The sequence below is a fragment of the Mustelus asterias genome, chromosome 28 (genome assembly GCF_964213995.1).
Source record: "Mustelus asterias chromosome 28, sMusAst1.hap1.1, whole genome shotgun sequence".
Lineage (NCBI taxonomy): Eukaryota > Metazoa > Chordata > Chondrichthyes > Carcharhiniformes > Triakidae > Mustelus > Mustelus asterias.
In genome coordinates, this window is record NC_135828.1 from 5,598,633 (window position 1) to 5,742,811 (window position 144,179).

General features: G+C 46.4%; 1 protein-coding gene and 1 non-coding gene across 3 annotated transcripts; both read left to right on the top strand.

The window, feature by feature from the left end:
* Positions 1 to 38,733: 38,733 nt before the first annotated feature.
* slc29a3 (solute carrier family 29 member 3) lies at positions 38,734 to 81,538 on the top strand. Of its 2 annotated transcripts, none has more exons than XM_078199374.1 (6): positions 38,734 to 39,277; positions 64,654 to 64,974; positions 68,744 to 68,826; positions 70,778 to 71,004; positions 71,874 to 72,036; positions 77,229 to 81,532. In XM_078199374.1, exons 2-6 carry the CDS (start codon positions 64,720 to 64,722, stop codon positions 77,887 to 77,889), a joined length of 1,389 nt encoding a protein of 462 aa, XP_078055500.1. In that variant the 5' UTR covers positions 38,734 to 39,277; positions 64,654 to 64,719; the 3' UTR covers positions 77,890 to 81,532. The 2 variants fall into 2 exon arrangements, with proteins under 2 accessions (XP_078055500.1, XP_078055499.1); XM_078199373.1 differs by lacking the exon at positions 38,734 to 39,277 and adding an exon at positions 56,961 to 57,125 and having other exon boundaries at positions 77,229 to 81,538.
* A 56,745-nt stretch (positions 81,539 to 138,283) lies between these two features.
* Positions 138,284 to 138,390, top strand: LOC144480378 (U6 spliceosomal RNA). The gene has a single exon (XR_013495659.1). It is a non-coding gene; the product is annotated as a U6 spliceosomal RNA (small nuclear RNA).
* The last annotated feature ends 5,789 nt before the right edge of the window (positions 138,391 to 144,179 follow it).

Here is a 144,179-nt window from a genome sequence, read left to right on the forward strand (position 1 = left end):
CCAAAGATGTGCGGGTTAGGGGGATTAGCCATGCTAAATTGTCCCTTGGTGTCCAAAGATATGCAGGTTAGGTGGATTGGCCATGCTAAATTGTCCCTTAGTGCCTAAGGTTGTGCAGGTTAGGTGGAATGGCCATGCTAAATTGCCTCTTAGTGCCCAAAGATGTGTAGGTTATGGGGATTAATGGGGTTATGGGAATAGGGCCTGGGCAAGATGCTTCGTCGGAGAATTGGTGCAGACTCGATGGGCTGAATGGCCTCCCCCTGCACTGTAGGGATTCTATAATCACCTCCAATCAGGAGAAGAATACAAGCGCACCGGGTAGAACTGAGATGGATATAATTAAGCTTATTTTGGGGATACAAAGCTATGGTTTGGAGCTCAGATATAGAACGTCCTTGATCTGATAGAGTGATGGAGCAGGCTCGGGGAGCTGAATGGCCTCCTCCTGTTGCTGGCGAAGGCATTACAGGTGACTTAATTTTCCCAAAAATGCACACCTTCATGTTACTTCTGATATAAAATCCTATTGCGTACGGCGTGAATGATCAATTGAATTGACTTAAGATCTGGTCTCCCATTGCCCTGACCTTGAATGACTTCCTGTTTTATTGAAGATATTCAACCTCAATCAAAAATCGTCCATTGAACCCTGACCAGTCTTCTCACTCTGACCTCTTGTTCATCACTCATCCTCTGCCGTTGCCCCCCCCAAACCCTTATACCATTTGTCCTTTATACCAAGTTTGGAGTCACCTCTCCTCACACTTCCTCTGTCAGCTGGCATCAGTTTTCTCCCACTTTACATAATATTACCTAGTATGTCACAGCATTTACAGCACAGAAACAGGCCATTCAGCCCAACAGGTCCCAGCCAGTGTTTATGCTTCACCCAGGCCTCCTCCAATCTCATCTCACCCTCTTCCATATCCTCCTGTTTCTTGCTCCCTCATGTGTTAATGCAGCTTTCGCTGAGAGTCCTCCATTCTATTCACCTCAATCACTTGATGGCGCAGCAAGTTTCACATCCCATCCACGCTCTGCAAACCTTGAAATGCTTACTTGCCCCAAAGTTAACAATTCGACATAAATACATGTTGCTACAATTACCATGAATAGATTGAGGCATGAAAGGTGGCTTAGCCTGTGTAAATTTAAATCCTCACAACTTTCAAAATGCTTTGGAATGCCATTTTATATAATTAGAGGGAATGGAAAATAATTTGATTTGATTTATTATTGTCACATGTATTAACATACAGTGAAAAGTATTGTTTCTTGCGCGCTATACAGACAAAGCATACCGTTCATAGAGAAGGAAACGAGAGAGTGCAGAATGTAGTGTTACAGTCATAGCTAGGGTGTAGAGAAAGATCAACTTAATGCAAGGTAAGTTCATTCAAAAGTCCGATGGCAGCAGGGAAGAAGCTGTTCTTGAGTCTGTTGGTACGTGACCTCAGACTTTTGTATCTTTTTACCGACAGAAGAAGGTGGAAGAGAGAATGTCCGGGGTGTGTTGGGGTCCTTAATTATGCTGGCTGCTTTGCCGAGGCAGCGGGAAGTGTAGACAGAGTCAATGGATGGGAGGCTGGTTTGTGTGATGGATTGGGCTACATTCACGACCTTTTGTAGTTCCTTGCGGCCTTGGGCAGAGCAGGAGCCATCCCAAGCTGTGATACAACCAGAAAAAATGCTTTCTATGGTGCATCTGTAAAAGTTGGTGAGCATAATAGCTGACATGCCAAATTTCCTTAGTCTTCTGAGAAAGTAGAGGCGTTGGTGGGGCTTTCTTAACTATAGTGTCGGCATGGGGGGACCAGGACAGGTTGTTGGTGATCTGGACACCTAAAAACTTGAAGCTCTTGACCATTTCTACTTCGTCCCTGTTGATGGAGACAAGGGCATGTTCTCCTTTACGCTTCCTGAAGTCGATGACAATGTCCTTTGTTTTGTGGCCATTGAGGGAGAGATTATTGTCATTGCACCAGTTCACCGGATTCTCTATCTCATTCCTGTACTCTGTCTCGTCGTTGTTTGAGATCTGACCCACTACAATGGTGTCGTCAGCAAACTTGAAAAATGCATTGGAGGGGAATTTGGCCACACAGTCACAGGTGTATAAGGAGTATAGTAGGGGGCTGAGAACACAGCCTTGTGGGGCACCGGTGTTGAGGATGATTGTGGAGGAGGTGTTGTTGCCTATTCTTACTGTTTGTGGTCTGTGAGTTAGGAAGTTCAGGATCCAGTCACAGAGGGAGGTGCCGAGGCTCAGGCCATGGAGTTTGGAGATGAGTTTCATGGGAATAATGGTGATGAAGGCTGAGCTGTAGTCAATAAATAGGAGTCTGACATAAGTGTCTTTGTTATCTCGGTGTTTGGAATAATGTGCTGGAGAATAAGGGTGGCGTAGTGGTTAGCACTGCTGTCTCACATCGCCAGGGACCCGGGTTCGATTCCCAGCTTGGGTCACTGTCTGTGCGGAGTTTGCACATTCTCCCCGTGTCTGTGTGGGTTTCCTCCGGGTGCTCCGATTTCCTCCCACACTCCAAAGATAGGTGGATTAGTCATGCGAACTACATGGGGTTACAGGGAGAGGGTGGTGGGGAGGGCCTGGGTGGGTGCCATGCTCTTTCCGAGAGTCGGGTGCAAACTCAACGGGCCGAATAGCCTCTTCTGAATAGCCTCTTTCTCCACTGGAGGGAATCTATGGTTCTCTGGGATTCTCCCCCCATACTTGCCACTTTCCTACATCTTCACTCCCCTCCAAAAGTCTTCACAAAATTCAGTCTCTCTGATCACAGAATTACAGAACTGTTATGGTGCTGAAGGAGGCCATTCGGCCCATCGTTTCTGTGTCGCCTCCCCCAACGAGTATGATGACATAGTGCCATTCCGCTGCCTTTTTCCTGCCCCCCGCTGCACATTGTTTCTTTTCAAATAATCATCTAATGTCCTCTTTAAAACAAGGGTCCCAAACTTTACAGAATGTATCCAATTTAGCTCGAAGTAAGCAAGTCAAAAATTTCCATTGGTATACATTCCAGAATGATTTATGCCAATTCCAAACTGAAGGAGGCTCATCATTAATTCATGACCAAAGGATGTTCTTCCGTGTTACAAATGTTAGGATGTCGTACAGCCTTTTCCCAGTCACATTACTGATCTTTCCTGTCTGGGAGACCCAGATGTAAGGGGTCAAACTCTAGGACTGTAACAAAGATCCTCTCAAGCCCCTTAAAAACATTCGCCGGAAATCTACCAGTTCACCCATCCCGGAATCGAACCGGGCGAGGGTAGAACAACAGAAATCTCCACTGATCTCAGGCGGGAATTTCCAGTCCCACCCAAGCAAGGCTGTAAAATGCCGCCCATTAAAGCAGTTGACTTTAATCCTGACACAAGACCAAGAACAATGCAGGGAACCGCACCCCCTCCCCCCGCGTCCACCTTGCACTTTTGACACAACGAGGATATGGTGGGGTCAAACTGTGCCACAAGCTTGGAGTAATATCCAGACAGTGTAATGTCTTAGGTTGGGTTTCTTTTGTTCTGTTAAAAACTGAAATTTTATGAGCATATTTCCAAAATATCTCCCCATGTCAACTCAATACTTGCTGTGAGGTCTCTGAAGACCGCAATGTGTCCATTGTATTATCACCAAATTTGAGCATAAAATGTTATAAAATTTACTAACTAGATGTCTGGGCTCCACAAACAGCAGGATTTTTTTCCACTGGGGAAATCTTAGCATCAAAAAGAAGAGTTGTCTTAAGGATAAAGTCCTTAAGTTGCCAATATCTAAAAAAGGGCGGCACGGTGGCACAGTGGTTAGCACTGCTGCCTCGCAGCACCAGGGACCCGGGTTCGATTCCCGGCTTGGGTCACTGTCTGTGTGGAGTTTGCACATTCTCTCCGTGTCTACGTGGGTTTCCTCCGGGTGCACCGGTTTCCTCCCACAGTCTGAAAGACGTGCTGGTTAGGTGCATAGGCCATGTTAAATTCTCCCTCAGTGTACCCGAACAGGCGTCGGAGTATGGCGACTAGGGGATTTTCATAGTAACTTCATTGCAGTGTTAATGTAAGCCTACTTGTGACGAATAAATAAACTTTAGAATATCAAACTATTGATACGGCTGCTCAGAAGATAGCAGAGTAGCGCCTACAGAGACCTCTGTACCCCCAAAGATTGAAACCAGGGTCCACCAGACCTGGCAGGAAATCTGGATCACCCTGAATTGGAAAAAGAGCACAAGTTTGACAAAGTCCCTCATGGTAGGCTGGTGAAAAAGGTTGGATCTCATGGGATAAAGGGGGAGGTGGCTAGATGGGTGGAGAACTGGCTTGGTCACAGAAGACAGAGGGTGGTAGTGGAAGGGTCTTTTTCCGGCTGGAGGCCTGTGACTAGTGGTGTTCCGCAGGGCACTGTATTGAGACCTCTGCTGTTTGTGATTTATATAAACGATCTGGAAGAAGGTGTAACTGGGGTGATCAGTAAGTTTGCGGACGACACAAAATTGGCAGGACTTGCAGATAGTGAGGAGCATTGTCAGAGGCTACAGAAGGATATAGATAGGCTGGAAATTTGGGCAACGAAATGGCAGATGGAGTTCAATCCTGATAAATGTGAAGTGATGCATTTTGGTAGAAATAATGTAGGGAGGAGCTATACGATAAATGACAGAACCATAAAGGGTGTAGATACACAGAGGGACCTGGGGGTGCAAGTCCACAGATCCTTGAAGGTGACGTCACAGGTGGAGAAGGTGGTGAAGAAGGCATATGGCATGCTTGCCTTTATAGGACAGGGAATAGAGTATAAAAGTTGGGGTCTGATGTTGCAGATGGATAGAACGTTGGTTCGGCCGCATTTGGAATACTGCGTCCAGTTCTGGTCACCACACTACCAGAAAGACGTGGAGGCTTTGGAGAGAGTACAGAGAAGGTTTACCAGGATGTTGCCTGGTATGGAGGGGCTTAGATATGAGGAGAGATTGGGTAAACTGGGGTTGTTCTCACTGGAAAGACGGAGGATGAGGGGAGACTTAATAGAGGTGTATAAAATTATGAAAGGCATAGATAGGGTGAACGGTGGAAAGCTTTTCCCCAGGTCGGTGATGACGTTCACGAGGGGTCATAGGTTCAAGGTGAAGGGGGGGAGGTTTAACACAGATATCAGAAGGACATATTTTACACAGAGGGTGGTGGGGGCCTGGAATGCGCTGCCAGGCAAGGTGGTGGAGGCGGACACACTGGGAACATTTAAGACTTATCTAGATAGCCACATGAACGGAGTGGGAATGGAGGGATACAAAAGAATGGTCTAGTTTGGACCAGGGAGTGGCACGGGCTTGGAGGGCCGAAGGGCCTGTTCCTGTGCTGTATTGTTCTTTGTTCTTACGTTAAATTAGATCCCCTCTAAGTCTTGGACCATCCTCCAAGCCTTTAGTATGTTAATAACAATAGGATTATCACAACTAACTAACACCACCTTAGGATCCTAAGACTTCCCTAAGGAACAAAAGTGACTGCGAAGTGTGCATGGACTGATCACCTTCAGCATAAAGCCATGTGAAGGAAGGGTCTCCGCTAACCCATTCACAGATAAATCTAAGATGGGAAGCTAACTGGTACAAGTTAGTATCTGGCATCCGTAGCCCTCCTTTAGAACCAGGCAACTGCAGCTTAGCCAACTTTAAACAAAGCTTCTTCTTATTCCAAACAAAAGAACTCAACGACCCATAAATTTCTTTTAATGACCTTAGCAGACAGCAAGATAGGTAGCATTTTCACAGGATAAATTAACCAAGGCAACACATTCATCTTAATCAAAGCAACTCTACTCAACCAGGATATCGGTAAAGATGTCCAACACTGTAAGTCCCACTATACGGATGCCAATTCTGGAGCAGAGTTAGCTTTATCTAGCTGCCGAAAACCAGGGGTAATCCAAATGCCCAGATAAGTAAACCCCAACGGAGACCATCTAAAGGGAAAGTGATAAGGAGAGGGGGTCTACCCCTTAACCTGCCCAGGGCATAGCCTCCGATTTCACAAAGTTAATCTTATAACCCGAAACAAGACCATATCTAGCCAACACATCAATAATAGCAGGGACAGAGACACCCAGCTCAGAAACAAACAGCAACACATCACCCATATCAAGCGAAATTCTGTGCTGCCAATAACCCACTGGACAACCCATAAACCTGAGGGTCACATCTAATAGAATCATACTTTTACACCACTGAAAGCATTCTTTCTGGTTGTAACACAGCTTGGTATGGCTCCTGCTCTGCCCAAGACCGCAAGGAACTACAAAAGATCATGAGTGTAGCCCAATCCATCACGCAAACCAGCCAGCCAACCATTGACTCTGTCTACACTTCCCGCTGCCTTGGCAAAGCAGCCAGCAATATTAAGGACCCCACGCACCCCGGACATTCTCTCTTCCACCTTCTTCCGAGGGGAAAAAGATACAAAAGTCTGGGGTCACGTACCATCCACTTAAGAACATCTTCTTCTCTGCTGCTGATAGACTTTTGAACGGACTTACCTTGCATTAAGTTGATTTTTCTCCACACCCAGCTATGACTGTAACACTACATTCTGCACTCTCTCGTTTCCTTCTCTCTGAACGGTATGCTTTGTCTGTATAGCATGCAAGAAACAATACTTTTCACTGTATGTTAATACATGTGACAATAATAAATCAAATCAAATCATAGAATACCTACAGTGCAGAAGGAGCCCATTGAGTCTGCACCGACTACAATCCCACCCCAGGCCCTATTCCCATAACCCCATGTAATGCTTCAGCCAAAGGTTCAATAGCTAAAGCAAACAAAAGGGTAGGCAGGGGACATCCCTGCCTAGACTAGACCCTCTCTGAAGGCCAGAATTGTTCTGACCTATAACCATTTGTAAGGACCGCCAACAATCAGAGGCCAGTTCAGCAAAGTCCATAAAGACCTTAGTGACAAAGTCCGGGAAATAATTAGGGGGACCATAAACATTCATGATCGACACATTCTCCCCATACACCAGGCCCTTGACAACCACATACCCAACCCTCTTGCCTTTCACACAGCTTTCCAAACTAAAAGGCAGATTCTTATCAACCAACTCTGCTGCCCCTCAATCGCTGGTCGAGAATGAAGCAAAAAAACACCTGCCCAACACTATCACTCTTGGGTTTGAGATGTTCCCTTTCATTCTTGCAGCAGAAGAGCGAGACTTTCACCCTGTCATAGAGCCAAGTCCCACCACGCCCGGCAACCTCCAAAACTGTCCAGTACTCCCTGAAGCTATGGAAATGTATGATAATAGGCTGGATTGGTTGTCTCTGGGCCCTGGGCCTCGCTAGGACGTGATCGTAGAAGTCCTCCAGCCCAGAAGGAGGCCATTCGGCCCATCGAGTCTACATCAACCACAATCCCACCCAAGCCCTATTCCTGAAACCCCACACATTTATCCTGCTAATACCCCTGACACTAGGGTCAATTTAGCATGGCCGATCCACCTAACCTGCACAGCTTTTGGAGTGTGGGAGGAAATTGGAGCATCCGGAGGAAACCCACGCAGACATGGGGAGAACGTACACACTCCACACAGATAGTGACCCGAGGCCGGGATTGAACCTGGGTCCCTGGCACTGTGAGCCGCTAACCACTGTGCCGCCCTAATGATGCGCCCCTTCAAGCTTGATCCGTCCTGTGGCAGGCAACTTTCAAAACAATTTACTGGGAGCCTGCCCAAGCTCCCTCTGGAAAACCGATCACAGGGATATTCTTCCTCTGGCTCCGGTTTTCCAAATCCCTCAGGATATCTGACATTCCGTGGAGCTGATTCACTAAGGATTACAGCTGAGCCTCAACTGAAGGAGTGGAATATTCAACATTAAGGATTCTAACTTCCGCCTCACTGAGCCTCTTGTCGGTACTCTGCAGTTCACTCGAGTGAGGATCAATGGTCTGTGTCAAAATACCCAGTTTGTTGTCTATAACTTTGGTAATGTTTGCAGTCATCTCCTGCAACGCCTTTGAGAGCACTGGGTCCAGTGCCTATTCTTCAACCAGGCCTCCATGTTGAGGGCCCAGCACCACCCCGGGTCCCTTTTCTTTTGTAATGGAGGATTTTCCTGACAGGCCTCAGCATTCCATCATCAATATCCTTCCCCCAATACTCGGGGAGCGGTATTATCACTCGACTATTAATCCATAAGGCCATAAGACATAAGAGCAGAATTAGGCCACTTGGCCCATCGAGTCTGCTCTGCCATTCAATCATGGCTGATATTTTTCTCATCTCCATTCTCCTGCCTTTTCCCCATAACCCACAACCCCCTTATTAATCAAGAACCTATCTATCTCTGTCTTAAAGACACTCAATGACCTGGCCTCCACAGCCTTCTGCGGCAAAATGTTCCACAGATTCACCACTCTCTGGCTGAAGAAATTCCTCCTCATCTCTGTTTTAAAGGATTGTCCCTTTAGCCTGAGGTTGTGCCCTCTAGTTCTAGTTTTTCCTACTAGTGGAAACATCCTCTCCACGTCCACTCTATCCAGGCCTCGCAGTATCCTGTAAGTTTCAATAAGATCCCCCCTCATCCTTCTAAACTCCAACGAGTACAGACCAAGAGTCCTCAACCGTTCCTCTTACGACAAGCACTTCATTCCAGGGATCATTCTTGTGAACCTCCCTGGATCCTTTCCAAGGCAAGCACATCCTTCCTTAGATATAGGGCCCAAAACTGCTCACAATACTCCAAATGGGGTCTGACCAGAGCCTTATACAGCCTCAGAAGTACATCCCTGCTCTTGTATTCTAGCCCTCTCGACAGACTCAAGTAATGATCTTGGGACTCGGGTACGAATCCCACCATGGCAGCTGGTGTAATTTGAATTCAATAAAACATATCTGGAATTAAGAATCTACTAATGACCATGAAACCATTGTCGATTGTTTGAAAAACCCATCTGATTCACTAATGTCCTTTACAAAAGGAAATCTGCTGTCCTTACCCGGTCTGGCCTACATGTGACTCCAGAGCCACAGCAATGTGGTTGACTCTCAACTGCCCTCAGGCAACTAGGGATGGGCAATAAATGCTGGCCAGCCAGCGACGCCCATGTCCCACGAATGAATTTTTTAAAAATGGAAAGGGCAAAAGGGCAAAGGGGATGGGGATGGTTTCAATGCTGAAAGGGATGATGGCGCAGGACAAGATTGAGTGACAATGGGATAAGTGAAAAAATAAGAAAGACAGGTCTGGAGGAGGTGTAAATGGCAACAACAGAATCATTACCAGAAACTGCTGTCTGAAAAATAGGGGGGGGGGGCAGAGATTGTAATCTGAAATTATTGAATTCATTGTTGAGATTTGAAAGATGAGGTGCCGTTCCTTCAGCTTCTGTTGAGTTTGATTGTCATGATGTGGAGATGCTGGCGTTAGACTGGGGTGAACATAGTAAGAGTTTTAACAACACCAGGTTAAAGTCCAACAGGTTTATTTGGTAGCAAATGCTATCAATTTATTTGCTACCAAATAAACCTGTTGGACTTTAACCTGGTGTTGTTAAAACTCTTACTGAGTTTGATTGTACCAGTGGAGGAACACATACGTGATTTCCTCACAAACCTCTGAACTCTGATCTTGTGAACTACTGAGAGAGCAAACAGCAAACACCTCTGAATATTCTCATACATTTCCAGGCCTGGATACCTCCAAAATGAAGAGCAGAAGAGTGCTGAGGCAGACACCTGAATTGGCTCCCAGTTTTTTAAATAACCTTCAAGGTTAAAAGGGAAAGAACTCACAGGCCGATTGGGCACCCAAGGAAGCGGTATCCAACAACACAAGGCACAGAGCTCAATCAGAGCTATTGGGGATTAGCAGAAGATGGACCATGGGACTTCTCTATCTCTTCACCACGGAATCCCCATCTGTAGCAGATGGCAATATTAAAGTGTTAAGGCAACTCGCATCTGTTTTGACAGAACTTTAATCTGGTGTTTATGTGTTTATGTATCATAAATCATATATGACGCAAGCATCTTACTGCCGGGACAGAGGGTGTATACCTGACAGTAGCAACTACACTTCAAAAGCAGTTCATGAGGGGGTCACGTGATGTGAAAATAGTTGTGTTTCCAACATCAAGCTCTGCTGCTGCTCATTATTTAATCCTGTTTTTAAAATCCTGATGCAAGGATCCTTATCCCGGAGTCTATACTCCATGCTATGTCCTTGCAACATTTTTTTAAAATTCATTCGTGGGACATGAGTGTCACTGGCCAGCATTTATTGTCCATCCCTAGTTGCCCTTGGAGGGCAGTTAAGATTCAGCCACATTGCTGTGGCTCTGGAGTCGCATGTAGGCCAGACTAGGTAAGGATGGCAGATTTCCTTCCCTAAAGGGACATTGGCGAACCACTGGATAAAAGCAAATTACTGCGGATGCTGGAATCTGAAACCAAATGAGAAAATGCTGGAAAATCTCAGCAGGTCTGGCAGCATCTGTAAGGAGAGAAAAGAGCTGACGTTTTGAGTCCAGATGACCCTTTGTCAAAGTGAACCAGTTGAGTTTATCCAACAATCGACAATGGTTTCATGGTCATCCGTAGACTACTAATTCCAGATATTTTTTATTGAATTCAAATTCCACCATTTGCCAGTGTCCCCAGAACATTAGCTGAGTTTCTCGATTAATAGTCTTGCAATAATATCACTGGGCCATCACCTCCTTCTGATTTTATTTCAGACTTCCAGCATCTGTAAGAAATTTGCCTCTTTTTATATACGGGGAAGGCCCTTCTGCCCATCTTAGCTCATCTATCAGGCAAGAGAAGTAGACAGTTCAAAGCGTTTGTTGGATCTTGTGTGACTCCCACTCCACTGAAAAGTTTATTCTAAGTATTGATCACACTTGGGATGAAGAAATCGCTCCTGATGTCCAAAGAAAATGTATTTATATATCTCAAACTTTGCACACGTTGTCTCACATTTTATATTTTTATCTTTTTATTCCACACAAGTTTGGGATTGTTGCAGTGACTCCATTTCAAAGGAACGTCATTTGAGTAAAGTACTCTGGGACATGTAGGGTTAATACAAGTCATTTTTTATATTAAGAACATAAGACCATAAGATATAGAAATAGAATTAGGCCACTCGGCCCATCGAGTCTGCTCCGCCATTCAATCATGGCTGATATTTTTCTCATCCCCATTCTCCTGCCTTTTCCTCATAACCCCTGATCCCCTTATTAATCAAGAACCTATCTATCTCTGCCTTAAAGACACTCAATGACCTGGCCTCCACAACCATCTGAGGCAAAGGTTCCACAGATTCACCACTCTCTGGCTGAAGAAATTCCTCCTCATCTCTGTTTTAAAGGATCGTCTCTTTAGCCTGAGGTTGTGCCCTCTGGTTCTAGTTTTTCCTACCGGTGGAAACATCCTCTCCGCGTCCACTCTATCCAGGCCTTTATTAAATGATTGTGACTCCCATCTCCAGATAATTGCATGGAAAAATGAGTTGAGTTTACTAAGGAAATAGAAAACTAAAAAAGCTGGAAAAAATCAAAATGTGGGCTGTGGGGAAAGAACATGGGGGATTGGCACCAATTGGCCATTTCTTTCAAAAGAGCTAGCACAGGTCCGAGGGGCTAAAGGGCCTTCTTCTGCACTGTAATATTGTGGGAGCTGAATTTCTAATCCTGATCATGGTCCAGTGTGTAAATGTACATCAACGCTAGTGAGCCCAGGAAGCAGGGGAAAACCCAATTTCATCACCATTCTCTGCTGAGTTAAGCAATTTCAAATGACAAGTTGCATTGTAAGTTGACCTTGAGTGGAGCCTGGCTTGGAAGGATCAAAAACTAGCTCGTGTTCCTCAATCTGAACTTGCAAAATCCAACAGAAAGAATGAGAGTGGGAAAGGGTCTGGGGAAACGATTGGTTAGATTTTAAATTGGATATTCGTGGAAATAAAAACTCATTTCTGAAGAAGGGTCGTATTCAACTCAAAACATTAACTCTACTGACATTAACTCGGGCAGCATGGTGGCGCAGTGGTTAGCACTGCTGCCCCACAGTGCCAAGGCTCCAGGTTCAATTCCAGCCTCGGGTGACTGCATGGAGTTTGCACGTTCTCACCGTGTCTGCAAGGGTTTCCTCCATGTAGAATCACTACAGTACAGAAGGAGGCCATTCAGCCCATCAAGCCTGCACTGACAACAATCCCACCTAGGCCCTATCCCTGTAACCCCACATATTTACCCTGCTAGTCCCCCCGAAACTAGGGTCAATTTAGCATGGCCAATTCACCTAACCTGCACATCTTTGGAGTGTGGGAAGAAACTGGAACACTCAGAGGAAACCCACGCAGAAACGGGGAGAATATGCAACCTCCACACTGACAGTGACCCAAGCCGGGAATCGAACCCAGGTCCCTGGCGTTGTGAGGCAGCAACGCTAACCACTGGGTCCTCCGGTTTCTTCTTGGCCTTGGTAATTGCCCCTTAGTGTCCCAATATGTGTAAACTAGGCAGATTAGACATGGTAAATTGCCCTTTAGTGTCCAAAGACGTGTAGGTTACATATATTGGCCATGCTAAATTTCCCCTTAGTTTTCAAAGATGTGTGGGTTAGGTGGATAGACCATGCTAAATTGCCCCTTCGTGTTCAAAGGTGTCTAGGTGAGGTGGATTGGCCATGCTATATTGCCCCTTTGTGTCTAAAGATGTCTAGGTTATGTAGATTGCCATGCTAAATTGCCCCTGCGTGATCATTGATGTGTAGGTTATGTGGATTGGCCATACTAAATGCACTGGGTTGCAGGTATAGGGCAGAGGGGAGGGCCTGTGTGAGATGTTCTTTCGGAGAGTCAGTGCTGACTCAATGGGCCGAATGGCCTCCTTCTGCACTGTAGGGATTCTGCGGTTCTGTGTTGCTCTCACTTCACAGATGCTGCCAGATCTGTTGAGTGTTTCCAGCACTTTCTCTTTTCATCCTACTGTCAACTAACTAGTCTTACCCGCTTAATGACTCTGTAAATGAAAAGTTGCGGAGGGAGGGTTTGTTTCGAAATGACACGTTAAGTACAAGTTTTCAGAAAAGCAACAATGACAACCTTGTCAAAATACAGACAAAGTGGAGGCTGTTTGCAGGAAAATACTGTTTTTCTTTACACCAATCGACAACACTTAAAACCTTTGCGACTAAGTTAATCCAGTTATCAGACTGCACATTAGACAGTAGCTAGACAGCGCTGGCTTTCAGCTGTCAACGCAACTGAGATCTCCTTTCAGGAGCAGAGCTTGCTATGTTACAATATCTTTGTGCGAGCAACTAATGTTCCAGCTCTTCCCACTGTCATTAACAGGCAAGGAGGCTCCAAGCAATTATTGGACAGGTGACAGCTCAGCATCGTAATGTGAACAGAGACTTGCAAAGAAAGCCTTTTGAAATGAGATGCTTGCCGTTTGTGTTTCTATTCTCTCTTCCACCTTCTTCCAACGGGAAAACAATACAAGAATCTGAGGTTACCGTACCAACCGACTCAAGAACAGCTTCTTCCCTGCTGCTCTCAGACTTTTGAATGGACCTACCTCGCACTAAGTTGATCTTTCTCCACACCCTATCTATGACTGCAACGCTACACTGGAAAGTGTCCAGAGGAGGTTCACAAGAATGATCCCTGGAATGAAGAGCTTGCTGTGTGAGGAACGGTTGAGGACTCTGGGTCTGTACTCGTTCGAGTTTAGAAGGATGAGGGGGGATCTTATTGAAACTTACAGGATACTGCGAGGCCTGGATAGAATGGACGTGGAGAGGGTATTTCCACGAGTAGGAAAAACTAGAACCAGAGGGCACAACCTCAGGCTGAAGGGACAATCCGTTGAAACAGAGATGAGGAGGAATTTCTTCAGCCAGAGAGTGGTGAATCTGTGGAACTCTTTGCCGCAGAAGGCTGTGGAGGCCGGGTCATTGGGTGTCTTTAAGACAGAGATAGTCCCTTCAGCCTGAGCTTGTGCCCTCTGGTTCTAGTTTTTCCTACTAGTGGAAACACCCTCTCCACGTCCACTCTATCCAGGCCTCGCAGCATCCTGTAAGTTTCAATAAGCTCCCCCCTCATTCTTCTAAACTCGAACGAGTACAGACCCAGAGTCCTCAACCGTTCCTCACACAGCAAGCTCTTCATTCCAGGGACCATTCTTGATTAATAAGGGGGTCAGGGGAAAAGGCAGGAGAATGGGGATGAGAAAAATATCAGCCATGATTGAATGGCGGAGCAGACTCGATGGGCCGAGTGGCCTAATTCTGCTCCTATGTCTTATGGGTCTTATGGTTTTATTCTGCACTCTCTCATTTCCTTCTCTGTGAGCGGTATAGCGTGCTAGAAACAATACTTTTCACTGTATACCAATACATGTGACAAGAATAAATCAAATCAAAGCAAATTCCCCCCGCATTGCACAAGAGGTTGATTCATGTGAGCAGGATTTAAACTGCTGTGCAATGATCACGGCTGAATCATGGCCTTCCCTTCAACAACTCAAATATTCATCCCGAAGCCACAATATTTCTCCAGTGTGTCAAGGCAATTGGGCTTTTCAATCCTTCACTGTGACTGCGGCTAATTCCTGGCCATACTCCGCACTGCAATTCCGTCTCCCCTAAAACTTTCTCCTCGGGGCACGGGTGACATTCGCATGCCTGGTTTCTGTGACCTCTGACCCTTGGTACTGAATCATTCCTAATTTATACTGGGAGGTGAGGTCCACAGAATAACATGGGCAACGACACTTAGCACCATTATTCACCCAGCAGCAGCCCAGACACAAAGCCCCTTGGCAAGAACAGTTCAAATTACTTTGCTGAGGAACTATTTACCAGCGGCACGGTTTCGACTGACCAGCCCCCACACCTTTTCCACCTTCCTGGTCTCTTAATTTAAACTTTATCTATCTCTAACGCATCCCTGGCGTCCTTGCTCAGACGCTACTGCCAGGTTCAAAACATGGGCTGAACCCAGACCTACAACCCAAAAGCAAAACATGGGGGCGTGGAACCTTACAGCATGGAAGAAGGAGGCCACTCGGTCTGTCCCGCCTGCGCTGGCCAAATTAGCCCCCCTCCCCTCCCCCACTATTTCCAGGATAACCCTGCAAATTAGGCCCCTTCCTGTCCATGGCCAATTTGAAAGATCCTATGAAATGTGATTCCACCGCCCTTTCAGATTTCAGATCACAATTCTCTTGTGTGAAATAATTTCACCTCATTTCTCAACTCATTCTTTCGACAATTATTTTAAATCTATAACCCCTGGTTACCCACTCACATGGAACCAAAGAATCCCGGCAGTGCAGAAGGAGGTCATTCGGCCCATCGAATCTGCACCGGCTCTCTGACAGAGCATCTTATGGAGGCCCTTTCCCCCACCCTATCCCCGTAACCCTGCACATTTGTCATGGCCATAATCTATCTAACCTACACATCTTTGGACTCTGGGAGGTATAATAAGTCTTTGGAGGCAGAAGTCCCTTCACCAGAATCCCTTTATTTACAAACTCTAACAGGAGTACACAGAGTGCTCGCAGTCAACAGTCTATCTCCACAGGTGTCAGAGGAACTGGGAGTTAATACTTCAATAAGCCAACTTCAAAGGCTTGACTGAAGTCATTACAGGAGGAAACACTCGCAGACACGGGGAGAACATGCACGCTTTGCACAGACGGTCACCCAAGACTGGAATTGAACCCGGGTCCCTGGCACTGTGAGGCAGCAGTTCTAACCACTGCGCCACCCTTGCCATAGGTAACCTCTCTCATAATTTGGAACACCTCTTTACTCTCTCTACTCTCATGAGAACCAACCCCACATCTCACCTCTGATATCAGCTTGGTAAACCTCCTCTGCACCCTCTCCAAGGCCTTTGACATCTTTCCCAGAGTATCTAATGGCTCAGTGAATGACAACACATCAGATTAAGGAGTCTAACAACACCAGGTTAAAGTCCAACAGGTTTATTTGGTAGCAAACGCCACTAGCTTTCGGAGCGCTGCTCCTTCGTCAGGTGAGTGTGAGTTCTGTTCACAAACAGGGCAGATATAAACAGGGAAGTGGGCAGAAGGACTGCCTCCCCACAAGCAGCAGATAACCAATTGAGATGAGATTAAGGTCAACTGTCAGAAGCTTTCGGGAGCCTGATGGGCTCCCTGTGACAGACTGAGGAGATCACCGCTCCAGGGTGCTTTTGGGAGCCTCCCCATACCACCCCCCTCCACCCCCTCCTCCCACAACGCGTGTCCTGGCAGCTGTGGCCATATTTTCAATCTCAAAAAGATTCAAAAGTGCAGAAAGGGTGAATCCCTCCCCCTTCCCCATTCCCCCCTCCACACTCCCCACTCCCCTTCTCTGGCTTCCCCATTCCCCCTTCCCCACTCCCGCTTCCCCACTCCCATTTCCCCACTCCCGTTTCCCCACTCCCGCTTCCGCACTCCCGCTTCCCCACTCCCGCTTCCCCACTCCCGCTTCCCCACTCCCGTTTCCCCACTCCCGTTTCCCCACTCCCACCTCCCCACTCCCACCTCCCCACTCCCACTTCCCCACTCCCGCTTCCCCATTCCCGCTCTCCCGCTTCCCCACTCCCGCTTCCCCACTCCCGTTTCCCCACTCCCACTTCCCCACTCCCACTTCCCCACTCCCACTTCCCCACTCCCACTTCCCCACTCCCATTTTCCCACTCCCGTTTCCCCACTCCCATTTTCCCACTACCTCCTCCCACTCCTCCCATCACAACTCCCCCCGCCCTCCTCCTCCCCCCTTCCCATTCCCTCCTCCCACTCTCCCCTCCCCCCCACCTGGGGAGGATTCCATTGGCCCTCCAGTTTTAAGAACAAAGAAGAACAAAGCAAAGTACACCCCAGGGACAGGCCCTTCGGCCCGTCAAGCCCGTGCCGATCATGATGCCCCAACTAAACTACAAAAAGTACCTCCTGTCCTTACTCGGTCCGTATCCCTCTATTCCCTCCCTATAGTGGTACCCATCCAATGTTGCTAATGTGCCTGCTTCCACCACCTCCTCTGGCAGCGCGTTCCAGGCACCCACCACTCCTTTAAACATTCCCCCTCTCACCTTGAACCTGTGCCCCCTTGAAATTGACACTTCCCACCTTGGGAAAAAGCCTCTGACTATCCACCCTGTCTATGCCTCTCATAACTTTGTAGACCTCTATCAGGTCTCCCCTCAGTCTCCGTCTTTCCAGTGATGAAAGCTGACTCCTCCCGCCCCGATCTGGCCGGATAGATGTTGGGTGACTGATCCCGAGTCAGTGCCAGGTCGCCACCCCCACCTCACCCTGCGTCGGAATCCCGACCCTAAATTGCCAAGCTTTAGCCCCGGGGTCTGTGCTGCATTTGCTAATCTCAGGTCAAGCTCAGTGGAGGCAAAAGTTTCAGTCTCTGTTTCCGGGGAGGAGGGTGGGGGGGAGTGGAATCTTTCTAAAGAAACTCATCTCTGGTGCAAAAATGAATCGAAGTGCTGCATTCGACACAAAATAATTTAAGCAACGGTTGAAAAAGTTCAACGTCGAAAGTCGAAGTAAAAATCTCAATTGTCACGGTGACGTGGCTGCGAAGGTGGCGGGAATGAAGTGTAACGTTTCTTTATTTGTCCAAATGGAATAAATAAAAGGAGGTGTTCTTTACTAATACCTGCTGTTCCTCAACAGAAAGTTGAACAGAAGCAGCCAAAGGCGAGGCTTTACTCTGGTAAATAGCAACTGGTTTTGCCTTTTGTTACTGTGTGAAGTTAACACAAAAGGAATTCAGCTGTCATGAGGGAGTAGGCCTTTCATGTTCTGAAGCTTAAGTGGTCCTTTTTCCTCCCTCTCCCAAGCGCAATCATCTGCAGGCCTTGCTGTAATTGAAGGATGGCAATTTATCTTCACTGCGGCTGGCAGTTCCAGAAGCTTCTTTCAGTCTCACTTTGCACCACTAAAAGGCTCTACTCCAGAACTGAGAGCGAGAGACCTGCAGGATGTTAAGTACGTTCTCTTTAGAACAGGCCACACACACTCTCTCTCTCTCCTCTCCGCAATAAAGCCATTTGCGATCAAAAAGGAGAAATAATTTCAGTAATTATTAATACTGCCAGTGGCACAGAGGGCCAATCAGTCTGCTCAGTCTAAGCTCCATGGCCATTTTCTAATGATGGAAGTATTGTTGTATGAAGACATGAAGGACGGTCGGGTGACATTTAATCCATTTCATTCACTGGAGAACGGAAAAAAATGGTCCGAAATGTCAATGGGGGAGGGGACAAAAAAACTCCGAGACACAAAATATTATCTTCCAGCATTCTAAAATATCACCACTTGTGAAAAGGTTGCAGTCTGCAGTTTCTAATTCGATCCATTCTTTGATCCTTTGTAGTCATGTTTTAAAGTTTAGTTTGTTTATTTATTAGTGTCACAGGTAAGGCTTACATTAACACTGCAATGAAGTTACTGTGAAATTCCCCTGGTCGCCACACTCCGGCGCCTGTTCGGGTCAATGCACGTGATCCGCGATTAAATCACTCGGGAGGCTCAGATCGTACCCGGGAAATAAAGGCTTTTATTAGTAACAAGAATGGAGCATACTATATAACAATACAATCCCAGACTAAAGGGTCACCAGGCAGTGCAGTGACCTTTATACTCCTACAGGTAGGCGGAGCCAACCGGAGTGTACCACAGAACAATACCAACAGGTAGAACAGCCCAACCCTAACCCCAACAGTGACAACAGTAACATATGTACAAGTACCCATAGTGCTGACCATCTATGGTTCAGTACCCATAGTGGTAACCATCTGTGGTTCACCACAGCACGTCTTTCAGAATGTGGGAGGAAACCGGAGCACCTGGAGGAAACCCACGCAGACACGGGGAGAATGTGCAAACTCCACACCGACCCAAGCCGGGAATCGAACCCAGCTCCCTAACGCTGTGAAGCAACAGTGCTAACCACTGTGCCGCCCATGTATTGAAGGGGATGTGACTATATTAAAAGGTGTGGTCACCTGCCCACAGAAAGGTAGTCAGATACATTGTGATGTTCAATATTTACTTATAAAAATATCGAATTACAGTACAGCATTGACTCCAAAGTGGAGGCAGCGAGTTACACAGGTCCCTCGTGGTAAGACTAGGCCCACGAAAGCCCACAGACGTCACTCGCGCATGCTCATACCTGACAATGACATCATTCAAAGAGGAAGATGCTTCCAATAACACTCCATAACACTGCTCCCCCCCCTTAATTTCGATCCCCCCCATTAAGGAAAGAAACATAATGAAACTCATGCCCTAACCATACACCAGTCTTTCAGCAGCTTTGTGACTACACAGTGCAGTGATTCCGTAGACACTGGCCAGGCTTGTTTCAGTGGAGCTGGACTTGTGGGCACAGGAGTAGGCTCAGTATCTGTGCGTGAGAGACCCTCTCCAGTAGTGGAGTCGACTGGATGTCCCTGTGCATCAGGAACCATGTCCTGCCGAATGCCCCCAGCAGCATCCCCTCCTGCCCCGTGTGTTTGAGAACTTTTGTCGTCTCCAAGTCATGGCGTAGACGACATGATCACGGTGCCTGTGAATGACCTCTTCCAGTGGTCAGTTTCACTGCCAAAGATACAGGACCGCTTCGGTGGAGAATAACTCCAGGCAGCCATCGTGGGTTACTGCCAAAATTCCTTACATAGACACAATCATTGGGGTTGAAGTGTCTCTTCTTAGGATGGTAGTCATGTCTCTCCTTCTGCTTTTCCTGTCTCCTTCCAATATAGGGGAATTTCACAGTAACTTCATTGCAGTGTTAATGTAAGCCTTACTTGTGACACTATTAAATAAACTTTATCTTTTAACTTTATTCTCGCTTTGACAGCTGGATTTGGCAAATCCAGGTGAGACTTTGGCTTCTTACCTATCAGTAATTCAGCTGCTAAGAGTCTTGTTGTTTGCGGTATGATACGATACTGGAACAAGAACCATGAGAGTTTGGTTCCCAAAGTATCATCTGCCATTCTCCTCAATGCTTCTTCCCTGCTGCTGTCAGACTTTTGAATGGACCTACCTCGCATTAAGTTGATCTTTCTCTACACCCTAGCTATGACTGTAACACTACATTCTGCACTCTCTCCTTTCCTTCTCTATGAACGGTATGCTTTGTCTGTATAGCGTGCAAGAAACGATACTTTTCACTGTGTGTTAATACATGTGACAATAATAAATCAAATCAAAATCCAGTGTTGGAACAGCTCGCTCTGCTAAGCTATTAGAAGCTGTCTGGAAAGGCACAGTACGCACATGACGTATTCCATTCCTTTACGTAAACTCTGGAACAAATCACTCAGAAACGCTGTACCATCATCAGAAACAAGAGAATTCAGTAAACCATCGGTTGCAAAAACTTGGCATAGTTTCTCTATCGTAATGGGAGCTGCGATGTTGTTCGTGATGCGAACTTCTAACCACTTGGAATGCGCGATGACAAGGAACATATGATCCATAAAAGGCTCTGCAAATACACATGACCCCTAGAACACGGAGAATCAGGCTACTCACACGGATGTAGTGGCACTGCTGGCACAATCTTCTGGTTGATCTGACATGCATTGAAACATTAAACATAGAAGATAGGAGCAGGAGGAGGCCATTCGGCCCTTCGAGCCTGCTCCCCCATTCATCACGATCATGGCTGATCGTCCAACTCAATAGCCTAATCCTGCTTTCTGCCCATAACCTTTGATCCCATTCACCCCAAGTGCTATATCCAGCCGCTTCTTGAATACTAATTGCAGAACTGGATCTCACCTTGTTCTCCAAGTCCTGATCCATTTCAGGCCAAACGTACGACCTGGCTAAACTTTTCATTCAGCAGGCACCCAGGTGAGACTCTTGAATTTCATCCAAAACTTGTGAATGACCAAGGGGTTGGGACGACCACTCTGAACCCCCAAAAGATACAACCACCTTAGCACATCATTCCGTTTTGCATATGGTCTCAATTCATCATCCCCTATAACTGTAGGCCGGCCCTGCATAAGGAATCTCTTCCCCTGGGATAGAACAGGGTCCCCTTCCGACCACTGCCTTAATCTGTTTACCATTCACTGGAGAATGTGAACGCCTCTCAAGCAAGAAAATTGTCTCTTGAGGAAATAATGCTTTGGTGGCCATGTCTGCTAAAGGGGGGACAACTCAACGCATCTGAGTTTGCTTTGTCCTTCCCTGCCCTGTACACAGTGTTATCTTAGAATCCCTATGGTGCAGAAGAAGGCCATTCAGCCCATCAAGTCTGCACCAACCACAGTCCTAACCAGGCCCTATTCCCGTAACCCTTTATAGTTACCCTGCTAATCCCCTTGACACTAAGGGTTAATTTAGCATGGCCAATCAACCTAACCCGCACATCTTTGGACTGTGGGAGGAAACTGGAGCACCCAGAGGAAACCCACGCAGACACGGGGAGAATGTGCAAACTCCACATAGACAGTGACCCAAACCGGGAATCGAACTCGGGTCCCTGGCGCAGCAGTGCTAACCACTGTGCCACTGGTGACAATGATGACAATGTGAGAGCCCAACACTGTATTCTCGCAAGGCTATGGGAGGAATGTACTGGGATTCACTGAAAGACTCATCAATGGCTTGGTACATATAGCGAATGAATGACCATAGAGGTACTGATGGAACCATTTCACAGCAAAGGCAATGGGTAGACTTTCCTTGTCTAACTCTGAATATCCCTTCTCAGCTGTGGTCAGTGTGTGTGATGCAAAAACCCAATGAGAGAGTATTGCCCCAACACCGTAGGGAGAGACATGACTGACAGAATGAGTTCTCTGTTTGGATCAAAATGAATCAGCAGATTAGCTGAATATATCCGTGTTTTCACATCCTTGAAAGCTTTCTTTTGTGCTGGCTCCCACTTCCAGTCTGTTCCTCTCTGTGTATCTGCTGATTGTCTGGAGACAATACACATCTTTTTAGCCTGTCTTGATGCTCTCTCCACTCCCATTGTTTTGTTTCTTAAAGACTGGATTAGTTGTAAGTATTCGCATTCCAACCATTATTCATGTAAATTGAGTCTGTGTCTTATAAGTTCTGTTTGTGAACAGAATTCCCACTCACCTGAAGAAGGGGCTCAGAGCCTCGAAAGCTTGTGTGGCTTTTGCTACCAAATAAACCTGTTGGACTTTAACCTGGTGTTGTTAAACTTCTTACTGTGTTTACCCCAGTCCAACGCCGGCATCTCCACATCATATCTGCTGATATACATCTCTTTAACCTGTGCTTAATGCTCCCTCCGTTCACATTGTCTGTATCTTTAAGACCTGGTTGGCTGTAGAGATTCGCATTCTAATCAGTATTCTGTAACTTGATTTTGTGTCTCTGTGCCCTGTTTGAGAGCAGATTTCCACTCCATCTGACGAAGGAGTCGCGCTCCGAAAGCTAATGGCATCTGCTACCAAATAAACCTGTGGGACTTTAAACTGGTGTTGTTAAAACTCTTAGTGTTTACCCCAGTCCAACGCCGGCATCTCCACATCATGGCCTCTCTGGAGTAGCAGGTACAGTGGCACCAACACTGTTGAGAGGTCTGGCAGAAACGTCCCATAGTAATTTACCATGCCCGGAAATGGCCTGAGCTCGGTCACCCTTCTGGGGTTTGAAGCTTCCTCGGTAGCTCGGGCTTTGTCTTCCATCGGGGATAGACCCTGCACCGTGATTCTGTGACCCAAATATTCCACACATTGTGCCGGGAAGATCCACTTCCGGCACAGCCCTGTCTCTGAGAATCTTTTCAACACTTGATCCAGATTGCTGAGATGTTTCTCCTCAGTTTTCCCTGTGATCAGAATGTTGTTCAAGTAAACTGATGAGGCATCCCCGGCAACAAACTCTGAAAAGTCACCGGCATGGAGGACACCCCGAAAATCAGGCACTTGTATTTGGACAAACCCTTGTGAGTGTTGATTGTGACGTGCTGTTTTGAGTCTTCCCCCAACAAAAGCTGCTGGTAGACTTGGCTCATGTCAAGTTTTGAGAGCATCTTGCCCCCTGCAAGCATTGAAAACAGATCTTTCACCCACGGCAATGGGTGAGCACCCAGATTGGAGGCCTGATTAACAGTAGGATTGTAATCCCCGCATATGCGTCATACCACTTTTACAGGAACAATTTTACTGTTTGCTCCTCATTGCCAAAAGGATGGGGTAACTTGGCCCAAAAAGGTAATCAAACACATTGTGAAATTCAATCTGCTTCATTTATAAAAATATCGAATTACAGTACAGCATGGACTCAGAATGGAGACGGCTAGTGTGGGAGAGGAGAACTGAGCTCTGCAGGGAGTTGGCCAGGGCCCCAGGGAAAATTAGCAGCGCCCTCACTGTAAACTGGCTGTCTCTGCATATACATGAAATAGTCAGCGCAGACAAAGGGGATGTTTCACTATATCTATTCACAGGACACAGCTGAATGTCCTTGTTAGCAGCACCAAAACTGTAATGATGACATGATTAAGTGACCATTGTCTGAACGGACATTCCATCTGTCTACCACTAAAGATTATGACATCATTGATGGGATCCGATTAAACAGCTATTGTCTCGGGCCTACCTCTTTGTATCATATGTAAATAACTTACTGGTGTGCATGACTAGCAACAATTATCTTTACTAGACGTTGTGCCCTATTAAAAAGCTGACTGTATACTATAACTGAAGAAGCGTTAGGAGTTCTTCAGTTCTCCTCTCCTTATCAATAAGAAGGCAATAAAGGATCAATCACTCACAAATGCTGTGTCCAAATATCTTTTTAGCTCCGACTCTAGTTACACAGTTCCCTCATGGTAAGACCAGGCCTGTGAAAGCCCTCCCTACCAATGACGTCACTCACACATGCTCAAATCCGCTAACAACATCAGTATATACATTCAACTTGGGCGGCACGGTGGCACAGTGGGTTAGCACTGCTGCCTCACAGGGACCCGGGTTCGATTCCCGGCTTGAGTCACTGTCTGTGCAGAGTTTGCACGTTCTCCCCGTGTCTGCATGGGTTTCCTCTGGGTGCTCCGGTTTCCTCCCACAGTCCGAAAGCTGTGCTGGTTAGGTGGATTGGCCGTGCTAAATTCTCCCTCAGTGTACCCAAACAGGCGTCAGCGTGTGGCGACTAGGGGATTTTCACAGTAACTTCACTGCAGTGTTAATGTAAGCCGACTTGTGACTAATAAATAAACTTAAAACTTAAACAAATAGGAAGATGCTCACTATAACACTCTGCAACAAAAGGGAAGTTACATTCCACCAATGCTGCCTACAGAAATACCTCACAGTAGTTTTATGATTTCTTCCTCAATTTTTATCTGTTCTCCCTCCACCTACCTATCCTCCCCGTGTCTGCGTGGGTTTCCTCCGGGTGCTCCGGTTTCCTCCCACAGTCCGAAAGCTGTGCGGGTTAAGTGGATTGGCCGTGCTAAATTGCCCCTTAGTGTCAGGGGGGCGAGTTAGGGTAAATGCATGGGGTTATGAAGATAGGACCTGGCTGGGATTGTGGTCGGTGCAGACTCGATGGGCCGAATTGCCTCCTTCTGCACTGTGGGATTCTATGATTCTAGCCGGAGTGGCAGCTTCTTGCTGTGACTCCATTTTCTGGAAACTGAACATTCTTCCTTGCTTTACCCATTCCGTCCAGGTCTGCTGATGAACCATGCCCGGAGTATTGGGTCCGCCACAGTGGAGCCCATTTCTATCCCTACCCGGGACCCACGCTGCCAGCAGACGGGGCTGGATCAGGATCAGGATCAGGAACAGGATCAGGGACAGGAAACTTGGTCTTCACAATCTCCTGGCCAGCCTCCATCCCAAATCCCAAACTCATCCAAAGCTCTGCTTCCCAATGTTATCAATCGCTTAGGATTATATTGATTGGAGTTTAGAAGAGTGAGAGGGGATCTCATAGAAACTTATAAAATTCTAACAGGGTTAGAAAGGGTAGATTCAGAAAGAATGTTCCCGATGGTGTGGGTGTCCAGAACTAGGGGTCACAGTTTGAGGATAAGGGGTAACCCTTTTAGAACTGAGGTGAGGAGAAATTTCTTCACCCAGAGGGTGGTGAATGTGTGGTATTCACTCCCACAGAATGTAATTGAGGCCAAAACGTTGTGTGATTTCAAGAAGAAATTAGATATAGCTCTTGGGGCTAAAGGGATCCAGGGATATCGGGGGGGAGGGGGGGGGCGGGGGAAGGGGGGGATCAGGATATTGAATTCGATGATCAGCCATGATCAAAGTGAATGGTGCAGCAGGCTCGAAGGGCCGAATGGCCTACTCCTGCTTCTAGTTTCTATGTTTCCCAAACCCTGACTGGCTCCAAGTCACATTCACCATTCCGCCGCCCCCTGTCTAGCCAATACCTCCAGATGAATATTCTCATTCTTGTTTGCAAACCCTCCCCCATCTCTACAATCGTCTCCAACCCCCAAAATCTAAGGAATTTTCACACTAACTTCACTGCAGTGTTAATGTAAGCCAACTTGTGACATACATTCGTAAATGAATGAATGATCTCCAAGAACTCTCTATTCCTTCAATTCTGGACTCTCACAACACAAGGAATAGGAGCAGGAGAAGGCCGTCAGGCCCTTCAAGCCTGCCCTGCCATCGTTAAGCCATCAGGCATCCCATAATTCCCTATTCCCACCCAGTGCTAAGTTATGTCGTCAGTTGTCCAGCTCTGAAATTCTGGAATTCCATCTCTAAACCTCTCCACCTGGTCATCATTGAAAGGTCCTCAAAACCAACCTAGGTTTGAGTCACCTGTCCTAATACCGCCTCGGGAATAGGGTGGAGCCTCGTCTACAAATGCTTGACGCAGCCAAACAGTCACTGGCAGCTGCCATGTGAGACATAACACTTCCAATGAATGAAGTTTACCATCTAGCCAAAGCAAGGAGAGGAGTGTGCTTGATGGATTCTGTCTGGATTAATGCTGCTGATCATGGATCAGATGTTGAGGGTGGCACGGTGGCACAGTGGTTAGCACTGCTGCCTTTCAGCGCCAGGGACCCGGGTTCAATTTCATCCTCGGGTCACTGTCTGTGTGGAGTTTGCACGTTCTCCCCGTGTCTGCGTGGGTTTTCCTCCGGATGCTCTGGTTTCCACCCACACTCCAAAGGATGTGCAGGTTAGGTGGATTGGTCATGCTAAATTCCCCCTTAGTGCCCAAAGATGTGCGGATTAGGTGGATTGGCCATGCTAAATTGCCCCTTAGTGCCCAAAGATGTGCGGATTAGGTGGATTGGCCATGCTAAATTGCCCCTTAGTATCCTAAGATGTGCAGGTTAGATGGATTGGCCATGGTAAGTTGCCCCTTAGTATCCTAAGATGTGCGGGTTAGGTGGATTGGCCATGCTAAATTGCCCCTTAGTGTCCAAAGATGTGCGGATTAGGTGGATTGGCCATGCTAAATTGCCCCTTAGTATCCTAAAATGTGCAGGTTAGGTGGATTGGCCATGGTAAGTTGCCCCTTAGTATCCTAAGATGTGCGGGTTAGGTGGATTGGCCATGCTAAATTGCCCCTTAGTATCCTAAGATGTGCAGGTTAGGTGGATTGGCCATGCTGAATTGCCCCTTAGTGACCAAGGATATGTAGGTTAGGTGGATTAGCCATGGGAAATGAGTGGGGTTACAGAATGGGGAGAGAGGACCTGGGTAAGATACTCTGTCAGAGAATCGGTGCGAGTTCGATGGGTTGAATGGCCTCCTCTGCACGGTAGGGATTCTCTGGCTACATTCCTATTTTGTCACATTATTGAAGGTGCTGAGTCCAAATTATTGGAAGGTGGGGAATAAAGGGGCAGAATAAAGGTGAAAAGTACATTTAAGCAGTTTGCAATGTACAATGTCGAAAGGTTAGACGTACATCCAGATCTGCATAATACACAAGCTTAAAAATAAATGGAAATATTGTTAGATTTGGTGGTTCTCAGAATAATTCATCGCCCACTTCTCAAATGTGACAGTGGTCCATGATGGTTCAGTGAAAGACAGCAGCTGTCCATAAAATTCTCACGTGTGGTAAAAACTCGTGACGATTTTTTGATGTAAAACTTTGGACTGGAAGATTTCAGAGGCTCACGGGGGCAACGTTGGAAGTCTGCAACTATCTCAGTAATGAGGGGAGTCAATGGGCGGGATTTTCCGGCCGTGGTCACTCCAAAATCGGAAAACCCACCCAAGGTCAACAGACCTTTGCGTAATCTGTGTCCTGCCGGCTACCATTCCCGCGGCAGGCAGGATGGGAAAACTTCCCCCTCGTGTGTGTTTTCCTTTGCTGAAGGTGTAAATCGCAGGGAACAGCTGCTGTTCGGCAGACTGGAGCCAAACTTGTACGGCCTGCCAAAACAGGCTTGGTGGCAGCAGGCCCGAGCTACAAGGTGCAGCTTTTAAATTCACTCGTTATCTGAGTTTCTTTGATGGGAAATTATTCCATGATGGGACAAATTACAGGCTGAATAATCAACATCACACAGACAGATTATCTCCTCATTAGCGCATCACTGATTGTGGGAGCTTGCTTTGCACACATTGGCCGCTGTGTTTCCGATGTTATAACAGCAATTCACACTTCCAAAATGTGTTACTTTTCTCTAAAATGCTTTGAGAAACCCCCAGTGAAAGGTGCTTTATAAATGAAAGTCATAGAAATCATAGAAACCCTACAATGCAGAAAGAGGCCATTCGGCCCATCGAGTCTGCACCAACCACAATCCCACCCAGGCCCTACTCCCATATCCCTTTACATTTACCCGCTAATCCCTCTAACCAACACATCTCAGGACACTAAGGGGCAATTTTAGCATGGCCAATCAACCTAACCCACACATCTTTGGACTGTGAGAGGAAACCGGAGCACCCGGAGGAAACCCACGCAGACCCGAGGAGAATGTGCAAACTCCACACAGACAGTGACCCAAGCCGGGAATCGAACCCAGGTCCCTGGAGCTGTGAAGCAGCAGCGCTAACCCACTGTGCTACCGTGCCACCCAAGTCCTTGCTTTCTTCTGTACCTCAGCATGGGTTTTTGATTTGATTAATTATTGTTACATGTATTAGTATACAATATAAAAGTATTGTTTCTTCATAGAATCAAAGAATCCCTACAGTGCATTCTTTCTGGTTTTATCACAGCTTGGTGTGGCTCCTGCTCTGCTCAAGACCGCACGAAACCAACGACACCTACATATCCCACAAACTAATGAAAAAAAAAAGATCTTTCACACTAAATCTTTTTAAAAATACACCAGAAACCAACAGGGCCACAAAGCTGATCACAGATTGAGTTTCTACTAATTGTGTCCAATTGTGGGTTTCTGAAGGACACTTTTGATGTTAAGCCAACAGAAAGGTATTAATATTTATTTTTAAAATTACTAATAAGTTACCCATTGGATATGCTTGTTGATTTTATATATTATTTTCAAATGTATTGCGATACAAGGAAAAGTATTGTTTCTTGCGCGCTATGCAGACAAAGCATACCGTACATAGAGTACATAGGGGAGAAGGAAAGGAGAGGGTGCAGAATGTAGTGTTACAGTCATAGCTAGGGTGTAGAGAAAGATCAACTTAATACGAGGTCGGTCCATTCAAAAGTCTGACGGCAGCAGGGAAGAAGCTGTTCTTGAGTCGGTTGGTACGTGACCTCAGACTTTTGTATCTTTTTCCCAACAGAAGAAGGTGGAAGAGAGAATGTCCGGGGTGCGTGGGGTCCTTAATTATGCTGGCTGCTTTTCCCGAGGCAGCGGGAAGTGTAGACAGAGTCAATGGATGGGAGGCTGGTTTGAGTGATGGACTGGGCTTCGTCCACAACCCTTTTTAGTTGCCCGTAACTGGTTGTGTGCAGTTTTTAATTCATTTTCAGTTATTTTAAAATCAGGAGGACCGTGGTGGATAAGGCTGCATCTGTCAAACCGCTCCAAGCCACCTCTCTCACATACATCAGGGAGAATCTCTCAATGCTAAGAAGTTTTTTTTTGAAAAGACTGCACTCTGAAACGTTGACCGATTGTGTTGGTTATTTGAAGATCTCATGTTCAATCTGACAACACGGGTTTGACAGGAAACCCGTGGAAAACATTGAACAAATGTCGTTTTGCACACGGATTCCAGACAGGGAGCCGGCTGAACCCAAAGCAGAAACACTCGCCACTTTCTGGAGATGATTCTGACTGCACCAAAATCCGTACACGGGTCAAAGTCCCACCAAGGTGGAAAATCCGTTTCACTCAAATGTGTTCACCCCACATTCCGTCCTTTAAACTGCTTCTGTCCGTGGCCATCGTTCAATATTAATCACGGGCAGGGAAAGCTCTTAAAGGATTAGCAATAATCCACATCTTCCATCATACTGACACAATGATGAAGCTGCCTTCAGAATGGATATTGTGTAGCACACATGGTATTGTATTCTGGGAGGAACTGGAGTAAAACCTCCACTTCCACGTTGCTTTCCCTCGTGGAGAGTGCATGGGGATGTCAGAGGACAGAATCAGGTTTATCTGACCTGGTGGCACGGGGGCACAGTGGTTAGCACTGCTGCCTCACAGCGCCAGGGTCCCGGGTTCAATTCCGGCCTCGGGTGACAGTCTGTGTGGAGTCTGCACATTCTCCCCGTGTCTGTGTGGGTTTCCTTCGGGTGCTCTGGTTTCCTCCCACACAGTAAGAAGTTTAACAACACCAGGTTCAAGTCCAACAGGTTTATTTGGTAGCAAAAGCCACACAAGCTTTCGGAGCGTAAGTATTTGCATTCCAACCATTATTCATGTAAATTGAGTCTGTGTCTTTATATGCCCTGTTTGTGAACAGAATTCCCACTCACCTGAAGAAGGGGCTTGAAGCTCCGAAAGCTTGTGTGGCTTTTGCTACCAAATAAACCTGTTGGACTTTAACCTGGTGTTGTTAAACTTCTTACTGTGTTTACCCCTGTCCAACGCCGGCATCTCCACATCATTCCTCCCACACTCCAAAGATGTGTGGGTTAGGTGCATTGGCCGTGCTAAATTGACCCTAGTGTCAGGGGGACTAGCTAGGGTAATTGTGTGGGGTTATGGGAATAGGGCCTGGGTGGGATTGTGGTCGGTACCGACTCGATGGGATGAATGGCCTCCTTCTGCACTGTAGGGATTCTATGATTCAGGCGAGAGTGATATAGAATCGTAGAATGGTTGGGATGTTTTCGAGAACCATTACAGCAAGCCCCTGATTAAGGTTGACACAATCAACGTTGCTTTGTTCTAGTGCAGTTTTCAATTTGGGAGTATGTATCTGTCCAATAATTTTCCCATAATCTCACTTGTTTGATTTTAATGTGATTTATTATTGTCACATGTATTAATATACAGTGAAAAGTATTGTTTCTTGCACGCTTTCTTTTACGCAGAGGGTGGTCTGGAATTCACTGCTCAAGTTGGTGGTGGAGACAGAGACTCTAAACTAATTTTTAAAAAGTACCTGGATCTGCATCTTAATTTGATTTGATTTGATTTATTATTGTCACGTGTATTAGCATACAGTGAAAAGTATTGTTTCTTGCGCGCTATACAGACAAAGCATACCGTTCATAGAGAAGGAAAGGAGAGAGTGCAGAATGTAGTGTTCCAGTGACATCTAGGGTGTAGAGAAAGATCAACTTAATGCGAGGTAGGTCCATTCAAAAGTCTGATGGCAGCAGGGAAGAAGCTTTTCTTGAGTCGGTTGGTACGTGACCTCAGACTTTTGCATCTTTTTCCCGATGGAAGAGGTGGGAGAGAGAATGTCCGGGGTGCGTGGGGTCCTTGATTATGCTGGCTGCTTTGCCGAGGCAGCGGGAAGTGTAGACAGAGTCAATGGATGGGAGGCTGGAGGTCACAGATTTCCAATGGCCTTGAAATCCCGCATTTTTCTCGATCTATCCCCTCCAATGCCTTTGGGGTCAATGTTCCATCGCTGGGGATCTATTCAGCCTCGTCGCTCCCCCACTTCCTAACCTCTCCCCACCTCCTTATCTCCTTATCTCCTGTTCTTACCTTTAAAGTAACTGGTGTCCACTGTTATCCCCCACGACCACCCCCCCTCCACCCCCGCCCCACCCCCCCCAACCCCCCCCACACACACCAGAGGCTGCCTCTTGCCTCTTCCTGTCGCCCAAGGGAACTGGGAAACCTGCAGGCTACACATCCCAGCCCAAGCGACACCAGAATTTAATGATGTTGGATTCTCCTGTCTCTTGGCAGGTGAGTGTTGAGTGAGGAGACCCATTGTTCGCTGCGTAGGTTTCTCAGCTTCTCATAGCTGATGTGAAGTGAACTCCTGATTTGCCAATCCAATAGCAGATACTACTCGTGAACTCACTGTGGGAGTTGGAAGGGTGGCTGGCAGGGGAAGCCTTTACTTGTCCTGACAACAGGAATCTGTTCCCCTCAAGTGTTGAGATTTCTTGATGACAGGGGTGTGGGGAAGATGTTTCCATTAGTCAGAGAGACTCGGATCCGAGGGCACAGCCTCAGAGTAAAGGGCCGACCCTTTAGAACCGAGATGAGGAGGAATTTCTTCAGCCAGAGGGCGGTGAATCTGTGGAATTCATTGCTACAGAGGAGGCCGGGTCATTGAGAGTATTTAAGACAGAGATAGATAGGTTCTTGATTGCTGAGGGGATCAAAGGTTACAGGGAAAAGGTGGGAGAATGGGATTGAGAAGTTATAGAGTCGTAGAGGTTCACAGCATGGAAACAGGCCCTTCAGCCCAACTTGTCCATGCCTTCCCTTTTTTATAACCACTGAGCTAATCCCAATTGCCTGCATTTGGCCCATATCCCTCTATACCCATCTTACCCATGTAATTGTCTAAACGCTTTTTAAAAGACAAAATTGTACCCGCGTCTACTACTACCTCTGGCAGCTCGTTCCAGACACTCACCACCCTGTGTGTGAAAAAATTGCCCCTCTGGACCCATTTGTATCTCTCCCCTCTCATCTTAAAAATATGTCCTTTAGTTTTAGTCTCCCCTACCTTTGAGAAAAGATATTGACTATCTGGCTGATCTGTGCCCCTCATTATCTTATAGACCTCTATAAGATCCACCCCACAGCCTCCTACGTTCCAGAGAAAAATGTCCCAGTCGATCCAGCCTCTCCTCATAACTTATCAGCCATGGTTGAATGGCGGAGCAGACTTGATGGGCCAAATGGTCTAATTCTGCTCCTTATATCATATGGTCTTACCTCCACTCGGATCTGTCCGTGGTCAGTCTTCCCCCCCCCCCGCCCCCCAACTTATAAACTTTGAGACATGTATCTGAGGTTGGGAGCTTCCTTTACAAGCCCATATTGTGTTTAATGGCACTAAAGAAATAACATTAGGGTAAAACAGTTGAAGTACGGTGCAGTTTCAAAGGCTTGCCAAATGGAATAGCACCTCCAATCAAATCCCAGGCTGCCAGTGCAGGAAGACAGTACTGTGTGGACAGTTACTGTGTTCACCCCAGTCCAACGCCGGCATCTCCACATCAGTGCAGGAAGAGGGCACATTTGTGTTCACAAAATGGGAAGGAGGTGAAATAATATGGAGCAATACTGCCCTCTGCGGGCGATAGAGAAAATTACACAGCTCAGAGCATGATTGAAAAATTTTGGGGATTCAAATGACATTTAAGTCTTAATTTTTCCTTCCGTTGTTCAGCCCTACCCATCCATGTGCTATAACCTTGTACAGGATACGTTTCTGTCATGGTAACACTACTGGACTCGTGATCTCAAAACCAGGACGAATAGTCAGGAGTTTAAAATCCCACCATCACAGTTCAAGAAATTGAATTTCGTTTTTAAAAAATCCAGAATTTTTAAAAAAAGTTATCAGTTTATTTGTTTTTAGATTAATCTTTTTTTAAATTCATTTGTGGGACATGGGCGTCGCTGGCTGGCCGGCCAGCATTTATTTCTCCTTATATCCTTATCCACATACTGCCTCACTGCTGCCACATTATATCTACACACTGGACGGCATCTCCACACCATGACTACCATCGACACCGCAAACTGCCGGCTCCAAGTGGAGAGGATCTCCAAGAAGATCGCGCATATCGACACAGACATCAAGTTTCTACAGCCGGCATCTCCACATCAGCATTTATTGCCCATCCCCAGTTGCCCCTTGAGAAGGTGGTGGTGAGCTGCCTTCTTGAGTCGCTGCAGTCCATGTTCTGTGGGTTGATCCACAATGCCGTTAGGGAGGGAATTCCAGGATTTTGACCCAGCGACTGCGAAGGAACGGCCGATATATTTCCAAGCCAGGATGGTGAGTGATTTGGAGGGGAACTTGGTGTTGTTCACATGTATCTGCTGCCCTTGTCCTTCTAGATGGAAGTGGTCATGGGTTTGGAAGGTGCTGCCTAAGGATCTTTGGTGAATTGCCGCGGTGCATCTTATAGATAGTACACACTGCTGCTACTGAGCGTTGGTGGTGGAGGGATTGAATGTTTATGGATGTGGTGCCAATCAAGCGGGGCTGCTTTGTTCTGGTTGGTGTCGAGTTTCTTGTCTGTTGTTGGAGCTGCACCCATCCAGACAAGTGAATCTGTCAGATCACTGTAAAAATCCAACCAGGTCATTCCACTTTAAAAGTATTTAATTGGCTGTAAAACACTTTGGTATATCATGAGGATGTAGAAGGTGCTAGATCAATGCAAATCTTTTTAATTTCATTGAATCCCTACAGTGCGGAAGGAAGCCATTCGGCCCATTAAGCCTGCACCGATAACAATCCCACCCAGGCCCTATTCCCATAACAACATTTATTTACCCTGTTAATCTCCCTGACACTAAGGGGTAATTTATCATGGCCAATCCACCTAACCCGCACATCTTTGGACTGTGGGAGGAAACCTACGCAGACACGGGGAGAACGTGCAAACTCCACACAGACAGGCACCCTAGGCTGGAAGTGAACCCGGGTCCCTGGCGCTGTGAGGCAGCAGTGCTAACCCACTGTGGCACCGATATACGTGGTCGGGTCATTTAGGACTGAGATGAGGAGAAATTTCTTTTCACAGAGGGTTGTGAATCTTTGGAATTCTCTACCTCAGGGAGCTGTGGATGTTCAAGTCTGAGATTGGTGGATTTTTTGCATTAAGAAATGGGATGTGGGGAGGGAGTGAGCAAGTGGATGAAGGAAGATCAGTCATGATCTTAATGAATGGCGGAGGCGGGCTCGAGGGGCCATACAGCCTTCCCTTGCTCTTATTTCCTGTGTCACTTCTAATGGGGTCCGGGTCCATAGGACTCTTAAATCGGCCTCGCAGGTGGAGGATGCGGTCAAGAAGGCGTACGGCGTACTGGCCTTCATTAATCGAGGGATTGAGTTTAGGAGTCGGGAGATAATGCTGCAGCTTTATAGGACCCTGGTTAGACCCCACTTGGAGTACTGCGCGCAGTTCTGGTCACCTCATTACAGGAAAGATGTTGAAGCCATTGAAAGGGTGCAGAGGAGATTTACAAGGATGTTGCCTGGATTGGGGGGCATGCCTTATGAGGATAGGTTGAGGGAGCTTGGTCTCTTCTCCCTGGAGAGACGAAGGATGAGAGGTCACCTGATAGAGGTTTACAAGATGTTGAGAGGTCTGGATAGGGTAGACTCTCAGAGGCTATTTCCAAGGGCTGAAATGGTTGCTACGAGAGGACACAGGTTTAAGGTGCTGGGGGGTAGGTACAGAGGAGATGTCAGGGGTAAGTTTTTCACTCAGAGGGTGGTGGGTGAGTGGAATCGGCTGACGTCGGTGGTGGTGGAGGCAAACTCGTTGGGGTCTTTTAAGAGACTTCTGGATGAGTACATGGGATTTAATGGGATTGAGGGCTATAGATAGGCCTAGAGGTGGGGATGTGATCGGCGCAACTTGTGGGCCGAAGGGCCTGTTTGTGCTGTGGCTTTCTATGTTCTATGTTCTATAATCCTCTGCCCTTACCTGCCGTGCTGGCCAGTGTGTTTCTGAGTGGGTATTCAGCTGTGTCACGACAAAAAGCGACAAGGTGCCCATGGTACTGTGGCGTCTCCAGGAGATGGCAGCCCAGCCACATCACCATCATGCCAACTATGCCAGCGGCTCCAGTTAGTTTACTGTCACTGATCTCGTGGTCTTTTATTAATAACACCCAGACCCTAAGGCAAACTTGGGGTAAGACCTCAGGATACAATCTAACCCTGCATGCCATCCATGTAAAAACAAACAGGGAGGTGTGTCTGTGTGTGTGAGTGTGCGTGTGTCCGTGAGTGTGTGCATGTGTGTGTCTGTGCGTGTGTCCATGAGTGTGTGCATGTGTGTGTGTGTGAGAGTGTGTGCACGCACGCCTGTGGGTGTGCATGTGTGTGAGCGTGCGTGTGTGAGCGTGCGCATGTGTGTGCGTGTGTTGCACGCACGTGTGTGTGTATGTGTGCGCACGACTGTGAGTGTGCGCGTGTGTGAGTGTGCATGTGTGTGTGCGTACGCATGTGTGAGTGTGCACGTGTGTGAGTGTGCCTGTGTGTGTGCATGCGTGTGTGCACGTGTGTGTGCATGCGCGCGTCCGTGAGTGTGCACGCGCGTGTGTGTGTGCATGTGTGTGTGTGCGCGTGTCTGTGAGTGTGCACGTGTGTGTGTGTGTGAGTGTGTGTGTGCGTGTGTGTGCGTGTGGTGACCTTTTACATCTGTGTGATATATTTTCTGATCACTCCTAGCGTGTTGCCAGCAGTTTGCGGTGAGCTCTCACCAGCCTCCAGCCTCAGGAAGCTCCTGCGAGCTGCGCTGATGAACAGAATTGGATCCATAATTACCGATTTCTCGCTCTAGCCGAGACTGACACATGTTTGGCTTTTTAAAACGTCTTGTTGACAGTCGACAAACGCGGCACTATTAACTGGTACACGCAATGTCAATTAAACTCACTCTGCTCTCTCCTGGTCAAATAGAAACATTGATAAATAATTACCATGTCTCACCCAGACAGGCACTGGCTCTTGTCAGCTTTTGTTTAAGCATGGGGAAAATTTTATTACTTAATTGAATCAGGGAGCAGTCTGTTCGATGGAGAGCTCCCAGTTGCTGAGAAGCCGCTGCTTTCTTTTTTCGTGTGATTTACTAATGGACCTAATTTATGTCAATCTGATATCAGGCCCATCCTCCTGCTACGGCAACTGGAAACTTCAAGAGCCATCAGCTTCATCAGAGTCAACCTTGTTTGTTTTATCTTTCACCCTCCCTCTGTACAGGAGGCAAACACTCCAGCGGTTAAAGGGATAGCAAATGATCACCTGGCAGATGGCAATCAAGGCTGCAAAAGGGCTTTAAATCTGGTTAGGCCGGAGACACCTGGCTATTTAATAACCGGGGACTGGTGGGGGCAGCTGCGAGGTATCGGAAGCTCGTTCCAAATTGGATTCCCGAATGGAATTCTCCTCCTCAAACCGGTGCGAGCTGCGGAAACCAAACCATTTTTTTTTTGTGTCAGCCTCGATCTGCTCCGACAGGGCCGAAATAAAGCTTCGATCAAAGCAAATTACTGTGGATGCTGGAATCTGAAACCAAACGCTGGAAAATCTCAGCAGGTCTGGGGAGCATCTGTAAGGAGAGAAAAGAGCTGACGTTTCGAGTCCAGATGACCCTTTGTCAAAGCTAAAAGGCAGAGAAAGTGGGAGATATTTATACTAAATGTAGACTATGTTTATACTAAGTAATACTAGTGTAAAGATTTCCCACTTTCTATGCCTTTTAGCTTCGACAAAGGGTCATCTGGACTCGAAACGTCAGCTCTTTTCTCTCCTTACAGATGCTGCCAGACCCGCTGAGATTTTCCAGCATTTTCTCTTTTGGTTTTAAAGCTTCAATAAATTGGCCTTAAATAAAGAAAAATGACCCGAGACAGGGTGGCCCCTGTGCCATTTGAACCCAGAGGCTCATTACATAACATTCCTCATTGATAAATGGATTGTTTTAGTGTTCGAGACAAAGGAGTGATGTCCATCAGCGCTTACAGTTTAACATCTGCACAAGTTGTAAGTGCAGAGCTGGTTAAAAGTCTGGGCCTGTCGCCAATAAGTCATTTTTTTTTGCAAAAAATAAACAGGGGCCCACCAAACGGGGACACTTCTGTCAAAGAAAATGAAAATTATTTTTCTAAAGTCCACTGAATACAGACCCCTTGCTCATGCAGTGTAATTTTTTGTTCCATTTGAAATTTGGCACAGTGTGTGTCCTGTTGAATACAAGACAAAAAGGTTTGACAATATGTCTCTATTTCTCAGCAATACCCAGGTACTGCACTGCCAAACCATTTCTTGCTCCTTCTCTGATCACAAGGATCACGTCCAACTGAAGAAAGATAATGAGGATGAGCTTCAAGAAACATTCACATCTGTTGGTGACCACTTCCCCCTTTCGTTTTGACTACAGAGATGCCATGACCAGTGGCTTATGAAGGGTGACATTACAAAAGTTTCCTCCTTCACTGTCAATAGTGGGTGTGACAAATGGTTTCTAAAGGGTTTCTAAAGGGCAAAACTGAATCCTGTTTCTCAAATGAAGACAGAATATTTCAGTCAAGGTTCTACTGACAGTGACTTAAAGTAATGTTGTAGGGATTCTATGATTCTATCAGACCCTCTGAGGAGAACAACACCAGCTTCTCCCATCTACCCACATAACAGAAGTGTCTCATCTCTGAAACAAACTTTCTGCACCCTCTCAAACACCTTCATATCCCCCTCACAATGTGGTGCTCCCGGTTCGACAGAACAGTTCGCTGAAGGCAGAGTCACGCCTTAGTAAAAATTCACCGCAACTTCCTCAATTTCCTATTCACCATGTCTCGATGTATAAAGCCCAACATCCCTTATGTCTTATTAATCACTTCCTTCAATGATTTGTGCCGATATACTCCTAGCCCACCTACCCCCCCCCACCCCCCCACCCCCCCACCTACCCCCCCACCCACGCCCCCACCTACCCCCCCACCCCCCCACCTACCCCCCCACCCACCCCCCACCTACCCCCCCACCCCCCCACCTACCCCCCCACCCCCCCACCCCTCACCTATCCCCCCACCCCCCCACCCACCCCACCCACTCCCCCACCCACCCCCCCCCCACCCCCCCACCCCCCCACCTACCCCCCCACCCCCCCACCCCCCCACCCCCCCACCACTCCCGCTCCCATACCCGCTACAGAATTGTACTGCTTATTTCGTATCGCCCCACAGGACGGACAATTAATTATCTTTGGAAAGCAGCTGAAAAGGGAAATTGATAAAATGAGGGAATGGAGTAAAAAAATCCCAGCTGGAATTTGGTATCAGTAAGCCCGAGATAATGCCACACAAAACAACAGTAATTAAACTCTGAATAGGCCGAGTATTGTGGAAGGAATGCGAGGCGAACAAGATGACAGGAAATTAAATGCAGTGTTAATACAGCTGCTAAAATGTGGAATTTTGTTCGCTTTGTTTCGAATCACAGGAGATGTGCAATCTTAAAACCAACAGGTCACAGTGATTGGATAAACCTTTGTGTTATTTTCTCCAGCGAGGATGTCAGTAACTGGAGGTCACCGATACAAAATAATTGGCAAAATTACAAATGAGGAAATGAGAATTGTTTTCTACTTGTTCTGAAAGTCTCAAACTGACCTGAATGTTGAGAGCAGAGATCAGGAACTCCCAGCTGTCTTCAGAGGGCTTTGTGCATGCGTAGACTGGGATCCGGCTGCGCTTGCACAGTTCAGCATTTTTACAGCGCCCTGGGTGACCCAGAGTGGACACCTTTGAGAACCAGGCAGGGTACAGGGAGAAATCCCACAGGGAGAGTCCCAGATGGAGTATAAGGACAGGAAGAGCTCCCGTTTCAGTTAAAAAGAGAGGAGCAGAGAAAAAGGAGATAGGAAAAGAACCGCAGGTCCAGAGTGAAGAGAGCTGAAGAAAATCAAACAGAGGAAGCGCTGAGGATCTGAGACGGCAGTAGAGGGTTGGTGGCTCGTTGCTGAGGCCTGTCCGGGAGCATTGGAACCCCTGTGGAGCAGTACTCTCCTGCTCGGTGTAACCTGCGATCTGAAATTGTGCTTTGTGAGTCGGTGCTCGAGTGTGCACACGGAAACGGAATCGCTGGAGAGGGGTTGAAAGCCGACGAGGTGGGCCATCGTTGATGCCACCAAAATTTGGAGAGAATTACAAGGTGAGATTGGAATCCCTCATGAGAGGGAGACAGAGTTACGAAGAGTTTGGGAGTGTTGCAGTCCAAAGATGTGTGGGTTGGGTTGATTGGCCATGCTAAATTGTCCATTAGTGTCAGGGGGATTAGCAGGGTAAATATGTGGGGTTACGGTAATAGGGCCTGGATGGGATTGTGGTCGGTGCAGACTCGATGGGCCAAATGGCCTCCTTCTGTACTGTAGGGATTATATGATTTGAGGGAGTGTTCCTGATGCCTGGGTAGGTTAATTAAGAAATCCACGGATTCCGTCTTGGTCACATCTGCTATTTAGTATGCAGTGTGGTGTGTTTGACCATAGTTGGCTTGTTAATTCCCCTGTGCCTTATCCTTACCCTGAATATTCGAATATAAGATATAAATTGTAAATTATTTGATCTTTCTGACCGTTTAAAACCTGTAGAATCTTGTGTCTTTATTCACTAAGCATGTGTCTTGAATCATACAATCCCTACAGTGCAGAAGGAGGCCATTCGGCCCATTGAGCCTGCACTGACCACAATCCCACCGAGGCCCTATTCTTGTAACCCCACATATTTACCGGGCTAATCCCAATGACACTAGGGTCAATTGAGCATGGCCAATCAACCTAACCCGCACACCTTTGGACAGTGGGAGGAAACTGGAGCACCCGGAGGAAACCCACGCAGACATGGGGAGAATGTGCAAACTTCCACACAGACAGTGACCCGAGGCCAGAATTGAACCTGGGCCCCTGGCGCTGTGAGGCAGCAGTGCGAACCCACTGTGCCACCGTCCTACCCCTAATCTCAGACATTGTCAACTTTTAGCGTTATTGGTTCCCTAACCTGATCTTACCAACAACCCTGGGGATCTGGCCTAGGATCATAAGATCTGCAACACAGCCTCTGAAAGGATAAAGGAATCAGCTCCCACAAGAACCTTCAAAAGGCAATTGGACATGTTCTCCAAGAGCACGGATTTGCAGGGTTATGGAGCAAAGGCTGGCATTGGGAATGAATTGGGCTCTTAAATCCATCTGGTAATTTTTTCACATCATGACCTTAAGCATGGGATTCTCACCCAGCTACAATCGCCATCTTTTTCCATCATTACATCACATTGTCAAATGGAGGTTGAGGGGAGACCTGATAGAAGTCTACAAGATCATGAGAGGCATGGGCAGAGTGGATAGTCCGAAGCTTTTTCCCAGGGTGAAAGAGTCAATTACTTGGGGGCACAGTTTTAAGGTGCGAGGGGCAAGGTTTAAAGGAGATGTACGAGGCAGATTTTTTACAGAGGGTGGTGGATGCCTGGAACTCGTTGCCGGGGGAGGTAGTGGAAGCGGATACGATAGTGACTTTTAAGGGGCGTCTTGACAAATACATGAATAGGATGGGAATAGAGGGATATGGTCCCCAGAAGGGTAGGAGGTTTTAGTTAAGTCAGGTAGCATGGTCGATGCAGGTTTGGAGGGCCGAAGGGCCTGTTCCTGTGCTGTAATTTTCTTTGTTCTTTGTTCTCTGAAACTCGACAGATGGTTGAGGTAGTGGTGGGGGAGCATTTTAGTGATAGCGATCACAAAACGGTACAATTTAAGCTTGTTATGGACAAAGAAATAGACAAGTTGCAAATAAAAAAAGGTTTTGGATTGGGGGAGAATGGACTTTAGTAAAATAAGGCAGAATCTGGCCAAGGTAGACTGGAAACAGCTACTATTGTGGAAATCTACAGAAGGCGGAGTAGGCGGCCTTGAAAAGGAAAATGAGGAGGGTACAGGCCTGACATGTTTTATCTAAGGTGGCAGGAAGGGGTAACAAGCCCATGGAGCCATGGATGACCAGAGATATTCAGGATACAATGAGAAGGAAATGAGTGGCTTTTGGCAGGTACAAGCGGAGACATTAGTGGAGTACAGAAAGTACAAGGGTGGAGCTTAGGAAAGCAATTAGGAAAGCAAAGAGGGGATATGAGAAAGCTCTGGCTGGTAAAAGTAGGGAAAATCCCAAATATTCTATAAGTTTATCAATGGGAAGAGGATAACCAGGGAAAGAGTAGGGCCCATTAGGGGCCAAGGGGGCAATCTATGGATGGAACCAGAGGACATCCGTAGGGGTTGAACATCCGCCTTCACCCAAGAGAATGAGGATGAAGGTATGAAATTCAGGGAGAGAGACTGTGAGGTTCTTGAGGAAATTGGCATCGGGAAGGACAATGTATTGAGGGTGCTGGCAGCCTTAAAAGTGGAAAAACTTCCAGGTCTGGATGAATTGTGTCTCAGGGTGCTGTGGGAGGCTATGAAGGAGTTTTCAGGGATTATGACCAAAATTTTTAATTCCTCTCTGGCCATGGGGAGGTGCCAGAGGACTGGAGAACAACTAACATGGTTCCACTATTTAAGAAGGGGTGTAGAGATAGGCTAGGGAACTACAGACCAGTGAGTCTCATGTCAGTGGTGGGGAAATTATTTTTGAGCCATATATTATTAAAGCAGGGAAGTCATGTTGGAGTTGTGTAGAACTTTGGTGAGGCCACAGCTGGAGCACTGTGTGCAGTTCTGGTCGCCACAATATAGGAAGATGTGATTACACTGGAGGGGTTGCAGAGGAGATTCACCAGGATGCTGCCTGGGATGGAACATTTAAGTTGTGAAGAGAAGTTGAATAGACTTGGGTTGTTTTCATTGGAGCAGAGAAGGCTGAGGGGCGACCTGATTGAGATGTTCAAGATTATGAGAGACATGGACAGAGTGGATAAGGAACAGGTGTTCCCCTTAGTTGAAGGGTCAGTCATGAGGGGGCATAGGTTCAAGGTGAGGGGCAAGAGGTTTAGGGGGGATGTGAGGAAAACCTTTTTTACCCAGAGGGTGGTGAGGGTCTGGAGTGGGCTGCCTGGGAGGGTGGTGGAGGCGGGATGCCTCACATCCTTTAATAAGTACCTGGATGAGCACTTGGCACGTCATAACATTCAGGGCCATGGGCCAAGTGCTGGTAAATGGGATTAGGTGGGAGTTCAGGAGTTTCTCACATGTCGGGCAGACTTGATGGGCCAAAGAACCTTTTCAGCGCTGTGTGATTCTATGATTAACACTCCTGGGATGGAGGGGGACATGGTCAGATACGGATTAGCTGGTGAGCTGGGTGCTGTGGCTAAGTTCCTGAGGTGAAATTGGATCCAGAGATTTTCAGCAACCTGTATACCCTGACAACGGAAAACCGCTATGGAAAATTCTGTGCGTGCATTCTGTCTTGTCACCAATTTTTGTTGTGTTATTCAGTTGCCAGTGTTCCAATGCACCAATTGTGCAAGACCTTGGTGAACGTCTGTGCTCATAGCTCTCACGTGCTGGGGTCTAGTGAAATGTGAGAGATAGGCAGAGAGGGAAGAAAGATTAATCAATTCATCTCAGGTCATTTGATCTGTGGCTGAGTTACACTGAGGCTTCAGTTAGTACAGAAGCAGCCCCTTGTGTTGGCTACAAGGCGTTGTGAGCAGATGTTGACATTAACATTCAATAAATTGTGAATGTAGCCCAATCCATCACACAAGCCAGCCTCCCATCCATTGAGTCTGTCTACACTTCCCGCAGCCAGCATAATTAAGGACCCCACCCACCCCGGACATTCTCTCTTCCACTTTCTTTCGTCGGGAAAAAGATACAAAAGTCTGAGGTCACGTACCAACCGACTCAAGAACAGCTGCTTCCCTGCTGCCGTCAGACTTTTGAATGGACCTACCTCGCACTAAGTTGATCTTTCTCTACACCCTAGCTATGACTGTAACACTACATTCTGCACTCTCTCCTTTCCTTCTCTATGAACGGTATGCTTTGTCTGTATAGTGCACAAGAAACAATACTTTTCACTGTATACTCATACATGTGACAATAATAAATCAAATCAAAATCAAATAAATTCTCACTGTAGCCTCACCGGTAGTTCTAACTGAAATGTCTGCTTAAATAAACACACAATCTTTTCCATTTCCAATGATTTCCAGTCCTCTGTTTTAAGGCTTTGGATGCCTATCAATGTAAATGAGGTGTGTGTATCTTATTCCCAAGGAACAACAATGTTCATTCACCACCCACAACCCGATTAGAAAAATGTACAAACGTCATTTAAAATGACCAGTGTCGCACAGTCGGAGTCCAGGTAGTCTCCCAGACACCTCCAGGCTCTCCTGCGGATGAGGTGGATGCAGTCAGTGGTCGGCCAGTTCTGTAAGCAGTGCCAATTCAGTGAAGCCTCCATTTTGGCACCTCTTTCAGGTGGCAAGTGGGCAAGCACGGTGGCACAGTGGTTAGCACTGCTGCCTCACAGTGCCAAGGACCCGGGTTCGATTCTGGCCTCGGGTGACTGTCTGTGCGGAGTCTGCAAGTTCTCCCCATGTCTGCGTGGGTTTCCTCCGGGTGCTCCGGTTTCCTCCCACACTCCAAAAGATGTGCTGGTTAGGGTGCATTGGCCGTGTTAAATTCTCCCTCAGTGTACCCGAACAGGCGCCGGAGTGTGGCGACTAGGAGATTTTCACAGTAACTTCATTGCAGTGTTAATGCAAGCCGAACTGTGACAATAATAAATAAACTTGAACCTTAAATAAACTTAACTCATAGAATAGAATCCCTACACTGCAGAAAGAGGCCATTCGGCCCATCAAGCCTGCACCCACCCAGGCCCGCTCCCTGTAACCCCACACGTATTTCAGGGTATTATCCCCCCCCGTTCAGCAATAAAAGAAATTGCATGCCTGCTTCTCTCACTTTGCTTTCACTCGAACCTGCTACTTTCACAAGGTTTCCTCCGGGTGAGTTATGGTGCCCACTGAGTTATATTCCTAACTCAGACTCTCCCTTTCGGGGGCGGGGGCAATTTTTTAAATTCATTGGTGGGGCACCGCACATCGCCGGCTGGACCAGCATTTACTGCCCATCCCTAATTGCTCTTGAATCGAGTGGTCGGCCAGTTCAGAGGGCAGTTGAGAATCAACCACATTGCTGTGGCTCTGGAGTCGCATGATGGCCAGACCGGGTAAGGACGGCAGATTTCCTTCCCTGAAGGACATTCGTGAACCAGATGGGTTTTTCCAACAATGGTTTCATGGTCATCAGTGGATTCTTAATTCCAGATTTTTAAAATTTGAATTCAAATTCCACCATCTGCCGTGGCGGGATTTGAACCCAGGGTCCCCAGAACACTGGCTGAGTTTCTGGATTAATAGTCTAGCGATAAAACCACTAGGCCATCGCCTCCCTTAGGATTGGGCAACAAAGGCTATCCTTGCCAGCGACACCCACATCCTGTGAAAGAATATGTGAGGGTTGCTTTTCAAGGCCTCTTGTGATTTAGTTAATTGACTCAAGCTGGTCTCCTGGATTCAAGCACATTCTGGTTGGTTGGCGAGCGGGGAAGTGTTTTGCGATACTTCTGACAGATGCAATGCCGTTCTTTCCAAGTACAAATGTTAACAGAAAGGTTGTCATTTAAATAACGCCTTTTACATCCTCAGGATATCCCAAATGCTTTACAGCCAATTAGGAAATTCTTAAGTGTCATCACTCAACATTCAATCACCGCATACTCCAACAAATACAAGGTGTTAATGGCTAGATAATCTGATTTGTAATGTTCCCTGAGCAATAAATTTGTCCAGGACACGGGAAATACCTCCCTTAGTCTTCTTTCAAATATGAGTTGGAATGGGGTAGGCACAGTAAGAAGTCTCACAACACCAGGTTAAAATCCAACAGGTTTACTTGGAATCAGAAGCTTTCGGAGCGCCTCTCCTTCATCAGGACTCACTCGCCTGATGAAGGAGCAGCGCTCCGAAAGTACGTGATTCCATATAAACCTGTTAGATTTTAACCTGGTGTTGTGAGACTTCTTTCTTTGAAATAATGAAACGGAATCTTTTACCCTTTGCTTCAGGGAACAGATCAAGCCCCAATTAATATCCAAAAAGTAACACCTCCAACAGTGCAGCACTCCCCCAGTACCGCACTGGCAGTGTCAGTCTGGATCATGCTTTCAAGTATCTAGAGTGGGCTTTGATTTGATTTGAATTGATTTATTATTGACACATGTATTAACATACAGTGAAAAGTATTGTTTCTTGCACGCTATACAGGCAAAACATACCATTCATAGCGAAGGAAACGAGAGGGTGCAGAATGTCGTGTTACAGTCATAGCTAGGGTGTAGAGAAAGATCAACTTAATGCAAGGCAAGCCCATTCAAAAGTCTGACAGCAGCAGGGAAAAAGCTGTTCTTGAGTTGGTTGGTATGTGACCTCAGACTTCTGTATATTTTTCCCAATGGAAGAAGGTGGAAGAGAGAATGTCCGGGGTGCGTGGGGTCCTTAATTATGCTGGCTGCTTTGCTGAGGCAGTGGGAAGTGTAGACAGAGTCAATGGATGGGAGGCTGGTTTGCGCGATGGATTGGGCTACATTCACAGCCTTTTGTAGTTCCTTGCGGTCTTGGGCAGAGCAGGAGCCATACCAAGCTGTGATACAACCAGAAAGAATGCTTTCTATGGTGAATCTGTGAAAGTTGGTGAGATTCGTAGCTGACATGCCAAATTTCCTTAGTCTCCTGAGAAAGTAGAGGCGTTGGTGGGTTTTATTAACTATAGTGTCGGCATGGGGGGACCAGGACAGGTTGTTGAACCCACGTTCCTCAGGTGGTCAATGTGCTGCCCATATGTCATGGGTGACAGCGCTGTCTTATCTTAGTGGGAAGTTTAACAACACCAGGTTAAAGTCCAACAGGTTTATTTGGTAGCAAAAGCCACACAAGCTTTCGAAGCTCTAAGCCCCTTCTTCAGGTGAGTGGGAATTCTGTTCACAAACAGAGCTTATAAAGACACAGACTCAATTTACATGAATAATGGTTGGAATGCGAATACTTACAACTAATCAAGTCTTTAAGAAACAAAACAATGGGAGTGGAGAGAGCATCAAGACAGGCTAAAAAGATGTGTATTGTCTCCAGACAAGACAGCCAGTGAAACTCTGCAGGTCCACGCAACTGTGGGAGTTACAAATAGTGTGACATGAACCCCATATCCCGGTTGAGGCCGTCCGCGTGTGTGCAGAACTTGGCTATCAGTTTCTGCTCAGCGGCTCTGCGCTGTCGTGTGTCGCGCAGAGCCGCTGAGCAGAAACTGATAGCCAAGTTCCGCACACACGCGGACGGCCTCAACCGGGATATGGGGTTCATGTCACACTATTTGTAACTCCCACAGTTGCGTGGACCTGCAGAGTTTCACTGGCTGTCTTGTCTGGAGACAATACACATCTTTTTAGCCTGTCTTGATGCTCTCTCCACTCCCATTGTTTTGTTTCTTAAAGACTTGATTAGTTGTAAGTATTCGCATTCCAACCATTATTCATGTAAATTGAGTCTGTGTCTTTATAAGCTCTGTTTGTGAACAGAATTCCCACTCACCTGAAGAAGGGGCTTAGAGCTTCGAAAGCTTGTGTGGCTTTTGCTACCAAATAAACCTGTTGGACTTTAACCTGGTGTTGTTAAACGTCTTACTGTGTTTACCCCAGTCCAACGCCGGCATCTCCACATTATCTTAGTGGGCCAAGGATATCATCTAAAACAAAGATTGTAAGAGAAAGGTACGAGTGAAATTCGGGCTGATATCTGCTGGTTAAGAACTTCTAGTGTTTGTACATGGAAGTGTTGGGGGGGTGAGTAGATTTTGAGTTTCTGTCAGGGTTTGAGTTTCTGCCTGCGGTGAAATTTCTGTCTTCGTCATTTCCTGTGGTTTTTTTTTGTTGCATGTGTTGTCTCAGTATTTGTCATGAGGAATTGTTCTGGATTTTCTGTTTTGCTGTCGAAATCTTTTTACCAATATCATCGATATTAAGCATCAGGTGAAGGGTCGAAACCTTTGGTCCACATCACAAGTGGGCTGGGAGTTTCTGACGTCTTGCATTGGTTTGGTTTACCGCAAGGCTGCTATTTGCAATTTAATTGAGTGCTTTGCATTTCTATCGCGAGGAGGAAGAGAGAGTTTGCTGAGTTTCACAAACCTGCTCAAGGACACGGGCGATGGCTACTTGTGACACAGGGCTCCTGACTGGTCAGCATTTACAATCACTGGCCAAGAACAGATTTGTTTCTTCTCCAGCATCTTTCACAATCTCAGCACCTCCGGAGGTACTTTGCAGACAATGAAATACTTTTGAAGGCCAGTTTGTTTTGATTTGATTTGATTTATTATTGTCACATGTATTAGGATACAGTGAAAAGTATTGTTTCTTGCGCGCTATATAGACAAAGCATACCGTTCATAGAGAAGGAAAGGAGAGAGTGCAGAATGTAGTGTTACAGTCACAGCTAGGATAGTGAATCTGTGGAATTCTTTACCACAGAGAGCTATAGAGGCTGGGTTGTTCAGTCTGTTCAATGTTGAGACATTTGCTACCAAATAAATCTGTTGGACTTTAACCTGGTGTTGTTAAAACTCTTACTGTGTTTACCCCAGTCCAATGCCTGCATCTCCACATCATAATGTTGACACAGACAGATCTTTTAAAAAAAATATTTTGAAGATTTTTCCCCATTTTGTAAGTGACAGAACAAATCCTCAAGATTGGTACGGTACAGCACAGCACGGCACAATCATTTTACCTGATCTGATTTGATTTATTATTGTCACATGTATTAACATACAATGAAAAGTATTGTTTCTTGCATGTTATGCAGCCAAAGCACACCGTTCATAGAGAAGGAAAGGAGAGAGTGCAGAATGTAGTGTTACAGTCATAGCTAGGGTGTAGAGAAAGATCAACTTAACGCGAGGTAGGTCCATTCAAAAGTCCGATGGCAGCAGGGAAGAAGCTGTTCTTGAGTCGGTTGATACGTGACCTCAGACTTCTGTATCCTTTTCCTGACAGAAGAAGGGGGAAGAGAGAATGTCCGGGGTGCGCGAGGTCCGTGATTATGCTGGCTGCTTTCCAGATACAGAGAGAAGTGTCTCAGTTGCACTGTAGGAAAGACAGCAGCCAATTTGTGCACAGCAAGCTCCCACAGAGTACAATGTGATTAAATGACCAGATAATCTGTTTCTGTATGAAGCTGGTCGAGGGATGATGATCCACTCAAGGGAACAGATGTTGCCTGGGTTTGTCATCCCACCTAAAAGACGGCACTACTGACAGTGCCGCACTCCCCCAGCGTTGCACTGATGGGGGTATCAGTTGGGGAAATGTGATCAGGTATCTGGATTGGGGACACAATCGCCCCCCCCCCCCTCCTCACCCCAGAGATAAGAATGGCGGCGGCACACGACCCATGGATTGACTTGCCAGATTATTGAGATCCGACCATGCGATGTGTGGTTGGTGTCACGTATTGGCCAGATTAGAAAGGATTGGTGGAATCCCTTTCCTGAGGCACATTAAGAAACCAGTTAGAAATCATGGAAACCCTACAGTGCCGAAGGAGGCCATTCGGCCCGTCGAGTCTGCACCAACAACAATCCCACCCAGGCCCTATCCCTGTAACCTCACATATTTACCCTGCTAATCCCTCGAACCTACATATCCCGGGACACCAAGTGGCAATTTAGCATGGCCAATGCACCTAACCCGCACATGTGGGAGGAAACCGGAGCACCTGGAGAAAGCCCATGCAGACACGGGGAGTGCATGCAAATGCCACACGGACAGTGACCTGAGCCGGGAATCGAACCCAGGTCCCTGGAGCCGTGAGGCAGTAGTACTAACCACTGTGCCACCGTGGCATCCATTTGGAGTTTTAGGATGTCGTACATAACAATGAGAGCAATTCCCGGGAAAGTGTCCTCATGTGTGTTTGTGACATTGTAAATATGATGAAACGATTTTTGCTGTTGACTATTTGCAATGATAATTTCAATCTAAAGATTTACAGGGATCACTCCCTCCCCTTCCCCTTTGCCTCGATTGAATTCTATTGACTTTGTGTCGGCCACAACAGCTTTATCAAAAAGGTTACATTGCTTTAAAGTTAAAAGTGTTGAGAATGTAGACTCAATCTGCTGTGACAGTATTCTGCTTGATGCCTGAATATTGCTGATATTGGTTTATTGACCTACACACTGGCAAGTACACATTCATGTACAACCTCAATTTTAGAGTGAAAGAACCAAGGATAGTCTTGTCTTTGCTTGTTCCTTCATGTATTATTGAAGATGTATTGAATGTTGTTGTGTTATAGAAGTCCTGGCAGATTTGTTGACTGGAAGGCAATGCTTCCAGCTGAATAATAGTCTGCCCTTAACAACAATAGTCGTTAAATGTATAAGCATGAAGACTTGCCTAACAGTTCAATATTGAGAAAGACCTCAATGTTATTAAGTTATGGGTGGAAGATTTGTTGAGGGCCTTGAACTCCTCAATAATGCACGTACTCACATAAAAGGTGACCTCTATTTACCCCTGTTAGGGAAATGTCTTTATTAAAGTTAAAATTTATTTATTAGTCACAAGTAGGCTTACATTAACACCGCAATGAAGTTACCGTGAAAATCCCCTAGTCACCACACTCCGGCACCTGTTCAGGTACACCGAGGGAGAATTTAGCATGGCCAATTCACCTAACCAGCACGTCTTTCGGACTATGGGAGGAAACCGGAGCACCCGGAGGAAACCCACGCAGACACGGAGAGAACGTGCAGACCCCGCACCGATGGTGACCCAAGCTGGGAATCGAACCCAGGTCCCTGGCACTGTGAGGCAGCAGTGCTAACCAGTGTGCCACCCTAAGGTGCGCCATAGGAATGCTAATCAAAGTGAGCCAGATAAAGTAGGACAGACGATCCAAACATTTGGTTAAATTAGGAGGGTTTTAAGGGTTGCCTGAAAGGAGGGAAGCGGGACCGAGTGCTTTAGGCAAGCGGTTCAAGAAGTTAAGGCCCAGGCAGCTGAAGGCACAGTTGCCAAACGGTGGGGCAAAGAAAACAGTGAAGGCAGAGAGCTTGGGGTGGATCAAAAGACAAAAGTGGTTCCAGAGGAGGTGTAAAGGTGACAGCAGAATAGCAGAGGCGATGCATGAAGCATGGAGAACCTGCTATCGTGGAGAATGCTCAAACATCCACGTTGTATTTTATCAATGAACAGTGAGGGTATACCACCTCCCACCTGCACCAGTAATTTGCTAAGTCAATCCATCAAATAAATTATCTAATTATCTTCCTGCAGCTGCCAAGTGGTAACAGGCATGTTTGTTTATCGTGGGAACATGCAAATTGCGCTGTGCGATGCAAAGCAGAACAAATGTTAATTAATCGTTCTGTCAGAGCTCCCTATCCCCATGAGCTTGCCGACTGTGGCTTGTGCTTTATATTTGGACTGTACCTTTCTGAATTAATGGTCTGGAGTTTGTACAGTGTGGGGAAATAAATGTGATAGCGCCCACACAGAGCACTTTAAGTGCAGTAAACCAACTCAAGGCACTTCCCACAAACCTAATGGACAATAATTAGCACCAATCTCTATGAGGGTATTAGAAATTTGTGACCCAATTTCACTGCTGAATGTGGACTATTCGATTCTATCCAAGGCCATCGCCAAGCGGGACAGGTCTGCTCTGGAGTTGCTGATCCATCCTGACCATTCTGCTCTGTACCCGGCAGGAAGGTCCCTGACAACCTCGCGCTACTCAGGGATACGGTCACCTCGGTGCAGGACAGGGGTGCGGACACCTGCCTCACCAATCTGAACCAGGAGAAGGCCTTTGACAGAATATCGCACACCTACATAGTGGATCTCCAAAATGGAACTGGGGAGGGAATCTGCAATTGGATCCAACTGCTCTGCACAGACATCAGTAGTGGGCGGCACGGTGGCACAGTGGTTAGCACTGCTGCCTCACAGCGCCAGAGGCCTGGGATCGATTCCCAGCTTGGGTCACTGTCTGTGCAGAGTCTGCACGTTCTCCCCGTGTCTGCGTGGGTTTCCTCCGGGTGCTCCAGTTTCCTCCCACAGTCCAAAGGTGTGCGGGTCAGGTGGATTGGCCGTGCTAAATTGACCCTAGTGTCAGGGGGTTTAGCAGGGTAAATATGTGGGGTTACGGGGATAGGGCCTGGGTGGGATTGTTGTCGGTGCAGGTTCAATGGGCCGAATGGCCTCCTTCTGCATTGTACGGATTCTATGATTCTATAATTCTAGTGCGGTTACAATCAAAGGGTGGGAATCAGAAAGCTTTTCAATGAAATCTGGAGTGAGATAGGGCTGCCCTCTCTCCCCCATCCTGCTTGTGTATTCACAGAATCATAGAATCCCTGCAGTACAGAAAGAGGCCATTCGGCCCATTGAGGTTGCACCGACTCTCCGGAAGAGCACCCACCCACCTATCCCCTATCCCGTAACGTCATGCATTTACCATGGTTAATCCACCTAACCTCCATATTTTTGGGCACCAAGGGCCAATTTATCGTGGCCAATTCCACCTAACCTGCACATCTTTGGACTGTGGGAGGAAACCGGAGCACCCGAAGGAAACCCACGCAGACACGAGGAGAATGTGCAGACTCCACACAGACAGTCACCCAAGGCCGGAATTGAACCCAGGCCCCTGGCGCTGTGAGGCAGCAGTGCCAACCACTGTGCCATGTGTTGTATCAAACCCTTTACTGTTTCCATCAAGAAGGATTCTGGCATAAGAGGAGTGACAATCCCAGGCAGTGGAGGCACTCAGGTCAAAGCCTCCCTGTATATGGACCATGTCACCATCTCCTGCTCGGATCCAGTGTCAGTGCATAGACTGATCAACATCTGTGAACAGTCTGAACTGGCTTCGGGTGCCAAGGTAAATCGTGGCAAGAGCGGGGCCATGTTCTTTGGGAACTGGGCTGACCAATCCCTTGTCCCTTTCACCGTCAGGCCAGTCAGCCTGATAATGCTGGGAATGTGGTCCTGAGGGACCAGGGCGCGTATTAGAAACTGATAGTGGCAAATAGGTATAATGAACCAAAAATGCTCCCTCTCCACCACGGGTAGGAATCTGGTCATTGGGTGTAAGGCATTCTCAGGCGTTACTGTACATGGCGCACGTCTGACCCATTCCCTACTCCTGCGCTGTGACAATCACCGGAGACACTTCCCACTTCATCTGGAGGTTGAAAATGGACAGTGTTCAAAGGGACATGAGGTACAAACCACTCAATAAGGGGGAAAAAAACGTACCCAACATCGCACTCATCCTGACGGCCCCTCTTAGTGTGCGGCTGCATCAAGCTGTGGATAGATCCTTGTTATGCAAACACCAAGTGTCTCTACATACTGAGATTCCCGGTGTTGGGAAGGATGGGTCTGGCCACATTGTCACGAAACACTCTAAGTAGGTGGACCATGCCGTACCACCTGTCCCTCATTGAAAAATGCATGCAGAAAACAAACCTTTGACCACGGGTCCATCAAGCACGTAATATCCTCAAGATCCTGAGGGAAAAGGAGATGTTGGATCTTGTCGGATGGATCCCTGAGCAGATTGTCAGAGTCATCTGGCAGAATGCCTCATCACCAGAACTTTCAAACAAGCACCGAGACCTGGCTTGGCTGGTGGTGAGAAGGCCTCTCCCCATCAGATCCTTTATACACTGCACGCTGCTCTCAAATTTCCTTGTGGAATGTGCGTTTGCAAAGAAGGTCTGGAGAGAGATGCAGTGGCATTTGTCAAAGTTTATTCCGACCTGTGACACAGGACTCTATGCTCTACGGGCTGTTCCCAGGAACGATCTTCCAGTGAAAAGAATTGTCCTCGACCGTGTGTGATAGACTGGCACATTCCTACGTCCAGGACAATGTGCTGAAGGGCGCTCTCAAACTTGGTGCAGCCATAATCAAATGTGTAAGGCCTTTCGGCCGCAGTGAAGTGAGGGGAGAGGAATTGTGTAGAACCCCCCCTCTCCCCCCACCCCACCCTCCCCCCACCTGCCTGTAGGACTCACATCGAAGGTACACAGTGAATATTACACATCACAATTGTATTGACACATCTCAGAATGCAACTTGATCGATGTCAACAACTTAAATACCTTTGCACCATCTGAACTGACCGTTTTGAGATGCCTGTCATGTTTCTTTGATTGTACTGAACCACCTCACAGTGCAACATGATGTACGTAGAGAACCAGAATGTTGTTGCACTGTGTGTGATGGCCATTTTGAACTCTTCGTAATGTTCTTTCAGCTAGTTTACAAATAAAGTACACTTTTGCGAAAGGAAATACCAATCTCTTCTTAGCCTTTTGGCTACGATCAAGCGTGAGGTTTGTTTCAGATTCCAGCGTCTGCAGTATTTTGCCTTTGTTATGAGAGATCAAGTTGCTCTGATCAGCTCAGATCATGTATGTCCCTTTCGCGAGGAACATAAACTGAATTAGAAACATAGAAACATAGAAAAACTACAGCACAAACAGGCCCTCCGGCCCACAAGTTGTGCCGAACACATCCCTACCTTCTAGGCCTACCTATAACCCTCCATCCTATTAAGCTCCATGTACTCATCCAGGAGTCTCTTAAAAGGTCCTATTGAGTTCGCCTCCACCACCACTGACGGCAGCCGATTCCACTCGCCCACCACCCTCTGTGTGAAAAACTTACCCCTAGCATCTCCCCTGTACCTACCCCCCAGCACCCTAAACCTGTGTCCTCTCGTAGCAGACATTTCCACCCTGGGAAAAAGCCTCTGAGAGTCCACCCGATCTATGCCTCTCAACATCTTATACACCTCTATTAGGTCTCCTCTCATCCTTCGTCTCTCCAAGGAGAAAAGACCGAGCTCCCTCAGCCTATCCTCATAAGGCATGCCACTCAATCCAGGCAACAGCCTTGTAAATCTCCTCTGCACCCTTTCAATCTTTTCCACATCCTTCCAATAGTGAGGCGACCAGAACTGAGCACAAGTGGGGTCTGACGAACTTGGAGTACTGGGAGTACTTGGAGTACTACTTGAATTTGAGTTGGTTTTCGGAGCAAGCAAGAAGATGGGTTAAGGGTTTGCTCCGTCCACTCTGCACATTGGCTCAGTAACTTTGAGAAAGGAATAACGTTCTTGTTAAAACACCAATCCACAGTAGGATACCAAACTCTTGGTCAGAGAGATGGATTTAAAGGAATGACTTAAAGAAGGAGACAGTGGTAGAGGGGCGAGAACAATTGAGGGAGGACGAAGGTGGGCTACCAAGGGAAGAGAGGTTAAAATAGAGAATGTGTCTGCAAGAGGGCAGAATTCAAAGAGGGCAGAGATGTCAAGGAGCTGTGGGGCTGGGGCCACGGAAGGGTTTGCACATGATTCCAAAGGTGAGGCACCGTCAAGTTAGGAGTTAATCCTGAGCGGCACGGTAGCACAGTGGTTAGCACTGCTGCTTCACAGCTCCAGGTGTCCCGGGTTCGATTCCCGGCTCGGGTTACTGTCTGTGTGGAGTTTGCACATTCTCCTCGTGTCTGCGTGGGTTTCCTCCGGGTGCTCCGGTTTCCTCCCACAGTCCAAAGATGTGTGGGTTAGGTTGATTGGCCAGGTTAAAAAAAAAATTGCCCCTTAGAGTCCTGAGATGCGTAGGTTAGCGGGATTAGCGGGTAAATATGTGGGGGTAGGGCCTGGGTGGGATTGTGGTCGGTGCAGACTCGATGGGCCGAATGGCCTCCTTCTGCGCTGTAGGGTTTCTATGATTCTATGATGCAGAGTCTGCACGTTCTCCCCATGTCTGCGTGGGTTTCCTCCGGGTGCTCCGGTTTCCTCCCACAGTCCGAAAGACGTGCTGGTTAGGGTGCATTGGCCGTGCTAAATTCTCCCTCAGTGTACCCGAACAGGCGCCGGAGTGTGGCGACTAGGAGATTTTCACAGTAACTTCATTGCGGTGTTAATGTAAGCCTACTTGTGACACTAATAAATAAACTTTAAACCTGGAAGAGAACACCAGTGAGATCCGGCATATTGTCAGTCAAGTGTCCAGAGTCCCACCATGCCAACATGTCACTGAAAATCAAAGTGAAGAAGGACTCACAACCGGCAGAATAACCAGAATTATACTTGGGCTGTGAATAATCCACACTGCAGCTGCCTTTGGAAATCCATCGGTCTAGTAGGGTCATAATTGCAGGAGTTGTGCCGCTGCCCCAACATTGTTAAAACGGGACCTCAGACAGCACTGGAATGATCTTAAATCTGTGCAAGGGAAATGTTAAATAACAGAGGGTGAGGGTTTGGAGACCTTTCATGCTGGTTTCTGGAGTATTTGTGGCATATTTGGTTGGGGTTTGGCAGACAGACAGACAGCAGGGCAATGCCGGGAGAATGAGAGTGATCCAGTCAATGCTGGGAGAGTGATCCAATCAATGTGGGGAGTGTGATCCAGTCAATGTGGGGAAGGTGATCCAGTCAATGCTGGGTGAGTGACCCAGTCAATGCTGGGAGAATGAGAGTGATCTAGTCAATACTGGTACAGTGATCCAGTCAGTGCTGGGTGAATAATCCAGTCAGTGCAAGGAGGGTGATCCAGTCAGTGCCAGGAGAGTGACCCAATCAGTGCAGGGAGGGTGATCCGGTCAGTGCTGGGTGAGTGATCCAGTCAGTGCTGGGTGAATGATCCAGTCAGTGCTGGGTGAGTGATCCAATCAGTGCCAGGAGAGTGATCCAATCAGTGCAGGGAGGGTGATCTGGTCAGTGCTGGGTGAGTGATCCAATCAGTGCTGGGTGAATAATCCAGTCAGTGCCAGGAGAGTGATCCAATCAGTGCAGGGAGGGTGATCCGGTCAGTGCTGGGTGAGTGATCCAGTCAGTGCTGGGTGAGTGATCCAATCAGTGCCAGGAGAGTGATCCAATCAGTGCAGGGAGGGTGATCCGCTCAGTGCTGGGTGAGTGATCCAGTCAGTGCTGGGTGAGTGGTCCAATCAGTGCCAGGATAGTGATCCAATCAGTGCAGGGAGGGTGATCCAGTCAGTGCTGGGTGAGTGATCCAGTCAGTGCTGGGTGAGTGATCCAATCAGTGCTGGGTGAGTGATCCAATCAGTGCAGGGAGGGTGATCCGGTCAGTGCTGGGTGAGTGATCCAGTCAGTGCTGGGTGAGTGATCCAATCAGTGCTGGGTGAGTGGTCCAATCAGTGCCAGGATAGTGATCCAATCAGTGCAGGGAGGGTGATCCAGTCAGTGCTGGGTGAGTGATCCAGTCAGTGCTGGGTGAGTGATCCAATCAGTGCTGGGTGAGTGATCCAATCAGTGCAGGGAGGGTGATCCGGTCAGTGCTGGGTGAGTGATCCAGTCAGTGCTGGGTGAGTGATCCAGTCTGTTCAGGGAGAGTGATCCAGTCAATCCTGGATGAGTGATCCAGTCAGTGCAGGGAGAGTGATCCAATCAGTGCTGGGTGAGTGATCCAGTCAGTGCTGGGTGAGTGATCCAATCAGTGCTGGGTGAGTGATCCAATCAGTGCAGGGAGGGTGATCCGGTCAGTGCTGGGTGAGTGATCCAGTCAGTGCTGGGTGAGTGATCCAGTCTGTTCAGGGAGAGTGATCCAGTCAGTTCTGGGTGAGTGATCCAGTCAATCCTGGATGAGTGATCCAGTCAGTGCAGGGAGAGTGATCCAATCAGTGCTGGGTGAGTGATCCAGTCAGTGCAGGGGGAGTGATCCAATCAGTGCAGGGTGAGTGATCCTGGGGGATCTCCATCCGGCCTGATTGGAGCTGGGGGCCCGCCCACATCCGGAGTGCAGCGCGCTGATTGGCCGCAGGGAGGTGGCGAGCAGGGTGTGGACGGGCCGAGCGGCGGAGCGGCTCCCGGTTCCCCTCCCGGTCCCGGTCTCTGTCCCGGAGGCGGCGATGGACCAGGAGCCCCAGGGCGGAGCTCCGCCACAGCGACACGGGTGAGTGGCGGAGCTCCGGCCCCGGAACCTCTTCCAGCTCCTGTTCCGGGCCAGCTCCATGTCTGTGTGTCTGTGAACACAGCAAGAGTTTAACAACACCAGGTTAAAGTCCAACAGGTTTATTTGGTAGCAAATGGCACTAGCTACCAAATAAACCTGTTGGACTTTAACCTGGTGTTTTTAAACTCTTACTGTGTTTACCCCAGTCCAACGCCGGCATCTCCACATCATGTCTGTGAACATACATGTGTGTGCCTGAACATGTGTCTGCCTGTGAACAGACATGTGTGTGTGAACATACATGTGTCTGAACACACATGCGCACGTCTGCGAACACACATGCACGTGTCTGCGAACATACATGCGCACGTCTGCGAACATACATGCGCACGTCTGCGAACATACATGCGCGCGTCTGCGAACATACATGTGTGCGTCTGCGAACATACATGCGCACGTCTGCCTACGAACATACATGCGCGCGTCTGCGAACATACATGCGCGCGTCTGCCTACGAACATACATGCGCGTGTCTGCCTACGAACATACATGCGCGTGTCTGCCTACGAACATACATGCGCACGTCTGCGAACACACATGCACGCGTCTGCGAACATACATGCGCACGTCTGCGAACATACATGCGCACGTCTGCGAACATACATGCGCGCGTCTGCGAACATACATGTGTGCGTCTGCGAACATACATGCGCGCGTCTGCCTACGAACATACATGCGCGCGTCTGCGAACATACATGCGCGCGTCTGCCTACGAACATACATGCGCGTGTCTGCCTACGAACATACATGCGCGTGTCTGCCTACGAACATACATGCGCGCGTCTGCCTACGAACATACATGCGCGCGTCTGCCTACGAACATACATGGGTCTGTGTGTCTGACTGTAAACCTTCAAGAGGGTAACCAAGTACAAAGAGGGTATCTGGGGGGTATGGGGGATGTATCTGGGGGATATCTGTGTCTCACTTGGGTTTTTAAAAGACAAAATTGTACCCGCCTCTACTACTGCCTCTGGCAGCTCGTTCCAGACACTCACCACCCTCTGTATGAAGAAATTGCCCCTTTGGACCCTTTTGTATCTCTCCCCTCTCACCTTAAACCTGTGCCCTCTAGTTTTAGACTCCCCTACCTTTGGGAAAAGATGTTGACTATCTAACTGATCTGTGCCCTTCATTATTTTATAGATCTCTATAAGATCACCCCTCAGCCCCCTACGCTCCAGAGAAAAAAGTCCCAGTCTATCCAGCCTCTCCTTATAACTCAAACCACAGGGTAGGGGAGTCCAAAACTAGAGGGCATAGGTTTAAGGTGAGAGGGGGAAGGTTTAAAAGGGACGTGAGGGGCAACTTCTTCACGCAGAATGAGGAGGTGGTAGAGGCGGGTACAATTACAACATTTACAAGATATTTGGACAAATACAGGGATGGGAAAGGATTAGAGGGATATGGGCCAAACGCAGGCAAATGGGACTAGTTCAGTTCAGGAAACCTGGTCGGCACGGACAAGTTGGGCCGAAGGGCCTGTTTCTGTGCTGTATACCTCTATGACTCTTAAGTCCCAGTAGGGGCAGAGGGCGGGAGGCTTCTGTATGTCACTGGGATATGGATGGATATTACTACATTACATGAATTATATAACTGGATACATAGACTTGTTACTGTAATACTGGCACTGGTTCTGAATGAGTTTGGGTGTGTGGCATTGACTGCATCCACACTCAAATCTGCAACGTTGTGTCTGTCCTCTGAGGTCGTGGTTACACATTTTTCTCCACCTTGTTCCTCTCCACATTCTAACCACACTTCATTTTCTAATGAACGCCAGTGTGAAGTGCAGTTTGTCCAGCCTGACTACAGCTTTTGTTGATGGCATTAAACTAGAATATGAGTTTTGTTTTAATCAAAATGCAACCTTAACAGATATTTGTACATTTTTAATTTGCATTTGTTATGCTTTTGTCAAAAAAAAAGAAGGTAAATGTGCAGGACGGCACGGTGGCACAGCGGTTAGCGCTGCTACCTCACAGCGCCAGGGACCCGGGTTCGATTCTGGCCTTGGGTCACTGTCTGTGTGGAGTTTGCACGTTCTTCCCGTGTCTGCGTGGGTTTCCTCCGGGTGCTCCGGTTTCCTCCAACACTCCAAAGATGTGCGGGTTAGGTGGATTGGCCGTGCTAAATTGCCCCTTAGTGTCAGGGAGACAAGCTAGGGTAAATGCATGAGGTTATGAGGATAGGGCCTGGGTGGGATTCTGGTCGGTGCAGACTCGATGGGCCGAATGGCCTCCTTCTGCACTGTAGGATTCTGTGATTCTATAAATGCGCAGGTTAGGTGGATTGGCCACAGTAATTTAGTGTCCTACGATGTGTAGGTTAGAGGAATTACCAGGTAAATCCATGGGGTTACAGGGAGAGGGCTTGGATAAGCAGCTCTGTTGATGAGTCGGTGCAGGCTCGATGGGCCACATGGCCTCCTTCTGCACTGTAGGGATTCTATAGTAAAAAGAAAAGGACTTGATGGGGATGAGACTTGATTGGATAGCTCTTTCGGAGAGCTAGCGCAGGCTGGGTGGGTTGCCTCAGCACTGTAAGATTCTGAGAATTTAACTGTTTTGAAGTTGCAGCTATCTGGATGCCCACTTTGTGTTGTGGTTCAGTGCGTTTGTTATTGAGATTTTTACCAGTATTGATATTTTTGCAAGAAGCCCATCCAATATTGGAAACTTACCAAAAATGAACAATTATATTTTAATACCTAGAATTGGGGCAGGAGAGGCAGAAGAAATTCTTCTCTTGTTTGCCTGTTACTGTAGTCTTTCCTTACCTTCTGTAAGCCTTCTCAGAGATGGGCTGACTGAGCATTGTCTATATCCCAGATTACCGGAGGAATCTGGCCACATTACGAGTCTGAGCACTTCACAGTAACTCTAAGGTTCGACTCAGACTTGAGTGAGGTAATTGCCACACCCATCAACTTTAGAATTCTCTTCCTGAACTTTCTCCCTAACTTGTTAAGTCTTCTTGAAAAGCTACCTCTTTATCATTTTCTTAATTCTTTCATGGGATGTGGGTGTCACTGGCCAGGCCAACATTTGTTGCCCTAATTGCCCTTGAGCACTTAAATGTTTTGGGGCATTTGGTGCAGAAGGTTCTGTAAAAGCATGGATAGTTTTTTTTTTGGTTACATTTATGGGCGGCACGGTGGCACAGTAGTTAGCACTGCTGCCTCACAGCGCCAGGGACCTGGGTTCGATTCCTGGCTTGGGTCACTGTCTGTGTGGAGTTTGCACGTTCACCTCGTGTCTGTGTGGGTTTCCTCCGGGTGCTCCGGTTTCCTCCCACACTCCAAAGATGTGCGGGTTAGGTGGATTGGCCATGCTAAATTGCCCCTTACTGTCCCGGGATGCAAAGGTTAGAGGGATTAGCGAGGTGAATATATGGGGTTACGGGGATGGGGCCAGGGTAGGATTGCTGTCGGAGCAGACTCAATGGGCAGAATGGCCTCTTTCTGCACTGTAGAGATTCTATGATTCTATGATCTTGGCATGGCAGATCTTTCACTTCAAGTCTTGTAACTCCACTGGACTGTACCTTTAAAGGCGCTATGAAAATGTCACTTGTTTTAATTTCAAGGCTAAGGCAAGAACTTGCCTTTATTTGCAACCTTTCATGACCTCAGGAAGGTTTCAAAGATCCAGGAAGAAATTTTTGGCGATGCCATTAGTTCTTTAAATAACGGGCCGGACACCAGCAGAATTTCTCAATATGACACAAAATGGGGTCATGGAATATTTTACATCCACCCAAGAGGGCAGTCGGGACTTCAGTTTAACATAGAATCCTTACAGTGCAGAAGGAGGCCATTCAGCCCATTGAGTCTGAACCCACTCTCCAACAGAACGCATGACCAATCCCCCAAACCTGCACGTTCTGGGACACTAAGGGGTAATTTAGCATGGCCAATCCACCTAACTTACACATCTTGGGACACTAAGAGGCAATTTAGCATGGCCAATCCACCTAACCCGCACATCTTTGGACACTAAGGGGCAATTTAGCATGGTCAATCCACCTAACCTGCACATCCTTGGACACTAAGGGGTAATTTAGCATGGCCAATCCACCTAACCCGCACATCTTTGGACACTAAGGGGCAATTTAGCATGGCCAATCCACCTAACCCGCACATCTTTGGACACTAAGGGGCAATTTAGCATGGCCAATCCACCTAACTTACACATCTTGGGACACTAAGAGGCAATTTAGCATGGCCAATCCACCTAACCCGCACATCTTTGGACACTAAGGGGCAATTTAGCATGGCCAATCCACCTAACCCGCACATCTTTGGACACTAAGGGGCAATTTAGCATGGTCAATCCACCTAACCTACACATATTGGGACACTAAGGGGTAATTTAACATGGCCAATCCACCTAACCTACACATATTGGGACACTAAGGGGTAATTTAACATGGCCAATCCACCTAACCTACACATATTGGGACTGTGGGAGGAAACCGGAAGTAACCCACGCAGACATGGGGAGAACGTGTAAACATCTTGCACAAAAGATGACACCTCCGACGGTACAGCACTCCCTCAGTAACACCCTGGGCATGGCAGCCTAGATTCTGTGGTTACATCCCTGGAGTGGCCATTGAACCTTCTGAATCCAAAGGCAGGAGTGTCAAACACGGAGGGGTGGCCGGCTCATTATTGCTATTTACAGGAACAATTCAAATTACAGATGAGTTTTATTCATGCATTGCTTTAGCCCTCATCTGTGTTACCAAGGAGTTTGGCAAAGAAAATGACAGCAGTGAGCATTGTGACTCTGACTGTTGGGTACGGGTTCCAACCTGACCATTCACAGCAAGAAGACGCTTTGACAAGTTACTCATCATATTCATCATAGTTAGGGTGCATTGACCTGAACAGGCGCCGGGGTGTGGCGACTAGGGGAATTTCACAGTAACTTCATTACAGTGTTGATGTAAGCCTTACCTGTGACTAATAAATAAACTTTAAGCTTAAAATAAAATTCACGTGGAGCATAAATATCAGAGTTGTAGGGTCTAATGGCCTGTTACTGTGCTGCAAATTCGATGCAATCATTTATGGTTCTAATTTACTAATTAAGTCTGAGTCATTCCTATTTTTCAATTGTATAGTGAGTTTGTAGATATACGGTGGCACAGTGGTTAGCGCTGCCGCCTCACAGGACCTGGGTTAGATTCCCGGCTTGGGTCACTCTGTGTGGAGTTTGCACGTTCTCCCCGTGTCTGCGTGGGTTTCCTCCGGGTGCTCCGGTTTCCTCCCACAGTCCGAATGACGCGCTGGTTAGGGTGCATTGGCCGTGCTAAATTCTCCCTCAGTGTAACCCGAACAGGCGCTGGAGTGTGGTGACGAGAGGATTTTCATAGTAACTTCATTGCAGTGTTAATGTAAGCCAACTTGTGACACTAATAAATAAACTTAACTGCTGCATTAGCAGCTTCTAGTGTGATTTCATTATGAAATTACTGCACTAGCAAAAACTTAGATGCACAACAGTTACTGCACTGGCGAGTCAAGTCCTGCAGCGCGACTTGAACAGATAGAGGAGGAATGATGCCCTTTGAACCAAGCAGACGCATGTCAGAGAATAGATAGTGGGGCATGGATTTAGCAAATGTCTTTTGAGAGTGCATTAAAGTAGCTTTTATTTTTTGGGGAGACGTAACAGGTCAGAAGTAAGCAACTGTTTCATGGGCACATTGTCAAATACTCTATCACTGATTCAGAAAAGGAGATCAGGTGACTGAAAGCTTGATCAAAGAGGCAGTTTTTTAAGGAGAGTGTCATGTGAAGATGAGAGCGGTTGAAAGTACGGCTGCCACTGATGAGCTGAAGCAAGTGGAGGATGCACAAGGGGTTAGGTTTGGAGGAACACAGACTGGCTGTGGGACTGGAGGATGTTTCAGACGTAGGGGGAGGTCTGGGAGAATTGGAAACAAAGATGTAAACTTTGAAAGCAAAGGGCGCCCATGTAGGTCCGTGAACACGGGAGTGAGTGGTTAAGTGGAAATTGGTGCAGTTTCAGCTCTGGGCAGACAGGTTTTGGGTGAGCTTTAGTTTACAGAGGGTGGGGGGGGCTGGTGAGGGGGGCGTTGGAATAGGTGAGGCTGTTGGGTTTGAGCTGCCGTGAGTTGAGACAGGTGAAAGTAAACAGCAGGAAAGAGTGGAAACTGTTTCACATCCTTTCTAATGAGAAACTGGTTGCATAGCAGTGTCAAACCCTTCGAAGAGGCATTGCTACCCTCTCGGAGGCTGAAAAAGTTGAATAAGCATTGTTGGCCGAACAGGAGATTGTATTGTAGCGACTGTATGTAAGAAATAGGAGGCCATTCGGCCCCTCAAGCCTGCTAACTTTGGATGATTCAGAACACAGTTTTCATTAATTCATTTTCTTCATAAAGTTAATCAGGTCGTTTGTATTGTGTACTTGCTATGACCTTCTTAGTGATTTAAAACTCTCCCGTTTAAATCTCATTTTTAACCAAACTTCTCCTGAAATGATAAAGATTTGTTTCTTAAGAGATTAAATTCTCATTCAACTGCACCATAACCCTTAATACACCTGGTTTCATCACCTGTCACCTGGTTTATTGTTGGCACAAATATTGGACCAAACATTATCATATCCCAGAAGGGTGGCACAGTGGTTAACATTGCCGTCCCAGGAACCCGGGTTCAATTCCACCCTTGGGTCACTGTCTCTGTGGAGTTTGCACGTTCTCCCCGTGTCTGTGTGGATTTCCTCCGGGTGCTCCGGTTTCCTCCCACACTCCAAAGATGTGCAGGAAATTCGGCATGTCCACTACGACTCTCACCAACCTTGACAGAAAGCATTCTTTCTGATTGTATCACAGCTTGGTTTGGCTCCTGCTCTGCCCAAGACCGCAAGAAACTCCAAAGGGTCGCAAATCAAGCCCAGTCCATCACGCAAATCAGCCTCCCATCCATTGACTCTGTGTACGCTTCCTTCTCTATGAATGGTATGCTTTGTCTTTATAGCATTGCAAGGAACAATACTTTTCACTGTATACTAATACATATGACGATAATAAATCAAATCAAATCAAAAGGTTAGGTTGATTGGCCATGCTAAATCGCCCGTTGGTGTCAAGAGGATTAGCAGGGTAAATACGTGGGGTTACGGGGATAGGATCTGGGTGGGATTGTGGTCGGTGCAGACTCGATGGACCGAATGGCCTCCTTCTGCACTGTAGGGATTCTATGATGACTGGTAGGAAAATGGTTATTGGGGCCAGGCACGGGTGTGAGAAATATAGTTAGATTCATTCAGCGTCCACCAACTCGTAAATGGGAAGTGAATCCAGTAAAAATGATGAAGTTTGGTGTTTAAAGGTTGCACTGTCTCCAGGTGAATATCTGACTGTTGTATTCGCATTGTCCTCCAACAGTTTATTAACCCACCCTTTGGCCTCTTCTGATGCATTTCAGCCTCAGGAGATCTGAATAGAAGTTGTCCCGGTGACCTCCACTGGCAGAGTCCCAGCACCAGCGGTGATGGAAAGCCAAGACTCTTTGCACAGGGACCCGAGCTCACAGACTGAAGAGGAGGATCCTCTGATCTACACGCCGTTGATTAGAAGTCGCTTCCACCAGGCTCCTCCCGACAGGTTCAACGCCGTGTATATGATTTTCTTCTTCCTGGGGATTGGCTCCCTGTTGCCATGGAACTTCTTCTGCACGGCAAAACACTATTGGCTGTACAAATTGAGCAATGGGACAGACCAGTCTCCCCAGCAGAACGACCTAGGTGTGAGTATCAATGTGTTGTGTCGTGGTACATGCAGTAACTCTGTTTTAGGACAAACATAAGAACTAGGATCAGGAGTAGGCCATCTGGCCCCTCGAGCCTGCTCCGCCATTCAATAAGATCATGGCTGATCTTTTTGTGGACTCAGCTCCACTTACCCGCCCGCTCACCATAATCCTCAATTCCTTTACTGTTCAAAAATGTATTTATCCTTGCCTTAAAAACATTCAATGAGGTAGCCTCAACTGCTTCACTGGGCAGGGAATTCCACAGATTCACAACCCTTTGTGTGAAGAAGTTCCTCCTCAACTCAGTCCTAAATCTGCTTCCCCTTATTTTGAGGCTATGCCCCCTAGTTCCAGTTTCACCTGCCAATGGAAACAACCTCCCTGCTTCTATCTTATCTATTCCCTTCATAATCTTATATGTTTCTATAACGTCTCCCCTCATTCTTCTGAATTCCAATGAATATAGCCCCAGTCTACTCAGTCTCTCCTCATAAGCCAACCCTCTCAACTCCGGAATCAACCTAGTGAATCTCCTCTGCACCCCCTCCAGTGTCAGTATATCCTTTCTCAAGTAAGGAGACCAAAACTACACAGCACTCCAGGTGTGGCCTCACCAGCACCTTATATAGCTGCAACGTAACCTTGCTGTTTTTAAACTCCATCCCTCTAGTAATGAAGGACAAAATTCCATTTGCCCTCTTAGTTACCTGCTTCACCTGCAAACCAACTCCTTGTGATTCTTGCACAAGGACACCCAGGTCCCTCTGCACAGCAGCATGCTGCAATTTTTTACCATTTAAATAATAGTCAATTTTTCTGTTATTCCTACCAAAATGGATGATACAGTTTTGAACTGTAATGTTAAGTAGTGTAGAAGTTATAGTACTGGATTCGCTACCCACCTTGTGTGAGTTTAGATCACCAATAGTGAGTTGTTAACCCAGGAGAAAGTCCTACTCCATCTTGCACACCATTCTGACTTAGAAATATTCATGAATGCTTCGAAATGTATCGCTGGTCCCACAATAGAGAGTCAAAATCCTGGACAACACTAACAACATTGTGCGTGTATCTATGCTACATGGATTACCATGATGTGGAGATGCTGGGTTGGACTGGGGTGGGCACAGTAAGAAGTCTTACAACACCAGGTTAAAGTTCAACAGGTTTATTTGGTAGACCCACCTGATGAAGGAGCAGTGCTCCAAAAGCTCGTGCTACCAAATAAACCTGTTGGATTTTAGCCTGGTGTTGTGAGACTTGTTACTGTACGGTTCAAGATGGTGACTCACATCACCTTCTCGATGGTAATGAGAGCTTGGCAGTAAATGCTGGCCTAGCCAGCGACACCCACATCCCATGAACGATTAAGGAGAAAAACCCCACCCTGGCAAGTTAACAAACTCAATCTGACAAACGCACTTTGAGAGATACAAGATTGCCATAAAATCCCAACTTGTTCATTAGGTTAGAGTAGCATCTTCCTTTTAAATTAATCTGTCTGTCACATGTCAGGTGGAAGTGGCCATTCACTTGCTCCACTTTCTCGGCAAGGGGCGGTGGGTAACCGATACAGCCTCCCAGGACTAACAAAAACAAAATCACCCGTTGAAGGCAAACCCACCAAATTCTACTCAAAATCTTACCAAGAAATTGGCATGGTGAGGATCATTGTCACAAAGCTTCTGTCCAACAATGCCCTCTCCTCCCGCATGTCAATCAATGCATTTTATTTTCTCTGTTCTTTGATTTGATTTGATTTATTATTGTCACATGTATTAACATACAGTGAAAAGTATTGTTTCTTGTGCGCTATACAGACAAAGCATACCGTTCATAGAGAAGGAAAGGAGAGAGTGCAGAATGTAGTGTTATAGTCATAGCTAGGGTGTAGAGAAAGATCAACTTAATGCAAGGTAAGTCCATTCAAGAGTCTGACAGCAGCAGGGGAGAAGCTGTTCTTGAGTCGGTTGGTACGTGACCTCAGACTTTTGTATCTTTTTCCCGACGGAAGAAGGTGGAAGAGAGAATGTCCGGGGTGCGTGGGGTCCTTGATTACGCTGGCTGCTTTGCCGAGGCAGTGGGAAGTGTAGACAGAGTCAATGGATGGGAGGCTGGTTTGCGTGATGGATTGGGCTACATTCACGACTCTTTGTAGTTCCTTGTGGTCTTGGACAGAGCAGGAGCCCATACCAAGCTGTGATACAACCAGAAAGAATGCTTTTCAAAACCTCAGTTCTACCAGCAGTTTCACAGGCTTTTACCACACACAAACAAGTCATCCAGAAACAATGCGGCTGCCTCTATTTCCAACCCCACTTCCTCTCCACCTCAGCATAATCTTCATTTCTTTTCTCACCCACGTATTTTTCTAGTTTCCCGTTAAATGTATCTATACTATTCGCCTCAGCCACTCATTGTGGTAGCAGTTTCCAAGTCCTCACCACTCCCTTTCTCCTGAATCATTTGCTGGTGACTTTCTTATATTTACAGCGGTCTTGTGGCACAATGGTTAGTGTCCCTGCCTCTGAGCCAGAAATTCCGGGTTCAAGTCCCACTCGATGGGATGCCCTGGTTTGATGGCCAGGGAAAGTGCGTTTACAATGCCACCACAGAGATTGATAATCAACCTGTGAATCCTTCCCACACTAGCCCACTGGTCGGTGGTAAGAGCAGGAAGGATTCCTGATCAACCATGTGATGGGAAGAACATTCAGGCCTCCACCATCACCATCCAGATATACAGACAACAGCAAGCCTGTAAACGTGTTCGTTGCCACAGCAACTCGGACTCCCTGAGTGAACTAGAACATACCGCTTCCGGATAATTATGGCTCCCAGATTAGGCCCACCAACGAGGTGGAAACAACCTGACTCCATCCAGCCCATCAGACTGTGTCATAACATCTGAGACGTCTTTGATTTGATTTATTATTGTCACATTTTAAAGTTTATTTATTAGTCACAAGTAAGGCTTACATTAACACTGCATGAAATTACTGTGAAATTCCTCTAGTTGCCACACTCCGGTGCCTGTTCGGGTCAATGCACCCTAACCAGCACGTCTTTCAGAATGTGGGAGGCAACCGGAGCACCTGGAGGAAACCCACGCAGACACGGGGAGAACGTACAAACTCCGCACAGGCAGTGACCCAAGCCGGGAATCAAATGTGGGTCCCTGGTGCTGTGAGGCAGCAGTGCTAACCACTGTGTCACCGTGCCACCCCATGTATTAGCATACAGTGAAAAGTATTGTTTCTTGCGTGCTATACAGACAAAGCATACCATTCATAGAGAAGGAAACGAGAGGGTGCAGAATGTAGTGCCACAGCCATAGCTAGGGTGCAGCGAAAGATCAAATTAATGCAAGGTAGGTCCATTCAAAAGTCTGACAGCAGCAGGGAAGAAGCTGTTCTTGAGTCGGTTGGTACGTGACCTCAGACTTTTGTATCTTTATCCCGACGGAAGAAGGTGGAAGAGAGAATGTCCGGGGTGCGTGGGGTCCTTGATTATGCTGGCTGCTTTGCCGAGGCAGCGGGAAGTGTAGACAGAGTCAATGGATGGGAGGCTGGTTTGCATGATGGATCTATCAGGTCACCCTCTCCTGGAGAAACCTGTCCAGCCTTTCCTGATGGTTAGAATCTCTTCAGGTCTGGGGTTGTCTTTTTTCACCTCAGTATCATTTCTGTAATATAGAGAGAGCAGTTTAATCCAGCGTACCACAAACTGGTGAAGCTTACAATTGTTCTGATTTATTTTCTAGAATTATTTTGAGAGTTATCTTTCGTTTGCATCAACCGTGCCCTCGCTGCTGTGCCTGGTGGTGAACTATCTCCTGGTGAACAAGTAAGTATGGGTGACAGGGTCGGACTCTTCCTGCTTCCTGTTTAACTCGTCTCAACAAAGTGCTGCATAGTAAGAAAGACTGACTTTCGTCACACTAATGTCCTTTAGGGAAGGAAATCTGCCGTCCTTACCCGGTCTGGCCTACATGTGACTCCAGAGCCACAGCAATGTGATTAACTCTCAACTGCCCCCTGAAATGGCCTAGCAAGTCGGCACCCAGAGGAAACCCACGCAGACACGGGGAGAATGTGCAGACTCCGCACAGACAGTGACTGTTGTCAACATTATATAGCGGTCAATATTGGGCAGCACGGTGGCACAGTGGTGAGCACTGCTACCTCACAGTTCCAGGGACCCGGGTTCGATTCCCAGCCTCAGGTCACTGTCTGTGCGGAGTCTGCACGTTCTCCCTGTGTCTGCGTGGGTTTCCTCCGGGTGCTCCAGTTTCCTCCCACACTCAAAGACATGCTGGCTAGGGTGCATTGGCCGTGCTAAATTCTCCCTCAGTGTACCTGAACAGGCGCCGGAGTGTGGCGACTTGGGGATTTTCACAGTAACTTCATTGCAGTGTTAATGTGAGCCTACTTGTGGCAATCATAAATAAACTTCAAACCCAAACCAGGAATCGAACCCAGGTCCATGGCACTGTGAGGCTGCAGTGCTCACCACTGTGCCACCGTGCTGCCCAATATTGACCGCTATATAATGTTGACAACCGCACCTTCTAATTTGAACTGATTTTATTTCGCTGAAGGGCATGGTTACGTGTGCATGGGTTTTACACAGCGTTATACCATCACAGAAACACAGAGCAGAGAAGGAGTTCATTCAGTCCATTGTGCCCCTGCTAGCTCCTTGGTACAGCTGTCCAATTGATCCCATTTCCGTGCTCTCGCCGCAGAGTCTTGCAATGTTTTCCCCTTTGGGATTGATTCCTTTTCGAAAGTGACTATTGAATCTGCTTCCAACAATCTTTCAGCCGCTGTGCTCCACATTTCAACTCGCCGCTTCTATTTATTAATTCTTATGTGAATCACCTTGCATCTGTGCCCTTTGATTCTCCACCCCCACCACTGGAAACCAATTCTGCTTGTTTCCTCTTATCTAAACCGTTCATGGCATTGAACAACTTGATCAACCACCCCACACAGCTTCAATCCCTCCACATAATTGGGGTCCCGCACCCCTTCTACTTTTCTTGTAACCCTCCTTTCCCACCCTCCCTTAGACCACCTCCTTCTTCCAGGATCAGATACAATACTGCAGCTGAGGATTAATGATCCCAGGGATGAAAATCTTGATGTACGAGGAGAGTTTGAGGATTCTGGATCTGTACTCGATGGAGTTTAGAAGGATGAGGGGAGGGATCTCATGGAAACTTACAGAATACTGAAAGGCCTGGATAGAGTGGACATGGGGAAGATGTTTCCAATTAGTCGCAGAGACTAGGACCTGAGGGCACGGCCTCAGAATAAAGGGATGAACCTTTAGAACCGAGATGAGGAGGAATTTCTTCAGCCAGAGGGTGGAGAGTCTATAGAACTCATTGCCACAGAGGAGGTCATTGAGTGTATTTAAGATAGAGATTGATAGGTTCTTGATTGGTAAGGGGATCAAAGGTTAAGGGGAAAAAGCGGGAGACTGGGATTGAGAAACTTATCAACCATGATTGAATGGTGGAGCAGACTCGATGTGCCGAATGCTCCTCTATCTTATGATCTAACCAGCTTTGGCTTAGCCTACTTGCTTTTGCACCCCATTCCTCTCTGAGTGAGAGTAAGGATTCCCTTTCAGCAGCTTTCTCAATGTGCCTGGCCATCTTCAGAGACCTGTGTAACCAGACCCCCCTTAAGATGGTATTATGATAGCTCACACCCTGCATTGCCCTGTGTGGAGGTTTGGATTGGAACGTTTCAGTACTGTTTCTGGACATTTGCTCTTTCTCTTTTAGGATCTCTGCTAAAGTCCGGGTGCTCTCTTCCCTGTTCGTCATGCTCATTATATTTTGCGTGACCACCATTCTGGTGAAAGTGGACACATCCTCGTGGACATACGGCTTCTTTGGTCTGACCATGGCCTGTGTGGTCATCGTTAGTGGAGCATCCAATATGCTTTTGGGCAGCATTTTCGGAGAGGTCGGAAGGTTCCCCATGAGGAATTCACAAGCTTTAATCTCAGGTAGGTTGCAGCACCAGGATCAGGCCATTCAGCCCAACTGGGCAATGCCAGGATCAAGCCATTCAAAGCCTAGCTGGGCAATGCCAGCTAATTGTACTCCTCCCCAGAACTCTCCTCCCATTCCTCCTCATCGCACTCCATCAATACATCTTTCTGCTCTTGGTTCATGTCTTTATCTAGCACCTCATTCACTGCCATTAGCCTCAGTGCAAATTCCACCATCTCTTGAGTGAAGAAATTACTCCACAATTCTCTATTGGATTCATTAGTGACTTTCTAATCTATTTGGCCCCACAGGAGTGGAAATGTCCTGGAATTGTGGATCTGTACAGCACAGCAGGCCATTCAGCCCATCGAGTCTATGCCAGCACTTTCAAAGGGCAATCCAGTTAGTCCCACACCCCCACTCTCTCCCCTTATCTCTGCAAATTTTATTTCCCCTTCATCCAATTCCCTCTTGAAGGCTAACATTGAATCTGTATTCCTCGAGTTTCCCTCGAGTCGCCTCTGGTTCCTTTGCCCATCACCTGAAATCTTTGTCCTCTGGTTACCGACTGTTCAACCACTGTTTCTCTCCATCTGCTCCTTCTGAATGCTCAGAACTTTGCACACTTCTGTCATAACTCATCTTGCCGCTCTCTACTCTTAAAGAGAGCAAGCCCAGCTTTTCCAATCCAATCGCGTCACTATCGTCCCTCCTCCCTGAAGTGACTCCTCTGTCAGAACAGACGGAATGATCGAATGACGGGAAACCCAATGGTTTACAGGCTCCTGGTTCCTCCGCTTGAAAGCTGAAGATTTGCGTCTACATTTGGAAAGATAAACGCTCCGTTCTCGGTGACTGATTACTTTTCTTGCTTCTTCTACAGGTCAGGCCATGGGAGGGATGTTTAGTGCTGTGGCTTCAGTAGTGGACCTCGCTACCGCCAGTTCCATTTCAGACAGTGCACTGGCTTATTTTATAACCGCTGACATTTTCCTCGTCATCTGTATTGTCCTCTATTTGATTTTGCCCTGCCTCCCGTATTCCAGGTAAGATGTTCCTTCATCGTCTTTCTGAGAATCCCGACGGTGCAGAAGGAGGCCATTCAGCCCATCGTGTCTGCACCAACCACACAATCCCAGCCATGCCCTATTCCCGTCTGGCACTTGGGCCCTGGTTTTACCGGCATGCCCGCGGAGCGAGTGAAGCAATGCAAAACGGCATTCTCCGTTGGCTTCGGACGTGATCTTCAGAGCCTCGAGTGGGCGAGGCGGTAAAATTCCAGCCTTGAAATCTCTCCGTCATTTCTTTGACAACTGATATTGCAATAATTCCAATGTGAATGCCTGGGAGCGCCACCACCTGCACGATCCACCCCCCCCAAGTCACTCACCATCCTGACTTGGAAATATATCACTGTTCCTTCATTGCCACTGGGTCAAAAGCCTGGAACTCACTCCCTAACAGCACTGTGGGTGTATCTACACCGCATGGACTGCAGCGGTTCAAGAAGGAAGCTCACCACCACCTTCTCAAGGTTGACACGGTGGCACAGTGGTTCGCACTGTTGCCTCACAGCGCCAGGGACCTGGGTTCAATTCCGGCCTCGGGTCACTGTCTGTGTGGAGTTTGCACGTTCTCCCCCGTGTCTGCGTGGGTTTCCTCCGGGTGCTCCGGTTTCCTCCCACATTCAAAGATGTGCGAGTTAGGTGGATTGGCCATGATAAATTCCCCCATAGTGTCAGGGGGATTAGCAGGGTAGATCTGTGGGGTTGCTTAGATAGTGCTTCGGTGAAACTGTTGCTTTACAGTCTCGATGGGCCAAATGGCCTCCTGTGCTGTAGGGATTCTATAAATTAGGGATGGGCAATAAATGCTTGCCCAGCCAGCGATGCCCACATCCCAAGAAAGAATGGAAAAGTAAATTATTAATATATAATTGGCTGTGCATGAATACAAGTCTGAAATATTTTCAAAATATTGGGTGGGATCTTCTGGCCTCGATTGCCCCAAAGCCAGGAAATCCCACCTGAGGTCAACAGACCTTTGCATGGGGTGTGGTGACACGGTGGCACAGTGGTTTGCACTGCTGCCTCACAGCACCAGGGACGTGGGTTCAATTCCCGGCTTGGGTCACTGTCTGTGCGGAGTCTGCACATTCTCCCCGTGTCTGCGTGGGTTTCCTCCCACAATCCAAAAGATGTGCTGGTTAGGGTGCATTGGCCATGCTAAATTCTCCCTCAGTGTACCCGAACAGAGTGTGGTGACTAGGGGATTTTCACAGTTACTTTGTTGCAGAGTTAATGTAAGCCTACTTGTGACGAATAAATAAACTTTAATTTATGGCCCGTGTCCCGCCCGCTACGATTCCCGTGGTGGGTGAGACGGGAAAATTTCACCCACTGTCTTTCTGGGTTAAAAACATTGCAGGTTAACAAGTTTGGGCTCCTGTGAATCTGGGATTGAATCGGACTCGGTTTGACAGGAAGAAAGCTCGTTCTTTGTGGGTGCAGCAGAATTCCTTACGGGCATGGACTCCAGAGTTGCGGTGCTGGGGGAGTTGGGCAGGGGGAAAATCGGTAGGAGGGTGCAGCGGTAACTCAATTTCAAGTGCGTACAAATCTACAGCACAAAGGTGACCAGGAATACAATCGGCCAGGGAAGCACCATTGAAGTGATTGGGAAATATCACACTGGTGCAGAGAGAGAGAAGTGGAGAGACATTGCAATTATTTGCAGCAATAATCCTCACTGATTGTTTTCTGTCCTCCAGCATAATTAAAATGTAGGCAGTGCCTGCAAATCGCTAATCAGCATTAGTTACAATCCTATCAACAGTTGAATTGTTGTCACAAGGGATGAATGAGACTAATAGAAAAGAAAACATTCTTGCTCTGTTACTTTCTTGCTTGTTGATCAATTCGGACACTTCCCTTTCATGTGAGCGACTGGGCTAATTACAGATGTTACTCGGCTAAATTCTTTTGTCCTGGCTCTGATGAGGGATGGTTAAAACAAAAACATGCCAGAAGGAATACTTTCCTACTTCTGTGTCACGCAAGTTAGTTGTGCTGAGGTGCAGAGCGAAACTTCCCCCAACTCAGTAACAAGCTTTGGCCAGGATCCTAGATAAATGTCGGATAAAAGCGAATTGCTACGGATGCTGGAATCTGAAACCAAAAGGGAAAACGCTGGAAAATCTCAGCAGGTCTGGCGGTATCTGTAAGGAGAGAAAAGAGCTGACGTTTCGAGTCCAGATGACCCTTTGTCAAAGCTAAAGGCATAGAAAGTGGGAGATATTTATACTAGTATTATTTAGTATGAATTTAGTGCAAATATCTCCCACTTTCTGTGCCTTTTAGCTTTGACAAAGGGTCACCTGGACTCGAAACGTCAGCTCTTTTCTCTCCTTACAGACGCTGCCAGACCTGCTGAGATTTCCCAGATAAATGTTGCTGACTGCACATTCTCATTTCCTCATCAGTTCAAGGTGGTTTCATGTTTATGGACCTGCACAGATCGGGACATTCCAAAAATCAGTCCCATGAGACATGCAGTCCGTAGGGAATAGGTTATAACCACTGTGTAGCTAACCCTCCCTTGTACACTTGTTAACTACTAGGAACGTAGAAGTAGTGTAGATGCCAGGGGCAGTAGTTGGGACTAGCTTAGTGGTTAAAAACTGGACAACATGGACAAGCTGGGCCAAAGGGCATGTTTCCATGCTGTAAACCTCTATGACTCTATGACTAAGCAGGAGTAGGCCATTCAACCCATCGATCCTGCTCTGCCACTCAGTACAATCTTGGCCAATCCATCCACTTCAATGCCTTTTTCCCACAATATCCTCTATCCCGTTACAGAATATTCACAACGCAGAGGGAGGCCACTTGGCCCACCAAGTCTGCACCAACTCTCTGACTTACCCAGGCCCATCTCCTGCCCTTAACCCTATGCATTTACCCCGCTACTTCTCCGAACCTATGATGTGGAGATGCCGGCATTGGACTGGGGTAGACACTGTAAGAGGTCTCACAACACTAGGTTAAAGTCCAACATGTTTATTTGGTAGCACGAGCTTATGGAGCGCTACCCCTTCATCTGACTCACCTGATGAAGGGGCAGTGCTCTGAAAGCTCGTGCTACCAAATAAAACTGCTGGACTTTAACCTGGTGTTGTGAGACTTTTTACTGTCTCCGAGCCTAGACATCTTGGGATACCAAGGGGCAATTTAGCATGGCCAATCCCCCTAATCCACACATTTTTGGACTGAGAGAGAAACTGGAGCACCCGGAGGAAATCCATGCAGACACGAGGAGAAGGTGCAAAGCCTGCACAGACAGGGACCCAAGGCCGGAATTGAACCTGGGTCCCTGGTGCTGTGAGGCAGCAGTGCTAACCACTGTGCCACCGTGCCACCCATTATGTCATTAGTATTTAGAAATCTATCAATCTCTGCTTTAAACATACCCAATGGCTGAGCTTCCACAACCCTCTGGGTCAGAGATCTCCAAAGGCTCACAACCCAATGAAAATATTTCATTTCATCTTGATCCCAAGTGGCTTCTCCCTCTTATTTTGAAATTGTGCCCCCAAGTACAAGACTCTCCAACCAAGAGGAAACATCTTACCCGCATCTACCCCGTCTACTCCTTTATCATAGAATCCCTACAGTGCAGGAGGAGGCCATTCAGCCCATCGAGTCTGCACCGACCACAATCCCACCCAGGCCCTATTCCCATAACCTTACTTATTTTCCCTACTAACCCCCTGACACTAAGGGGCAATTTAGCATGGCCAATCAACCTAACTCGCACATCTTTGGAGTGTAGGAGGAAACCGGAGAACCCGGAGGAAACCCACGCAGACACGGGGAGAACGTGCAAACTCCACACAGACAGTGACCCAAGCCGGGAATCGAACCTGGGTCCCTGGCGCTGTGAGACAGCAGTGCTAACCACTGCGTCATCATGCCGTGTATTTTGAAGGTTTCAATTAGATCACCTCTCAGTCTTCTGAACTATAAGAGAATACAGGCCCAGTTTACCCAACCCCTCCTCATTAGACAGTCCCGCCATCCCTGGAACAAGTGACATTATATTAGCTGATCAGACTTGATTCAATAAAACATTCCAGAGATTCTTGTACTTTTTTGTTATTTGGTCAACCTACAACAGTTCAATAAGCATCTGTTTTGGAATGTAGATGAACCAGTTTGCATTCTAAGCACTTGGTGCCTGCAAGAACTATCAGAAAGAAGGAGATTTGTATTTCCATTGCCAAGTGCCCCGTGTTGAATGAATTGGAGTACAACAGAGAGGCTGCAACTGTGCCAGCAAAGCAAAACCTCACAAATAGCAATGGCCCGTTAAGCTCTGTTGGATGGGATTGGTTGAGGACACTGGGAGATGTGCCCCTCCCACTATATCTTGAATTCTCAGCAAAATTGAGTGAGGTGGCACGGTGGTTAGCATTGCTGCCTCACAGTGCCAGGGCCCCGAGTTCAATTCCGGCGTAAGGTGACTGTGGAGTTTGCACATTCTCCCTGTGTTTGTGTGGATTTCCTCCCACAATCCAAAGATGTGCAGGTTAGGGTGGATGGGCCATGCCAAATTTCCCTTTAGTATCCCAAGAAGTGCAGGTTAGGTGGGGGGAGTGGATTAGTGGGATAAATGTGTGGGCTTACGGAGATAGGGCAGGTTAAGATACTCTGTCGGAGATTTGGTGCAGACTCAATGGGCCAAATGGCCTCTTTCTGCACTGCAGGGATTCTGAGAATGACATCACATCACAAGTCAGCACTTTGCAGAGAGCTTCCAAATTTGTCCACAGATTCATAGATTCCTACAGTGCAGAAGGAGGCCATTCAGTCCATCGGCTCTGCACCGACCACAATCCCACCCAGGCCCAATCCCCATAACCCCATGTATTTGACCCTGCTAATCCCCCTGAAACTAACGGGATAATTTACCATGGCCAATCAACCTAATCTAATCTTTGGAGTGTGGAAGGAAACCCACGCAGACATGGGGAGAAGGTGCAGACTCCACACAGACAGTGACCCAAGCCGGGAATCGAACCCGGGTCCCTGGCGCTGTGAGGCAGCAGTGCAAACCACTGTGCCACCCACGTCAGTGGTGACTATTTTCCGTCATTTTAATTTAACAGGATAATAATGTGCATATTTGACAATTGCGTGTCCCACCTTAACCACAACTATAAACTGCTCTTTGTCTCCAGCCACTACCAGAAAAGTTTGAACGAGGGAATACAAAGCGCCGGTTCATTCTGCAACGATACTGGCTCCTTAAATGACTCGTTTGAGAATGCTTCCTCATCGAACGACGCGGGCACTGTCCCTCCGTTGAAACCCATCCTGAGGAAGACAGCGTGGCTGGGCTTCAGCGTCTTCTACACCTTCTTCATCTCCATCATCATCTTCCCTTCCATCTCGTCCAGTATCAAGTCCGTCTCAAAGAACACAGTCAGCGTGTGGACCACTAAATACTTTGTGCCCTTGACCTGCTTCCTCCTGTACAACTTTGCAGACTGGACTGGCCGACAGACAACAGCCTGGATCCAGATCCCTGGGCCGAAGAGTAAAGCCCTCCCCGTCCTGGTGCTTTTGAGGACCTTGTTCTTGCCCTTGTTCATATTCTGCAATTACCAGCCTCGAGAACATTTGCAGATGGTTTTCTTCCATTGGGATGTTTACCCTGCCATCTTCATCTCCGCTCTGGGCCTTACCAACGGATACCTGGGGACTTTGCCCATGATCTACGGCCCAAAGGTCGTGCCAAAAGAATTATCCGAACCCACTGGTGTGGTGATGTCCTTCTTCCTCACTCTCGGTCTTGCTGCCGGTTCTGCTTTCTCTGTCCTTATTGTCCATCTGATATAGCAAAGAGTATTTGGGTTTTTTTGTGAGATGTTAAATTAATTGAGAATTGTCGCGGACCAGGACTGGACTCTCAGTCACCTCATGCACAAAGTAGTTGGACTACTAGCCAACTATACCATAAAATATTATCGTCACTAGGCGAAGGATAAACTGACTATTGCAGTTCTGTGATGACGCCCAAGTTATCATAGAATCCCTACAGTGCAGGAGCAGGCCATTTGGCCCATCGGGTGTGCATCAACAGTCCAACAGAGCATCCCACCCAGGCCCTATTCCCGTAACCGCACGTATTTACCCCACTAATCTCCCCCTAACCTACACATTTTTGGACACTAAGGCTCAATTTAGCATGGCCAATCCATCTAACCGGCACACCTTTGGGCACCAAGGGGCAATTTAGCATGGTCAATCCATCTAACCGGCACACCTTTGGGCACCAAGGGGCAATTTAGCATGGCCAATAATTTAGCATGGCCTAACTTGCTCATCTTTCGGACTGTGGGAGGAAACCGGAGCACCCGGAGAAAACCCACGCAGACACGGGGAGAACGTGCAAACTCCACACAGACAGTCAGTCACTCAAGGCCAGAATTGAACCCGGGTCCCTGGCACTGTGAGGCAGCAGTGCTAGCCACCGTGCCGCCCATTAAGTTCTCGTTTAAATGGAGTCCACCTTCAGCAATCCCAGATCAACTCCGAGGTAGGTTTCCTAATCGACCCAAGCCACGGCAGGAAGGTTGCCTTCCTCTGTTCGAAGCGTCACCATTGGCTTCCTGCTCATTAAGAAATGGTTTACGGTTTTGTAAATGGAGATAAATTTTCCCTGGGTGTTCCTTAGCCCTAATTGCGGGACATCAGTCCACATTGTGCAGCCTTGCCCCCTCTCCAATCAGCCCTTCGTTGGGTGGGATTGCTCAATCAATGCCAAATGGAATTAGGAGAAGGATGGTTATAAAGTACATTCACACCCTCCTGCAACAACAGTAAAGAGACGCCATATCCAACCCTACAACATGGGTCGGATAAGGACTTCAAGCAGAGTGTTTTAAACCCTTAGTCATTCTCAGGAACACCTCAGTTTTGCCAACCGCGCGAATCCCTTATATTCCCAGGGGTTATTCAAAGAAACAAAAACATAGGATTAGATTTTTAGATTAGATTAGATGACCTTTTTAATCTTCTTGGAGCAGAAAGGATGTGCTCTGAGATTTCCATAAATCAAGTGGCTTCCATTTTTGAAAGGTTTGTAGTTGGGACAATATTTGGTGCTTTTGAGAGGTTTAGGAAAGTGATCTTTCTTCTCGTTGGTATTGAACTCGGTGCTAAGTTAATTTCTCTCTTCTGCACGCAGCAGGATGAATATTGAACGAGTGATAGTCTATTAAAATCTGGTCAGACGCAATCATGAACTTTACTGGTTTACGATCTGCCAAATGTGTGTACACACGCGAGCATTATGGAAATTTCACCGTGGAAAAAGCTAACAAATAAAAAATACGGATCTATTTTTAACATTTTTAACCAAAGTGGGCGGACTGTTCCTTTTTCCTCTGCCGCATCGACAGGGCAACCATTTTGAATGTGGTTGAGTATTTCAAGTTGATGGTTGGGTAAAAGGGCATGGGTTCAAACTAATGTAAGAAATATTGCCACTAAGAAAAGACTGATTAACATTTCAAATAGATGTTCAAGAAGTGAAAACCATCCATCACTCAAGACTTTATTGCATGGTATTGGGGCACTGTTCTTCCATAGAATCCCTACAGTGTAAAAGGAGGCCATTCGACTTATCGAGTCTGAACCAACTCTACGACAGCGCATGTTACCCAGGCCCTATCCCCATAACTCCACATATTTACCCTGCTAATTCCTCTATTTTATACATCTTGGGGCACTAAGGGGCAATTTAGCATGGCCAATCCACCTAACCCGCACATCTTGGGTCACTGAGGGGCAATTTAGCATAGCCAACCCACCTAACCTACACAACTTGGGACACTAAGGGGCAATTTATCATGGCCAATCCACCTAACCCGCACATCTTGGGTTACCGAGGGGCAATTTAGCATAGCTAATCCACCTAACCTACACAACTTGGGACACTAAGGGGCAATTTAGCATGGCCAATCCACCTAACCCGCACATCTTGGGTCACTGAGGGGCAATTTAGCATAGCCAATCCACCTAACCTACACAACTTGGGACACTAAGGGGCAATTTATCATGGCCAATCCACCTAACCCGCACATCTTGGGTTACCGAGGGGCAATTTAGCATAGCTAATCCACCTAACCTACACAACTTGGGACACTAAGGGGCAATTTATCATGGCCAATCCACCTAACCCGCACATCTTGGGTCACTGAGGGGCAATTTAGCATAGCCAATCCACCTAACCTACACAACTTGGGACACTAAGGGGCAATTTAGCATGGCTAATCCACCTAACCCGCACATCTTTGGAGTGTGGGAGGAAACCTGAGCACCCGGAGGAAACCCACGCAGACCCGGGGAGAATATGCAAACTCCACACAGACCGTGACCCGAGGTGGGATTCGAACCCGCATCCCTGCAGCTGTGAGGCAGCAGCGCTAACCACTATGCCGCCATCAATATGGTGGATTTCTCAATGGGATGGAATCAGATAGGGGTGAATCAGTGTGCTTACCTTGTGATGAGAGATCACTTGAGGATTTTGCGCTCACTTCTTGAACCATATTCAGAGCATGGAACATTCTGGCATCTGCGGTGAAGCAGGCTGGCGATAATGATTGGTACGGATGCATCAACCCAACTATTATGTGCTTTTATTTTGGGGTGGAATGGGAAGGTAGGCTACATGTTTCATGATTTCTTCTGACCCTGTTAATTGAAGATGTGGGTGAGAACTTTGCTGACCCTTTCTTCATGACGAAGATTAGGAACTCAACCAGTGGAGAGGAGCAGACACTAGCATGGGAATGAACACTGACATGCAAGTGTGTAGTTAAAAACCTTCTCAATTACGGCCTCTGGTTTTGGAATCATAGAATTCCTACAGTGCAGAAGGAGGCCATTCGGCCCATTGAACCCGCACCGACAACAATCCCACCTAGGCCCCAACCCCATAACCCCACATATTTACCCTGCTAATCCCCCTGACACTAAGGGACAATTTAGCATGGCCAATCCACCTAACCCGCACATCTTTGGGCTGTGGGAGGAAACCCACGCAGACACGGGGAGAACGTGCAGACTCTGCACAGACAGTGACCCATGCCGGGAATCGAACCCGGGTCCCTGGCGCTGTGAGGCAGCAGCTGAGCAGAAACTGATAGCCAAGTTCCGCACACATGAGGACGGCCTAAACCGGGATGTTGGATTTATGTCACATTATCAGTAACCCCCACAGCTTGCCTCCTGGACTTGCAGGCTGTCCTGTCTGGAGACAATACACATCTCTTTAACCTGTGCTTAATGCTCCCTCCACCCACATTGTCTGTATCTTTAAGATCTGGTTGGTTGTAGGGATTCGCATTCTAATCAGTATTCTGTAACTTGATTTTGTGTCTCTGTGCCCTGTTTGAGAGCACATTTCCACTCCATCTGACGAAGGAGCAGCGCTCTGAAAGCTAATGGTGTTTGCTACCAAATAAACCTGTTGGACTTTAACCTGGTGTTGTTAAAACCCTTGCTGTGAGGCAGCAGTGCTAACCACTGTGCCACCGTGCTGCCCTATGGGAAATATTTTCATGGGAAAATTTTTTTTTTTTTAATGTCTTCATGGCAAGGCCAGCATTTGTTGTCCATTCCTAATTGCCCCTAACCTGAGTGGCTTGCTGGGCCATTGCTGAGGGGCAGTTAAGAGTCAACCACGTTGCTGTGAATAGGGAGTCACATGTAGGCCAGACCAGGTAAGGACGGCAGATTTCCTTCCCTAAAGGATATTAGTGAACCAGATGGGTTTTTCCGACAATCGATGATAGTTGTCACCATTACTGAGACTGGTTTTCAATTCCAGATTTATTTATTAATTGAATTTAAATTCTACCAGTTGCTGTGGTGGGATTTGAACACATGTCCCCAGGATATTAGCCTGGGCCTCTGGATTACTAGCCCAGTGACGTTATCACTATCTCCGTGTAATTGTATGGTATTGTGTTGTGTCATCCCAAAAACATTATCAAGTGACCTATGTAAAAAGGGGAGGACTTGACCACTCTGTGTAGATCAGTTGCTCTGGGTACAAGGAATTCAAGCCATGTGTTTTAGACAACGCAATGATTATTTATTTATATCAAAAGATCGATCGGACGATGGTCCCTCCAAGGCGTGGAAGAATCATCTCCCTTCCTCCATTCTACTTAGGCTAGATTGTGTCTTGAAACTCCTTAAATCCCAAATACCATGGTTCACCATCCCCATATCTCTCGAAGTAAAGAAAACAATGGCAGAGTGCTTTTGGCACTGGGCTAGTAATCCAGAGACCCAGGGTAATGCTCGAGGGACGTGGGTTCGAATCCCACCATGGCAGGTGGTGAAATTTGAATTCAATAAAAATCTGGAATTAAAAGTCTAACAAATACCATGAAACTATTGTCAATTAGCATAAAAATCCATCTGGTTCACCAGTGTCCTTTAGGGAAGGAAATTTTATCATTGATTATCACCGATAATCTAAGGAAACATTTACTTATAAGTTATTACTTTCACATATAGTTTCTCAGGTGGTTCTTTCTCCCAAAATAAAGAAAATTACAGCACAGGGACAGGCCCTTCGGCCCTCCAAGCCCAAGCCAATCATGATGTCCTAACTGAACTAAAAAAAAACTTTCTCCTCTTACTCGGTCCGTATCCCTCTATTCCCTCCCTATTCATGGACCCATCCAGATGCCTCTTAAATGTTGCTAATGTGTCTGCTTCCACCACCTCCTCTGGCAGTGCGTTCCAGGCACCCACCATTCTTTACGTGAAAAACTTCCCCCGCACATCTCCCTTAAACTTTCCCTCTTTCACCTTGAATCTGTGCTGCATCTTGGCTATTCATATACCTATCCTTAAACTACGAGATCATTTCCTCTCTTGGAATTAAAACCAATCCTTGAAACTAAAGGCTACATTGCAAATAACACCTCCAGCAACTTCTAACCCTCCATGTCCAGTATGTTTTGATTTGATTTATTATTGTCACATGTATTAGTATACAGTGAAAAGTTTTGTTTCTTGCGCGCTACACAGACAAAACATACCGTTCATAGAGAAGGAAACGAGAGAGTGCAGAATGTAGTGTTACAGTCAAAGCTAGGGTGTAGAGAAAGATCAACTTAATGCAAGGTAAGTCTATTCAAAAGTCTGACGGCAGCAGGGAAGAAGCTGTTCTTGAGTCGGTTGGTACGTGACCTCAGACTTTTGTATCTTTTTCCCGACGGAAGAAGGTGGAAGAGAGAATGTCCGGGGTGCGTGGGGTCCTTAATTATGCTGACTGCTTTTGCCGAGGCAGCGGGAAGTGTAGGCAGAGTCAATGGATGGAGGGCTGGTTTGTGTGATGGATTGGGCTACACTCACGACCTTTTGTAGTTCCTTGCGGTCTTGGGCAGGGCAGGGCAGGAGCCCCACACCAAGCTGTGATACAACCAGAAAGAATTTTAAATCGATTAATAAATTAGACGTTCTTGAGGAGATAAGAAATGGAGAGAGGTTCTCGGGAGGAAGCTGGATGAATTAATTACAAAGCCAAGCTACCCGGAACTTTACTATTAATTAGATCCCACATCTGCATGATTTGTCTAATGGTTAAACTTGTGTGTTTAAGTGAAAGAGGAGTTTTTTTTCAAATCTTGAATTCAATGAATGAGCAATCATTTCTCAACCATCCCTTTGCAATCCCATTGGGTGAAGTTGTGTGAAAATGTGAAGCCTTTAAACATCTGTTAACTTTGCAAATATCCACTGAAATGCTTCACCTGGGAGCTGAAATTTCCCATTTAATTAATTTGAGTAGTTCAGCTCGCATGAATAACTGCTACTTCCTTTCGTAAATTTTTCCTGATGTTTATTTTTATTTATTAGTCACAAGTAGGCTTACATTAACACTGCAATGAAGTTACTGTGATGCTTGAAGGGGACAAAACTTGTTTTGAAATTTCACGATTGGTTTTGATTGTTAATTGTTCTGTAAGGAAACCTGCCTTTTTTTTTTAAAGAGGACTTGCTCATTTTTGTTGCTTTTGATGTGCCTCAGAGTCAAAGAGGTTTACAACATGGAAACAGACCCTTTGGCCCAACTTGTCCATGCCACCCTTTTTTTTAAAACCCCAAAGCTAGTCCCAATTGCCCGCATTTGGCCCATATCCCTCGATACCCATCTTACCCACGTAACTGTCTAAATGCTTTTTAAAAGACAAAATTGTACCCGCCTCTACTACTACCTCGGGCAGCTTGTTCCAGACACTCACCACCCTCTGTGTGAAAAACTTGCCCCTCTGGACACTTTTGTATCTCTCCCCTCTCACCTTAAACCTATGCCCTCTAGTTTTAGACTCCCCTATCTTTGGGAAAATATATTGACTATCTAGCTGATCCATACCCCTCATTATTTTATAGATCTCTATAAGATCACCTCTCAGCCTCCTATGCTCCAGAGAAAAAAGTCCCAGTCTATCCAGCCTCTCCTTATAACTCAATCCATTAAGTCCCGGTAGCATCCTAGTAAATCTTTTCTGCACTCTTTCTAGTTTAATAATATCCTTTCTATAATAGGGTGACCAGAACTGTACACAGTATTCCAAGTGTGGCCTTACCAATGTCTTGTACAACTTCAACAAGACATCCCAACTCCTGTATTCAATGTTCTGACCAATGAAACCAAGCATGCCGAATGCCTTCTTCACCACTCTGTCCACCTGTGACTCCACTTTCAAGGAGCTATGAACCTGCACCCTTAGATCTCTTTGTTCTGTAACACTCCCCAACGCCCTACCATTAACTTGCCTGTCACTGGATACTTAAACCAGTCCTGTAGATTTTCAGTATTTCAGATTGCTGGAGCGCTGTATGTCTCCACATGACAGCTGCTTAAGGACAGTTTTTGGAGTCCCGGTAAGTTCCCTCAAGAGTTATTTCAATTGAGAGAATCTCGAATGCTGAACAAGTGAGAGAGGTTGCCTTTCAGAATCTTACTGCGAGGTCCCAGGGTGAATTCGATTTGGGATTTGACTTCTGAATTTTAGTTTCTTTATTGGCTATGGCGGAATTCTGCAACTGCAACACAAGCAGCCTCTCTCTGGCGAGGCGCATAAATAACTTTATACAATACAATAACTTCTGCCAATTTTGGAACTTGTTCTACCACATATGCCTGGATTCCTGTATGAATTAGGTGCTAACACTGGTGGGCAGGCTTCACATTATTCTCTCCCTGTGCTGTTTTGTGAGTTTCTTTCTCCCCAAAAATATACTTTATTTGTAAAATTCTGAAAGAACATTACATTATAATGGACAGCAGAGTAGTTAGCATTGCTGCCTCACAGCGCCAGGGACCCAGGTTCGATTCCCAGCTTGGGTCACTGTCTGTGTGGAGTTTCTATGTTCTTCCTGTGTCTGCATGGGTTTCCTCCGGGTGCTCCTGTTTCCTCCCACAGTCCAAAGATGTGCGGGTTAGGTTGATTGGCCGTGCTAAATTAACCCTCATGTCAAGGGATCAGCAGGGTAAATACATGGGGTTACGGGAATAGGGCCTGGGTGGGATTATGTTCAGTGCAGACTCGATGGGATGAATGGCCTCCTTCTGCACTTAGGGATTCTTTGATAACTAGGTACAGTGGTTAGCACTGGTTCCTCACAACACCAGGGACCCAGCTTCGATTCCTGGCTTGGGTCACTGTCTGTGTGGAGTCTGCACATTCTCCCCGTGTCTGCATGGGTTTCCTCCAGGTGCACCTTATCCTCCCACAGTCCGAAAGACGTGCTGGTTCGGGTGCATTGGCTGTACTAAATTCTCCCTCAGTGTACCCGAACAGGCGCCGGAGTGTGGCGACTAGGGGATTTTCATAGTAACTTCAATGCAGTGTCAATGTAAGCCTACTTGTGACACTAATAAATAAACTTTAAAAAAACCTTTCAAAATAACCCATCTCTCACACACACACACACACACACACACAGAGCAATAATATTCAGGTTGCCTATATACATCCCGTTGCACTCTGAGATGCTTCCGTCTGCCACAGAACACGGCCCAAACCCCCCCCATCCCCCTTCTCTCCCGATACATAATTAATGAGGTCGAGCTGGAAGATGTGGCTTGGTTCCCTGCAGTGGGAAAACACTCCCCATCCCACATCTTCCCTGCCACAGGACTTTAATCTCAGATGGGAGAATTCTACGTGAAACAACTGGTCTTTTTGAGAGCAGGGCAAAACCTTCTCGACTATAAGATTTCTCTTATATTAGAATCTGTAGAATCCCTACCGTGCAGGAAGAGACCATACACCCCATGAGTCTGCACCGCCCCTCCGAAGGAGCATCTTAACCAGGCCCACCTCACCACCTTATCCCCATAATCACATGCATCCACCATGGCTAATCCCCCTAACCTGCACATCTTTGGACACTAAGGGACAATTTAGCATGGCCAACCCACCTAACCTGCACATCTTCGGACTGTGGGAGGAAACCCACGCAGACACGAGGAGAACATTCCGGGACTGGTTATGAATATATTTGTGCCTTTGAACTAAACATAATGGAGACAATGACTCAAGTATTTAAGACGGCAGACAGAGAAATTTGACATGAATCAGATTGGTGTCAATATTGCAGAGGGCAATGTTGCAGAGAAATTCCTCGCCGTTCCTCTCTGCTGCCTCTTGGTGGTGCTGTTGAACCACTGGACTGACCAAAGACAGCAATGTTCCATTCGCCTGGATTAATCAGTGGTGGTTCCATTAAAGGTTTCTACAATTCGACGTCAAAGCTTAATGTGAACTGACAACATTCCCGCTTTCTCCCTCCATCTGCTGTGGAGCTGATTGGCAAAGAGGCAAGTCGTCCTGCAAAAGCTATTAGCCAAATTTCCTTTGCTCAGGTGTTAGACTGACACCGTTGCCTTGGCAGCACTTCCTGACGTTTTATCAATTAAAATTAAAAGTTCACACCAAAGATGTGATGGGGCTGAGAACACTTGATAACCAACAATGCTAGTTAGAGTTTGGAATAGGGGCTGCTCCAATGATGTACCCATCAGGGCCTTTTAAAGGCTTCCTAACGGAAGCACTGATGTTATATTTGGCTAATGTTGAAATTACCCCTTATTCATAGAATCCCTACAGTGCAGAAGGAGGCCATTCAGCCCATCGAGTCTGTTACGACCACAATCCCACCCAGGCCCTATCCCCGTAACTCCACATATTTACCCTGCTTAATCCCCTTGACACTAAGGGGCAATTTAGCAAGGCCAATCCACCTAACCTGCACATCTTTGGACTGTGGGAGGAAACTGGAGCACCCGGAGGAAACCCACGCAGACACGGGGAGGACGTGCAAACTCCACACAGACAGTGACCGCGGCCGGAATTGAACTTGGGTCCCTGGTGCTGTGAGGCAGCAGTGCTAACCACCGCGCTACCCCAATTGCATTGGGGTTTTCTCCCATCTCCCTATCCTTGATTGGGATCCTTAGAAATTTGTGCTTTTGAACAGAACTTTGTCAAGTGCTTCATAGATCGCACGCTCTGTCACAGAGGATATTTTGATTTGATTTATTATTATCACATGTATTAGGATACAGTGAAAAGTATTGTTTCCTGCGCGCTATACAGACAAAGCATACCGTTCATAGAGAGAAACGAGAGAGTGCAGAATGTAGTGTTACAGTCATAGCTAGGGTGTAGAGAAAGATTAATTTAATGCGAGGTAGGTCCATTCAAAAGTCTGAGGGAAGAAGCTGTTCTTGAGTTGGTTGGTGCGTGACCTCAGACTTTTGTATCTTTTTCCCAGCGGAAGAAGGTGGAAGAGAGAATGTCCGGGGTGCGAGGGGGTCCTTAATTATGCTGGCTGCTTTGCCGAGGCAGCGGGAAGTGTAGACAGAATCAATGGATGGGAGGCTGGTTTGCGTGATGGATTGGGCTGCATTCACAATCCTTTTGTAGTTCCTTGCGGTCTTGGGCAGAGCAGGAGCCATACCAAGCTGTGATACAACCAGAAAGAATGCTTTCTATGGTGCATCTGTAAAAGTTAGTGAGAGCCGTAGCTGACATGGCAAATTTCCTTTGTCTCATGAGAAAGTAGAGGCGTTGGTGGGCTTTCTTAACTATAGTGTCGGCATGGGGGGAACCAGGACAGGTTGTTGGTGATCTGGACACCTCGAAACTTGAAGCTCTCGACCCTTTCTACTTTATCCCCGTTGATCGTCACAGAGTGTCACGTGCGATGGACACAATTACCGCCACCCCCACCGCCGCCCCCCGCACCCCCCCCTCGGGGGTAAGCTTACCTGGGGAATTTGCATTCGAACCCGATGATTGCACATGGGCAAGTTCCATGTAATTTGCTAGGCTGAAGAATTGCTTGGCATTTACAGCAGGCAGACAGGCCATTCGGCCCATCATTCCATGCTGGCGCGCATGCTCCACCTAAGCCCCCTACCAACACACTCCCCCCCCCCCCCCCCCGACACCCCCCCCCCACCCCGCCCCACTTCATTGCACTCTGTCAGCATGTACCCTTTTATTCCTTGCTCCCACGTTTACATGACAACCAGATGAAGCTTAGCATCGCAAAAGCGTGCACAAGTGTGAGGCTTATCATCGGTAGATGATGCCTTTCTGTGGGTCACCAGTCACTGTGGTGAGAATGCATGGCAGCAGCGACATAGACTTGTGACAAACATGGCGCTTTGTGATCAGTGCGATCGCGGCGACTGTTTTGTGATCTTTGAGGGGCTGCAGAGACCTTAGATTAATGGGAAAGACTGAAAGGCAAAGCATTTTGCAACACGACCCGTCTGAGCGCATAAATCACCGCACAAATGAATGGATTTATGCAAATTAAATGGGTTCCTATTCAAAGAAAATACTTCATGCCATATAACTTAATGAATTATGTAAAATAAAAACGAGGCAAAGGGAGACGACTGGATTGGGTGCATTTAAATAATCCATAAATCAACAGCAATTGCAATCAAGATTTATAATGTTGGTGTGAGTACAAAGGGAGTGGGGAATAGGATGAATCTACCGTTCATTTTTTTCAGGCAGGTACTGAGTAAACAAGGGTTATTTATACTCTTGTAAAATAAAAATTACAATTTCAGATGATCCCACCTTTTTAAGCGACTGTGCAGAAGAATTGTGCTCACTCTTAAATGGCGGGGGTTTTTTTTTCGGATGATAGGTAATGTGCACTCTGTGTCTCTGACAGCTTCAGCTGTGAAGACACTTCACGTCCAACTTGTACAGAAGGTCACCAGCACAAGCCTCAAGGATGCTTGTCAATTCTACCTCGTTAGATACCCCGGATGAAGTGTTGGACAGCTACTTGAGCACAGGACAAGACAATCCATCACACAGGACTTAAGGAGGGAAATCATGGAAGTGCGATACGCTTCTTCCTTCATAATCACATCTCCCTTTTCCCCAAGTTTCAGAAGTATTACATTTTTAAAGACATGTCACAGCATCCCCCATAAATCTTCAGCTGACATCCTCTTTGGAATGCGTTTTTTGTATATATATATATATAAGAAAATGATAAATAATGGTTGATGTGAATGTTTCAGCTTGATTCCCCTCACCTTTGAGTCAGAAGTTTCCAGAATCATCTGCCACTCCGGAGACTTGAGGACACTATTGAGGTTGGCACTCCCAGTTTGTATACAGAGTGAGTGCTGTGTCATCAGAAGTCCAACGCCGGCATCTCCATAAACTTCTTACCATCAGAAGGTGCCAGACGAGACTTTACAGCAAGGTCCGGTCTCCCCTCGTGTGTATTTTTTTATCCCAGTGCATCGTACAGTTTTACTTGGAGCTGGTGTACTTGGTCACCGCCTTGGTCCCTTCCGACACGGCGTGCTTGGCCATTTACATCTTCCCTCCCTTGTGGCTTCAAAAAACTCCCACCGCAATGTTTGGGGAACAGTCAACAATGACATGTCGATGTTTATCCCTCAAAAAACAATCGCTGAAACAGTTTTTATTTATTCGTTTGTGGGGCATGGGCGTCGCTGGCTGGCCAGCATTTATTGCCCATCCCTAGTTGCCCTTGAAAAGGTGGTGGGGAGCTGCCTTCTTGACAAGTGAGTGGCTTGCCAGGCCATTTCAGAGGGTAGTTGAGAGTCAACCAGATTGTTGTGGCTCTGGAGTCACATGTAGGCCAGACCAAGTAAGGACGGCAGATTTCCTTCCCTAAAGGGCATAAGTGAACCAGATGGGTTTTTCCGACAATCGACACTGGTTCCATGGCCATCAGTAGATTCTTAATTCCAGATATTTTTTATTGAATTCAAATTCCACCATCTGCTGAGGTGGGATTTGAACCCTGGTCCCCAGCTGAGTTTCTGGATTAAGAGTCTGGCGATAATACCACTGGGCCATCATCTAGCGGTCATTATCATGATGCTGTTACTGGGAGCTTTCTGTGTACAAATCGGCTGCCATGCCTCCTGCACGACATTACAGCCAATGAAATGTTTTCTGTTAATGTGCTTTGGGCTGTTCAGAGGTCGTGAAAGGCGCTATACAAGTGTAGCTATTTTTTAAAACCCTGCTGCTGATATGAATCCATTCCGTTCATGACAGTTTGTGAGGGAGACTTTTTCAGTAATTCATATGGAAGCGATGCAGAGCGTCAAATAGGATATACCACTCTCAAAGCCACAAGGTGGTAATCTGCCCTGAGGCATTAACAGAGGGCCCAGGGGCAACTCTCTCCATGAACAGGGACCTCGTCAGAAGAGAAATGAGGAGCAGCAGTGAGCAAGACAATGCACAATTCTCCACAGATCATTCCGAATAACATTCACTTTCTTCCTTTTCCAAAATACTGATTATACACAGCCAGTTTCAGATCGGCCAGTCCCCGAGGTTAAAACATCAGAATAATTCCTTCAAAATTCGTTACACGCTTCTGTCCTAATGGGTAAGGTTTTTCTCACATGAGTATTTTTCTTTTATGATTTCTCCAATTGCCTCTCTCAAGATGCTGAGAGCCTGCCCTGGTTGTTGGCTCCAAGGACAGGCTGCAGAGTCCAGCCTTTAGCACCGTGTCTCCGCAGGGTATGAGGTTAGACTGCAGGGGGGGGCAAGGGTCAGCAAGGGATGGATGGTAAAAAGGTGGGTAATTTCTGTTTGAGAGTGCAGCCCAAATCCTGAACAGCTCGGTGCTTCTTCACACTTTTACTTGATACTGAATACTTTATAGGGCGGCACGGTGGCACAGTGGTTAGCACTGCTGCCTCACAGTGCCAGGGACCCGGGTTCGATTCCCGGCCTTGGGTCACTGTCTGTGTGGAGTTTGCACATTCTCCCCGTGTCTGCGTGGGTTTCCTCCGGGTTTCATAGAATCATAGAATGCCTACAGTGCAGAAGGAGGCCATTCGGCCCATCGAGTCTGCACCGACAACAATCCCACCCAGGCCCTATCCCCGTAACCCCACGTATTTACCCCACTAATCCCTCTAACCTATGCATCCTGGGACACTAAGGGGCAATTTACCATGGCCAATGCACCTAACCCGCACATCTTTGGACTGTGGGAGGAAACACACGCAGACACGGAAGAATATGCAAACTCCTCCCACAATCCAAAGATGTGCAGGTTGGGTGGATCGGCCATGCTAAATTGTCCTTAGTGTCCAAAAATGTGCAGATTAGGTGGATTGGCCTTAGTAAATGTGGATAGGGCCTGGGTAAGTTACTCTGTCAGCAAGTCGGTGTAGACCCGATGGACCGAATGTCCTCCTTCTGCACTGTAGGGATTCTATGATGCTCAGTGAGGGAATACTGCACAGTTGGAAGTGCCGCCTTTCAGATGATACTTTAAACCCAGGTCCCGTCTGCCTGATCAGATGCGTGCGGAAGACTCCGTGGAACCATTTTGATGAAGGAGGAGGAGGAGCCAGTGGCCTGCCCAATATTTATCCCCTCAATCAACACCACTAATTTGGATTACTTGGGCCTTTATTACATTGCTGTTTGTGGGATCTTGCTGTGCGCAAATTGGCTGCCGTGTTTCCGACGTCGCAAACGTGGCTACACTTCAAAAAGTATCTCATTGTCTGCAAAGTAGTTTGCGATTTCCCTGTGGTCGCGAAAGGTGCTATGTAAATGTAGATCTTTCTTTTTGCTGATTGGCTTGTGGGAGCAATAATGACCAACTCCAGTCTTGACCTGGGGAGAAGGACCTCTCAAGTTTGCAACTTAATTCACAGCAATGAAAAGCTCTGCTCGATGGAGAATGACAGAGGCAACATTTGCTTCAGTGAGTGACATTGGGAAGTCTTGAGACATGTATATATATAAAAATATAATATATATATATTTGGAATATCCGCTAAACTGCGTTTATGTTTCGCAAATAAGAAACAGTGTCACAATTTTATTGACACATTGAGTGGAAGCCCTCCTGTGGCATTGCTCATGGCAGATACATGGATAAACTGTTTCCAAGGATTGGAACATCAGACTGTGCAACACATCGTATTATTCGGCTGCTAAAGATGTATCAGTTTGACCCCTTTAAAATGAGATGGAATTGTTGTGCCTTCCTGGGTCGTCAGAGGCTAATAGCTGTTTTTGTTTAATTCATTCATAAGATATGGGCGTCTCTGGCTGGCCAGCATTTATTGCCCATCCCTAGTTGCCCTTGAGAAGGTGGTGGTGAGCTGCCTTCTTGAATCACTGCAGGGGCGGGGCGGGGGCGGGGGAGTAAGGGAGCACGGCATTGAGATAGAGAATCAGCCATGATTATATTGAATGGCGAAGCAGGGCCGAATGGCCTCCGCCTGCTTCTATTTACTGCGTTTCTGAGGTAGGTTTCTCTATCTATAAATCTGTGTGTGAATGAAAGATTAGAAACAAGTCTAAGCTAGTCTTGTTAATCATAACTAGTCAGTTCACCCCTGAGAATTTAATGCAATTAAGGTGGATCTAAGTTGGAAAGCATCTAACATTATCGGAAAGAAAACATGATATGACTAGAGGCTCATCAGTATTTTCCAGTTCCTTGGAAGAGAATGATGAGCCTGTTAGTTTGACAACTAAGAGTTAGAATCTATTGTAAAGGATGTCATTCTAGACTATCTATTGACAATAAATCCAAGCTAACTGGGGTTTATGAAAGGCATCCTGCATCTAATGAGCTCTTTGGGAATCTAACTGAGTTAGTGGCTGAGGTATTGCGGTTGATATTGTCAATTGATTTATAGAGGGAAATTCAGAAGCTCGCTCACAAGAGGTTTGTGTCTGCGATGAGGACTGTTTGACAGAAGATCTCCAATACGCTACCAAACAGAGCGGCTGGGAGAGAACAAGTGAACAGATTTGCACCGGAAATTTCTGCTACCAATGATCGAGGAGTTGACACCCTGCACCCCCCTCCGCACCCCCCCCCACCCCCACCCCCCCTCCCCCACCCCCGCAACCCCCCATGACCTTGCTATAGTCAAGTATGGTGTTCGTCTGAAGCAGAAGAAGAAGAGGGGTAATTTGTTCATACCACACAAAGGCAGTTCCATCTCTATTCTCTCATTGTGTCCCTTCTGCTACAAGAACAATATATAAGATATATCGTTCAACTATTAATCCAGAAACTCAGCTAATGTTCTGGGGACCCGGGTTCGAATCCCTCCACGGCAGATGGTGGAATTTGAATTCAATAAAAAGTATCTGGAATTAAGGGTCGACTGGTGACCATGAAACTATTGTCGAAAAAATCCAATTGGGTTCACGAATGTCCTTTAGGGAAGGAAATCTGCCATCCTTACCCGGACGTGTGACTCCAGAGCCACAGCAATGTGGTTCACTCTTAAATGCCCTCTAAAGGAATGAAGGGTTTGTCATATGAAGACTCTGGGTCTATCCTCGATGGAGTTTAGAAGGATGAGGGGGGATCTAATTGAAACTTACAGAATTCTGAGAGGCCTAGATAGAGTGGATGTGGAGAGGATGTTTCCACTAGTGAGAGACTAGAACTTGAAGGCACAACCTCAGAGTGAAGGGATGCTCCTTTACAACTGAGATGGGGAGGAAGCCACAGCAATGTGGTTGACTGTCAACTGCCCCCCAAGGGCATCTAGGGATGGGCAATAAATGCTGGCCAACCAGCGACACCCATGTCCCACTGAATGAATATTAAAAAAATACAGGAGCAGGAGAAGGTCATTTGACCCTTCAAGTCTCATGTGGCACTCAATGAGACCAAGACTGATCTATTATATCAACTCCACCTTCTCTCACTACCCCCTATCCCTTAACTCTCTTAGTATCCAAAGATCTATCGACTTCTGTCCTGAATGTGCAAAACAATTGCGCATCCACATCTCTCTGGGGTAGGGAATTAAAAATTCAAAGCCATTTAAATGAGGAAATTTCTCCTCACCTCAATCCAAAATGGCTGACATTTTATTGTGAGACTGTGACTCCACATTCTAGATCCCTCAGACAGGGAAAATGTTTCCTCAGCATCTACCCTGTCAATCTGCTTAAGAATTTTATATGTTTCCATTTTAATATTCTTGTTATAGATTTTGAGTTAGACAGAAATGGTCTCAGCAAATTTGTTACACTGTAATCGCGCACATTATTATCGCTGGACTATTAATCCAAACTCAGCTAATGTTCTGGGGACCCAGGTTCGAATCCCGCCATGGCAGATGGTGGAATTTGAATTCAATAAAAAATATCTGGAATTAAGAATCTACTGATGACCATGAAACCATTGTCGATTGTCGGAAAAACCCATCTGGTTCACTAATGTCCTTTAGGGAAGGAAACCTGCCATCCTTACCTGGTCTGGCCTACATGTGACTCCAGAGCCACAGCAATGTGGTTGACTCCCAACTGCCCTCAAGCAACGAGGGATGGGCAATAAATGCTGGCCAGCCAGCGACGCCCATGTCCCACGAATAAATAAAACAAACACATTTCTGCTTATGGGGGTTGGGGCAATAGTCACATGTCTTGCATAGCCAGTCAACTACGAGCAACATCCCGCAGTTGCTGGAAATCTGAAATAAAATCGGAAAGTGCTGGAGAACTTCAGCAGCCTCTGTTGAGAGAAGAGAGATAGTGGGCAGGACTCCCCCCCGCCCCCCCCCCCCTCTTTTCTGGGCTGGAGAGGTTGACTGGCATTGCATTAATATACATCTTCTCATTAAAAAAGCTAGTTACGCTGTTGGGTGCTTGTCCTAACTTTTCTACCACAAGGTTGGTTGGTGATTTAACTTTTTTGGAACTTAGGGGAGGTTGAGGGCTAACTGCGGCGGAAAGATAGGAGTGGTCCAGTAACGGTCGTGATTTGGAATTCACCACATACTGTCCCTGTTCCTTGGAACACAAGTTTGTTGAACAACTTACATTAATAAAGCGTGTGCCATTAAAGCTGCCACGGCACAGGATAGGCTGCTACGTCTAGCCCGTTGAATGCCCTATCCAAATAAAGGTGGTGAGAAAGATCCCTCTTTAACATCCCCCCCTCCCCAGTGGCTATGTTTGTGCAGTGGCCGAGAATGGATTGAATTTTCTTTGTAGCCATGAGGGAGGCAGCACATCAAGAGGAAGCGCATCATTTCTAGACGCAGGGTGTTTGCTCCTGGAAGTCTGCACTGTTTTGAGATGTCTGAATGCATATTCCTCAAACTGGTGGATGTCAATCATTATTAATTCCCTTTCAAGCTCATTCATGAAATGGTCCAGTACAAAGACCAAAGAACAAAGAAAATTACAGCACAGGAACAGGTCCTTTGACCCTCCAAGCCTGCACCCACCATGCTGCCCGACTTAACTAAAACCCTCTTCCCTTCCGGGGACCATATCCCTCTATTCCCATCCTATTCATGTATTTGTCAAGATGCTCTTTAGAAGTCACTATCGTATCCGCTTCCACTACCTCCCCCGGCAGCGAGTTCCAGGCACCCACCACCCTCTGTGTAAAAAACCTGCCTCGTACATCTCCTTTAAACCTTGCCCCTCGCACCTTAAATCTGTGCCCCCTAGTAATTGACTCTTCCACCCTGGGAAAAAGCTTCTGACTATCCACTCTGTCCATGCCCCTCATAATCTTGTAGACTTCTATCAGGTCATCGCTCAACCTCCATCGTTCCAGTGAGAACAAACCAAATTTCTCCAACCTCTTCTCATAGCCAATGCCCTCCGTACCAGGCAACATCCTGGTAAATCTTTTCTGTACCCTCTCCAAAACCTCCACATCCTTTTGGTAGTGTGGCGACCAGAATTGAACACTCTATTCCAAGAACTAAGATTCTGCAAGTAGGCGAGAGGACTAAATTTTATACTGTGTTGATTCAACTCTCAGCTTTCTCCTTGCTACATTTACATTTCTACCGGAATATATTCCTTTTTTTCCCCCCAGAGGGCATCATGAATATTTATATTGGATTTATTTCCCCCCCCCCCCCCTCCCCCTCATCTGTTTCAGCCCCTTGAAAGCATTTCCCTATCAGTAGCAGGTAAGCTTTTCAATACATGTCTGAGGCTGTGTTACCTCCTGTAATACCCTCCCCCAGGAACTCTCCTGAGCTTGACCCTAACTCTTAGGCAGCGCACATCAGATTCCGAGGGTATTATCCGAGACGGCAAACTTAAGACCTGCTTAGGGTGGGAGAATTGGAAAGATCATCCTTCAAATGATTGCAAAGATTGCTGACTGCTTCTCCCCAACTGCAATTTATTTTCATTTTTAGTTTGTTCCAGATTAGAACCTTCAGTGATTTAATAAGACATTTCGGAGAGAGATTTTCAAATTCTTCCTGTCTTGTTAAGAATAAGTATATTTGATGTTTTAAAGAGAGACAGCTAATCGGAAACGATAAGGTTCTAAAAGATGTTGGAAAACTGTATCTTTATAACATTTAGCATTCTGACATTGCATCAAGTTAAGTTATTAGATAGGGCGACAAGTAGCAACAAGACACACACACACACACACACACACACACATGCCAGTTATGTATTGTAATACATCTGAACAGTCCACACTGTCAACAGTGTACATATGTGTCAGCCAGAGTTCACTGGGTAACACTTTCGCTTTAGAGTCGGAAAGCTCTCGATTCCAGCCCCATTCCAGGGACTTGGGTACAGCACCCAGCCCTACAGTCCACTGCAGTGCTGAGGGGGTGCTGCATTGTCAGAGGTGCCGTTATTTGGACACGTGTTAAACCAAAGCGCCCATTCTGCCCTCTTGGGCGGATGTAAAAGATCCAGGGGCATTATTTCTACTTCTACAGGCGTTAGGGGGTATGGGGAGAGGGTGGGAGATATTTTTTAAAATTCATTTTCAGGTGGTGAGCATCGCTGGCTGGGCCGGCGTTTATTACCCATCCCTAACTGCCCTCCATTTCAGGGGATATTTGAGACTCAACCACGTTGCTGTAGCTCTGGAGTAGTCATGATGTGGAGATGCCGGCGTTGGACTGGGGTAAGCACAGTAAGAAGTCTCACAACACCAGGTTAAAGTCCATGACTTAAAATAAAGTCACGTGTAGGCCAGACCAGGAAAGGACGGCAGATTTCCTTCTCTAAAGGATGTGAGCGAACCAGATAGGTTTTTCCAACAACCAGCAATGGTTTCATGGTCTTCATTAGAAGGGGAGGCGATGGCCTAGAGGTATCATCGCGAGACTATTAATCTAGAAACTCACCTAATGTTCTGGGGACCCCGGGTTCGAATCCCGCCACATCAGAAGGTGGAACTTGAATTCAATAAAAAAATATCTGGCATTAAGAATTGACTGATGACCATGAAACCATTGTCGATTGTGGAGAAACCCATCTGGTTCACTAATTTCCCCTAGGGAAGGAAATCTGCCGTCCTTACTTGGTCTGGCCTACATGTGACTCCAGAGCCACAGCAAAGTCTCAACTGCCTTCGGGCAACTAGGGATGGGCAATAAATGGTGGCCAACCAGCGACGCCCATGTCCCATGAATGAATAAAACAAAAACATTTCTGCTTGTGTGTGTTGGGGCGATAGTCACATGTCTTACATAGCGAGTCAACTAAAAGCAAAATCACACAAATGAATTTTTTTTTAAATTAGACTTTTAATTCCAGATATTTATTGAATTCAAATTTCACCAGCTGCCGTGGTGGGATCTGAACTCAGGTCCCCAGATCTTGCCCTGGGTCTTTAGATTGATAGTCCAGTGACAATACCACTATGCCACTGCCTCTCTGGCGTTGAGATGAAGCATCACCCAGGATCATTTTGAATGGAGGAGCAGGCTTGAGGGGCTGAATAGACAACTGCTGCTCCTAGTGTCTATGCATCTTTCTGAAGAGAACAAGAGAGTTGTCCACCTTCCCCCCCCCCCCGCCCCCCCCCCCCCCCCCCCCCCACCCCCCCCCATCCCAAACCTTCTCAAAGCAAGCTTTCATTTATCATTTCACCATTTTGGGGAATTCATTGTATGATAACTGGTTGCCACGCTACAGCAGAGATGATTTTTCAGAAATAAAGCTCCCTTAATGGGCGGCACAGTGGTTAGCACTGCTGCTTCACAGCGCCAGGGACCCAGGTTCGATTCCCGACTTGAGTCACTGTCTGTGCGGAGTCTGCGGAGTCTGCACGTTCTCCCCGTGTCTGTGTGGGTTTCCTCCGGGTGCTCCGGTTTCCTCCCACAGTCCAAAAATGAGCAGGTTAGGTAGATTGGCCATGCTAAATTGCCCCTTAGTGTCAGGGAGATCAGCAGGGTAAATACGTGGGGTTACAGGAATAGGGACTGGATGGGATTGTTGTCGGTGCAGGCTTGATGGGCCGAATGGCCTCTTTCTGCACTGTAGGGATTCTATGATTCCATGAAACATCCTCCGATCATGAGATGGAAGCTCAGTCATAATCTTATGGATTGGCAGAGCAGGCGCTTGTGGACTTATGTCCTATTATGCCCCCATCCATGTTCTAAACCTTTGATATGTCCACGTTGCCTTCTTTTTCCCTGAGGCATGTAGATTGAAGAAACATTTTCCACCCATGTCATCCAAGACTGACTGTGCTTGGTTGTCACAGTTGGGTCTTTCATCGACATCTGTGTCTGAGTGTTGCAGTCGAGACACAGCTCTGTGGTATGCTGATGAATGGCTAGTTGCTTTGACCCTTTACCATTGAAAATAGAGCTCAAACAGTGAACCCCCCCTCCCCCACCTCCTCTTATTCTTATTGTAAGACACTAGACAGAGACCTGCTACTATTTTAAGATTTTTGTTTCCTTCCATGAATGTGGAGATCACTTTGGGACTAATTACACAGAAATAACTACACAAAAACAGGACGTCAAACAACTAGTCCACTTTGGTGTTTATTCTACAAATGAGCAGTCATAGTAAGCCCGTGTATTCATTCAGTTCCCAAATCATTTTCTCCCTTTCCCCATCAATCACTTATATATCCTGTTCTTGACAGTTCACATAATCCCCGCTTCAATTGCAATCTCTGGATGTGAATCCCGCAGCCTCCCAGCCCTCTCTCCAGCGCTTGCATATCATCTTGGATCTAAGTACCTTCACTCCAAACCTCTCAAACACGCAGAGAAAAGCAAAATACTGCAGATGCTGGAATCTGAAACAAATGCTGGAAAAATCTCAGCAGGTCTGACAGCATCTGTGGAAGCCATGATGTGGAGTTGCCGGCATTGGACTGGGGTGGGCACAGTAAGTAGTCTCACAACACCAGGTTAAAGTGCAACAGGTTTATTTGGTAGCACGAGCTTTCGGAGCGCCGCTCCTTCATGAATGCACTCACCTGATGAAGGAGCCGCATTCCAAAAGCTCGTGCTACCAAATAAACCTGTTGGACTTTAACCTGGTGTTATGAGAGTACTTACTACAGCATCTGCGGAGAGAGAATAGAAGCAATATTTTGATCCTTATTCAAACTCGAAATGTTGGTTCGATTCTCTCACTCCACAGATGCTGTCAGACCTGCTGTGATTTGCCAATATTTTCTGCTTTGGAAACATAGTCTGCTTCTTTCTATTTTGTCCAACCCCTTCAGAACTTTCAAGCCCATCAATAAATCACCCTGAAACCAAGCTTTTGCATTTGCACTCACACACCAGGCAGTTTGCTGCACTGCAGGGTGGCACAGTGGCACAGTGGTTAACATTGCTGCCTCACAGTGCCAGGGACCCGGGTTCGATACCCGGCTTGGGTCACTGTCTGTGTGGAGTTGGCACGTTCTCCCCGTGTCTGCGTGGGTTTCCTCCAAGTGCTCCGGTTTCCTCCCATAGTCCGAAAGACGTGCTGGTTAAGTGCATTGGCCATGCTAAATTCTCCCTCAGTGTACCCGAACAGGCGCCGGAGTGTGCCGACTAGGGGATTTTCACAGTAACTCCATTGCAGTGTTAATGTAAGCCTACTCGTGACACTAATAAACAAACCTTTAAACAATAACGCAGATTTCAAAACCGCAAACAGCCTGCCATCTGGGACCTTGCTAAAGTTTTACAGAAATTCACGCTTGACTTTAATAATCCATGCCTCTTGGAATAAAAGCCAGTTTCCCGTTGGCTTTATGGCTCTGTCCATTTGCTCTGTTGCCTTTCGTGTCTTGCGAACCTGAATCCCTAAACCCCTCTGCTCTTCCGCATCACTCAACCTTTCCTTATTCAAAGTACAATTTTCTTTTAAACCAAAACATAATGCCTCATGATTATTGACTTTGACTTTGACAATATGGGCGGCCCCGCTCATCCCGAAATTATAAAATCCTGCCCGAGGTCAACGGACCTTCCCATTGTCCGCCCCTCATCCGCTCCGATTTCTGTGGTGGGCGGGGTGGTGAAATTCCGGTGTATGTTTTCAATCAGGAGATTTACCATCTTGCCAAGTTTGAGATCGGCCTTTGAGTTTTAGTAAAGGATATCATTGAAGGAGGTCTTGTGGCGCAGTGGGGTTAGCGTCCCTGCCTCTGAGCCAGAAGCTCCGGGTTCGAGTCCCACCCCAGGACTTGACGGCCAAGGAAGGTGCGTCCATAACGCGGCCAAACAGGTTGAGTGTCAACCCGCAAAATCCTTCCAAACACACCAATGGCTGGCGGTAAGAGCGGGAGACTCCTGGTCAGCCATATTTGATGTGGAATGGTGTCCCCCCCCCCCCCCCCCCCCCTCAAACTGTAAGTCCCTGGCAACAGACTAGTGACCTGTTCTGGGAATTACTAGCTATGGAAACAGAATGAAAGTCTGCCTTAGTTTTTTTTTAAAGTTTATTTTATTAGTGAAACAAGTAGACTTACATTAACACCGCAATGAAGTTACTGTGAAAATCCCCTAGTTCGGGTACACTGAGGGAGAATTTAGCATGGCTAATGCACCTAACCAGCACTTCTTTCAGACTGTGGGAGGAAACCGGAGGAAACCCACGCAGACACGAGGAGAATGTGCAAACTCCACACGGACTGTGACCCAAGCCGGGAATCAAACCTGCATCCCTGGCGCTGTGAGGCAGTGGTGCTAACCACTGTGCCACCGTGCCGCCGGTGGTTGAGAATTGGAAAAATGGATAGAATGTGAAGGGGAGAACTTATGTTTATAAAGTGTCTTTCTCAAAGTTCCAAAACACTTTGCAGCCAATTGTTCAATTCTGAACCACTGTGAACCCTTTAACAGAAGCTCAGGCAAGGAAGAAACAATCTTAAAGATGTCAGGAGGGAGCAGGCCCCAATTTGATAAAAGCACCCCCCATGGTTGAGCCACTTTCCAATGACTCGATTTGGAATGTGCCTGATTCTGGTAAGACTGCAGTTGTTGTCCACCCCTGGCTGAGACCGTGTGGGTGACTGGCAGATGTTCGCTTGACTAAATCGGTTGCCAGGTCTCTTCAACAGCCAAACAGCTGATGTTAGCTGGAGTTAACTGGAGGGCAGACAGGGGATCAGTGAATGTGTGCCCACACTGGGAGAACAGGATTGACCAGAGTTGGATTTTGACCACAGTCTGGCAGCTTTCATCATTGTATCCCTGGTGCCAACCCTACAAAGCACAAAACATATTTATTTTGATTTTGCCAGCTTTTCATCTCAAAGGGTGGCACGGTGGCACAGTGGGTTAGCACTGCTGCCTCACAGCGTGAGGGACCCAGGTTCGATTCTGGCCTTGGGGTGACTGTCTGTGAGGAGTCTGCACTTTCTCCCCGTGTCTGTGTGGGTTTCCTCCGGGTGCTCTAGGATCCTCCCATGCTCCAAAGATATGTGGGTTAGGTACAGTGGCCATGCTAAATTGCTCCTTAGTGTTCAAAGATGTGCAGGTTAGGTGGATTGGCCATGCTAAATTGCCCCTTAGGTGTCTAAAAATGTGCAGGTTAGGTGGATTGGCCATGCTAAATTGCCCCTTAGGTGTCTAAAAATGTGCAGGTTAGGTGGATTGGCCATGCTAAATTGCCCCTTAGGTGTCTAAAAATGTGCAGGTTAGGTGGATTGGCTATGCTAAATTGCTCCTTAGTGTTCAAAGACATGCAGGTTAGGTGGATTAAATGTGTGGGGTTACGGGAATAGAGTGGGGGAGAGAGCCTGGATAGGATACTCTGAAAGAGAGTGGGTGCAGATTCGATGGGCCAAATGGCCTCCTTCTGCACTGTAGGGATTCTATGATCCACTGCAGCCACTTAGATATGGAATCAGAAAGTTAACTGCAGCCACAGAATGGAAAATGAGGAGAAAATTGATGATACAAAATGCGTTGTATGTCAGAGAATGTATACAGCCCCACTAAAAGGCTCATTATCATCACAAGTTTGATGGGCTGAATGTTTATTTAGCTGGGGTGATGGACCCCGCTCCTCCGTTTGTTCAAACTGGCTAGGTTTGTACCTCTCCTTTTACCTGTCTGAGATTGAGAGATTGCAGCGGGAATACAGAATGTGGCTGACAACGCTCAGTTGAAGACAAGCAACAGGCTACTGCACACACCAGGTGGTGTCAAAGGGCATACTTTGGTTTGTGTGACATGGCAGCTCATTACTGGATCGAGTGGGAGAGCTATGAAATGAAGGGTCCTTTGGATGTCTGACAGCACGGATTCTGGTGAGTGGTAATGATCATCCTGTCCTGCATTTGGAGAGTTTTTGTACCATCAGCGTTGATGGAAGTCCCCGGCACGATGTTACATGATTGTTGTGACCCCTTCGCTAAATGGGACAATCTTGGTGTGTCTTGTCAAGTCCTGTAAATTTCTACCAGGCTGCGAGATTGTCATGTGACACACTGCTGTGCGAGAATAGTGCAGCAAGTACAATAGAGAAACTGGCCATGCAGATCACCTGGTCTGTACTGACAATTACACTCCTCGCAAGCCATCTCCCACCTCCCTAATTCATGTGAAAATAGGAGTAAAGCATTCAGCCCTTCAAGCCTCCTTTGTCATTCAGCATGGACATTGAAGGAGAAAATTTTCCAGAAAACCATATTTGTATCATCAAATATATTTTTATTGGACTAATTGGCACCACTCATAACGGGCCAACAATGCAGAGGGGCACCCCCGGATGGATATTCGATCGGGTCTCCCCCTGCACAGCTGAGAGACTCACGAATTTCAGAAACTACGGAAGATCCCTAATCTGCCTAGCAACAGCGCATAGCTGCATTTTAAACTGGCCAAGGAAGATCAAGATCCCTATGAAACGAGACAGAGAGTGGGTTATCAAAACCAAGCTATCACTGAAATATTACCAATTCGGCCAAGGCAGACATAAAAATCTGATAAACTAAGAGATAAGGATAAAAGGTTAAGAATGAAATACCCCAGACACCCAACAGGACAGGAGGACATTAACACTCAATCTCACAAGCAGGAAACACAGACACGGAACAATAGGACCAATTTAAATAAGAGGACACATAGAGATAGTAATGGGAAACGCATTTAGACACCGGGGCAGGACCAAGTAATCCCATTAACACGAACACACACCATACAAATGCTAATCCATGAAACTTCCTAGGGACTTTTGAAACTGACAGACCACTTTATACATTGTGTAAAAAAAGGCATAATCAAATGTTCCCGCGCGAATTTTGGATCCCTATAAAGATCCAGAGCTGATGTGATTTAATTGAGATCAACGTGGCCAAGCCACTGTTTCTGAGCTGGCTACGGGGGTCTCCCTGGGATCCCAGTAATTGTACAATAAAGACACGCTTTGAACCTTGATTTGCGACTCAACTTCTATTCTGCACTGGTAAGGGATATTTCCCTACAACAAAATGGCGTAGTCGGCAGGATTTGATATCTGACTTCTGACTGATGGCCACAGTTTGAAAGTCGGGATCAAATTTAAACGAATCTGATACAAATCCAGAGCAGTCAAAGGCGAGTGCAGGTCTCCGTTCAAAGTGAGGTACCTTTAAGGGTTAGGGTTTGTCTGTTTTAAGTATTGTTGTCTTGTAGAACTGTATAATCTTGCCTAAGTTTTTAAATTGAAACAGAAGTCCGCACTAAAGAGGTACAGGTCAGAACGACCGCGTGGAAGAAGGTAAGTAACTTTTAACTTTAATAGGAGTAAAGGACCAGAGGTAAAGATAACAGGTTTTGGGCTATTTGATAACAGGAATTAAGACTAATATAAAGATAAGTACCGCATGCAGAACTAATTGGTGTAACTAACCCAGGATTGTAAATGAAACCGCTGTCTGTGCCAAGGCAATAGGACAAGGGAGTGCTTGACTCAAGGTGCCCTACCCTAAACTGGACGTTAAGAGGAGAAATCTCCCACGCTAAGGTTGGGTTTTGAAGCGGGCGCTAAGAGGCACAGGCACTCAGGGTGCAAGGCACGGACAGTGTAAATCGGGTAACAACACTGACTCTGAAGGGACGAACAACCTCAGAGTCGATACAGTTACTAACTATAACAGGGGCTTTGATAACAGAATACATGTGTGTAAGTGTTGAGGAAAAGGGGACCCGATCCATCCTGACCAAGAGACACGACGACGGAGGATCCATTAGGGACCCGGGCGGAGTTTGATAACCTTGTTCGTCTGTAGGGAACACCACAGCCCATAGCAGGATACCCGGTTTTGGGGTAACGGATCAACCCTGCTAGTGGGGGTGGTGGCCGAGCGGGAGGCGTTGTACTTAGAGGGGCTGGGAACAGGGGCGGACAAACCCACTAAACAACCAGCACACATCCCAATAAGACAACACAAAATAGTCCAAGCGTGAGGTGTCAGGAATAGTTGGGGGAGCCCAGGGGAAAGAGACCCACTGGAACCTCACTACGAGAACCTACAGCAATACAGACGGTGCTGGGGCAGTATCAGTGACAGGAGATAAGGGAGAGAGTTGAGGCACTTTTACTGTAGCAGCCAGCATACGGGGGTTGCAGGACTGCTAGACAGAAAAATGGCAGACCACGTTGTTAAGGGAGAAACTGCAGTAGCTCTCATTTTGAAGTATCTGTTAGCCAGAGAAGCGATTGTTGCAAAGATGAAACGGAACGGGTGGAACGCATCACAAACTTTAGAAGATCAAAGAAAGTGGGTAGACGGAGTTAAACGGGACAAAACAAAAGTAATGGGAGTAATATTAGTGACCCAGTTAGCTGGACTAATTGAGGAAGTAAATGCCTCTATGGAGGAGAGACACAAAGAGACAGAGCAAATTAAAGTATTACAGGAGAGAGTGAGGGAATTAGAATACAGAAACCACACTGCGGAGATAACGCAGAGATCAGAGGAAACGGACCCTCGGCGCCCATACGAGTCAGTGCAGAAACATACAGCCACTCCAGCATCAGAAGAAAACGTAGAAAATTATAATCTAGCGCCAGTCACGAGAGGAGGGACGTTAGCACAACCAAAGGCAACCTATAAGCCTTTTACGCCAGGGGAAAGGCAGCAGATGGATAGGAGAGATCTTAGTTTTTGTATTTCAGTGTGTTTGTGAGATCTGGTAGCTTGTCGAATGTAGGTGGTTGTTGTAGTAATTAGATTGAGAGCAGGGAGCTCTTTGTTCCTGTGGAATGTTTGCTACAGGCAGTAGGTGCAGTACATTGCACCTTGGTTTAGCCTCAGGGGGGCTGGGAGAGTGTTAAAACTGTAAAGATTCAAGTGATAGGATTTCTTGAATTTACTTCTGCTTTGAGTCAATTACAGTTTGGAAAAAAGAAGAATAAAAGCGATTGTCTTAATCAATGTTCAGTATTCTCTTTGAATGTTTTACACTCATCCCAGTCTGAAATGATAAGTTTGAATGAAAAAGGATGTACTGTGGAATGACTTTTGGAAGCTTCCATGTGTGTGTCTGTGTGTGTTTAAACAAAGTGGTTGCGTGGATGCTTTGTTGTTGTTTGTTTTAATGTTAAGAAAGGATTTAAACCTTGGAAGGAAGCATGTGCTCTTTCCTTTGTCTTGAAGTAGAAATTATAAGAGTTAGTTGAGGAGTTAAGAGAAGAAAATAAGTTATTTTGTGGAAAGGTAGAAAAGCAGGAACAAAAGACTGAGGTCTATGAATTAGTTTAAAGTATATCAAGTCAGTGAAATACAGTATTAATCGCAGAATATCGCGATTTGCGAACGTCAGATAGTTTAGTATTCTGAACTAGTTAAAATTATGTACTGCCGTCAGAATTTCATGAGCCATCAAGGTTCAAGGTTTGCCAAATATAAAAGCACTGCAAAGCTTAAAACCTAGCCAGTTAAGAAACCAAAATGTTCCTAATCAAATAACTGGTATGTATTGTACCTGCTTTGATTTTGATTCGGCGCCTGTTACTTTTCCTAGAGTGCGGGGGTTTCGATCTGGAGCTCAGTTTAAAAAAAGAAACGGCTTAAATTAAAAGGGTTTGGATATCACGGGTACGATGTGTAAAGTGGTATGATACAACTGCCGCTTGATTATTTTTATTATACAGTATAGCACTGCCATATAGACACAAGAATAACATCAAATCCTGAAAAGCCTTAACCAACTTTGTATGATATATTCATATACTATATTGAATATTGATAAAGACATAATTATTTTGTGAAGTACTGTGGTGCGGCACTTGCACGCAAACAAATGATCAAATTAGAGATAGTGTAGGAGTACATCATATAAAGATCGGAGCTGTATGGCATGTGATTTTAATGGGGAAAGCGATGTCTTTTGATAAGATTACAGACAAATGAATGGATGCCCAATTGCAGCCAAAAAAGGCCAGTACAAAGTGTTATTTAATTCACACTAAGCTTGCTATGGATGGGGGATGCCAATTCCAAGTTGATTCGGACCAGGGAACACATTTCACAGGAAAGGTTCTGAAAAACATTTGCCAACTATTAGGAATAAAACAAAAATTTCACATCCCCTATCACCCACAAAGTTCCGGGATGGTGGAGAGGATGAATCGGACTCTAAAAATAACAATGGCAAAAGCAATGCAATCCTCAGGTAGAAATTGGACAGAAGTCCTACCTGCAGTTCTGATGAGGCTTAGGGCGACCACAAATCGAACTACTGGCTTGACTCCATACGAGCTGATGACCGGGCGAGCAATGCACTTACCCGAAAACATTATTACAGGCTGGACAGATGTGGGTCCGATAAAAGATAGGATCCGACAATACATCCGAGACCTTAGCACCCAATTGAAGGGGATGCGCCGGTCCGTAATTTCTAATCAGGCACAGGTCGACGCAGAGGGGGACTCAGAAATATTACCAGAAGTCCCAAAAGCCGGGAGCCGGGTATTAACAAAAGTGCTTCCTGCAAAACCAGGATTTGCCCCAAGATGGCACGGACCTTACGAGGTCATTATTAGCGGAGATACCTGTGCCTGTATAGATATAAGGGGACAAGGGGTCTGGAAACACTGGACCCAATTAAAACTATATGAGGACAAATGAACTAAAAAATACCGTTTTGCTCATTCAACTTCCACAGGAACCAGGACCAGATCTACTATCAAGACGTCGGAACCAACTACTTTTAATTTGATTGCCTGTTTATTTTCTGTATATACTGTAATTGTAAAATACTGTTGAAAAAAAAAAAAGAGCGATATGGGAACAGGGACATCTCTGATAATAACCCTGACCATTGTAAATACACTCCAACACATGGGGGTTAGGGGAGCAGAACCATCAATCATGGAAGGAAACCTATTCCTGAAAACACACATCCAGATCTATGGGAATAGGACCGCTTGTTACCCCTCAGCGCGATCAGTAAACTCCCTATTCATCGCAACACCAGGGTGGCTCCCACAAGAGTTATTCACTATTGACACATCGGGGGCACCCTGCAAAGAACATATTGGGTACTTTAAGCAAGGGATACAAGGAAGGTGTGTAGAGCTCACTGAGCCGGGAATTCTAAGGGGGACGGGACCCCAACCGGAGGAGACACATGGGAACTACCCACAATGTTTTAAGGGAGAGGGATGGGGGTGCGTGCATGCCTTTGTCCCTAAAAATGATTCGTGCGCTGAGGCACATTGTGCTCTCCAGGAGTGCCGGGTCTGGGAAGGACACTTCACTTGTGACTGCAAGCAACAAAAATGCATTGCAGTCACCGCGGGTAGGCAGCTTATGTGTGGCAAGTGCAACAGCACCCACGTAGGCTCAGCCTCAGGGACATATCCATTTGATTCTCACCAAGAGGTACAATCAAGTGGACAGTCCAGGGGGAGGGAAGGTTCCACAAGATGGGGCCATGCGGTCAAACGACCCCGGGGTAATGCATGTTATCGGGTTAAAGACGGGTACGTGTTTTTATTTAAAAATGTATATATGACGGCCACAGACAGGCCTCCAAGGTTCTTTTCCGTAGGGACAATCAGACCTCTCACGGTTCCATGCCCAAGCGAAGGGCATGTCCAGAAACGCATAGTGACCAGGGCCATCAGCGCAGAATTTTGCTCCGACTGGCAGGCCCCTGTCACACTAGGGTCTTCTTTAGGATATGGATTTCTGGGGACACTATCCCTGGGAGGCGCCGCAGGGGTGATCAGTGCCAGTAATAGGAACTTCTTCATATGTGGACTGACCATTTTAGGAAACAACACCCTACAAGCATTAGGCGCAATTGACCAAGAACTCGCAGAACTCAGACTATACACACAACAAACGAGATATGCGGTGGACTATCAGCTAGCCAGACAAGGGGGGGTATGCACCATCATCAAGGAAAAATGCATCACATACGTACACGACAAGACACTAAACATAACAGCAGCCATGTCCGGGATACAAAAGCAATTGGATAACTTTAAACAGGGGTTAACAGGGACTGATGGGTGGTTAGGATGGCTGTTTAACACAGTTTGGGGAGCGTATATTATGAAGGGATTAATCCTAGTGGTAGCCATCCTGTTCACACTCTGCCTTGGCCTAACCTGTATTAAAGTGATATGTGCAAATATTACATCAAGAATGCTACCCACTGCCAGTATCCAGATGCAAGAACTTAACAACGACCCAGAAGAGGAGGAACAACGGCAAGGACAACAGCTGTACAAATCACAGTTCCTCTGAAGGTCGTCCATGGGGGGTCAGCCATGAATGGCACCCCCTGGACGAGAGGAGGGACTGAAGGAGAAAATTTTCCAGAAAACCATATTTGTATCATCAAATATATTTTTATTGGACTAATTGGCACCACTCATAACGGGCCAACAATGCAGAGGGGCACCCCCGGATGGATATTCGATCGGGTCTCCCCCTGCACAGCTGAGAGACTCACGAATTTCAGAAACTACGGAAGATCCCTAATCTGCCTAGCAACAGCGCATAGCTGCATTTTAAACTGGCCAAGGAAGATCAAGATCCCTATGAAACGAGACAGAGAGTGGGTTATCAAAACCAAGCTATCACTGAAATATTACCAATTCGGCCAAGGCAGACATAAAAATCTGATAAACTAAGAGATAAGGATAAAAGGTTAAGAATGAAATACCCCAGACACCCAACAGGACAGGAGGACATTAACACTCAATCTCACAAGCAGGAAACACAGACACGGAACAATAGGACCAATTTAAATAAGAGGACACATAGAGATAGTAATGGGAAACGCATTTAGACACCGGGGCAGGACCAAGTAATCCCATTAACACGAACACACACCATACAAATGCTAATCCATGAAACTTCCTAGGGACTTTTGAAACTGACAGACCACTTTATACATTGTGTAAAAAAAGGCATAATCAAATGTTCCCGCGCGAATTTTGGATCCCTATAAAGATCCAGAGCTGATGTGATTTAATTGAGATCAACGTGGCCAAGCCACTGTTTCTGAGCTGGCTACGGGGGTCTCCCTGGGATCCCAGTAATTGTACAATAAAGACACGCTTTGAACCTTGATTTGCGACTCAACTTCTATTCTGCACTGGTAAGGGATATTTCCCTACAACAGACATAGAATCCTTACAGTGCAGAAGGAGGCCATTTGGCCCATCAAGCCTGCACTGACAACAATCCCACCCAGGCCCTATCCCCGTAACCTCAAGCATTTACCGTGCTAACCCCCCTGATACCAAGGGTCAATTTAGCATGGCAAATTAGCCTAACCCGCACATCTTTGGACTATGGGAGGAAACCCACGCAGACACGAAGTGAACATGCAAACTACACAGACAGTCACCCCAGGCTGGAAGTGAACCTGGGTCCCTGGCGCTGTGAGACAGCAGTGCTAACCACTGTGCCACCATGCTGACTTTATGGCTGAATTACTTTTGAAGTGTAGTCACCATTGTACATTTTATACAATTGATTTGGCTCAGAGCTACGCAGAGATGAAAGCAGTTTTATTAAGTATGCAACAGGTTTATTTGCAGGAGATTTAAAATATCTCTGCAATCACACAATATCAGCACCCGTGCTTACAGCTCAGCTTCTAGTAGCTCTTCTGGTGCCTGTTTACTTTGCTCTGAGTCCACATCCAATCAATCACAGTGAGCATAGTTCAGTTACCGGACTCACATAACCAAATGCAGAACAATTAGAGTCATGAGCAATACAGCATGGAAATAGGTCCTTCAGCCGAACCGGTCCATGCCGACCATGGTGCCTTCCCTGATAGGTCTTACTGGTTCCTACTCTGAACTTTAATGTCCTACTTCAGGAGGTAATACACAATCACTTAAATCTTTCTTTAAAGGAGAGAGTGTTTAACTGCCTGCACTATGCTGTTGCTGTTGAAATGTAAGGGACAAACATCGCAACTTACTTTCCCAATACCTGATGACAGACAGTCACTTTTAGGAAGTCTGATCACAGGCCAAGGGCGACGACGCATCGGAAAGACACGTTAGCATCTGCTGTTTCAAAATGGTATCCACCATCAGCGAAGCCAACCCACCTGCAAGAGTGTACAATGTCTGCCCAAGTATGAGCAATGAGTATGTGATAACACTATCAAATATTTAGTAGTACGGGGCTGTCTTCATTTTTATCCAATTGCTTAAACCAAACAACCAGAGCCATCCCTCAACAAATTGGAGATGACACAAGGAAGAAAGTAGTCTAGGTGTCTGTTACCCCGCTACCACATATCAAAGCCTTGGCTGTGGTAACCTTCTCGCCCAGATAGGATTGTCATGTTTCAAGTTCTACTCCGAAGGCTTCAACACGTCATCATGGCTTATCATAGAATCCTACAGTGCAGAAGGAGTCCATTCAGTCCATCAAGTCTGCACCAACCACAATCCCATTCAGGCCCCTATCCCCATAACCATATGCATTTACCCTAACTAGCCCCCCTGACACTAAGGGGCAATGTAGCATGGCCAATCCACCTAACCCGCACATCTTTGGACAGTGGGAGGAAACCAGAGCACCCGGAGGAAACCCACGCAGACATGGGGAGAATGTGAAAACTCCACACACACAGTGACCCGAGGCTGCAATCGAACCGCAGTCCCTGGCGCTGTGAGGCAGTAGTGCTAACCACTGTGCCACCGTGCCACCCAGAACTCAGTGAATTCAGAATTGAACCATTGAACACTCCAGTCACTGTTATTAAGTATCCTGCAAACAACAATGAAATAAAAACAAATTAATTAATATTGACTCGCACATTTGGAGACCTCCCTTATTCTTCAAAACAGGATTTTTACAGCCACCTGAGCAAGTGAAAGAGGCCTCGATTCAATGTCTCTGAAAGATGGCACCTCTGCCAATGCAGCACTCCTTCACCATCCTGGAAACACCTGCTAGGGTCTCTGGAGCGAGGTTTGAATCCACAACCTCCTGACGCGGAGGAGAGAGCACAACCCACTGAGCCTCGGAGGATCCACAGTAAGAAGTTTAACAACACCAGGTTAAAGTCCAACAGGTTTATTTGGTAGCTAAAGCCACTAGCTTTCGGAGCTTGTGGCTCCAAAGCAAAAGCTTGTGGCTTTTGCTACCAAATAAACCTGTTGGACTTTAACCTGGTGTTGTTAAACTTCTTACTGTGTTTACCCCAGTCCAACGCCGGCATCTCCACATCATGACTACCTCGGAGGATTGGCAGTAACTTCTCAATGCGGAGTCGGCACCCAGAATCCTATGGAGGCCATCGCCATTCTCAGTCCGGACAATGGAATTTTTAATGGAAAAAGTTGACACAAAAGTGTGAGAAAAAAAATGTGTTGTTAATAAGTGAAGTTAAGTAGACAGGAAATGCTGACAGATGGAAGATTTTCAAAAGATTGTAGATCACACAGAATGGTGCAGTGCAGAGATCTGTCTTTTGGGCTCTGCCTTGTCACATTTCGCCACATGCAAGTTTCTGTGTAACCTTTTTATTTAAAAATGTAAAAGAGAAAAAAATACCCAACAAATCAGCAGCCTGATCGCTCCTCTGCATGCCTGTCGCAATTGGGATTAGTCTATCTGAAGTTACATCGCTCTCCGCGTTACAGTTTAGTGGGAAGCTTCAGACAAGTGGAAAACTTGAAGGCTTTGCCACAAAAGGTTATTGCAACTCCGTGTCGATTGAAGACTTTGGAACTGAGATTGGGAGATCTTTGTTAGGGTATTAAAGGGCTCTGCAACCAAGGCTGGTAAATGAATTCAAGATCCAAATCAGCCATGATGTAACTGAATAGTGGAACAGGCTCAAGGGGCTGGATGATCCTCCTCCTGTTCCTGTAGCTTGGGGCGTCACAAACTCAAAGACTAAGTGACAAAGGTGACACTAAATGATTCTATTGCTCAGGGATTTTGGGACAGAGCGTATGTTCTGGTTAGTTTTAAAATTCTCTGTTATTTTAAACTTGCATAAAATGGAGAGGATGAGAGAGAGAGAGAGAGAGATGGATTGACTTAAATAACTTTGGGAATGCCGCAGTGTGAAATGCGTTAGAAAACAGCTGGATTATTGTCCTCGGAACATTGCATTGTGTAAGAAACTGAGAATCTTGGGAGCAAGTGTTGCTTTAAACGATTTATTTTTTGATCAAAAGACGATTTTAATCAAAAAATAAATCACTTGGTCTGCAAAAGTGTGCTCAAAACGTTTTAGATGGTTTCAGAAGAAACAACTTCTTTACTATGTATTAGGTATGGGTGTCACGATGCAGAGTGTAAGGGGGACCACTGGGTAGGTCTTGAAGACTTAACAATGGGAGTTCTTTATTGAAGGTGTTCCACAGGCAATCCTAGACTGACTCCCTGACCCCCAGCGTCACACTCTTAAAGGGGCAGCACACAGCCCACCCTACCTATGTCACACTATGGTTTCAGGATAAGGCAGGAAATGCACCAACAACTGACGTTTTCTGCGCAGAGACGTTCCTCATATTATGAAAGAGACTTTGAAATGCTTATGAATTCCTACAGATCCTAACATCCTCACACTCCTGGGACCCTCTGCGTAAATACGCTCCTTGGGGCCTCTTTCCAACTACTGACACCTCCTGGGACCTTCTGTAAGCATTCAGATTCTCCTGGGACCCCCTAAGACACTCTGTAATTGAGACACTTCTGGGATCCCTTTGTAAATGTTAACAGACCCCGGGTACCATTCCGAAACACTGAGCCCCTCGGGTGTGCCATTGGCATCTGTTGCAGTATTTCCACTGTCAAATAATAAGACAAACTGGGAAGACAAAATGATTATAATATGTAATATACATAAATACAGGATAGAATAAAATCGCTAAATGGGTTTGATTCAAAGCTATTCTAAAGGCTCTATCAGCAGCAAGTAAATAGCTCTGAAAATTCAATACCACTTCAACTTGTCCTGATATTACAGTGAGTATCAGGGTGTCTTGTTCATAGTAATATAAATTGAAAACATAAAGTCCAGGGCAAGCAAAGGCTATTGGGCCCATCGGGCTGGTCCATCCATAGTCACTGGACTATGATGGTACCCGAGGTAGGGTCTGTCAATGTTTACTGAGGGTCCAAGGAGAATCTTAGTGCTTACAGAGGGTCCCAGATGTGTTGGTATTTAGAAAGAGAACCCAGGTGCTCATAGATCTAAAGATGTGTGGGTTCGGCGGATTGGCCATGGTCTCTGTGTGGGGTTACAGGGATAGGGTGGGTGGGGGAGGAGGGATGGTGAGTGGGGTAAGATGCTCTTTCAGAGAATCGGTGCAGATTCAGTGGGCTGAATGGCCTCCTTCTGCACTGTAGGGATTTTATAATTTGGTTCTATGGTTCTATCATGGATTTAGGAACACATCCTTAGACCAATGCACTCCTGGGTTCTCTTTCCAAATTCCAACACCCCTGGGATCCTCTGTAAGCAGTAAGATTCTCCCGGAACCCTCAGTAAATATTGACAGACTCCCCCGGGTATCATCAGTAACTATGGATGGACTAAAGCAATGGGCCAAATGGCCTTTGCTTGCTCTGGACTTTATGTTCTCAATTTATATTACTATGAACAAGACACCCTGATACTCACTATAATATCAGGACAAGTTAAAGTGGTATGCTATAGGAATAGCCCCTCGAGCCTATTTCGCTATTCAACTAGATAATGGCCGAATTACCTCAGCGCCAAATTTCCTGCACCACCACCATGTCCTTTAATATCTATAATATCTTAAAATCAATGGCTGGACATCCATAACCCTCTGAGTAGAGAATCCCAAAGATTCCTCGTCCTTTGAGTAAGGAAATTCCTCCTCATCATCTCATCCTTAAGTGGCCAACCCTTTACTCTGAGACTGTGCCCTCTGGTTCTGACAGGATGACAGGTTTCCTTTCTTGAAGGGACTTAGTGAGCTCAATGGGTATTTACAACAATGGTTTTGTGTTCTCTTACCAAAACTAACATCCAGATTGATTAACTGAACTTAAATTTTTCCAGCTGTCATGGTGGAATTACCAGCCCAGTGACAATACCATTGTGCCACTACCTTTTTCAAAAATTCATTCATGGGATGTGGGTGTCGCTGGGCGGGCCAGCATTTATTGCCCATCCCTGTTAAGAATCAACCACATTGCTGTGGGTTTGGAGTCACATGTAGGCCAGACCAGGTAAGGATGGCACATTTCCTTCCCTAAAGGGAGATTGATGTAGAGATGCCGGCGTTGGACTGGGGTGGGCACAGTAAGAAGACTCACAACACCAGGTTAAAGTCCAACAGGTTTATTTGGAATCATGAGCTTTCGGAGCGCCGCTCCTTCCTCAGGTGAATGACTCACCTGAGGAAGGAGCTGCACTCCGTAAGCTCGTAATTCCAAATAAACCTGTTGGATTTTAACCTGCTGTTGTGAGAATTCTTAAAGGGAGATTAGTGAACCAGATGTGTTTTTACAACAATCAACAATGGTTTCATGGTCATCATTAGACTTTCAATTCCAGATATTTTATCAAATTCAACTTTCACCATTTGTCGTGGTGGGATTTGAATCTGGGACCACAAAGCATTACCCTGGATCTCTGGGTTACTAATCCAGTGACAATACCACTACACGCATTGGGAGGTCTTTCCCAAACTAGCCCCCCACCTTCCTTCTCCATGACTTCAAATATTTGTTCAAAAACTTAACTATGTTCCAGGAAAACTCTTTTTAATTCTCACTCAACAACCATTTCCAATCTACTCTATGGTGGACCCTGTCACATGTTGAATTGATGAAGGCTTAAACTCAGGCTACTGGTTGACAATTCACCAAAAAATAAAATGTTCCAGAAAGTTTGATATTCCTCAAACAATTTGGAGTTAGTCAAGTCAAATATGCATCCAGACATGAAATAGGAGCAGAAGTAGACCATTCGGCCCCTCGTACCTGCTCCACCATTCAGTAAGATCTGTTTGTGCATCAAGTTCTACATTTCACGTCCATCTCTGGTAACCTTTGATTGTCTTGCCCAACAAGAATCTATCTCCTTCTGCGTTAAAGATATTCAGCAACCTCACGTCCACCGCCTTCTGAGGCAGAGTCGCACAACCCACTGAGGGAAAAAAAGGTCTCCTCATTCTCCTCCGGGTGGCACAGTGGTTAGCACCGCTGCCTCACAGCGCCAGGGACCCGGATTCGATTCCGGCCTTAGGTTATTGTCGGTGAGGAGTTTGCACGTTCTCCCCGTGTCTGCCTGGGTTTCCTCAGGGTGCTCCGGTTTCCTCCCACACTCCAAAGATGTGCGGATTAGGATATTGACCATGGTAAGTTGCCCCTTAGTGTTAGGGGGATGAGCAGGGTAAATATGTTGGGTTATGGGGATGGGTCCTGGGTGGGATTGTGGTCGGTGCAGACTCGATGAGCCGAATGGCCTCCTTCTGCACTGTAGGGATTCTATGATTCTTATTCCTAATTTTAAAACAATCCCACCTCGTTCTGGACTCACCCACAAGAGAGAACATCCTTTACACGTCAATCTTGTCGAGATCATTCACGATCTCATAAACTTGAATCAATGTTATCTACTTTCAAACAAGGAGAGTTCTGTGTCATTTGGAAATTTCACCAAAATATTACGGGAGTTGCAAAAAGATATCCTGGGACCATTTATAAAATGTAATTGAAGTGGAAATGTGTAATGTAGGATTTTAAATGTTTAATGTTAAGAAATTTGCAGTTGTAGTATGCCCAGCTTAATATTTAAATTTTTTATTTTGTTTTAATAGTGCTGGCAGCGCGGCGAACAGTTTAAGGTTCCACATTCTGTAAAATGAGCTGCTCCTGCCTGGCTCCAGAGGGAATTCTTATTTGAAAAAATAAAGTATTAACCAGTTCGACTGTTGCAGCTTTCAATGTATCTACTTAAATGTGGTGAGTCATTCAGTTCGAGAAACGGCTCCCATAACTTAGTCTGCTATTTTATAAATATATTTTTGTGGGCTGCGGGGCAGGGGGTGATGCAGAATCCTCCATATCTTGTCATAGAATCATAGAATCCCCACAGTGCAGAAGGAGGTCGGCCCATCGAGTCTGCACCAACAACAATCCCACCCAGGCCTTATCCCCGTAATCCCATGTATTTACCCTAGCTAGTCCCCCTGACACTAAGGGGCAATTTAGCATGGCCAATCAACCTAACCCACACATCTTTGGATTGTGGAAGGAAACCAGAGCACCCGGGGGAAACCCACGCAGACACGGGGAGAATGTGCTCCATACAGACAGTGACCAGAGGCTGGGATTGAACCCGAATCCTTTCTGGTTGTATCACAGCTTGGTATGGCTCCTGCTCTGCCCAAGACCACAAGGAACTACAAAAGGTTGTGAATGTAGCCCAATCCATCACGCAAACCAGCCTCTCACCCATTGACTCTGTCTACACTTCCCGCTGCCTCGGCAAAGCAGCCAGCATAATTAAGGACCTCCATGTACCCAGGACATTCTCTCTTCCACCTTCTTCCTTCGGGAAAAAGATACAAAAGTCTGAGTTCACGTACCAACTGACTCAAGAACAGCTTCTTCCCTGCTGCTGTCAGACTTTTGAATGGACCTACCTTGCATTAAGTTGATCTTTCTCTACACCCTAGCTATGACTGTAACACTACATTCTGCACTCTCATTTCCATCTCCAATGACAGTATGCTTTGTCTGTATAGCGCGCAAGAAACAATACTTTTCTCTGTATGTTAATACATGTGACAATAATAAATCAAATCAAATCAAATCCCTGGTGCCATGTGTCATACTACCTTCTGATCCTTTGCAAACACTCCTGGGGTGCGACCATTGTGCTCAGTCGTACTGACATTTTCCCAAGGAACCTTTGCAAATGCAAAGGAGAATGCCCACTTCAAACACTGACATGCTTCTGGGGGCTTTCTTAAAGTCTTCCCAGACAGTTTTGGCAATACCAACACTCTCTCAGGAACATTGATGCCATCTTCCTCAATCCCCACCATAAACTCTCAAACTTTTCCATTGAATTGAATTAAACCGTTTGCAATCTTCTTGTTTTGTACATCTCCACGAGAACTCCAAATTCACTCTTACCATAAAGACTGCCGACTTCTGCCTCGATAACAACACTCTCCAGCCCCAGCTAGTAGCAGTCCATAGAATCCATACAATCCCCACAATGCAGAAAGAGGCCTTTCAGCCCTTCGAATCTGCACCGACTCTCCAGAAGAGCATCCCACCCAGGCCCTCCCCTCCACCCTATCCCCCTAACCCCACACATTTACCATGGCTAATTATGCTAACCTACACATCTTGGGACACTAAGGGGCAATTTATCATGGCCAATCCATCTAACCTGCACATCTTTTTAATTTGATTTGATTTATTATTGTCACATGTATTAACATACAGTGAAAAGTATTGTTTCTTGCGCGCTATACAGACAAAGCATACCGTTCATAGAGAAGGAAATGAGACAGTGCAGAATGTAGTGTTACAGTCATAGCTAGGGTGTAGAGAAAGATCAAGTTAATGCACGGTAGGTCCATTCAAAAGTCTGATGGCAGCAGGGAAGAAGCTGTTCTTGAGTCGGTTGGTATGTGACCTCAGACTTTTGTATCCTTTTCCCGATGGAAGAAGGTGGGAGAAAGAATGTCCGGGGTGCCTGGTTAATTATGCTGGCTGCTTTGCCGAGGCAACAGGAAATGTAGACAGAGTCAATGGTTTGCATGATGGATTGGGCTACATTTATGACCTTTTGTAGTTCTTTGCGGTCTTGGGCAGAGCATGAGCCATGCCAAGCTGTGATACAACCAGAAAGAATGTTTTCTATGGTGCATCTGTAAAAGTTGGTGAGAGTCATAGCTGGCATGCCAAATTTCCTTCGTCTTCTGAGAAGGTAGAGGCCTTGGTGAGCTTTCTTAACTATAGTGTCGGCATCTTTGGACTGTGGGAGGAAACCGGAGCGCCCGGAGGAAACCCACGTAGACACAGGGAGAACGTGCAAACTCCACACAGACACCCAAGGCTGGAATCGAACCTGGGTCCCTGGTGCTGTGAGGCAGCAATGCTAATCACTGTGCCACCGTGCCGCCCTACTCCTGTACATAATCTGTGTGGCATACAAGCCCACGCAGGCACAGGGAGAACATGCAAACTCCACATAGACAGTCACCCGAGATCAGAATCAAATCTGGGTCCCTGGCGCTGCAAGGTAGCAGTACTAACCACTGTGCCATCGTGCTGCCCTACTACTGAAACCCTCATCTCGGGGTTGAATGGCCTTGTCCTTCCCTATCTCTGAAACCTCGTCCAGCCCTAAAGCACTCCCAGCCTCTCCACTCTGATTTCTGTGCAATCCCGCCTCCCCCCGCCCTTCAATCCCCTCAAAACCCCTCACCACCTCCCAGCCTCCTTTCCAAATCTGCCCCGAAAGATGGTACCTCCAACAATGTAGCACTCCCTCATACCGCACTGGGAATGTCAGATCCAATGTTGTGAGACTTCAACCCACAACCCTCTGACTGAAAGACAAAGCTACCACGCTACCCACCAAACCAAGGCTGCCACTCACAAGACCCAGCTGGACACCCTGAGTTCACACATTCTGGGACAGAAAATTATACGGGGCTCACACAGACACTATGCAAAGTTGTAAATCCTGAATACATGCATGAATTCATACAAGAGAACAAAAGTCATAAATTCAGTGTCACTCACTGTGTGCAGTGAAAAATCTCTTGCCAATATTAAACACCGTCTTTCTCATACAACACTCGTGCTACAGATTCAATTTTAACATTACAATGTGATTTTTATATATATATATATAATATTCGAATCTACCAGTTCCTTTATTATATTTCCAGCCTGCTGGCCTGAAACATGAGAAGTCTTTTTCAATCTCCATTCCTTTGCCGCTTCCCTCTGTCAAACATCTCTGTTATATTACAGTTGAGTGTCTAGCTCAACTCCCATGTGTAAACCACGCACAGAAAACAAGTCTAAGATTGACAGGGAGTGAATAAACACACCTTTGCTTCCTCGACAAGTGTCGGTTGAGTTCAGGTTTTTTTTTTACAAGTGTGTTCTCATTGGTGCTCTCTCATCAAAACAAACAATCGTCCCCCCCACTCCCCCCCAAATCTCCAACCCTCCCATTGCAGTCCATATTTGAACTATCTCAAGATAGACTGTGCTGAAGTAAGAACATAAGAACTCGGAGCAGGAGTCGGCCATCTGGCCCCTCGAGTCTGCTCCGCCATTCAATAAGATCATGGCTGATCTCTTCGTGGACTCAGCTCCACTTACCCGCCCGCTCACCATAACCCTTAATCCCTTTACTGTTCCAAAATTTATCTATCCTTGCCTTAAAAACATTCAATGAGGTAGCCTGAACTGCTTCACTGGGCAGGGAATTCCAAAGATTCACAACCCTTTGGGTGAAGAAGTTCCTCCTCAACTCAGTCCTAAATCTGCTTCCCCTTATTTTGAGGCTATGCCCCCTAGTTCTAGTTTCACCCGCCAGTGGAAACAACGTCCCTGTTTCTATCTTATCTATTCCCTTCATAATCTTATCTGTTTCTATAAGATCTCCCCTCATTCTTCTGAATTCCAATGAGTATAGCCCCAGTCTACTCAGTATCTCCTCATAAGTCAACCCTCCAACTCCAGAATCAACCTAGTGAATCTCCTCTGCACCCCCTCCAGTGCCAATATATCCTTTCTCAAGTAAGGAAATGAGCTTCATTTCTACGGCGCTATTTAATGATGAGAGTCAAATTTCTTACACCATCTCACGCAACCTCCTCATTACCTCTGTGCGATCTCCATCGAATCACACAGCGCAGAAGAGGCCCTTCAACCCATCCAGTCCACACCGACACATTAGAAACACCTGAACTCCCAGCTAATCCCATTTTCCAGCACTTGGTCCATTGCCCAGAATGTTATGATGTGCCAAGTGCTCATCCAGGTACTTTTTAAAAGACGTGAGGCAACCCACCTCCACCACCCTCCCAGGCAGAAAATGTTTTTCCTCATATCTCCCCTAAACCTCCTGCCTCTCACCTTGAACCTATGTCCCCTTGTGACTGACCTTTCAACTTTGGGAAACAGCTGCTCCTTATCCATTCTGTCCATGTCCCTCTAGTCGGCACACTCCGGCGCCTGTTCGGGTCAATGCACCTAACCAGCACGGCTTTTGGACTGTGGGAGGAAACTGGAGCACCCGGAGGAAACCCATGCAGACACGGGGAGAATGTGCAAACTCCACACAGACAGTGACCCAAGCCGGGAATCGAATCCAGGTCCCTGGCGCTCTGAGGTAGCAATGCTAACCACTGTGCCACCATGCCCTCCCCTTGTTGACGAGTGCACATCCGCATACAGACTGGTCATCTTTTGATAGTAAACTGGTCATTTATTGCTAACTTCTGTAACCACGTGGTGACAATCTTGTTTTAAACACTTTAATTCCTCTGAATAGCGACCGACAGTGGTCAGCATCAGTGACGGAGACCATATCCTGTGTTTCAAAACTGGATACTGGGAAGCAATTAGTCGGTAGTTTATAAATAATTTGAAATAATACAATGCGGCAGAGCTTCAGAAACATCATCTGTGCCCAAGATTAGATGATAAGATTGAGATCATTGTCGAGTGTCTGTCATTGTTTATATTTAAATTGCTCGTTCGATTTTATTCCATTCGTGGGCCAAAGGTAGCTGTCTGTCTATGACAGCGGCTGTCACTCACTACACGTCCTGGGTGTGCGATGACGCTCACACGAGATGGTTCAAGATTTTGACATTGGCATTGCGAGTTTGTTAAGGAATGTTTATGCTCCACTTTAGTGGGAGATGTGCATCCCGCACGGATTGCGCACATTGGGTCACTCGCCCTCTGCGATGTTTGCAGCCCGTGAAAAAAAGACTTTGAAAACAAAAAAAAGTGAGTAATGTTTGGGATTGCATACCTTGTTGGTATATTCAAACAATCCACAGTGGACGTGGTGGTCAGACTACAAATAAGCCAGTGACAATTCTCCATAAACCATTGTGTATTGCATTTATAACGTAGCTGACTGGTTTTATTAGTTTATGTAAGTGGATGTTTTTTGGAGAACATGTTCTGTAGTTACAGCCCATAGCAGAGTGGATGCCAGTGGGTACACTCAGCGCGGAGAGGGCCAGGCTTATCAGACCATTAAGAAGCAGAGTATTGCCAGTGAAATTTGTTTCATTATTAACACTGGAACCCTTGAGAAGTCCTTGAACCAACTGAGCTTCGGAAAATGGTAAGTTAATTCGCTTGTGGCGGCGATAGTTAATATTGAGCAGGCTTTCAAAGCTCTGCTGTCAACAGCATCCACTTGCAAACTCTGGAAGAAATCTCTCTTTGTTGTTCATAGAAATCATAGAATCATAGAAACCCTACAGTGCAGAAGGAGGCCATTCGGCCCATCGAGTCTGCACCGACCACAATCCCACCCAGGCCCTACCCCCACATATTTACCCACTAAGCTCTCTAACCTACGCATCTCAGGATTCTAAGGGGCAATTTTTAACCTGGCCAATCAACCTAACCCGCACACCTTTGGACTATGGGAGGAAACCGGAGCACCCGGAGGAAACCCACGCAGACACGAGGAGTGTACTTGGAAGAAGGCTTCACCAACAGTGCAGCACTCCCTCAGTGCTGCACCCAAGTGTATACTTGGATTGTGTGGTCTAATCTTGGACTGAGCGTTGAATCCGCAACCTTTTTGCTATAATCAGAGGTAGGAATATTAACAACTGAGTCAAGGTAACGTTACGTCATACATAGAAACCAACTGTGTTTATAAACGTTCAGTTTTTCTCTGCTAACAGTTTCGTTGTTGGATCTATTGTGTTGTGATCTGAATAAGACTGTAAGAAATAAGACCATAAGAAAGAGGAACAGGAGCAAGCCATTCGGCCCCTCAAGCCTGCTCTGCCATTCAATAGGGTCATGGCTGATCCAACATTCCTCACTTTCCTGCTCTTTCCCAACCCTTGATTCCCTTACTGATCAAAAATCTATCTCAGCCTTAAATATACACAAGGACTCTGTCCCCCACTGCTCTCTGTGGTAAGGAGCTCCAAAGACTCACAACCCTCTGAGAGAAGAAATTCCTCCTCATCTACGTCTTAAATTGGTGCCCCTTTATTCTGAGACTCTGCCCTCTGATCCTAGACTCTCTCATGAGGGGATACATCCTCTCAGCATTTACCCTATCAAACTCCTTAAGAATCCTCTATGTTTCAGTGAGATCACCTCTCATTCTTCTAAATTCCAATGAGTAGAGTCCCAACCTGTTTAACCTTTCCTCATAAGACAATCCCTCCAAACCGGGGATCATCCTAGCGAACCTTCTCTGAATTGCCGCCAATGAAATAATATCTTTCCTTAAATAAGGGGACCAAAACTTCTCACAGTCATCCAGACGTGGTCTCACCAGTACCTTGTACAGTTGCAGCAAGACTTCCCCACTCTTATATTCCAACACCCTTGAAATAAGGGCCAACATTCCATTAGCCTTCCTAACTACCTGCTGCACCTGTGTGCTAGCTTTCTGTGTTTCGTGTGCAAGTACTCCCAAGTCCCTTTTGTATTGCAGCTTTCTGCAGTTTTTGATGGTGATGTCATGAAAAGGTGCAGAGAAGATTTACAAGGATGTTGCCTGGATTGGTTGGCATGCCTTATGAGGATAGGCTGAGGGAGATCGGTCTTTTCTCCTTGGAGAGACGAAGGATGAGAGGTGACCTGATAGAGGTGTACAAGATGCTGAGAGGTATAGATCGGGTGGATTCTCAGAGGCTTTTTCCCAGGGCTGAAATGGCTGCTACGAGAGGACACAGGTTTAAGGTGCTGGGGAGTAGGTACAGGGGAGATGTCAGGGGTAAATTTTTCACTCAGAGGATGGTGGGTGAGTGGAATCGGCTGCCGTCAGTGGTGGTGGAGGCAAAGTCGATAGGGTCTTTTAAGAGACTTCTGGATGAGTACATGGAGCTTAATAGGATTGAGGGTTATAGGTAAGCCTATATATAGGCCTAGGTAGGTAAGGACATGACCGGTGCAACTTGTGGGCTGAAGGGCCTGTTTGTGCTGTAGCTTTTCTATGTTCTATGATTTATTGCACTTGGATAATACACATGTGAAGATTTTACATGCTTCAGGACTTCAAGAATCAGCTATGGTTCGGTGGGTAACACAAAGAACAAAGAAAATTACAGCACAGGAACAGGCCCTTTGGCCCTCCAAGCCTGCACCGACCATGCTGCCTGACTAAACTAAAACCCCCTACCCTTCCGGGGACTATATCCCTCTATTCCCATCCTATTCATGTATTTGTCAAGACCGCCCCTTAAAATTCACTATCGTATCTGCTTCCACTATCTCCCCTGGCAACGAGTTCCAGGCACCCACCACCCTCTGTGTAAAAAACTTGCCTTGTACATCTCCTTTAAACCCTGACCCTCACACCTTAAACCTACGCCCCCTGGTAATTGACTCTTCCACCCTGGGAAAAAGCTTCTGAATCTCTGAAACACCTCTGAATCAGAGGAGAGCATTAGGCACGAAGTCTAGGCAGACAAAGCTAGTGCAGTATTGAGGGATCGCTGCACCATCAGAAACACTGGGTGGGATTTTCCAGCCACTCACCGGTGGGGTCTTCCAGTCTCGTCAACAGTGAATCCCCCCCCAACCCCGGCCGAGGATTCCCCAGCGAACAATAAGAAGTCCCGTTGATGGTGGCGGAATATGAAGATCCCGTCGCCAGCCAATGGCGGGCTTCCTCCGCCATTGCAAAACACGCCGCAGGGGCAAAAAAAATCCCGCGCAGCGTTCCTTCACGTGAGCTGTGAAACTGAGTCCTTCCTATCAACTCTCTCAGCTGCCTGCAAAAGACCATTTTGCTGATCTTATTCTGTGCCAAAAAAGCTGCCACGTTTATCTGCAAAGGCATAGTCACCAAACTTCCAAGTAATTAATTGCAAGTGAAGCATTTGAGGTGTGATATGATTACAATTCATTATTTCCTCAATCAATGCTTGGAGAATAGTCTCATTAATAATGTGCCATGGGGATAACACGTATTTCTTTCCCAATGGCTCATTTGCATTGTAAATATATTTTGACACTGCAGATTGGAAAGAAAGTGGTAAAGAAGCAATTCTAGCTAGTTCCTGGGAAAGACTAAAATACCTCAACTGAACATGATTGTTTAGATATATTTAATCTGGAGGGAAGTACTTACATGTCTTTCGTAACCTCACCGTGTCCCAAATGACTTTACAACCCAATGAAGTACTTTCTCAAAATGATTGTTGCAATGTAGAAAAAATGGCAACCAATTTGCACACAGCATGTTTGCACCAATAGCAATGGGATAATGACCATTGGATCTATTTTCTGATGTGGAGATGCCGGCGTTGGACTGGGGTAAACACAGTAAGAAGTCTCGCAACACCAGGTTAAAGTCCAACAGGTTTATTTGGTAGCAAATACCATAAGCTTTCGGAGCGCTGCTCCTTCGTCAGATGGAGTGGAAATGTGCTCTCAAACAGTGCACAGAGTCACAAAATCAAGTTCCAGAATACTGATTAGAATGCGAATCCCTAAAGCCAAGTCTTAAATGTACAGACAATGTGGGTGGAGGGAGCATTAAACACAGGTTAAAGAGATGTGTATTGTCTCCAGACAGAACAGCTAGTGAGATTCTGCAAGCCCAGGAGGCAAGCTGTGGGGGTTACTGATAATGTGACATAAATCCAACACCCCGGTTTAGGCCATCCTCATGTGTGCTGGCTTTAGGGATTCACATTCTAATCAGTATTCTGTAACTTGATTTTGTGTCTCTGTGCACTGTTTGAGAGCACATTTCCACTCCATCTGACGAAGGAGCAGCGCTCCGAAAGCTTATGGTATTTGCTACCAAATAAACCTGTTGAACTTTAGCCTGGTGTTGTGAGACTTCTTACTCTATTTTCTGAGACATGGGCTGAAGGATAAATATTAATCGAGGACACTGGATGAACTCTTCTTCATATAGTGGCATATCACTGAGTAATCTTTAATCTTGATGCGATTGTGGTTACCAGAACGTGGGGTGAACTCCATGTTCTTGTTCAAAAAGTGCAGTGGGATCTTTAATATTCACCTGAACCACTGGAGAAACAGGGGTCTCAGTCTGACGTGCCGTTGAGAGGACAGCCCCTCTGACCATGCAGAACTCTGGCAGTAGTGTTGGCCTCGATTATGTTTTTGGCGCAGGTCTCGGATTCACGAGATTGCTGCTCAGTACGTCCTTAACACTAAATCAAATTTGTCAAGGGTTAGTTAGCACTGCTGCCTCACAGCGCCAGGGACCACATCTGGAGTACTGCTTAGTATTGGTCTCTGTATTTAAGGAAAAATGTAAACGTATTGGAAACAGTTCAGAGAAGCTTTTCTAGACTAATATCTGGAATGGTTTTTGATGTGATTTATTATTGTCACATGTACTAGTATACAGTGAAAAGTATTGTTTCTTGCGCACAATACAGACAAAGCATACCATTCATAGAGACAGAAAGGAGAGAGTGCAGAATGTAGTGTTACAGTCATAGCTAGGGTTGTCTTATGAGGAAAGGTTGGTCAGGCTGGGCTTGTATCCACTGGATTTTATAAGAGGAATAGGTGACTTGATTTTTTAAAGTTTATTTAATTAATCACAAATAGGCTCACATTAACACTGCAATGAAGTTACTGTGTAAATCCCCTAGTCGCCACACTCTGGCACTTGTTCGGGTACACTGAGGGAGAATTTAGCAAGGCCAGTGACCCTAACCAGCACATCTTTCGGACTGTGGGAGGAAACCGGAGCACCCGGAGGGAACCCACACAGACACGGGGAGAACGTGCAAACTCCACACGGACAGTGACCCAAGCTGGGAATCGAACCCGAGTCCCTGGCGCTGTGAGGCAACAGTGCTCACCAGTGTGCCACGCTTTGATTCAAACATATAAGTTCCTCAATCTAGAACTCGGGTCACTGTTTAAATAAAAGCCATCTATTTAACACCGAGATGAGGGGAAGTTTATTCTCAAAGAGTGGTGAGTCTCTGGAACTGTCTACCTCAAAAAGGTGGTGGAAGCAGAGTCTTTGAATATTTTGAAGGTGAAGCTAGATAGGTTCTTGATAAGCAAGAGGAGGGGGTGAGAGGTTATCGGGGGTGGGTTGGAATGTGGGGTTGAGGTTACAATCAGATCAGCCATGATCTTATTGAATAGCAGAGCAGGGCCGAGGGGCTGAGTGGCCTACTCCTGCTCCTAATTCATCTGTTTGCAAGATGATATGAATTTACAAACATGCAAAATTGATAGGTAGGAAAGGTCCCATCAGATTTGCCCCATATTCATGTCACAATATTTCCTTACAACACCCTTGCCACAGTATAATTTACCATCATTTAAACCAGCAAGCACAAAGTGTTGTGTTGGCGTCGCATTTTTGAGCCATCAGAAGTAGATCTGTCGTCATGGTTTCTACTGGCGGGACCACTTAATTACTTCATTTAGGCCTCTTGTTCATTTGGTGTTAGGGCAGTTGCTTAGCGAGCATGTTTATTGCTTGGCATGGAACTTTCCGGCTACGCAGAGGGAGTGTGAAGCAGCGATCTGGAAACTACCTGCTGTCTCCATATATACAGAGCTGAAACATCTCCATCAAAAGCCATCGCTAATATATTAAACGTAAGCTGACATTCCAGTGCCGTACTGAGGGATTGCTATTTTGCTGAAGGTACTATCTAGGGTGGCACATTGGTTAGTACTGGTGCCTCACAGCGCCGGGGATCCGGGTTCGATTCCCGGCTTGGGTCACTGTCTGTGCAGGGTCTGCATGTTCTCCCCGTGTCTGCGTGGGTTTCCTCCAAGCGCTCCAGCTTCCTCCCACAGTGCAAAAGGTATGCTGGTTAGGGTGCATTGGTCATGCTAAATTCTCCCTCAGTGTACCCAAACACGTGCCGGAGTGTGGCTGCTAGGTGATTTTCACAGTAACTTCATTGCAGTGTTAACGTAAGCCTACTTGTGACAATAATAACTAAACTTTAAACTTCAGGTGAGACATCAAGCAAAAGATCCTGTCAGGCGCTTGAAGATTCTCTGTTACTATTTGAAGGAGTTCCCCTGGGGTTCTCACTCAACCAAACGCCATCAAAAACAAATGGCTTGATCTCAATTGGTGGGATCTTGCTGTGTACAAATGGGTACCCACCTTTGCCAATGCAAGAGCCACCACAGTCGAAAGTAATTTGTTGCACATCAAGTACTTGATGAGATGTGGTCATGTGCTGTACAAACACTGGTTTCCTCTGTCTGACAGATGTTAGTATGGATTGGACAAGTACGCACACAGAACTGTGGCAATCAGTGTCAGTAATGAGGTTAGTAATAATTTGACTTGAGGAGGGAAAGTTGTTCGGTCGAATCTTTCCACAATAAAAGCGGAAGGAGAAACGTCATTAAGTGAACATAACAGAGGAAACCATGAAAGAAATTAGGAATAATTCAAAACAATAGCAACCCAAGTGTTGTCCAAGTTTTTGATTTGATTTGATTTATTATTGACACATGTATTAACATCCAGTGAAAAGTATTGTTTCTCGTGCGCGATACAGACAAAGCATACCATTCATAGAGAAGGAAATGATAGAGTGCAGAATGTAGTGTTACAGTCATAGCTAGGGTGTAGAGAAAGATCACCTTAATGCAATGTAAGTCCATTCAAAAGTCTGACAGCAGCAGGGAAGAAGCTGTTCTTGAGTCGGTTGGTACGTGACCTCAAACTTTTGTATCTTTTTCCCGACGGAAGAAGGTGGGAGAGAGAATGTCCGGGGTGCGTGGGGTCCTTAATTATGCTGGCTGCTTTACCGAGGCAGCAGGAAGTGTAGACAGAGTCAAAAATGGGAGGCTGGTTTGCGTGATGGATTGGGCTACATTCATGACCTTTTGTGGAATTTCAGTGATATTGCTCTTAAAGTATTTTCATATGGTTCATGCAAAATTATTTTAGATTTCATTATGCATTCCTTTTGATGGCTTTAGCATCTATATCAACATCTCATTAAGAGTTTGGTGTGCATTTCAATATGCAGAATATATATTTTTTGCATTATGCACACTAGATTTATGTATGTTTATTAATTTTTAATATTTCAAACAGTATGCATTACAGTTTCATAATGTATGTTCTGAAAGTATATTTATGTGTCTATTTTATTCATACCGTGAGCAAAACAATGATTGGCTAGGGAGACATCTACTGGTCCTCAATGCTGCTGTATATTGAGTTATTGGTATTTTTTTAAAAATTACTTTCTGTAAGTTGTGTGTTCACCAAAGTGAAGGTTGTTAATCTTGGCAAATGGAATATTTTCTATTTTAACCACCCAGTCTCCTCATCAAAAACTCCCAATTAAGGTGCGGAGTTGCCGGGAAAGACTTTCTGAGTTTAGGCCTGATAGTTTTTCTTAGCAGCCTGGTCACGTTCCACAACTTTCCCCGTCGACTTGAAGCTAAACCTGCTTCCCATCGACCAGAAACTCAGCATTCAAACTGGACGTGGAGTGACTCCAAAGAAAAGCAGAGTGAGGCTCTCTTCTCCGGAGAGCTCTGATATTGGAGTAGGCAGTCGCAAAACAGGCTGAAGCGGATAAATGGCCCCGTGTTGTTGCTTTGAGCAATGTCTCAGTGATGCAGTGAAGTGTCAGTCCAGAGTATGTTCTGAAGACTCTGTGGTGGGATTTGAACCTGTGACCTTCTGTTTCTGAGACAAGAGTGCTACAAGTGCCACCTCTGAGAGCTATACACTTGTATAAGGGAATGTGTTTCTTGGAAAGGGATAGAACATATCTTATCAATAACATATTACAAATCAACATGAACATAGCCCAGTCCATCATGCAAACCAGCCTCCCATCCATTGACTCTGTCTACGCCTCCTGCTGTCTCAGAAAAGCAGCAAGCATAACCAAGGAGCCCATGCACCCTGGACATTCTCTTTTCCATCTTCTTCTGTGGGGAAAGAGATATAAAAGTCTGACATATGAACCAACCAACTTAAGAACAGTTTCTTCCCTGCTGCCGTCAGACTTTTGAATGGACCTACCTCATGTTAAGTTGATCTTCCTCTACACCCGAGCTATGACTGTAAAACTATATTCTGCACCCTCTCCTTTCCAACTCCCCTATGTACTGCATGCTTTGTCTGGACAGCTTGCAAGAAACAATGCTTTTCATTGTGTCCCAATAATAAATCAAATCAAATCACCAATATAGTAGCTGGCACGGAATTGCAATACATACCATTTATACGGGGCAACACGGTGGTTGGCACTACTGCCTCACAGCGTCAGCGACCTGGATTTGATTCCTGGCTTGGGTCACTGTCTGCGTAGAATTTGCACATTCTCCCCGTGTCTGCATGGGTTTCCTTCGGGTGCTCCGGTTTCCTCCCACAGTCTAAAGTACGTCCCTCAGTGTACCCGAACAGGCGCTGGAGTGTGGCGACTGGGGGATTTTCACAGTAACTTCATTGCAGTGTTAATGTAAGCCTTACTTGTGACTCTAATAAATAAACTTTACTGTGATGTTATGCAATATCAAACATAAATGTAACTACAGAACGGTGACTAGCTCTACCTGCAATCCAATTTCTCTGCTTTACTCAATATCCATTAATGTTCCTTTGCAATCCTTCACCAATGCCCCTTTAAACTTTGTTATAGCTGCTGTATCAATAATCATTCATGGTAAAATTCTCATAATCTTCTTCACAACCTTCAAAGCAGAACCCTTAAGAGTATTGATAGGCAGAGGGATCTGGGTGTACAGGTACACAGGTCACTGAAAGTGGCAATGCAGGTGGAGAAGGTAGTCAAGAAGACATACGGCATACTTGCCTTCATCGGCCAGAGCATTAAGTTTAAAAATTGGCAAGTTATGTTGCAGCTTTATAGAACTTTAGTTAGGCCGCACTTGGAATAGAGTGTTCAATTCTGGTCGCCACACTACCAGAAGGATGTGGAGGCTTTGGAGAGGATACAGAAAAGATTTACCAGGATGTTGCCTGGTATGGAGGGCATTGGCTGGGAGGAGAGGTTGGAGAAACTTGGTTTGTTCTCACTGGAATGATGCAGGTAGAGGGGCGACCTGATAAAAGTCTACAAGATTATGAGGGGCATGGACAGAATGGATAGTCAGAAGCTTTTTCCCAGGATGGAAGAGTCAATTACTAGGGGGCATAGATACTAGGGGGCATAGATAGGGACGGCACGGTAGCACAGTGGTTAGCACTGCTGCTTCACAGCTCCAGGGCTTGGGTTCGATTCCCGGCTTGGGTCACTGTCTGTGTGGAGTTTGCACATTCTCCTCGTGTCTGCGAGGGTTTCCTCCGGGTGCTCCGGTTTCCTCCCACAGTCCAAAGATGTGCGGGTTAGGTTGATGGGCCATGCGAAAATTGCCCCTTAGTGTCCTGAGATGTGTAGGTGAGAGGGATTAGCGGGTAAATGTATGGGGGTAGGGCCTGGGTGGGATTGTGGTCAGTGCAGACTCGATGGGCCGAATGGCCTGTTTCTGCACTGTAGGCTTTCTATGATTTCTATTTAAGGTACGAGGGACAAGGTTTAAAGGAGATGTACGAGGCAAGTTTTTTTACACAGAGGGTGGTGGGTGCCTGGAACTCGTTGCCGGGAGAGGTAGTGGAAGCAGATACGATGGTGACTTTTAAGGGGCATCTTGACGAATACATGAATAGGATGGGAATTGAGGGATATGATCCCCGGAAGGGTGGGGGGGTTTTAGTTCAGTCGGGCAGCATGGTCACTGCAGGCTTGGAGGGCCAAAGGGCCTGTTCCTGTGCTGTAATTTTCCTTGTTCTTTCTTTCGTTGTTAAATTTGCTAATTATTCTGCTGCCCATCTTTCAGTCAATACCCTGATTCTAAATCCTCAGGTTCTGGTGAAGGGTTATTGACCTGAAGCGTTAACTCTGTTTCTCTCTCCACAGATGCTGCCAGACCTGCTGGGTATCTGCAGCATTTTTTGGCTCTTGTTTGAGAGTTTAAGCTCTCTTGTCACTGAGTGAAAGCCCTGATTGGAAATTAAGAGGAAAATGCCTTCCTTGCTATTATTTGTTGCAGTCAATGACTTTGAATGTTTACTCTGTGAATCTTAGTAGTCAGTGGTTAGTACGTTCCAGTGCAGTTCCTTATCCTGATTTTTGAACAGGTTTTCCACATTGTTGCCTTTGTTGAAATCCCATTCCTGTTGGGGACCTATTTCAGAATATCTTTGGCAGCGGGGAGCTGTGATTTCCAACTTTTAAATTTAATTCACAGGATGTGGGCATCGCTGGCTGGGCCAGCATTTAGTGCTCATCCCTGATTGCACCTAAACTGAGTGACCTCCTCGGCCATTTTAGACCATAAGATACAGGAGCATAATTAGGCTATTCGGCCCATCGAGTCTGCTCCGCCATTCAATCATGGCTGATATGATTCTCATCCCATTCTCCTGCCTGCTCCCAATGACCCTTGATCCCCTTATTGATCAAGAATCTATCTATCTCTGTCTCAAAGGCACTCAATGACCTGGCCTCCACAGCCTTCTGTGGCAAAGAGTTTCACAGATTCACCACCCTTTGGCTGAAGAAATTCCTCCTCATCTCAGTTTTAAAGGATCGTCCCTTCCCTTCTGGGGTTGTGCCCTCTGGTTCTCGTCCCTCCTGCTAATGGAAGCATCCTCTCCATGTCCACTCTATCTAGACTTCTCAGAAATCTGTAAGTTTCAATTAGATCCCCCCTCATCCTTCTAAACTCCATCGAGTATCGACCCAGAATCCTCAACCGCTCCTTATATGACAAACCCTTCATTCCTTTAGAGGGCATTTAAGAGTGAACCACATTGCTGGGGGTTTGGAGTCACAGGTAGGCCAGACCAATAAGGATGACAGATTTCTTTTCCTAAAGGACATTAGTGAACTGGATGGGTTTTTACGATTGTGTGCTTGCAAAAAACAAAACGGGTGGCATGGTGGCAGAGTGGTTAGCACCGCTGCCCCACAACGCCGGGATCCAGGTTTGACTCCAGCCTCGGGTGTGGAGTTTGCATGTTCTTCCCGTGTCTGCAGGTGTTTCCTCCAGGTGCTCCAGAAGAACAGTCCAAAGATGCGCAGGTTATATGGACTGGCTATGCTCGATTGCTGCTTAGTTTCCAATGTTGCGCAGTTTAGGCAGATTGACCATGCTAAATGTGAGGGGATGCAGGGCCTGGATAAGATTCGGAGAGTCGGTGCAGACTCGATGGGCTGAATGGCCTCCTTCTGCACTGTAGGGATTCTATGGAAAAAAGCTTGCTGTCCCTAAGGGGGTGGAAAAGCTACCTGATACAGTTAACTTTCTGTGGTGAACCATCGTTGGTTACCACTGTGGGGTTATTCTAATGTTGCTGTTGGGTTAGGGTGTTGACACTGTGGGATTAATATACCTGTGGTGGATGCTGTTATGGCACATCCCAGTCGGGCCCCGCCTCCTGGGAGAGGTATAAGACCCTCTGCTCAGGCGGGACCCCTCCAGTCTGGAATGGTATACTCGTGTTTAAATAGTTCCATTGTTTGTCAATAAAAGCCTTCAATTACTGAAGCCTTGTGCTCGATTGTCGCGCATCACTTTCCAAAAGGAGTTGTGAAAGAATGTTTGTATCTGATAAGATATTGTATTAAAAAAAGTTCTGATTTAAGAGAGCTACTCATCATTTTGACAGGTACAGTTCGTGCCAAAACAGAAAGGTGGACCTATCCAAAATTATAACTAATCTTTCTTACTCCAGCATTATGCATTTCATTTCTGTGTTCCTGTTATGATTCTCTTTAAGTTATAAACCTTTTGTATCATGAACATTTTTGCCCTGCATTTTCTCACAATGGTGGCCGGCTCCTGTGGGTATCTTTAATAAGTAGATTTACTTATTTACTGATTAAATCATTTTGAGATTTCCGATTTGACAATTCTGTCCCCTCGTGTCACAGAACTGGTTCCTGTTGAGGCAAGGCTCGACAGACTGGGCTTCTTTCCACTGGAGTTTAGAAGAGTGAGGAGTGACTTGATTGAAGTATATAAGATCCTGAACACTATTGATAAGGTGGATGTTTCCTCTTGTGGGTGAGTCCAGAATTAGGAGGGGCACTGTTTAAGAATTAGGGATTGCCCTTATAAGACAGAGAGGAGGTGAACTTTTTTCTCCCTGAGCTTCCTATGACTTTGGAAGGGCAGGATCATTGAATATTTTTAAGGCGCAGATTAATATATTCTTGTTCTGCAGGAGAATCAAAGGTTATCAGGGGTAGATGGGAATCCCGCCATCTCAAACACAACGTGTTTTTTTTCCAAGTAAACAGCCTCCATTTACCAAAACTGGCAACAAGAATGCGGAAATTGAGGTGGAGCCAGGCTCAAATGGCCAACTGGCCTACTTCTGCTCTTATCTTGCATTTAACTACCTATCCCTCTCTGTTACAGAAAGGTTTGCAACACTCTGTTCTCCCTCTATTACAGGACAAGTTCACAGCGGTCTGTCTTCCTCTGTTACAGAACAGGTTCAGCTGTTTACGTTTCACCGTTTACGTCTAATTGTTATTAGGAATTTGCATGATTAATGTAGGCAATGTGTGCCGTGCTGTGGGAGTGTCCTTGTCAGGTTCAGGCTGCACGATGTTAGATTTCCAATGGCAGGTAATTGCAATCTGCTATTTAATCCCAATTTGAGTTTATTGTGTTCGGGCAGTTGTGAGTCTAACCAGATCAATGTGTCTGTTTGGCAACATTGGACACTGTGTGGTTTGCAGGCTGGTTGTAAATGTGGGAACTATTGCAAGGGGATGATTGCTTGTATGAACCAGCACACACTTGCCTCTCACACCGATTTCTGCCCAATCAGCCTCACACTTACTGTCCTGGGGAAGGGGGGGGATTTAAAGCAAGGATGATGGCTGGAACACAGTGAATGTGCTTTTTGCATTATTCCACCCACTAAAACATTCTGATATTGCAACTTTACATCCATTGCAGCTGCTAAATCCCAGCTCTCTGTTCCCCTTACCCCGGCACACGCCTCTGGGGAATGATGGACAGGACTGTAACCCCGCCTATAGCTTCCAGGCTCCACCTGGAGTGATTGATTGACGTGCCCAGGGTCCAATGATTGCAGAGGAAGCCCACTCTGCCCCGCCTCTCTCTGGCATTGATTGGCAGGTGGGGCTGTGTTGCTGTCAGGTAGCTGGCTGGGCTGAGGGTGTGTGTGTGGTTTGCTTGCTTACCTTGTGTCTGAGCAACTCTGCTGAAGGGAGTACGCATATACATGACAAGATGCAGCAGCGGGCTGCCCCTCACTGAAGCCTGGAGTGGAGGGAAGGACAAGACAAGACAGCCTTCTTCAACAGGTACATCAGCAGCACCAGTCCCTGCCGTATGCAGCGTAGCCCCGGGGCGAGTGATCGCCAGTATTGTGAGGCTGACAGGTAACGGAATGTATCCATTACAACGGTATCCATTTCATTTCTCTGCCTCTCACTGAAATAGTTTTGTTGCAACCTGAGCGATCTTGTTACTTTATCAATTATATTTGTATCAATTTTTAAAAATGTATCCCTTTTAAAAACACTAAAAAACTACCTTTTTTTAAGAAGTTAAACCTTTTAAAAACAGTGCATTTTTAAAAAGGGTACTTCAAAAAATATATCTTCAAAAATGCTTTTTTAAATAATTTCTACCTTTTTTAGAAGTTGCCCTACGTCAACGTATCTTAAAAATATTAGACTCCCTTTTAAAATTAGATCCGCCTTAAAATAAAAAACACCTTTCTAAAAAAAAATTCACCTTAAAAATTACACCCTTTTAAAAAAAAACCTCTTAAAACTTGCACCTTCTTACAAGTTACATTTTTTCAAATTTTGTACCCCTTTTAAAAATTGCACCTTTTTAAAAAAAAACACCCCTTTTTAAATATTTTTTAGAAGTTGCACCTTTTCAAAATTGTAATGCTTTTTAAACATCGTACCCTTAAAAATTGTACGCCTTTGTTTAAAAAAATGTCTCTTTAGTCAGACTGTGTCTATTGGGACGTTTGTAAATATCACTCATTCGCTCGTAATTACTCAGCGAAAGTTATAATATTCGGGTACCTCCTGTCTTCAATTACTTTTTTTAAAAAGCCTATTTATTCTCTAATGTTGTTTCCCACTCTCCCTGCACGTGAATAAAGGTGAAATCATTCATTCATTCCCTGGTTGGAGGAAGAGGTCGCACTTTCCTCACTATTCAGACCGAATGGGTACCAGTTTGGGGTGTTAATCCGGAGCCGGGTGCAGGAGAGGCGGGTTACAGACCAGGACTGTTCCCTTCAGTAACTGTGTCCATTCCAGCACTCAACTCCAAAATAGGGTGCAAAAACCAGCTGTAGAATTTGGGTAATTATCCTGTTGCTGGTGACTTAATTCAGGGATCTGGCTGTTGTATTTTTAATCTTGAGCATTACAGCAAGCAAAGAACCTGTCCAGAAAGCCAGGCAGTTTTTTGTTACGTTAGTCAAGACACTCCTAACGCTGATTTTAATGTTTCAAAGCAACCTGCAGTATCTTTACACAGCCTCTGGGTCTCTGAATCTGCCAAAACTCAGATTTCCCACTCTTCTCTCCTGTCTTGGCGATTCGGGAGCATTTAAATTTGCATATGTCAGTTTTTAAAAGCTGTCGTGTAGAATTTCTCTCTCCTTTTTATATATCTGAATTATGGATCTTCGCGAAGCGGTTGACTAATCTGTTGGATTTGGGGGAATTGCAATGATTCCAGCGAAGGTATTTAGTGGAGTTATTGTCTGACTTGTCTCAGCGATGTAAAACCCTCTGGGTATCTCTTGTCAAAACTAATGCGGTCTTGCACGGGCTCCCTCGTTAGTGTATGTGGAGGTGTTCTATCATCTCATTGTTGTGCTAATCGCCCGTAATAAGATGATTCGCAGGACTGGAGACTCAAAGACATCAAAGGCAGGCTTCAGCAGAGGGGGGTGGCTGGAGTTCAGAGGATTAGGGAGCAGATGATTCTGGTGGTTATTAAGTCAGGGGATGGATGGTGAGGAGGCCTTAAACAAGTGCTTATTGACACTAATTGAGGTGCTTATTATTGCCGATAAGCCTCTTTAGTTACTGTACAATGTTACAATATTAATTTGTACCCGGCAGGACTGTGTATCTGCTTCCCAGCCTGTGAATTGGATCTTCCTGTAGGGCTAACAAAAACAGAAAAATGCTGGAAAATCTCTGCGGGTCTGACAGTGTCTGTGGGGAGAGAATAGGGCCAACCTTTCGAGTCTGGATGACCCATTGTCTGCTCTGGCGCAGGGCCAAACCTGCTGAGATGTTCCAGCATTTTTTTGTTGCAGATTCCAGCATCCGCAGTATTTTGCTTTTGATCTATATGTGGGGCTCCTGCCCATTGGTGTCAGCTGTGCTGCCCCTGCCCCTGGATTGTTTGTGGTTCTGGTCCCACTCCAATGCAGTGCTGAAGGAGTGCCACACTGTCGGGGGTGGGGTGGGTTGCTATCTTTTGGGTAGCATGTTAATCCGAGGCCCCGGATGCCCTTCAGACCCCATAGTCGCTATTTTGAAGAAGTGCTGGGGAATTGTCCTGAGTCCTCGTCAATATTTAAATCTCACTAACGTCACTTAGAGATGATCTGGTCATTAATCACATTGCTGTGTGTACGAGTTTACTGTCACAAACTGGCTGCTACATTTCCCAAATCACAACAATGGCTACACCTGGCTGTGAGCTTTGGGATGGACTCCGATTGTGAGAAATGCAAGATCTTCATTGCTTCATAGAATCGGTGCGTGCGTTTGTGTTCGTTTTGGCAGCACATATACTAAAATTGGAACGATACAGAGAAGATTAGCATGGCCCCTGCGCAAGGATGACATGGAAATTTTTGAAGCATTCCATATTTTTACAGGTGGCACACGGCGCCAGGAACCCAGGTTCGATTCCAGTTCGGGTAATTGGCTGTGTGGGGTTTGCACATCCTCCCCGTGTCTGTGTGGGTTTCCTTCGGGTGCTCGGGTTTCCTCCCACAGTCCAAAGATGTGCAGCTTCGGTGGATCGGCCGTGCTAAATTGCCACTTGGTGTCCCAAGGTGTGCAGGTTAGGGAAATTAGTGGGGTAAATATGTGGGACTGCAGGGATAGGGCCTGGGTGAGATATTCGATCGGAGAGTTGGTGCAGACTCGAAGGGCCGAATGGCCACCATCTGCACTGTGGGGATTCTATGATTTGGGAAGGTAGGTCCATTCTTGTCCCAATAATGTCAGGGCTTCAGTCCTAGCAAGGATGTCTTTGTAATGGGCAGAGAGCTTGGGTGCAATTGACATCCGCTTCAGTCTGTAAGGTCACACTGTCCCTCCTGCTTAAGTTATATACTCTGTACAGTGACACTTCTGATGTGAGGCGACACTGTCTAGGGGCATCTTGCCATTTCTCTTCCAGAGCCCAGTCAACACCAGCCGACAATTATTTAATAACTTTTGCAGTGCTGCGTTGGAAGTTGCGCTGTCATTTCATTTTACAGCGGGGATTATCCTGCTGTCTGGTATATTGTAATCGCACCCATAGTTTTAAATAGTTTTGAAGGAGGTCCAGTTGGACACACTTTGCAGCAACAATGTATTTAGTTGCACAAACGAGTTTAATTAAGCATTTGCCGTGATCTCTTTTTACTTCAGAGTAAGAACGAACACTAAGCATAACTTTTAACTACGTAAACTGGATGGGGTAGCACAGTGGTTGGCACGGCTGCCTCACAGCGCCGGAGACCCGGGTTTGATTCCTGGCTTGGGTCACTGTCTGTGCGGAGTCTGCACGTTCTCCCCGTGTCTGCTTGGGTTTCCTGCGGGTGCTCCGGTTTCCCCCCTCGGTCCAAAGATGTGCTGGTTAAGTGGGTTGGCCGTGCTAAATTGACTCTTAGTGTCAGGGGGTAAATGCATGGCATTATGGGGATGGTGGATAGTGGTCGGTGCAGATCCGATGGGCCAAATGGCCGCTTCCTGCACCGTAGGAGTCTGTCTTTGTCTATTTGCACTCCAATTTAACTCTTCACCGACACGCAGTTTCAGCAAACTCTGATCCAGTTGAGATTTGCCTTAGTGGATTTATTTATTGCCAAATGTTCCTTGCCGGGCAGAAAGAGGCCCACCATGCCTGTTCACCGCAAGCATCACCCATTAAATCCACACAGATGATCAAAGTGATTAATAGACTTAATACGGTAGCCGGGGACATCTTCAAATCACTGGGCAACTAATCCAATTCTGAATGCAGTTGAGACTGAGTGGCAAAAGGCAAGTGATATCAACCTTAATGCAAAATTGCTGTCTGTAACCCTCTATTGATGCTGAATGGGAGCCCCATTCCGTTCTAAGGCTTGTGCTTTATTTGAAAACTGGATTTGCTACACAATGATCTTCTGTCACATTTGCTACTTTGAAACGAAATGACTTGAGAAGCGAGATAGCGTTCCCTGCTCCGATCAGGTGTAGTAACAAGTCCAATAAATAGTTTATGAGGATGTTGAACTGAGGCGCTCTCTGCACTGCCGGGTGGCTGTAAATGATCCCATTGCCAGGGAGATCTCCTGGTGTTCTGTATCCCTCGACAGACATCAGCAACGCAGTGTCCCTGGTCGTTTATTGTGCTGCTGTTTTGTGTGAGTTTGCTATTTATACATCAGCTGCCATGTCTCTTGATTACAGCAGAATATGGTGGAATTCTGTACTGCCTGAAGTGTTTGATGTTCTGAAGTGACAAAAGGTGCTGGTATAAATGTAAGTTATTTCTTCCTACCATCTGAAACTCTTTGAAAGCATTGCTGAATTCCTTCCCCCTCACTGCAGTTGTCATTTATTTTATGTCTGTTTTTCTAAGTCAGTTATCCCTGTCACTTTTCCAGTTAGGTTTGAATAATAGCGAGGAAGACCTGTCTGGTAACACAATAATGCCGCTTGCTGTCTGTTTCGGGCTGTTGTGAAGCGTTTGCAGAGGAGGTGTAAGAAAGACATGAGTTGTTCAGAAACTGGCTGTTTTTCCTTCCTTCCTGTTGGAATGATGCGAGGTATTACTGCTGTTGCTGATTGATCGCTGTACAGACTGGGCAATGCACCGGGGAAAGTTTATGATTGAGTGAAATTCAGTCTTGCCTCAAAGAGAAAATCCTATGAATGACCAGGCTAAATCACTTGGCGTGCAAGCTTAAAGTACTCTGGGAAAATTAAACTCACTCCAGCTGGTCTGTACCCTCTTGCATTTTTAAGTTGTTTAAACATATCAGGTTGTGCATGGTAGGCAGAGATGCGGGGTGAGGTTTATTGAGTAGTTGCAGAAGACCCAAGAGATGTGGAATGATAATCTTGGCTGGTCAGTGTGCTTTCTGGACTTGGGTCTACTCTGGAAAGAGTGGACTGAAAAATTGCTCTGAACCTAAGACGCAGTCTTCCTTTCTCAGTGGCACAGTGGTCAGCACTGCTGCCTCAGGGACCAGGGTTCAATTCTAGCCTCGGGTGACTCTGTGTGGAGTTTGCACGTTCTCCCCGTGTCTGCGGGGGTTTCCTCCAGGTGCTGCGGTTTCCTCCCACAGTCCAAAGATGTGCTGGTAAGGTTGATTGGCCGTGCTAAATTGTCCCCAAGTGTCACGGGGATTGTCAAGGTAAATACATGAGGTTGCGGGGATAGAGCCTGGGTGCGATTGTTGGTGCATTGGTTCGATGGACAGAGTGGCCTCCTGCACTGTTGGGATTCTAAGATTCTCAAATAAGGACAGTAGAATACCCAACGACTCTTGAACTTGCTGCTGGCAGCCAAATTTAGGTTCCCTCCTGATTTAAGTCTCTTTTCCAAGCACCCCCCCCCCTTCTGACCCAACATGTCTGTCCTCTGTCAGCTGCTGGCCCCCAGTGAGCTGGGTGGAAATTAGACACCTTCTGTTTGGAGAACTTCCCATTACCATGCACGAATACGCAACCTCTGTGCATAAAATAAACAGGAGTCTGCATTAATTATATTTTGATGGAATGGTGCATTTTATAATCTTTGGAACTTAATATTCAGATTTCACCAAATCACCCCTTGGTCTCAGTCAGGCTAATTAAATTAATTTAATTTTAGCAGAAAATTAATCTGAAAATGTTTGCTCTGACCTTATCTGAAATACGTGGGGACACAGATGCTGGAGAGAGACAGGTTTGTGTCGGTGTCGAAGGGAGACAGCCAGCAGAAGACTTTGATTCTTAATCATATGCCTGTTTTATTTTCAGAGTGCTGTTTGCTCTTTCTGTTCGTGGGGGACAGCACCTGTCAGACAGGAAGAGAGACTGCAGGGTGGGGGGGGTCACCTGGCTTTGTGAACTTTTGTGTCGAGCGTGAAACCTCAGTGAGATGGTTGGTTCAATTGGATGTCAGCGAAAATGTAACCTAAAAACAGAATGTGCTGAATACACTCAGTTGGTCTGACGGCAACTGCGGAGAGAGACAGAACGAATGTCTCCGAGTCAGATATGACTCTTCAGAACTGTAACTTGAGTTGCCTTGATCATGTTTTTTGTTAGTAACAGCTTTGCTGCCTCACTGTGCTAGGGACCCTGGTTTGATTCTGGCCTTGGGTGACTGTGTGGAGTTTGCACATTTTAAAAATTCATTCGTAGGCCATGGGTGTTGCTGGCTGGCCAGCATTTATTGTCCATCCCCAATAGCCTTTGGTCATGCTAAAATTGCCCTTTCATGTCCCAGGATGTGTAGGTTAGGGTGATTAGTGGGGTAAATACATGAGCTTGCGGGGATAGGGCCTGGGTAAGATTACAAACAAAGGTGGGTCAGTGCAGACTCGATGGGCCAAATGGCTCCCTTCTGCACTGCAGGGGTTCTATGATTCGAACTTGCTCTTTAAACGCCTCTTATTGTTGGCGTTGAGAGAGTCACCTATGCTGGGCAATGGAGCGGTGTGCCCGTGTCAACCTGGCCTCTGGATCAATCATTTTCAGATTAGTTATCAGCATGACTTGAGTTTCTCAGAAGGCAGTTTGTAGTCGGCCTTCGATCCTCTTGCATCAGGAGTTGGGGTTCTGTGATTTGGCGAGTGGGTTCCTGTGACGTAAGCACGAGGATCCTGGGAGCGTGGCAGTGGTGGTAGAGGATGTTTTTGGTGGGGAGGTGAGTATTTACAGGGGCTCCCTGTGCGCAAGTCACTTTGTCATTTGGGTTTGAGTGATGGAAGGGACCCATGCGGCACAAGAGACTGTTCTGTTTAATTTACACTATGGAAAGCGACACTTGCCCAATTGTAAATTGGCAGCGAGCTGCTGCTAGCTGAGAAACAGTAAAAGGGGTCTGGAGAATCTGACAGATTTCCCGAGAGAGCAAGACAGTAGAATCCCAGTGACACTGAATTGGAAGGCTAAGCATTGCTAGGGCAGCTTCTGTCTGTCTTGTCAGAATGCTTGTTTCACACTGAGTAATCTTGGGGACATCACAAGCCATACAGTACCAGACTGCTGTCCCTGTGGGATGCGGTGACTCACTTAAAAGTTCAAACAAAAGTCTGACGGAATTGTCATCAGTGGATAGCTAGGTGGAGGCTTGAGGTAGGATAAAAGATGAGAAATGTTTTCTTTAAATACTGTTATTTTTCTCCTGTATGCCTTGCAGCAGTTGAAACCGGTGAGTAGGTAGGTGAATGGCAGAGGGGTTAACGGTGAGAATGGGGAACTCATTGCCACGTGAAGTCATTGAGCATGAATTCCAAAGCTGTATTTTAAGGGAAAGCTCTAAGCACAGGAGGGTGAATGGAATAGATGGTTTGTTGATATGGGATGAACGGGAAGAGGTTTGTGTGGAGCACAATTACCAGTGGCAACGAGTTGGGCCGTATGAGCTGCTTCTGTGCTGTGTTGGCTTTCATTGCGAGAGGTTTAAGTACAGGAGCAGGGATGTGTTGCAATTATACAGGGGCTTGGTGAGGCCACACCTAGAATATTGTGTGCAGTTTTGGTCTCCTTTTCTGAGGAAGGATGTTCTTGCTCTCGTGGGAGTGCGGCGAAGGTTTACCAGGCTGATTCCGGGGATGGCGGGACTGATGTATGAGGAGAGGTTGACTAGTTTAGGATTGTTTTCGCTGGAGTTCAGAAAAATAGGGGTGAACATAGAACATAGAACATAGAACATAGAACATAGAACATAGAACATAGAACATAGAACATAGAACATCACAGAACAGGCCCTTCGGCCCACGATGTTGTGCCGAGCATTATCTGAAACCAAGATCAAGCTATCCCACTCCCTATCATCCTGGTGTGCTCCATGTGCCTATCCAATAACCGCTTAAATGTTCCTAAAGTGTCTGACTCCACTATCACTGCAGGCAGTCCATTCCACACCCCAACCACACTCTGCGTAAAGAACCTACCTCTGATATCCTTCCTATATCTTCCACCACGAACCCTATAGTTATGCCCCCTTGTAATAGCTCCATCCACCGGAGGAAATAGTCTCTGAACGTTCACTCTATCTATCCCTTTCATCATTTTATAAACCTCTATTAAGTCTCCCCTCAGCCACCTCCGCTCCAGAGAGAACAGCCCTAGCTCCCTCAACCTTTCCTCATAAGACCTACCCTCCAAACCAGGCAGCATCCTGGTAAATCTCCTCTGCACTCTTTCCAGCGCTTCCACATCCTTCTTATAGTGAGGTGACCAGAA

Bases quoted from the DNA above. Each gene is read 5' to 3' on its own strand.
- slc29a3 (XM_078199374.1), top strand. From the start codon at position 64,720: ATGGAAAGCCAAGACTCTTTGCACAGGGACCCGAGCTCACAGACTGAA. The intron at 64,975-68,743 runs GTGAGTATCAAT...TTTATTTTCTAG, and splicing joins CCCAGCAGAACGACCTAGGT to AATTATTTTGAGAGTTATCT. The intron at 68,827-70,777 runs GTAAGTATGGGT...TTTCTCTTTTAG, and splicing joins AACTATCTCCTGGTGAACAA to GATCTCTGCTAAAGTCCGGG.